Here is a 144,179-nt window from a genome sequence, read left to right as displayed (position 1 = left end):
TCTTTCACCAGAGAACCTAATGGTAATGGTAAAGACAGGTCCCATGAAAGCAGCAAATAAATCTAATTAGAGGGGAGATATGCTTATTCGCCTGTAGGGTGAGGATTAGCCAGATGCTGTTATGCAATCCATACTTGTCAGAAACTACAATCTGACTTGTGTTGCCTGGGATATTGAGATGTGCATTAGCACAGAGGAGATTATCATCATGAAGGATGGCAAGCTGTTTCTCTTCTCCATTCTCTCATTTAGTCACTTGCGCATTCAAATCTTCTACTTGATAAATCACTTCTGTTGCATAGACAAGAGGTGTGTTGAGATACTCCAAAAAAAGTTCTGAAGGAGGCTTTTCACTTCAACACCTCATCAGTGAGACTTCAAACCATGCTCTTTGGATTCTCTGTGCATCCATTACTATGCTGCTAGTGAAGAGACTCAAGTACAGAAAATGAAAGCAGGCAAAAATAAACAAAATTGATATTGAGATCATTCAAATACTGCTGTAAATATAGGCATAATACTAGAATGACATTTGTAGAGTGCAGACCTCCTCCAAGGCCAATGGTGCATTCACATGCTCCTCGGATGGTCCCACTTACCACGCTGGGAAGTCATTGTTTTAACTTCAGTGTGTTCATGAGCTTGGAGTCATAATGTGGAAACAACATGGACGCCTTAAAGAAGACGTGTTGTAGTTTATTGCTCAGAGTGTTTAAACAACACGTTAATAGCTGTTTCCAGGAGTTGCGCGACAATGAAGAGCAAAGGAAATGGATCAGGTGAACCATGAAATGTGATCAGAAAATAATTTTTATTCCTACACCACATGAATGCAGCAAAAAAGCCCTATTTCATGTCATTCAGGTACAGTAACTGTTTTATATGTTCTGGTATGTAGATTTGCTTGTTGTGTTACAATTTTTTGTTTTGTTTTAGGAAACCTTTATGGCTTTACATTCAGTTAAAGTATTACCATTAGCATACCATGAAAATTGTACTTGTACCAGTCACGATATATTTAAGTATGAGATTTTAAAATATATAATAATTACAATAATACAATTAATAATACATTTTCTTTATAAAGCAATTTTCATTCAAGCAATCCCAAGTGCTACAGATTAAAAAAAGAAAGAAAAAACAATTTTTAGAGGTTATACCTCAATTTGAAATGTCTGTGAATTTTCTCATTTGTCCAGGTCATCGTTATCCCCAAAGAAATTCAAGTCAAAAGCAACTGGACCAGGGGCCTCATGTACTAAGACTTACGTGGATTTCTTACTGAAACATGGCGTAAGCTAGAATCCAGAAACTGCCATACGCACAAAAAAAATCATATGTATCAAAGTGTGCATACGCATGGCTCCAAGAACTTTTCCTTTGTACATCCCAATCAACGTGGAATTGAGCGCACATGTAGAAGTGCTAAACTCCTCCCTGTCCACGCCCCCATTAAAATATGCAAATCAATTTAAATAGGGCCTGCACCGGGGATTCCCTGTCTTCACCATCAGATTTAAACGATGAGTAAAGGTAGGGATCGCAACTTCAACAAGTCTGAGCCTGAAATTTTATTAAATGAAGTGGAGACCCCGAAGAGCTGTTTTATTTGGTAGCCTCTCTTCAGGGATAAACACAAAGAAAAAGACATTGGAGTGGGAGTGTGTGTGTGTGAGGCAGTGAACGCTGTGGGGTCAAAGCAGCGCACACCCACTGAAATAAAAAAAAAGGTCCGACGTGAAGGTGGAGGTGAAGCGGAGGGTTCCGGCCCACCGCCGAAGTAACACTGCAACGGGCAGGGGGACAGGAGGGGAGGTACTGACCCCCTTTGATCAGAGAGTGGCGGCTATTGTGGGGGATACAGCTCTAAGCGGAGTTGTGGGGGCCCATGAAGGCGACACAGATCATCCTCAAGGTAAATGTGTTAAATGTGAAATGTCATTATACTGGTCATACAATAGGCTGCTCACATTACACATGCTCTTGAGTTAAGTTGCAAGGATATAAACACATTGACTCATGTTTAATTACTTCCTTTTTTTTAATTATTATTTCTCAATAGACGATGAACCAGGAGAGGGCCCCTCCCTCGGCACCCCGCACCCTGGAATCTCCACCAGCACCTCCACCGGCACCTCGCACCCTGGCGTCTCCACTGGCTCCTCCAGCACCACGTGCCCCAACGCCAGCTGCTGACGTCCGCCCGACTGGCCGTGTTCTTTCACAAGCTGTGCTGGAATCACAGGAGGAAAAAGTGAGAGCAATCTGTGGCGTCAGTGATCGTCTAGATCAAATTGTCAATATATATATATATCTTTAGAAATTGCAGGGGCGCTGGCGCTGTCTAGACAGGTCTGGCGGGGTACTGCTGTACACACCTGAGAAGGTGTGCCGCATCGTGCTGGCCTGTGGTGTCCTGCACAACTCGGCACACAATTTACTTCTTAAGTGTATTTATTGCGTGACAAATATCTCCCAGTGCATTGCCAAATATATATATATATATATATATATATATATATATATATATATATATATATATATATATATATATATATATATATATATCACAGTACTGTTCCTGGGAAAACAAACAGGACAAAACAACGTCATTACAAGGATTGACAAGACTGATCACACTTATATTAATCACTGCAGAGGTGCGCTGTGGCTACTGCAGTGTGACATTTCCAACTTTACGCATGCGTTTATTGAGACAAATAATGAACACAAGGAGACAAAAAAGGCTTACTAGATAGCTATGCCACTCTATTTTCACCAGGGAAAAAACAAATACACATATTTGAATGCAAGTGTCCAAACGGGCATTGTGCTGGTTTAAATTCGGGGCGTAATTAAACGGATAAATTATTTACTCACCGAGAAGCCACCCATCGCGCACCGTGCCAGCCTCCAACCTGTTACCAACCATGCTGTTGGTTAGAATGAACGAGTCATGCGTTGAACCAGGCCACCTTGCCACGATGTTGGTGAGCTGCATTTGCGCATCACATATTATTTGAACATTTATTGAATGTAAATGTTTCCTGTTCACAAATACAAATTCATCCTGTGATAGCGCTTTTATAGCAACATGTGTGAGGTCAATAGCTCCAATTACATAAGGGAAACCGGCTCTTGCTGCAAATTGCACCTGTGTGGGAACGGACAACCCCTGGCTCCTGGCTGTGTGTCGTTCTAGGGCTGGCCGCAGCTCTGCGCACAGCTCCAGTAACACTGGCCTCGGCAACCTGAAACAACTCATGAGCCAGTTGTCGTCATTTTCCAACAAATCTTCCTGTTCTGTAAACACCCTCTCACGTATGATATAACCATTTGCGATGTCTTCTAACAAGGTAAAGGCTGCCATTGTTAATGCCATTTTCATCACTTTGCGCATGCTTTTATATCCATCCACATGATTGCAAACACGTGTGTGTTAATTGTCCATTAATGGGTCTCTGATGTGCACATTACACTGAGGATGAATTGTTTTCACATAATTAACAGTTTCCCAGCATCACCTCTAAGTGTTGCCAAAGAAACAATAGCTGTAGAAACGTGCGTAGGCCAGCCATAAAGCTTGCGTGGCGCACCGCACATTTCCATGGTCATTTCACTTTTGATACATCTGAACGTTGGCGTACGCCACGTTTTTGTGCTTACGCAACATTGATACATGAGGCCCCTGGTTATTTGTCTAGGAAGACATTTCACCTCTCATCCAAGAGGCTTTATCAGTTAATTTATGCATCTGACCAGGCTGGGACTGGTCCAAATGTTCTGTGTGGAGATGCCAACGACCATCGTTGGAGTGACAGTCGTTGGTGGGAAGTTGGTTTTGAATTTGTTAGTGCTCTACTGGGTTATAACGACAGTTGTTGGAGTCACTGGAGGCCATTTGTGAACAGTTGTTCTTTGATGTTAGATTGTTGAATCTCCTGGGAAGGGATGAAAGGGCTGCATTGTAAATTGGAGATAAGTGGTGTCTCAGACCTCCTCCTCTGCTTAGCGATGGTTTCTTTACTTATACATAAATGGCTTCTTTTACTCCTCTTTCAAACCATCTGTCCTCTCTGTCCAGGATGTGGACATTGTTGTCCTTAAAGGAGTGGGCTTTCTCCTTGAGATGTAAGTGGACAGCCATGCCTGAAGAGTTAGCTCTCCTGTGTTGGGCCATGCGTTTATGCAGTGGTTGTTCTGTTTCTCCAATGTAGAGATCTTTGCATTCCTCGTTGCATTGGACAGCATAAACCAGATTGCTTTTTGTTGGTGTATGGTGTTCTGTGTGTGGATGTACTAGTCTCTGGGTTTGAAATATACAGGGATGCAGTGTTTGTTGAAGATCCTCCTGAGTTTCTCTGATACCCCAGCCACATACAGGATTATGTTGTTTCTCTTGTTTTGTTTGTTTTGCTTTGTTTCTCAACCACTTTGGTTTCCTTTCTGGAAGCAGCTGCCATCTTCACAAAGGTCCAGCTTGGGTAACCCCAAGTTGTGAGGGCGCCTCTCAGGTGCTTGCGTGCTTCCCCTTTGCCCTGTGAGCTGGTGGGTACGTTATCAGCTCTGTTTTGCAGGGTTCTGATAACTCCAAGCTTGTGTTACAGGGGGTGGTGGGAGTCAAACAATAGATATCAATCTGTGTGAGTGGGTTTTCTGTATACCCCAATGTGGAGGCTCCTGTCAATCTCCATATGGACGTCACAGTCTAAGAAATCATCTTCAAACATCTCCTCTGGTGAACTTGATGTTTCTGTCCACTGAGTTTATATGTTTGGTAAAAATTTGCCCCTTTGGATTTGAGTTTAACCCATGTGTCGTCCAAATGTCAGAACCAATGGCTCTATGTTATTTATTTGAAGGAGTTTAAAGCCTTGTCCTCCACCTCCTCCATGTATAGATTGGACACAATAGGGGATACTGGTGGACCCATAGCACAGCCATGTTTTTGTCTGCAAAATTTGCCATTTAACTGGAAATATGTGGTGTTCAGGCACAAATACAGAAGTTGGAAAATATGGTCTGGTTTGAGATTTGTTCAGTTGTGTAAGGAGTTGTCCTGTGTGAGCCGCTGTCTTACTGTGGCCAAAGCCTCCATAGTTGGAATACAGGTGAACAAGGAAGTCATGGCACAGCCGTGTTTTTGTCTGTAAAAAAGTGCCATTAAACTGGAAATATGTGATGTTCAGGCACAAATCCAGAAGTTGACAAAAGTGGTCTGGTTTGAAATTTGTAAGGAGTTGTCCTGTGTGAGCCGCTCTCTTACTGTGGCCAGAGCCTCCATGGTTGGAATACAGGGGAACAAGGAATTCTTGTTGTAGGATACCATGGTTTTATCTGGATCCATTTTTAAGTCTCTGACCTTGTTTACAATGTCTATGGAGTTTTGGATGTGGTGTGGGGTGTTGCCCACCAGTGGTGACAGGATATTGGCTATGTGCTTTACAATGTTGTAAGTGACCGAGTTTATGCTGCTGACAATGGGACTCAGTGGGGCACCTTCTTTATGGATTTTTGGGAGTCCATATAAGCATGGGGTTGAGTCCGGGGGATAGAGCCTGTAATATTTTGATTTGTCAATGACCCCTTATTTTTGTAGTTGCTGTAGACACTCTATAACCTGTAAGTGTTAGAGCCACTGAGTAGTGCAGAGAACTTTGCCTGGTAATTAGTTATGTTGAGAACAACTGTGCATCTACCCTTGCCTGCTGGAAGGATTGTGATGTTGTGGTCTTTGCTTAGTGCTATTACTGCTTTTCTCTCCTCAATGGTGGGGTTGGAGGGGGGGACCTTAGCTTGGGACAACGTTGCTGACACTTTAAACCTTAACCTGTTCAGCCTCAGTTCCGGTTATGTTGCTTTTCTTTATAGCAGATTTTTGTCCGACTAATTCTTATGTGTTTCTTTCTATAGTGGAGTGTCAGTTTTTTTGCCTCCAAGTGAGTATTTCTGTGTTTTTGTCAATATTCTGATTGTAAATTGTGAAATTCCTTTGTTTGTCTTTCTTTGATCTTGTTGTGTTAAGAAAGTTGGGCTTTCAGGGTGAAATCCACAACTTTCTCCATGATAGAAACTGGTAAGATTGATGTCAGTTTCTGTAGTGAGAGGTCCGCTTTCTCTTTTAGCCCTTGGATAGTGAAAATGACTTGTCTTATTTGCTCATTGAGGAGTTGATTTTTAGTGTGTTCTATGATTTTCTCCACTCTATGCCCTCTAAAGTAGAGAAACCATCGCTAAACAGAGGAGGTCTAAGACACCACTTATCTCCAATTTACAATGCTGCCCTTTCATCCCTTCCCAGGAGATTCAACAAAGGGCCTCCTATGACTCCAACGGCTGTCAGCTTATAACCCAGTAGAGCACTAACAAAGTCGTAACCTACTTCCCTCCAACGACTGTCGTTGACACTTTGAGCACCAAGGGTTCCAGTGACATCATCGACCTTGTGAAAGATTAAATACCTGGATCTCCAAACCAGACATTTGGCCTGGTCAGATGAGTAAATTAACTGATGAAGCCTCTTGGATGATATGTGAAACGTCTTCCTAGACAAACAACCAAGTCCAGTTGCCTTTGACTTAAATTTCCTTGGGGACACAGTTTGAAATTATCTCTATTGATTTAAGTGATTCCCTGCATATTTCCAAATTTCTGTGACTTGAACACAAGTCTATTTGCCAAAACAAAGGTATTTTATAAGTGAAGATTCCATATCCTTGTAGTCTGAATTGTTAGCCATAACAAGGTTTACTCTCGGGCCAGTGTTCACTTGGTGTAAATATGTTTCAGTTTGAGTTTTTTTGTACAGATAGTGAATATTGCATTCTGGAATGAAATTCTCCAATGGAAAGTGCATTTTTAAAGGCTTTTAGAACATTTGTCAGGCTCACCAAATTATAGAAACTGTTTTCTCTTATGGTGCAATGCTGACGCGTAATAGAGGAAGGGAGGGGGTGGCTATTGCAACTCAGTTAATACTCCCACAGCATTTTACTCAGGATAAAATATTGTAAGCAAAAATGGCACCCTAGAGATGCATATACAAATAGCCTGTGAGGGGAAAGTTTTTACTCTATCTCTTCTTCTCACTTTCCTCCTTCCTCTTTAGTCTCCATTTCTCCCTCTCTCTCTCTCTCTTCTCTCTCTCTCTCTCTCTCTCTCTCTCTCTCTCTCTCTCTCTCTCTCTCTCACAGTTTTTTTTTTAACTCTCACAGTCTCCTATGTCTTTCAATACCCTTCCCTCTTCATGACTGTACAACTCACCCTGCATCCTAAAACTCTTGCGTTCCCCTCTCTGTCTTAGGGCATTGTTAGGCACCACTCGGTAAACATTCAGAAAGTGGAAACTTCTGGTGAACATGCTCTTTGCAGTCAAGCATAGCAAAGCAATAGCAAAATATCCTTCCTTTTTCCCACAGTGGCAGTTTGCACTGTCTCTTAGCTGACATGTTCAAATCAATAATTCACATCCAATGAGTGTGTGTGTGTGTGTGTGTGTGTGTGTGTGTGTGTGTGTGTGTGTGTGTGTGTGTGTGTGTGTGTGTGTGTGTGTGTGTGTGTGTGTGTGTCTACATGGATAGGATTTTTTTTAGACCACTATTGGCCATCAGACAGGCCTCGGTGCTCTGTGTGTCTGACAGATCGACATGTAGGTTTATCAGGCAGATCCTTCGTCTGATATCATTTTCACAGGCAATTAAAGTCAGCAGCAGGTGCTGTAGGATCTAGGCTAATAAGGACTTACATAGTCTATACAAGGTTAATTGAAAGAAAAAGAGAATAAAAAATGCAAAGCTGTTAGCACATAACAAGAGAATATCTGTGTGTTTCTGCATAACTATGATGGCTTATGTACATGTTTTTGTCAGCTCGGGCCTGCCCGTAAACACACATTTAGGACGGACATTAATATTCTCACTGCACAAGCAGGTTTGCCACTGGCACTATTATCTTTGTAGAAAAACAAAATGAACACCACAATCCGTTTCCAAAATGGCCTCGGCATGGTGCAGCGGATAATCATATAATTTGCAGATTTAATTGGAAATATAAATCCCAATGCACACACCATTACGAGCAGCTTTGATATACACCTTGCCGATTGATGCATGATGACACCTCGCAAATGTGGAGGGTCACCCGTCTCATTTTTAAATATCACGGCACCCTGGGAAACCTGATTGGAGCACCAACAACACATTTAAATAGCTGTCTTCGCATACTGCTGAGCGAAATTATCTCCTCAGCTGTCTCTTTCTGCTGCAGATTGGATTGGCTATACTTTTTTCCTGTGGTCATTTTCTTCATTTGACAGAGCTTGGCATTGGCTCATGTTGTTGTTGTTTGTTTGCATTAAATTTCATTAATACAGCTGGCATGCTGTATTCCGACATTTCGGTCTTGTACTTTATGGAGGGTGTGATAGCACTATTATATCATTATGATATTTCATCTAGCAGTGGGGGAGCCTATATGGTGGTCCACCTGAAATGGCTGCAGGCTCTCTGTACATCTCCATACAGTATTGCAGCAGGGTGTAATGCTTTATCAATAAACCACTGGACCGTTTGCTGTTTTCATAATGGAGTTGTGAAAACACGCTCTGGCTCCTAATTACCGAGGCAAACAGAGCTTGGCAGCAATTCAGAGGAAAAAGTGGAGGAGAAAGGGGTGGGAGGAAGATAACAGGAAGGACACAAGAAGAAAAGACCTTAAAAGAACACTCTTTGCTAGTTCATCCCAAACCCAAAGCTAATTATAACTGAAGCAGGAGGAAGGTCTTGTTATGCCCAGTAGACCCACCTCATAGCTGGTAGCAAGATCCCTATCACTGCCTTATGTCTGTAGGTCTGATAAGACCAGTTCACATTTGCCCTCTAAACTTTCCCATCTTAGTGTAACTTTATTGGGAAATAAGCAATGTTGAAGGCACAGCCTGTACAGCATCATAAACCCAGGGCTACTGTATAGCACCCTAGGGCAGATCTCATGGTCATATGGAAATAAGAAAAAAAAAATCAAAGGCCAAACACATCTGCAGGGCATTTGAATCTGCACTAAAATCAATGTAAAATTAAAAGAGGCAAAAACAAACAAAAAAAACTTTAAAGGTTTTCTGGCAATTGTGGAGATGCCTGTGTGTGCACCTCTGCTAACAAGCTAAGAAAATTACTCTTTGAGCTTGTGCTTGCAAAAGGAGGTAGTTTTAGCAAAAAACAAAAACAGCATCCTTTTAAAGTAATGTAAGGTGCTCATGCCTCTGCATATGGTCTGCACTGTAAAGAAAATTATGTGAGTCTCTGCTTTGAACTTTGCTGTGTAGTGAGCTAAATCATAATGTTGGCATGACCACAGTTCCATTGCTAACATGCTGATACTAGGTAGGTATAATGTTAACCATATTTACTGTCTTAGTTTAGCTTGAAAAACATCAAAATCCATCAAAAATATGTTTTGTCATATCTCAGCCTTTGAGTTACTTTATTCCCACCTTGTGTGTCTCAATACCCTGACACTGCTAGGTCCTGTCAATATTGCCTGTGCGCGCTGCGTAAATGTCACATAGGACAAAGTAAATAAATAAAACAACCAAGGTTTGTACACATTATTGTTAGCTTGTTTGACCATGAGCATGGTTACAAAGGAATGATTTTTGCTGGAAGCTGTGACAATTTTGAGCTGCAGAAAAGGTGGTCTGGGTATACTTTGGCATCTTATTGAGCCTGACAGGAGAATGGGACAGGTCTTAACCTAGGGCCAGTGGGCAGCTCTAATGACTATTGACAACGACCTGAGCCTCTTTGACTTTCAACCTAATTCACTCTTGGAAAGAGGGAATCACTGCCTTAAGACTGCCAGCAACAAATGAAGGGTGAAAAAACAAACATCCAGGCATCAACTCACTCCTAATTCAGTTTGAAAATGCTCTTCAGTATCTTTGTATAATGCTTGCAGTGCTCCAAGTGGAAATAATGTTGAGCTTTTTTTACCTTTAATTATTCATGCGTCTGAAATTGCCTGGTTAGAGGTTACTCTCTAGATATCATTTTGACTGAGCCATTTTTATGGGGGATTTGATAGTAGTTTCAAAATAGACATGAGGTTAATCACAAGTGTCTTTTTGGTTATTACTTCAGTAACGCCTCTATTAAAGCCCCCTGCACTCAGGTGAATATGGACATTGTGTTAAGAGCGTATTGATCCAAGAGGCACTTAAGACAGCACATTACCATATAGCAAAAATAAAAAAACTTCCGAACACTTTAAACTAAGGTGTTGCATTAAATGACTGCACAATAACCTTTGATTAATGCCAAAAGTAATTTTTCTCATTACTAACAACAACTTGAGTAAATTACTCAAATTATTATCGCCCTTTTTATATCATATACATTAAGCCATATCATCGAAAGATACTGTATTGTCATTGTGATTGTTCAAAAAGTCATTGTGGATATAATGTGAATAAATTCTAACTAACCCTAACCCTAACCCTAACCCTTCTTGGCATATCTTAATGCTCTTGGAGTCCCTTTGGATGGATGGGTGGATCAAAACGACTTGGTTAGGATTAGAAAAAAACAGTGGTTTGGCTGAGTACTTCCAGGACACCAGTCCCCCTGGGCAAGAGTACAGTGTCTTGGGACTTATTCACCACCCCGCCCAGCCTCCCTAGACGGAGTTTAGCGCTCTTATAAATCGTCCCTTCATTGCTCCGGACTCAATGTCTACAGTAATAAATACATGGATTATACATGAATTCCAGCTCATTACTTTTTGTAGTTTTATGTTCTTTTTGCCCTCCTGCATAATCTTTTAAGACTCCAAGTGTTTTCATTTATCCAGGGTGGTCGCTGCAACTCAAGCAGTTGCTCTAGTGTCTAATACCGATGCATGCGGGTCATCTAGCCTACCAATGGATGATAACCACCTACTGAGCCAACTAAGAGGTAGAGTAGGGTCATACTGCCTCATATCTATGATAGTGATAACAACTGAAAATGACAGTTCAATCGGATCACTTTGATCACTTTGAAAAAAAAACTAATATGTTTTTTGAGTTTTACCCATTTTCTTCATGTTTTACTGTTTATCATCATAGTCCCCACAACTAAACCCTTCCTTAATCAGCACTTACATGTTAACATCAGCTCTACTGTTTCACAAGTTTTGCAGAGGAGGGAGGCCATGAAGAAAAGCTAAAAACAGAGGGGAATGCACAGCAGAGATGCTGGCACCTTGGATAATAAGGCAGATAGGGGAGCCTGACAGACAGAATCAGAGACCGACAGAGACCAGCTGATTTACATGCATACAGAAAGAAGCAGCAGCCAGCAGCCATCTCATGACAAACATCTGAGGATCCTTTTTCCAGACAGATGAGATCAGAGTTTCGTCTCCTCGGTAGCAAGGGGAAGTGGGGGCTTTACGACAGGCATAATTAAAGTCGCCTCAGACCGAGCACAAAGTTTCCCTTAGTCTTTGAGTGAACGACAATTCTCTGAAGTTCATCCCTTCAGGCCAAACACTCAGAATGTGGGCATGTTAAAGTAACCTCCTTTTATTGTAATGATCATAACCCATAGCTAATGGAGCACCAAACGCCAACTAAAATGGTTCAAAAAACGGCTTTAATATATTCAATTATAATGATAGAGTTTGCAATGGCGTCGCAGAGGAAATGGTGACTTTCCAAGTCCTAATTATGCTGCGGTCATCAAGATCATTATTTTTCACAAGTCTCTCAGGAGATGGAAAACATGACATAATGAGGATCAAATGCACATATAGCGCATGCAAAGTTTCATGATCCATTTACATACATCAGGCACTTTTGAAGGCGCATAGTAAACTTGACACACAGGCTACAGTGGCATTAAGAGTTTATAAGAAACTCAACACAAAGATTCCATCTGAAGAAAACTGTGTATTTGGAAATGTGGCATCTAATTTATTTGCTTGGCATTTTACCATGAAGATCCAACAAAAAAACATCCCATAGGCAAAAGTGAACTGTGGAAAAAAATCTTTGAATGAAGTGGCACAGAAAGGAAATAAATTCTTGATGAATTTTCTATTACTGCCTACAACACCAAGCTGATGAAATTGTAACAGGCATGATTATTACAATTACTCAGGAGTCTAGACTCTTTGTGACTGTAGGTTGTGTAGCAATTTCTGATGATGTTGTAATATCATCTTCTTTGGACCACATGTTTTTATTGCAGAGATGCAAAATGGTGCTAAGAAACAAACCGTAGAACTTGTTTGTACTGTTAGTTTTTGTCAATGACTTTATGTTTGATCTAATATCTGTTTGATTTGGGAGTTTGTTTCTATTCTCCTACTCATGTATATATTACCAAGCATAGGGTGTATGTGTGTTTTCTTCAAGAGCCAACACATCAGTGGGGTGATGGAGGATGACAGTTTAACATTTTTAATTGCCATGGTTCCTGTTGCCTGGAGGGGGGTGCAGGAAGGGTGCAGACACAAATATTCTCTAATGAGTATTAATCTAATCCCTGTCTGATATAAACAAGGCGTCTGTAATGATGTCAGACCCCCACCACCATCACTACCTAAGTCTGACATTAAGGACAAGGGCATTTTCTAAAAAACTAAACAAACATTCTTGACAAATTGAAGGAAATTCTTGAGGTGGGAGATAATGATGGGCATATTACCTCTCCCATTTATTTACAAGAAAGCTTTTTTTAATATGTAATTGTGTTTCCTTGGGAATTGAATGTGCATTTAGAGCTTTGTCATACCTACAGTGTAGCAACCAAAGGAAGTACATTCCCTTCAGAAATGTTGATGAAGTTACTGATAGAGCTCAAGGAAAATGTGTGTTTGAAAAGATACTGGTATTGAGGTGGGAATATTACTTATCTGTTGATGTCATACACACAACAATGACTCTCTAAAACAAGTGGGAAATATAGCTTCTTGTGTGCTCACCTTAACAAAGAAAACAGTGGAAAGTGCACTCTTGTCTTGTCTTGTTTATCTGAGTAGATTGAGAGGGTTACCTCCAAGGGCAAGGGGACATGAATAATGCCTACCACCTGCACCTGTTTCCTCTGGATGCTGCGGCTTTAATTACCTCAATTAGCATTTAGGAGATTGTTTGTAAGGATCTGTATCTACAGTGATGGAGCATACACTCGAAACACAGACAAATTGTCTTCCACCATAACCTTCTGCAGTAGTTGTGAATCCAAGCGCACTTAGGATGAGTTCTGTGCCACGCCAAGATTGAGAGATGGTGATAATGTGCTGACACGTGATCAAATAAGACGCTGTGCTACTAAACCTTACTGTAGTATGTCATGTGGAAGATGCCAGCGCTATGAAAAAGTAAGGGGCTTTAATCTCTGATCTGCAGAACAACAAAACAGCATAATTTGTAGATACAAGATGACACAAATGTGAACTAATGGAATTCTCAGACTGTCGTCCTCGCTGTGGAGTTTATTAGAAGTCTGCAAAGGGAACTGTGCAGGTTTCAGCCTTCTTCTGTTGAGCCTACCCATCCAAAGTATACTGCACCATGATTTTGTTCCTGCTTCACCCAGTGATCTGTATCGTGTGATTTGTCCCCTTTCATTTCCATAATGGCTTCCTGAGCTCCCTCATGGAAACATATGGAGACCCCTTCTCACTGTATAGGATTTGTCCTGCACTAATGGAGCTGAGATTGGATTCTGGCACTTATGTGTGCCTAGATGATTCCTCCTTTTTAGTGCTGTTCTCCTTTGCCTCATACATAATACATAGGGTTAAAGCAGTATTGCTTTGCAGGAGATCTCATTTATTAACATGGAAGTCTCACAGGGATCAGAAAGCTCAGCATCAAAGTTTGCCTCTGTACTGCTCTCATCATCACCAGGAAGAACTTGGGATTTCTCCCAACAGGTTTGAATATGATCAATATTCATTTAAATAGATTGCGTGACTGTCTTTATCATGGAATAAACACAGCACCTGTCAAATTTTCACATCTAAAATTATTATTTTCTGCCTAGAGCATTGGATAAAGAATTGCAGAAAATTACTGGATGGATAGGATGACAAAGTCCTGTTTACATCATGTTTCCTGCCAACATCTTGTATTGTTTTCCTTTAACCTAATATACTTAAACAAGTATAAGTCTGGTGATGTTCTATATTTTTTCTACTGTCAACATGAAACTGACAAAAAAACCCACAATGAATGATTCTAATAAAAAGGTATAATCTTTGTGGCTGAAGGCTCTCTGCCACAGTGCTCCATTGCTGTCCAAAAACTATTAAAAACAAATAAGTGAGCCACACCATTGCACTGGTTGACAAGTTGTTTCATTATGATGAACACTGTAGGTTTTTTTGACTCGGTCTCAAATACACCATGCTGCTGCTGTAAACACTCATTAGAGCACCACATGTGGATTAATCAACAGCTGAAAGTCCTCCTCAACAAAAGCACGAATCACTGCTGTTTGCTTAACATTTGATTTAAAAACCACATAAATAAATAAACTACAGTCCCTAGCTGTTTTAGGAGATTACTGAGTTTAAAAAAAATGTCCTGCGCAGGTAATTCAATCAGTTAACAATATCAAGTAGCCTAACCGCTGGATCCAGTGACTGGAGAGCCAAACTGACTAGCTCGATCTACATGTTCATATGAAAATCAACGGACAGAAAATATGTCATCACGGTCACGGTGGCACAGTTTGACTGTAAACAAATGCAGTGTGGCCTGTGTTGTTGGTAATATTAGCTCAGAGGAAAACTTATCCGGCTGTTTTTGCGACAGTAGCACCAACAATACCTGAGAATGCCAGGGGAGTGAAAAGTTGGCTGTTGGAACTTTAAGATATCATACAAACCTTTTGAAGAGTGGACGATGTTCTGAGACTTACGATTCAAAAGTTGTACAAAGTTCATTGTTGTAGCACCACCATTTGGCCAAATTGTACCAAGTTCAACATAAAGCACATCACAGAGTCTTCAGCGATACAGCTACTGAATGTGAAGATTGGATAAATAGTAATTGAGATACTGATGTTAGAAAAACTCATAGCATAACGACCATCAATCGGAATTAATTTCAAGTTATAATAAAATGGCATTTATTCTTGTACAAGAAGAGAACACAGTACACTTCCACATCAGTGTTTTACATGCTCTGAGGGCAGTCCTCCTCATTCAAGTCATTTTACATGCAGTTGAACAGTAACGGTTGTCATGGTGATATATTTAGAAAACACAAGTAGTTATATCCGGGTTTACCAAAACAATCCGCAGTCTTGTCGGCTCAACATGCACTGTGAGAAAGGTCCCTCTTTTCACAATGGAACACAAAACAATCAATGCAGCCAGAGTTCACACATTATAGTGTTATAGTGTTCTGAATGTTTCCATCAACTTAACTAGACACCGACAGATTCCTTGTTTTGCAGTTACATTTGTTTATTTTCTTACCATACTAGCTTAATTAACAATGTCCACATGAAATGATAAAGATAAAGATGTACTGTACCTGATCAAGTCATAAATAAAGTTGTGGTGTTCAAGAAATGTGTAGTTCTTGTTAGCTATGTAATTGTGAAACCTAATAGTGCAACACTCCAAGAAAGGAAGAACTTAAAATGACTTTCAGTCGGCCAGTTGGAGTCCTCGACCACATACGATTTGTAATTAGACGAAGACTCGGACACAAATTGAATACTTAACTGAAGCAGAAAATCCCTAACACCACCCTTGCATCCTGGAAGTATTGCCCTCCATCTTGTCTATGTTTTCACTAACCTGTGTCCAACAGGAGGAGGTCCTATAAAAAATCTCTTGCCCTCAGTCCGACCTGAACTCAAGGTATATGAGCCCAGAGCAATTACCTCCCTCCTTCTCTCTCTTTCTCCCTCTCTCACTTGCTTGCTCTCAGCGAGGGAGGCACATCTCCATAAGTTATTTCATTATCTCACAAGCTCTGCTTTCTCCCTCAATGCTTTGTTTTTCTATCTCCCTGTGTGTATTGCCTCCTTTGGGAGGTCACACAGAAGGGTATGGGATTATCTAGTAAATAGAGGGCATTCCAGAAATGATTTTGCTTATTTGTTTGATACAATAATCTGAGCTGCCACACGTCCACACCATTTATGGACTATTTGCTAAATGAGTTTTAGCCATTGCTCTTTAATTTATGATGTGGAAATATTGTAACCTTGATTGTCTTCTTTGTGCCTTTTATTTATGCCTGTATTTAGACCTCTATAATGAGTCATATGACTACATTTGCTGAATTTAATTCAAGGTTGTAGAACAGGTTAATGTCTGCATAAAGGATTGAATGAACACCAGCTGTGAAATAATCCACAAGTAAAATGTGAAATGGTCAATGACACAACTGGAGTTTTGCAAAGATATTCATTAAATCCTCATGGGGCTCCAGATATTTAGCTACTTTGTTATTTCATAGCAAAATAATCCACAGGATTCTTTAATGGGGGATGGTTTAATGACTTTTCAGTGTTATTAGGATGCAAAGAGCAGAAACTGCCGGGTACTGTTGAATGTGAGGAGCTACACAACTACTTTTGGTCGTTTTATTATGTAGCGTAGGCTGTTGTGTTGTAATTAGCAGTTTATAATCTAGGGTAGCTGAGTGTCTCTTGATGCATTCTCAAAGCGAGCATTACTTTGACAAACAACAGTTTCAGAGGTGTTACAATAAAATTATTAATGCAGTCAGAGTTTAACTCTTTGTTATTGTTAAAATCAAAGTTAAGCAGTAAGTCAGCATTTATTTATAGACTGTTTGCCTTTGTAACATGTATTTAGAAGATGTTGTAGCTTTGATCACACAAGTTCAATTATCATTATAGAGTCTGGTGACCCCATGAGGCGGCTTGTGGCCCTCTGTGGACTTTTTTTAAGTGCGTTTGAGAGTGTGTGTGCATACAGTATGACTGTGAGTGTTTGAAAGTGTGTGTTCCCGCATGTCTCTGCTCTCTCCTGGTCTGACTCTGTAGTGCTTTGATTTGAGCGCGGTGATCCAGCTAAGACTTGGAGCAAATACACGGATTAGGCCGCAGCGGTGCAGATAACACTCTGATCAAAGTGGCCCGCTGCTCCGACAGGCACAGAGAGGAAAATATGTTAAAGGAAGAGGCACTGCGCACACACAGCCCGAGTCACACATTTTTTTTTATCTCCACTAACAGACAGACAGACAGACAGACAGGAAGAGATTGTGCTGCTTTATTTTCCTGTGTTACGACAACTGTGCTGTCGATAGCTTGGCAGAAAATTCACTCCAGTCAGTCCAGGCATGGGTCCATCCTCAGGGTCACTGAGACCAATAAGAAAATGCTCTTCTTCCATATTGAAGCACACTCACTCTCTCTCCATCCTTTTCTTTCTTATTGTCTTAATTTGATTGTCCTGTCACTCTTCAGTTCTGACCAACAGACAAAAATGGGTCACACAAAGACCTTACAGTTGGCCTTTGTCTCCTAACAACTTACATTATTATGGGCCATTTTCACAGCAGACATTTTGACCTGCAGGAAAAGCACAGGTACTACTCATAACATTAACAATGGCTCTGTTTAGCCTCTGTTCAGTTGACAGCACACATAATACCAATGTATAATAGTCACTTAATAGCAATTTGAGTATCAGCACTGAAATGAAATAAATGACTCTTTTTGATGATTATTTTCTACCTGCAGGATTGAAAGAAGGAAGACAGAAGCTGCAGTCACTGTTTATCTGCCTGTCCAAATGGACCACGACACAAGTTACAATTTATTACAGTATTTTTTTCATCTGAGGAGCATCACCAAAGTTTTTACAACAATTCACAACAATGTGGAAATTGTGATGCATGATTTTAGTCTTACTGCAATTTTTTTAATGATCTTTTTATTTTATTGGACTACCTTAAAGTGAAATTCCGGCACAAAATCATCCCATAGTTTTTTTCGGCACTTACATACATCAAATAAGCCATCAAGACCCTGAGATCCTGGAGAGTCGCTTACAGCCAGTCTTTGCTAACACTGATTATTATATATTATTTATTGTTACTGTACTCGCGATATGACTTTTTTTTAACACTCAAAATTGGCAGTTGCGTCCTCACTCACCATAAAAAGTGGAATTAACAGGTCACTATATTACAATACTGTACTTCCTTAATTCTTTGGCTTAATAGGTAATAGAAGAAACCTAGAAAATCCATCTTTTTGCCATTTTGGAAACCTAGCACTTGCCTCAACAGCTAGGAGGATGTCTGTCATAAGTGTAAAATTCTACTCCAGCCTGTATATAAATATGGATTATAATTAATGGCTTATTTCTGACATTTAAATTGTACCGCACTCATTACTGTAATACCGAGTGTGATGCCACCACCTAACCATTGGCTGTATTTTAATGCATTACAGTTAGACTCCTGCTGCTATAGAGCGATACAGTACCAGTCACCATAGTAACTCCTTGAGGAGTCTTGCTGCAGTCTAGCAGACGAGCTCAGGGACTTAAAGGGTTGAAGTGCTCTCCCTCCATCGACAGCAGCTCATTACTTATCCATGAAGGACTGTTAACCACACTGAAATGGAATCAGATCTATTCACAACAATGGTTTTAATTAGATCTGTGAGTGTGTCTGGCTGTTACACTACAGTGTCTGTTTGTATGTGTACTTGTCAGTGGACAGCAGCAACCTTGAAACCCGAAAATCCCATGTGAAACGTGATGGTGCGCTTGGTGTGTTTATCACCTAAGACTAATTGATTAATGTGTTTCACCGCTGATGTCGTCTAGAAAACAAATGGCCTTCCCCGCATGCACTCACACACATATATACACAAACACATACACTCAGACACACACATCGCTGAACTTTATGTAATTAACACCTGAATGGACCATGTTTTTCAGATGCACCAGTGCTGATGTGGAAAATAAGAGGGGATTAATGCAGCCCTCTGTTAATTCCAAAGCCTGCTCCAACACAAGAGGCTGACCCGATATAGACAGTGAATCCTGTGTCATTAATAGGGTAATTAATACTTAAGTCTTCTTAACACTGTACCATTTTACATGGTAGCGTGACACTACACCTTTTTCCCAAGAAGGGTGTCCAGGGATTTTGGTACAAATCTCCTCTTAACCATCCAATTAAAAAGCTCATCTACACTTTTATACTGCATTTTTCTATTTGGTAGGGCAAAGTGTTGTTTGGAAAAGCACTATAACAATCAAGCTTACTTTAATTGAGATCATCATATTTGTTATTTAAAAGAAGATTGTCACTTCTTCGCTGCAGTCATATAACTCATTGCCACCTGTGAAAGTGTCTGTAAACATAAGAAAAATTAAAGAAGGAAAATGTTTCACATTAATACCGCAATATACTTCTTAGTTTGGGGTCAGTCAGGCTGATCTTTACCAGCAACTCAAAGTGTGACATGTCAAGGACTTGCGTGAAGAAAAAGAAGCTAAAAGTCTCCCTGTTGGCCGATGAAGGATCAGAAGGATGGATGACAAAGGAAATGGGGAGTGGAGAAGAGAGAGGAAGAATACATACCAGGGAGAGAGAGAAAGGGGGAGAGGGAGAGAGAGTGAGAGAGACAGAGACAAAGAGAGAGAGAGAGGTGGTGTGATTTCCTGTGCGACAGAGCCCCACAGCAGACATGGGAGGAATAGCAGGTAACCAGGCTATTGAGATAGGCTTAAAGAAACTGATACATTTTTGTTTTGTCATATCACTTGATTCAGTATGGCACTTGAAAAGACGTTTTTTATCTTCAGTTCCTTCTTTAAGATAAATTTAACTAATGAATTTCAGGCAAACAGTCCACCGGGTAAATGATGTTCTAACTTCAAGGGAATCCAGTGATCAAGCACTGTCACTGCCTGCTGGGATTCCTCAGAGATGCTGGGACCAGTAGGAGCATACCGCAGCTGGGCCAACACACCAACACTTAATGCTAAATTATGAATCAGCGCTAAGCATTAACAAACTGCTCATCAATGGGAATAAAGCCACTGGGAAGGGAAAATCATAATTTCACTATTTTCTTCTAAAATTGCTAGAGGATGCTTCTGGGTAATAAACCTAAGCCTTTAGTAATACGTTAAATCCCTCTTGGTTGAAACTGTTAGCAGCTCTCTCTATGACTGTCTTTTTGGCTGTTTTACACCCTTTTCAATTCCCTCAATAGAGTGCAAACCGCATGTCCTTGCTCATATAATGCACAGACACAGTGTCTATTTAAAAGTATTCATGAATATTGTATTGTGTATTGTTCTTTTTTTCCTAATCCCCACAGGTGAATGGTTAAATATTCATCATGTAAAATTCAATCATTGTTTTAGGAAGTTGTGAGTGTGCAACTGTACCTTTTATTTTTTATATTCAGCGCTATTCGCTTTAGAACTGCCAGAATGCAATATGATACATATGATGTAAGATCATACAATTTTATTGAATCATACAGCAAGATACATTTTTCTTCTACTGTACATTTGTCTTTGGTTGCATGGAGGGATTTAATCAATCACTCAAGAAATAAATCATTAAGTATATATATGAGAGTATTTACAATGGCATCAATAATTTGATGACCATGACAGAATGTTTTGCAGTGTCACTCAAGGAAAAAAGGTCAAATAAGCTGACCTAAATGCATCTCTCAAACAGTTTATCAATGTCTTGCTATGATTAGACGGCATTCAAATGCTACTGTGGTGCAAGACGGAAACTGGCAGGATGTGAGGTGAAGATTCGACAAACTGCTATTACCGAAGTTGTTAAACAGATACTGTATCATGGCAGTGTGTGCAGATGAACGGTATTTTGGCTTTCCTCAGCATGGCAGCGGAAAATCTGGATGATGCTAAACGTAGCATTCGGCAGATTTCAGCAGACTCTGAGCGGACCTCCAATGCGCCGATGATCCAAACTCCAAGCTTTGGGGGCTGCATCCATGGAGGAAAGTCAAACACTGTTCAGCTGCACACACTGACTACACTGCCATGAATCAGTTTGGGACTTTGACTTTGTATGTAATCTTGTTGCGTAAATTGCGGCCATCGCATCTGATCTGCACCTTCTCAATAGCTTTGCTCACTTGTCTACTTGTGTTACAGGAAACCATAACACAACTGTCCTAATTGAATATTAAATAATACAAAAGAATTAAAGGTAAGAACAATGATTATGAGAGCAACAAACTAAAGACTAGCTAAATCTGACATTACATCCATTATGAATAGTCATGCAAAAAGATATCTAGTTAATCAGATTTTGAAAACCGTTACAGTTTCAGTATTACAGCTGTATCATCACATCATTTTCCCTCGGATTCTTTAATGTGACGTATAATTAGACAACAATCGCCATTCTTAGTAACAGGCGTGCGTGGTCAACTCTCACCAGGCTGAGAACACTGACAGAGACCAGTTTTAAACTTGGGGCAGATAAAACAAATGACACTACAACAATAAAAAACTCAAACTGGTTAATGGGGACAGCCTTACACTCTTTTCACCTTTAAAAGAGTGTAATTCAGATTTGTAATTCATTCACATCACATGATATTGATTAATTTTACTTTTGTGCTCCGAAGTGACAACTTGCAACTCAAATTAGTTAGGTACAATCTAGTGACTATCTGAAATATAAAGCTGAATATAATCATTTATTCACGTTATTTGTCAGAATCAGTCAGAGCTCCCTCATACTAAGTCTGTGTAATATCTGTTTAAGCCCATGTGTGTTATTCTCCGGTGTATTCACAACGAGCAATGGGCATGTTGATGACGTATAATGCACGTGCCTGAAAACAAACATCCAAGGGTGAAGTAGAAGTGCAATGGAAATATTTGTGAACTTCTGTTGGCAAAAATCACCAGGAGTTGTTTATGACCAAATTACAAATTGGTTCTCACCACGATGTAATGCGTATCAATCCTTCTCCAGACTCTGCCCAGACTCCCTCCCTTGCCTAATCCAAAGAGCGTATTTCCAGTAAGTGAGAACACTTCTGACACAGAAAAGGAAAATCGTATCTGATTCACCTGGCATTGTCTTGGGTTCAAATGTCAAAATGGCTTAACAGACCTTAACAAAACATGCTGTCTGTTGGAAATAACATCCACATTTGTGCACCTCATGATAAAAGTCAACTAAGATGACCACAGGCTTAAATGACATGATGCATCCAAGACTAAAAAAGCGCTGAAAGGTCAGTGTGGTCCACAAAGTGGCTCCAATACTCACAGAATGTGATACATACTTAATAAGAGCACTTTCATCCTTCAAATATGACACATCCAGGGAAAAGCCTGTGAGACAAGTGTGACCACTTTCAATTGTGTACCTCCTCTAAATGTGATGACTACACACAACGATGCGACACAATAGTAAGTGGCATAGCTGGGTCGAAATAATCAGCTGAATGAATGTATTTTTCAGAAACCATTATTCGGATGTGGCGATGCGCGTACAACAAACGTACCCCACAACAAACGGAGGCATCTGGAGGAGGGAAAAAAAGTTCCTTTCACTGAGCTGGCATGATAAGAGCGTCTGTATTTCCACTCCCTTTATCACTTCCCGTCCCAGACAATGGATTGAATTTCAAAAGCCAATAAACAAGGGAGATGTCCATTCTGCATGGCAGTTATCACAAGCCAGCGTCCCACTCTCATTTGCTCACCCTCCCTCCCTCCTTCTTTTCCTTCCCCCTTTTCTGAAATGAGTAGGAAAAGAGAGATGAAAATTAAAAGTGGGGAGGGAGAGTTGAGAGAGAAGAAAAGGAGCAGAGGAGATGAGACGCCTTCATGCTCTGGCTGTCCTTTCATTGGACTGATAAAGGAAAGCATCAAGGCCAGGAGTGGATGTGGGTTTTTTCTGTTAACTGAATAAGGCTTTTGAGGGTGATAGTGAGGAGCCGCTCCCCTGAGAGATGTTTGGAGGAACAGGGAGTGGTGAGCCAACATAATAAATATTCTTATCTGTTATTGTCATTGTAATGGGACAGGGCAGAGGGAGGGAGGATGCGACAGTGGATAGCTCTGTCGGTGCCAAGGGACCCGACTGTGTTGACATGCAGAGGAGAGAAAATCAAAGGAGAGATGAAAGTGAGAGAGGAAGGATAGAGCGGGAAAGATTTTAAGCCAAAGGGAGTTTGCGTGTAATTATTAATGGGCCGTCCTGGTGGGAAAGAGGATATAAACAAGAAAAGGTGACAATGAGGCTTTTCTCCTGTAGCCTATTGCTTTACTGTATCACTCACCGCCAGGTGTTCTCAACAGGAGGGAGGGAGTGTGGTTAAGTTTGGAGGCATACATCATAAATGGGCAATTATGTCGGTTTTCTTTTAACATTGCTTTGATTGAGGAAACAGCAGCTGTATAACTGTGTTAAAGCCTAAGAACGCCGTCAGCCAGCATTTGTAACAGCAAATTTAACATCAAACTCAGTTCACCGCTACTTTCACGGGAAATGCATGAATCTCATGTGGAGTTCAACTTTGATGGACAAGGTGAAAAACTGCAAACTGTCTTGACATTGCTTACCTTTGAAGAAAAGGAGACATGGAATGAAGGTCACTATCACACCATCCAATCGAATATGATCCTGCTCCGCTGGATTATAAACCACACCACAAAAGACATGCACTATGGGAATGCATTCATGAGTGGATGCAAGTTTGTTCCCCTGAATTAGCTACATAGGTGGTTAAGGTCAGGGAAATATTGTGGTTTCACTTAAATGTTAATAGTATCAAGACTTATTAAACCAGATTATTTCCCTACTCTTATTCATACTGTAGTTACCATGTGTAGATACTGTAGAAAGAAAAAAATGTAATTAATTAAAACTTTCCAATATGTATGTTCTTGTGTGATGAACCCTGTATTCTTGAAATTATGTTCATATAAAACCAATTTGCAAAAGCAAATACATTTTGTAAAGAAGAAATGTTGTAAATGAGTGCGTCTGGCAAGTTGGAAAATGTTTGTACAGAATGCATCAGTACAGGCAGGGCTGTAAACACACTTTTTGGCTCCCCTACCAAGGGGACCAGTAGATAAAAGAATCGACTGGCCAAGTAATTTCTTTACCAGCCAAATAATAAGTTGCCTCTTTTTGTTGCATATACAGTATATCTGTTTCAGGACTTTTCATTGAGATAACAATATTATATAGCAAAACATGCTAAAAAAAACAAAAGAGGCAAAAGAATTATTTAGAAATTCATTTTAATATTATTAATATAATTTCAAAACATTGCAAACGTTAACAGTGCAAAACTTTGACTAATTAGAACTCGTCATCACTGTGTTCAGCAGATACCCTCTTACCGGCTGTTAATTTTGATGTAACACCCTTTCAAAATACGTTCGTTTTAATCCAAACGCCACGATCACCTATTTCGTGAGTTAGACACCTTTTTCATCGACAAGAAAGAGGTAAAAGGAAAATTACATTTTTTTTTTTAAACTCAGATCTGTTTAAACAACAAGGAACTGTGGTGTTGTAGAAATATGAGGCTTGGGCCGGCTTGGACCTGCAAATCATATTTTTAAAGGGCGTTATATAGTGTCTTTACAGCCAGATGGTCTGACCGCCTGCTTCTAACTGAGCTCTTGTGCCACAGCATCATTGACACCTATCTCCTCTGTGTTTTCCTCTTTGGTTCAGTCACATCGGGAATACGCCGCCACATTGCTGTGCTTGGATCAAAGTAACTGCGCCAAACTTTTATAGAGCGGTGACGTGCTGACTACTACAGTGTTTTGCTATATCATGCATCATTTCTGCACAAGCACGACCATCGAGACAAACATTAAACCGCCCCGTGGCATGTAGTCCTCCCAAATTAAATCGCCAGGAGATATTTTAGTCGCGTTTGGCTGGTTACAGCCCTGAGTACAGGTATCTAGTTTTATGCCAAAATAAAAACATCTGCCTGTAGTGAGGTGAGTGTGTAGTGCAGGTTAGGGAAAGACTTTGGTTATTGTAAACAAGATGGTTAGTGTTAGGCAGTTGGAGTAGGAGATGTTATAATACCATTTCGCTGAGTCAATTGAATGGTCCACTCATTGGAGGTTTACTCTGAGGAGCTTTGAGAGAGCAGTAGGCAGCTCTGTCTTCTAAAACGTTCCCATACAGAAATACTGAATTGTCTTTTATGCTTTGAGGAAAATTTAATTACATTTGTTTTTGACGTATCACAAATAAGTCTGCATAGGGAAATTAGGGTGGATGGACAAACACAACACTTGCATCCAGGAGACTGCGCTTGTGTCCCGTGCGAAAAAAGGTAAACTTACTTTACTATGTAGGGAACCTAAGTTATACAACAATCATACTCAATTTAGTCCAAACCATGATCTTTTATACACCTAACCAAGCAGTTTTGTTTCAAGTCGTGTTAACCACGTTTAAAACTGCAACCATTTCACAACGTGCGACTGTTGTGCATGTAACATCATTGAGAATTAGTTGTATAAGAACATCATTTTTTTAGGAGCCATGGTTGTAATTCTTGAGTCAGGGGGCTTATGTATTGTGTAGGATATTGTCCTAAGTCTCATCATCAGAGAGGGGACACTACTCGTGATGGCACCCCTCATGCCAACCAGGAAACTGGGCATGTGCTTTAGCTCAAACTGTCCTTGGTCCAGCTATGCCCTCTCTCCTCTGGCTCTAAAATCTCTCTTGACCCTCTGGCCTCTGAAGCAGGCTGTGAAATGTGAAAATTAAAACAGAATCAGCTGGAACTGATTACAGAGTGAAGAAAATGACCTGAACTCACGAGACAGTACCTGAAGCCGTTATCCTCGGGGTACACAGGTTGCCCTTCCGTCTTCAACAAAAAGTGTCAATAAACATAAAACTGCCGTTTAACTCCCTTTTGTAGTTCAACTGGTTTCTTAAATCACTACTTTTTTCATGGAGGCGAAACTTAGTTTTTACCCATCTAATCAAGGATTTGCATTCCTTGACATAACTAGTGAGTGATTCAATGCGAGGCTGCCAGTGATTGACATACTATTCAGCGAATAGGAATAGTGGAAATAAAATTTTGCAGAGTAAGAATAGAGAAAATAAAATGAATAATAAAGTAATCTTAAAATAACACATTCTAATGATATTATCATTTACTGGATTAAAGGGTATTACATTATTATAATAAAGGCGTTTATTTGCTTTAACCCTTTATTTGTCACTGGGTCACGAATTGGATACTGGTTTGGAGTCACTGGGACATATGATGTGGAAGTTATTGAAAAAAAACGATAATTTCTGCATATTAATATATAACATAACATTAAAAATATATGAATTACTAAAATACCATAAAATGGGTGTGTCTTTTTTGTCCACTTTAGTAATACTATGTGAGACTGGTTTGGAGTCACTGGGTCACATAATGTGGAAGTTATTGAAAAAAATGCAGTCATTTTGTATTCATATATTTATGGGAAGTAATTTAAGGATGGTGTCTAAATCAGTTTCCAACGAGGCCCTGGGGCCGTTCTCCTGCTGCCAACACTAGGCAAACCTCAGTAAAGTGGCGGCTGGAACCAGATTGAATATCTGTCAAATATCCAGCTTAAAACCAACTTCAGACAGAATTAATTGTATATATGTTGTTACGTTTTTTCTCTTATTTGCTAAACTAATTTAATTTGTGTACTTTTGTATTCTTTTTTTGACATGTCTGAAATAAATTCATAAATTCAATTCAACTTCAGGGATTGAGGGTTAACAACGCAGTAACCCTTGACGCTTTGAAACCTGTTGCCAATGTAACTGTATCAGTGTCCGTCTGTATCTGCCGCGTGACACCCTGTTGGACCGCAACTCCGCTATCTGGGTCTCCGACCGGTTCTGCCAGCCCTGCCCTTGAAGAAGCCTGGTGTTCTGGAAGCCTGCTGGAGCTGTGAGCCATGAACGCCGGGTGCAACCGGCTGTCTGGTGAGGTGACTTGAGTTGGTAAACTTTAATGAGCAGATCTGGCGACCACTGGCCATTTGATATTAAAATTTTCCTTTGAATAAAAGTATGATTATATAAATAGCATTAAAAATTGTGCTCGATTTCCTGTCATAGCTTTTACTACTTGCCTATTCTTTTATCAGTTGTTTCATTTCATGTTATAACCTATTATATTCTTTGTAAATGTGTATATTTTAAGTTAAGTGAAGAAATTAAATAACAAAAAACCAAGCTGTCTGTGAATATTTTATTCTGATTGCAAAGAGTCTTGTGATCAATGTGATATCAGAAAAAGCATTCCAGTTTGGGAGATTAATTAGAGAGATTGATAAGAGAAATTGATAGAAAACCACTCCTTTTATTTAAGATTACATTTTTGGCAGTTTTCATGCCTTTTTTTTTAGATAGGAAAGACAGGAAATGGGGTGAGAGAGAGAGGAGACATGCAGCAAAGAGCCGCAGGTCGGAGTCGAACCGAGCCACTGCCTCGAGGACCTTCAGCCTCTTTACATGGGGCCACTGCTCTAACCACTGAACCACCGGCCGCCCCAGAAAAATATTATTTAATTTGACGGAGACTACTGTCTCTTACTTAAACAGGTACTAAACCTTCGCCAAAGTTTAACAAAATCCTGTAGATATCAGCGTGGTGCCCTTTTCAATGAGGAAATATTAATTAGTATAATTAATAATTAATAAGACAATTAATTCATTTATTGACGCGTATTCATGTAGTATATCTCCTCTTCTTCGTACAATTGAGTACCCAATCATCGACAAACCTTGACAAATAGTGCCCAGTTTCTCCTGCCTGAGAAAGACCCTGCTGATGGCCCCCTAATGGAGCGTCATTTTGCACACATCTCCTCCCCTTCATATATTATCATCCAATATATTGATTCATCATCCGTACACACCACGCTCCAAGAATCCCCTCTCCCGCCCACTGTTAAATGGTCTGCTGTGGACAGTTAATGTGAGTTATCACGGTAGGGTTCCACCTATACGCTCAACAGACTATGGTCTCCAATGCCCAGTGGACAATTACTGTGTCCAGCATGCAACATTGTATTTTCAGCTAAATGGACTCACTGTAACATATCACTTTAGCCCTGGGACTTATATATACATTCTCTTAACAAGTTCTTGATGTATGTGATGTATATTCCATTTAAAGCACACCCTAACTCTCTTCTTTATAGACAAGACGCCACACGGAGCTTTTAAAACATGAAATAGCCGGTGTTCCGCAGGTCTCACAGCCCAATACACTGACATGTCAAAGCTCCTCTCAGGGACCACCTCGCTTTCACTCGCTCGTTTTCTGTGAAAGTGGGGGTGGGGGGATTCTTGTACAGAGAAACTGCGTGTTTGTAAGGCAGAGAAAAAGAGCATGGTAGATTTACTATTTGGAGGTGCTTTCATGCGTATATGTTGCTTAAAAATTTGTATTACAAAAATCCAACAAAGCTATTGATTTTGTGGTAAAGCTTCACAAAGAATGTACACAAACTCATGCGCAAACAGACAAGCAAACACAGACATGTAGTGTTCTCTATCTTATTGTGATTTCCTTGTATATTAGGCAAGCTGGCTGCCAGGCTGCATGCTCAGTCTGATCAATTATTTAAGCTACCTTGAGCTCTCTGGGTTTTCCCAGGATTTATTAGGTCCAGCTGCTGGAAGTTTGGCACAATGAAAAACATGATGCATGGAGAGAGAGAGAGAGAGAGAGAGAGAGAGAGAGAGAGAGAGAGAGAGAGAGAGAAAGAGAGAGAGAGAGAGAGAGAGACAAATACCACAGAGCCTCGTCAGCCATGTGCCACCTAATGCAATGCGGGGAATGTGAAAAGTGTAAAATCTGATTTTCAAAGCAGGGAATGGGTGGATGTCTTCGCTTCTCAGAGGACTGAGCGCTGCTGGGGGAAATTTGGATGAGCTGAGTACCAACATCTATTGCATAGGACGGCGCAAATGACTTGATAGCAAACTGTGCCTAAAATATGTTGCTTTCAACTAGAAATAATGAAATATGGGGAAAAGTCTGTGTGTGTGTGTGTGTGTGTGTGTGTGTGTGTGTGTGTGTGTGTGTGTGTGTGTGTGTGTGTGTGTGTGTGTGTGTGTGTGTGTGTGTGTGTGTGTGTGTGTGTGTGTGTGTGTGTGTGTGTGTGTGTGTGTGTGTGTGTGTTTGCTTGCAGCTCATTGCATGTGTGCACACTCTATAGTATTAGCATTTGTGTGTGTGCGGGGGTACATGTTTTCTCCCACGCAGTGGCAGCCTGCAGCAGTAATGAATGGGGCCTGGGGATAGCTGAGAGGATGGGAGGTGGCAGATCATAAATAATCATTTATCCCACTGTTTCCCCTGCCTCGCTGCCTGACAGACCACTGGGTACAGGCAGGGATAAGCCAGCAGTGCGAACCGAGACGCAGCTGCAACAGCCACAACACGCATGTGGCCTCAATGCTCTGGGGCAGATTTTCTTCACAGTAGCTCTATCTTTCTGATGCATCAGTGAAATAAGCAAAATTGTAAAACTGTGAAGATACAGGATGAGTTAAGAAAGAAAAGGCAGACAAACACGAAAAGAAGAGAGAGGTGTATGAAGTAATGAAAAGGTAAATGAAAATCAAAAGCTGGCCTGTATAGTTATGTGTGTTATTTATCTTAAAATCAATAGCCACCTTACCCATTAACTTTTAATGTGTACTTCCAATTGGAGCCTGAAATTAAACAGTGCTGGAGGAAATCAGCAGCACCTAATGGCAGTGCCCTGGGGGAAAATTCACACATAAACACAGGTTTGCATTCCCGCAGAGGAGGAGTATTGGCTTGCGAGTGGCAAAAATTTGTTCTGAACACAGGGGTGATAAACTAAAGATCTATGATGCACTTAAGACCATTGTCAAAAAGCTTAGTGCTATTAGTCAAGCAACATGAAGCATTCACAATCATTCACAGTAGTGTAGCCTATTGAAGTGCAATGGCTTGTGTATCACAGCAGCAGGATGCTGATGAAAGGAGTTGCAGAGAAAGAGACATACTCTCAGAATCCACAAGTCCCAGTGGTCCAAATTTTGTATTGCATTTACATTTGATGAAGGGACTTTTCTCAGTGAGCAAAGACACAGGAATGAAACAGAATTTTCAAGAAAAGTACATTATTAATGCCTGTAGTGTTAGTTTTACTGTGAGTTTTTTTGGAAATGCAGTTTTAAGCCAGAGGATCCAGACATGATCTTCTTGTCTTTGCTCCCTTTTTTTGAGCTTCTGTCAGCTTCATGTGTCAGTCTGTCTGTCCACACACACAGGCATACATGTGAGCTCTAACCAATACAAACTACCATGACTGTGCTCAACACTCAAAGAGCAACATTAATCAGCACTCCAACACCTCAGCCTTCTCCAACCAAGCAGAGTAAATCAGGAATAAGTTGGACAGAGAGAAAAGAGGAAATGGCTTTGATTTAATTTATAGCTCCCGCTTTCATGTCGCCACACGCCTGACTAAGTGTCAAAGTGGCATTTATGATGTATGAAATTAAATTACAGAAAGGAACACCACCACACACAAAGCACAACACACCTGCCGTTTTTTCTCACCTCAACAACTTTCCTGAAAAGGGCCCTTCATTTTTCTGTGTAATAAGTCTCTCTCCATTTATCTCTTTTCGCCTTTTTCTTCACTGTCTACAGAACACAACAAAAAAGCACATTATTAAATTAAGCTTGTAATCAAACAGATTCCTATTTTGGGCTCTTCTTTTGATGTGGATCATCATTAGCTCCTGATTAAAGCTTAAAAGCTGAGAGAAGTAAAAATTGATGTGTTGAAATGAGAACAGCTTATGTTCAACAGCTGTCCACGAACAACTATGAAGTAAAAATCCACAGCCCACACACTTACATTGATTACTCAGTATTATTGATTACTTAAGGTACTCTTACCAGTAGCCAGTGCAACAGTGATCAGATAGGCATGCCGTAAAGACTAGAACTTCTACAAAAAATAATGATGTGACATTTTATGGATCCAACTTGAGAAATTTCCTTTATGCTCTCTCCTTCCAGGTGGTTGAGACTGAGGGTCAGCTGCAGTTCAGTGCCACTACAGCTGGTACACCCAGTGGGTTATTTTTGTTTTGTTACACTATAAGTCTACCAAATGTTCAGTTTGCAAGATGAAAGTATTAGGGCTGCTCTATCTCTCTTAACTGTAAGCTAAGCTGTAAGCTATTAACATCATTATTGGTTGAGCGTTTGCTTAGAGTTAGCTAGCAGTGAGCTGCTGTTTTTTGTTCAGACATTCATGTTCCAGATGATGAATCCTACTGAGTCTGGGGATCTCCTTACTTTTCATCTAGTGACATCACCAGGTCAAACTTTTAGTTTAGTTTACCTGCAAAACTACATTGCAGGTATATCACATTCCAATCAGCCACTGCTGTACTTGCTGGACTGTGATTTACAAATGTTAGCATACTAACACCGGGATCTTATTTTTATTCCCAGGGTTCAATGTTCTCCAGCTCATTATCCTCCTAATATGACACATTAAGGAGACCTTTCAAACTGTTTTTGCTTTAGACTTTATATATTATGAAGAAATGTTTTTTTATATTCTCAGAAATTTTTCCCAAAACAGTGTTAGTGTGTATTAAGAAAGCCCCCACCACAGCAATTTCCTGGTTGATCCAATAAGGAAGTGCCAAAAATTGCAGTTCGCCGAGTGGCCACTAGGACCAGGTTTCATAATAGAGCAATTTTTCATTGACCCCCATGTTAAAAAGGTCGTTTTCACAGCATAAATAAACCTATTTAAAGCCAAAAAAAAATCACTCTTGTCTGTATGTTTAGGTCATATCTCCATGACAACACTGACAACAGGGAGATGATTTTATTTTCTACCAGGCTAGTTTTTATTTTATTGGAGGTTAAAGTTTATGAATAATTAGGGGTGCGGCCAATTGAGTGACAGCTAGCCGCTTAACTGCCTATTAAAGGGATTTCTCTCACAGACAGGCTCTGTCGCCCATCCATGTTGAATCATCCGTAAAGCCGCTGATTAGGGGCCGACTAGTGCCACACCATCAGCACTTACCCCCATAGCAAGCCTACCAAATACCTGCAAATATACCTGCAGCACCTATACCAATCAGCTTCAGCTGTACTTGCTGGATGAGTACTGATTTGCAAATGTTAGCAACTCAACTCAACTAAGATGGTGAACAGGTTAAAGATTGTGCTGACGGCAGTATTTAGCTCACAGCACCACTTTTCCCACTGTACGTAGTCTGGCTGTAGACTCTTAGTCAATGTAAGAAATTTATCCTTCTCCCCAATTAACTTTATGACATACTATATCTGTTTACAGCATATGGGATATTTATAAGAGTTATGCACATGGTCACATCAATACTAGCAACACATCCATGAAATTTTTCATGCAACCTGTGTTGCAGAGTTGGTGATCATAAAATCACAGGCTGTTACACTGCCCTCAGTTGTGAAGTTGTCATTTATTTCCACAACTCTGCCCTCCTCTTACACAAAAAGCAAAAGAGGGAAATTGTACCAGTGGTCCTAATGTTGTATATCCTATACATCTTTTATGTCCTCTATCTGCAGCTAGAGCACAAAAAAACTTTCATTGCCCATTTCGACAACAATAACATCTGTGTCCATCTTCCTTGTTTATGTTGGCCTTAAGCACTTGGATGCAAGGCCAGTCATAATTATGACTTACAAAGTCGCAAGTTTACGAGGAGCCTGCACGACCTGCATTGCTGCGCTGACAGTGACAAATTGTGCATAAATTGTGACAGTCACCCTACAAATTAGCACATGCTGCCAATTGCCTGTAACAGAATTATGTTTAGGGGTAACGTAATGTATGCTGGTTTCAAAGGGGGCAAATTCCCAAGGCCATATTTTTTAACTTTATCTGAGATTGCATTTATAAGCATATGTAAGTAATATATATTTGTGTAAGTATAGTAGAAGTTTAGTAGAGATTCTGTCTTTATTTGGACTTAAAAAAAAAAAAACCTGGTCAAAGCCTAAAAGGGCTATATTCCACTTTTAAAGTTTGTGTTTAAAATATAGAAATCTCTATTTAAAATGGTTGCTTTCAAAAATCAGCATTCAGAAAACTGTAAATAGACTGCTTTGTGAGGGACACAGTCACACCTAGTCTGCATCTGCTGCTGGATAGTGAAAGCAGCACAACATCAGCAGCTGCAGTCCTCCATCAGTGTCTACTGTGCATTGGATCACACCTGTTTTTATAGAACTCACATCCCTTATAGTATGTATCTACAGTACATGTGAATGCTGGACGAAAATAAACTTTTAAAAGACACTTATGGTACAATTACGCCCATAAAGTTTCAAGTGTCAGTGCAAACAGCTGTGTATCTATTCTGACTATGAAACAGAGCAGGAAAGTTACCTGGAACTTGCTTATATTTTGGACATATAATTAAAATGTTGGTTTACATAATCATGAAAAAGTAATAAACTTGGCCTTGCTTTAATATTGTTTTCCATGTAATATAGAGGGCCCTTCTGAAAACACAAGTGAGCAGTTAATCAATTTGACTGGACATTTCTGATTTTCTGTTACAATTCATTACCACATACAGTTCACATTTAGCACCTGATATGTGTCTATATGCATTTGATATTTACTTAATATACTTTGTTAATTTATTTTTTGAACATTTACAAATCAAGGAGTTCAACTGAAGTCATGCCTTAGTGCTTTATAGAACTTGATAACTACATTTTCTACTTTGTATTGTAACTTTTTACCGTCCCAACTGGTAACTGAACTTCTACTTAAGACAGTTTGACTTTGCATTTTATGCAGTACATAGGTGGGACCAGCAGCGTTAATCTTTGGCTGAAGTTCATCCTGGCCCTTCCTGTCTGAATAATGAGGCTTCGTCTTATACCCCACCTGCTAATGTTTCCCCTCGTTTTCTCTGTGCTTGGATTCTTCCCACTCCAACTTACCATCCTTAATCTTGTGTCTACTTCTTCTCACAGGCTGTGGCCACCTTTTTTACAGGGTTGAAAATCTGCTGAGTAACCCCCCTCCCCCTTTTCTTTCCTTTCTCCTCACCCCCTCACACACACATACACACACACACACACGCACACACACACACACACACACACACACACACACACACACTGGGCACCTACAGAAAGTGATGGGAGGAGAAGGTGAAGGGGGGTTGCTGCTGCTGCTGACGTTACGCGGCTCACAGGACTTGCCCGTAAATGAACTCATTTTTCATCCTGCCTCTTTCCCTCCTCCCCCTTCTGTTAATGACTGGCACTTTCCTCATACAGAGCGCCGGCCCTCTGAAGAGCCTGGCGAGTGACAGAGCACCATTCATCTCCTCATGACGGAGGACAGGGGGGGGTAAGGTGAGAGCGAGAGGTAGGGCTGGCAGACGGACACGCAGACAGATCCAGGGGAAGAGAGAGACAGAGACAGGTTGCAAGCAAGGCTAGATTAAGGAACACTTCTAACAATGGGAGCAGGTAAGAGATAAAAGAGTTGAGGAAAATAGAACTGGCTGCCACAGATGGGACAGGCACATGTTCTTCTTCTTTTATTGATGTGCCAAACTACTTAAATGCCAGATAAACCATCAAGTATACCAATAATCCCCATGTTTTGATATAGATTTTTTACTACTTTGATCAAAACAGCAGTCATCGAGCCTTTACCCAGCTAATGCAAGCTTTTATTGTGGTTGTTTTAAACACTTGGTACCCACAAGGACTTGTATTAGAAAAATCTTCCAGGGCACAGGGGGTGATGCAGTTTATGTTTACAGAAAGAGCAATGGTAGCTTGTCTCGAATAAATATGCGTAATGCTGCTGTCATGTTACCAAAGAATCTCCATAATGAGAAAATCAATGATATTTCAGATTGACAACCATATAAACAATAACAACGGAACATGAACACTACAAGATGTGGAGGTGATAAGATTCTCACAAGACAAAAGGGTGAAGAACAGGGCTTAGAATATCCTATAATCAGAAAAACATAGAAACAAAAGGCTGTTAACTATAGAAACTCAAACAAATTATACTAACCACTCAGAGGAAGGCAAGCATGCCGCAAATGAAAGCAATAAACTCCAATCATATTCAGTTAACGCTTATAAATAACAAAACATCAGCAATGGCTGCAGGTGATTTACATAGAATATAATGATTGTACGTCTGATTGACCATGGAGACAGAATAAAACATCATAGAAACTCTTGAAACCAATCATGTGATATAATGCACTTTGCTCAGTGTGTTCCAAACCAACATATGCTCATCACATACAACCGCGTGGCAAGGACAGGTGACCTTTGGTGTCATTTTTCACACTCTGGGTATCCATTCAACATAATCTCATGGACAGGTTTGTGCAATATAAAAATTTGTATGATATCTCACAAAAGGTTTTTTCTACGTTTAGGCAACAAAACTACTTAGTTAGGTTTCAGAAAAGCTTGTGGTTTGGGTTAAAAAAAAAAAGAACATTTGCTACGTAACTTATGTATGTGACATTTCTTTATATTATGTCATATTAATGCACCACGGGCAGCACCTAAAGCAGTTTAAAGCCAGGTGTGGCTCATACAGATGCCGAAGGGTGCCTTGTGCATCTGTATCAGGTGCTGAGGGCCACTGACCAAGCTGCTGTAATTGATGAGTTAGGAGTGAGAACGGGTTGTCCAAACAGTTAGATTTCATAGGGACAAATACACTGCTTTTATTTTGTTACTTGCTGTCATTGCTCATGAAACAGGGTCATGAAGGAGTGATACTGTACATTTACTACATGTCCATAGTCAACCATGTTTGCAGCTCTGTGACGCTGTATTTAGAAACATTGGTGTTTTGAGTTTGAAGAGTACTTGCTGATTTTAAGAGAATCAAGAATTTCTAAAAAAGTGTGTGAGTTTACATCAGGCACACTCGGACCGAGGCAAGGATGTTGTTAAAAAGCATTTATTGTTTAGAGCATATCAAAGTAAAAATCAGAAGTCGAAATAACGAGTGGTTTTGACCCACACTGATCTTCCCTTAAGAACTACAACAGATCATATAGGCCTACTGTACAGATCAAATATGTGAAAAAATATATAAAATTGCAGTAATAGTAATATCACGAAAGATAAAACAAACTGATTATATTATATTAAAGAATAAGGAAATAAAACCAGTCTTCAAATAATGTCTGAAATATATTTCTTTATTCAATCCTGGTTATATCAACGTATCACATTAAAGATCCAATAAGTCTTACTGAAGTAATTTGTTATTCGATCACCTCCTCTGATGGACTGCTCCACGTGTTCAATGTTTTGTATTTAGTCAAAAAAGTGAACATAAATCAAAGTTTGGGGCAAACTGACCTGCATGGCGTTAGGTGAAAGGTCATAAGATCACAAAAATAATTAGGGTCACATCATCATGGGAACCATGTGTCTGTACAAGGTTTTGTGCCAATTCATATTATGTAAAGCTATTCACTGAATAAATGTAAACAGTTTGACTAAACTGCCTGTATTCCTGTTCCAGTTATGGCAGTTTTGTGTAGCTTTAACGTACGTTCTAACCAATTCAATCAATAATACTATACACTGGAATTTTTAGGGTGTATATTTTCAAGATATTCAGCCAATTCTAAGCAAGCTAGAGACGCTGTAATCATTAAACATTTAATTAAAACATCACAAACCCTGATGGTGCACAATTTCATGCACCAATTCTTTTTTTCAAGGCAACAGGCCATTAAGAATAATTCTCATAAAAGAATACCCTCTGCATCAGGATTTAATGTAAAAACTGGAGCTTCATTATATTTATAAGGTTACTAGTAGGAAATCTGAGCAGTTACTCCCACATAAGACCCAAGTCTACATCTCAAATATCATATTACCATAAGTGCTTGGAAGATGTCTGCCTTTGGTAGACTAGAAAATCATTCCGAGCTCTTGATTAAGAGCACTATGCAGATCAAATACACCCTCTCATTACATATAATTAAATAAAGTATAAATATGCATGAGCCCGTGATGAGCATCTCCATCTCTTGATCACTTTTAGGGGTCGACCTTTTGCTCTAATTTGCAGACTCTGGAACGCTGCGTCAAGGCAGGTGTTTTCCAAAATAGAACTGTTATTAAAAATTCAAGCATGCGGTGGAGAAAAACACGCCCCACTGTTCAACACAAATCTAATTGCGCTGCCTGTTTCCACTACTATCATATTACCTGTTGGTGGGATGACAGATCGCTGAGCCTAAACAATGCTATTAGGATAGGATGCATGGGACTCTGATCCTAGGTTTGGTTTTGCTAGTAAACAACATTATTGTGATACTGGAGAGCATGATTAATTATGATTATACAATTATGATTAGAAAACAGGCAATGCCGTACCAATGCCTCAGAGAACTTGTGGTATCTTGAATCTAAATGATGTAAAAAAAAAAATCATAATGATAAAAAGTAAAGTTATGCGATCTAAAGATTTATTATACAAGATTTATAAGACAAGAGTGCTTTTTTTCGCACTGAAGCTTAATAAAAGTGACAGATGGATATGTAACTAAGAAAGATTTATGGACAAAATAAATCAACCTTCCATCAATTAATGTAATATAAATGGAACCAAGAGAAGCAGAAAGACAGTTAAAGACAAAAGAGCAACAGTGACAATATAAACCCGACTGATCGTGCTTTTCTGTGTGATATGATGAAAATATTAAAGCAAACATTAGAATGCACATAAACTACTTTGAGTACGTCAATATTTCTATGTATTTGCACACATGCACATGCTGTGAAAAGTAGTTTGTTTTGGGATTTTTTCGCCTGCTGAGTGTGGCAGATGGAGTCAGGCTCAAAGTGACACAGCTATAAAGCAACACCTGGTGGAGATGGGCTGGTCACTGCTACATCTGTGGCCATCAGGACTGAGCGTGTATATGAGTGTGTGTGTGTGTGTGTGTGTGTGTGTGTGTATGTGTGTGTGTGTGTGTGTGTGTGTGTGTGTGTGTGTGTGTGTGTGTGTGTGTGTGTGTGTTCTTGCGTGGGTGTGTGCGTGTGTGCATGTGTTTGTCCTGCGGCCAGCAGAAGTGTTGGCACACCCTGGCCAGTGTGGGTGATGGTGCCAACACGATTTCTCTGTGAGATGCACCAAAAAAACAGGAAAACACATCAGCTTGAAGATGCAAAGAAGAAGAAAAAAGATTTATGCAGCTGTGGAAATATTTGCTATCTGCACTGCCAGATTTGACTCTATTTTAAAAGTTGTTTTTATTTCCCTGTTTTGTCTTCAAGAAGCATTTTTAAATCTTGGATGTTCTTTATAATAACCTAAATTAATTTTTTTGTCAGAATAGGAGATGAATGAGTTCATCATACTTGTGATGTGAGATGTGTCAGAGCTACACATCTGAACTCTTGCCATGACTTTTTTATCTGCTGCGATAAACTCATAAGAGGAAATTTAAGGCAATGAAGAAAGAAATATCAGGCTGCAGAAGCTTTCCATTATGATGTAAACATTTTTATGCTTCATCATCAAGCAACTGTCAGATAACAGATTTCATATTACAGCACAGTGTATTAGGAAAATGTGTCTAATGTGGGCTTGGTGAGAGAGGTTGCAGCAAAAAAAAAATAGAAATGCCATATATAGATACATAATGTAAAATATATCCAACATACTACTACAGTAAAATAAAATAAATTTAGGAAACATTCATATGCATTCATAATAAAGGGAGGTTCAAAGTATAAATGATGGGGCAATGTATATATTAAAATGTAGGGCACTGCTTGCTATGTTTTATATACAATATGGTACATCAGTAAAACTATGTTACAAATATTACAATTTACAAGCATAATAATTAATGGAAAAATCTGGGTTACTACACCCTCATATTCTGCTGGAGCCCTCTCTTCCAACATATTTATATATTGCAACAGTGGAGTGAGGGCGCAATGACTATAGAAGCTACATAAAGCTGATAACATATAAACGTAAAGAAATGTATTTACTTAACGTATTGTAATATTGGCCTTTATATTTACTCGAGTATCCACAGGCCAAGAAGCACTGAGTCTACTGTCTGACTTATGGAACAAAAATGAATCTGGTGAGCCCAAGAGCCCCCAGACAGTCTCATGGTATTCTTCGGCACAAAGGCAGCAGTGGCCGAGTCAAACAAGTGCAATTATGGTCCTGAGCTAGCTAGCTAGCGGCTCTACTACATGAGTACTATTCATCATTAACTGTTAACTGTTTGTCAGCTCTCCATATCTTGTGAAGTTCTGAATATAGCACAGCTATTACTGTTACTGCCACTGAAGAGAAATAAACCTAGTCCATGTACGACATAGTTCTACCACCTGCCCTTATCAGGCATGCTTATGCTAACATAAGAAGGTATGTGCAATTGGTACAGACTGGGCTACAGTCAGCCAGTGTTCGGCTGAACAGACACGTGCATGCTAATTTTGAGCAGAAAGGGCCACTTTTACATACAGGAAAAAAAACATTTTGTTGAAGAAACACTTGTATTAACACATGGTAAATTATCTACCATGCCTGCTCACAAAAAGTAAACTCGTAACATAGAACAATAGGATTATAATATTTGACAAAAACATATTTGCATCAACACACGGTTCTGGAGTTAAGTCCCTTTGATTTTTCTCAAGAAGCGAGTCCGGCTTCTTCTGCTCCTTCACCCACAGAATGTTTCCTACCTGTCTCTGCCCACCTTGCTCCACAGTTCGGAGCCTTTTCCTGTCCCAGCAGCCCACAGCCCAGCCAGTCAGAAGTCATTACACCCGCTATTAACTCCTGCTCAGCTTCATTAGGCATGCAAATTGAGGAGGGACAAAGACTTGAAAAACTTTACTCTGTCTGACGCCCTCATCCTCCTCCTCCTCCCACTCTTTCTTTCTCTTTCTTCCTGCTGCTAGACTGTCACCTGTGTTCAATTAAGCCTGGATCTGCATTGAATAGTCTGATGTGAGAATTTGTGTCACGTCTCCAAGCATGGAGACTCTAATTGGCAACAAACATGAAGACTGTAGGCTCAGTAGCATGACCTTAATGTCTTAAAACAAAAAAGTCTGTGAATGCCATCACTTTATTGCCATCACAAACAGCTGTATCATCGGTTGACAGTGTCCATGAATACACTTTAATTCTTCTCACAGTTTCACTTTTTAGGTGCCCCTTCTTTCAGAATTCAGATACTACAAATAGCCTCTTCAAATATGCATGAAGATCACTCAGTATGTTAACCCATACTGTGGTAATGAAATTTCAGTGGCTTATTATGTATGATCACGCAGTCCTGACAATGAATGTGGATCTCCACGATTTATTAACTGCGCTGGCTTGTCATAATTTTCAGTGGAGGAGGTTTCTCTTTTCACACCCTGACCTCATTCCCTCTTTAGTAACCCTCTCTTCCTCCCTGCTGTCTAAAGCCACCAACATCAGAGGCGAGGCCAACATGGGTCAATCCCTTGCTCTGACGGAGCATAAATGTATTACCAGCGGGCTGAATTACCAAGGGATAACACGGTGTGTTGCGCTATGACACTGTGCATCACACAACAGGTTCAAGCTAAATGTATTCAGAGGAGAGAAATAAAATCAGCCTCTGTCAGTTTCCACGAGAAACACACCTTTAACGAAAGCTGGAGTCAACTCTACTGTGACACAAAGAAGTTTTGAAAAGTGATTTTAAGAGTTGCACCAAGATTAATCTCTATTGAGCAATAATTCATGATACAATGAAGAAACATATTGAAGAATATTACTTCAACATAGCTTAGTTTTTTTTTTTTTTTTTACAAATGAGGGTTATATACTTACAATCTTTAAATGGTAATATATTTATGCATTAATACTGATACTGTGATCTTACCAAAAAAACAATGAATCCATTCACATTTGTCGAAGCACAAGCATCAAGAGCTACGGCTGTTCAGCAGTCAGCTCATCTATGAAACTGTAGAGCTGGTATTCTGCAGTAAACAGTGCCTTCAGCTGATTCATGAAAGAACTGCACTGACATAGCTGTCATCTGAAACTGAAGGAACTCCAGGTAAGTGTTGCTGAGAACATAAATACTATGTGTAGTCTCTTTTTTCCAGAAGTGGGGGGTGTTGGGAGTGGTTGATTTCTGCTCAAACCTTGCTTTCTTTAATTTGTGAATCTCTAACATATTTTCCGATACATAATATATGAATAAATGTTACATTGGATGACAAACTAATCACTTATTTGATTTAAAACTTTTGACTTCAGGTATCAAAACATGTTGCCAGTGGCTCAGTGGTTAGAGCAGTCGCCCCCTGTAAAGAAGCTGAAAATCCTCGAGGCAGCGGCTATGGGTTCGACTCTGACCTGCGGCCCTTTGCTGCATGTCTCCCCCTCTCTCTCTCACCCCATTTCAAAACTGTCCTATTTAATAAAGGCTTGAAAAACAACCAAAAAAAGAATCTTTAAAAAAAATAAACGGAAATTCATGAAATAATTTTTGAGAGCTTCTTTACGTCAGGTCTGCACTGATGAAGCATTTCTCAGTGAAAATCTTGCCAGTACTAAATGGTGCCATGACGCGGGCGGCCCGGAGGCCAAGGGCCAGCCGGAGGACAGGTGGCAAGCTAATCATGTGGAAAATGAGAGCCTGGAAGGCAAGTGTAGGGGTGCGGATGGGGGCTGATGAGGGGTGTCCACCTTGTGCTCACAGGTCCTGGCCCGACTGGGAACAAGACCAGTGCTGCGGTCCTCCATTCTGTCTGCCAGCTTGCCATTCCACCCAACATTCCCACAACTCTATTTGCCATCCAGTGTTTCTCACAACACCTCTTGAAGGCCAACCTGTTGCCATTAAAGAAATTTAGAAGACCATAGATCATTAAGCCATTATACTGAAATAAAGAGGATAAATTATATTTTAACCTGTTTGGTCAATTTGCTAATACAGTACTCTCCTTTTGTTCATTATGTAAAACAAACCAACAGGTCATTATTGAGGACCACACAGTACAATGACAGACTGATTGACACTGATGCTTAACCCTCACAATGCAGCTAATTGTTACTGCTGTTTGATTAGAGCTTTTTCGCTGTCTAATAGAGAGGTGTTGTGCTACCAGTGAAGCGAGGCAATGACTATAGTTTACATGCATGCTGATATTCCACCATTATTACAAATATGGCTATATTCCAAATTTGCTATATATCATGGCCTTTTTCTGAGCATTTTTCGATTAAGACCTTTGGGATATGCCAGTATTATTCGGGTTTTAGAAGCATTTCTTAGACGTGTATACAGCACATTCAGAATATACGTCTCAATTGAGGGTTTACTGAGGTTTACAACTTTTGTCTGTGTACGATCAGCTCTGTGCATTGCTGTACACAAACCAACTAGCCATCAGCGCCAATGGAAAAGGACACATTTCTGATTGGAAGTAGAAGTACAATTACTTTAAAGCAATATATCAGACTTGGATAGGTTTTTGGATATGAGCAAACAATGCCATAATTTTCTAGAAGGTGAGTGAAGGAATGAAAGAGGAAAGCTGTGTTCAAACGAGGTCCACAGTCTACATATCAGTTTTCATTATCCATATAAGCAGCTTAGTAGTAATATTGTGTTTTTCGGAATAAGAAGAACAGAATATGTTGTGCATGTCAACATAGTAATTATTACTCAACAGCAGCCACTGCAGCTCCAAAACATAGCAATATTTAATGCTAACATTAGCCACCTTAAACCAGACTAAGTTAGGCTGTAGCAGCAAAACATGTATTGCATTGTGAAGAATTGTGTTTAAATGCTTATGTATTCAACTTCTCATTTAGCGAAGGAGAAGTCTGTTGTTTCCTTTCACTTGCATCTAGTGATTTAATTTTACATTCTGGTTTAAGGCTTTTAGTTGGATAAAGAAATAATAATTAACATTTTCAAGAACTCAAATGAATCCCACTGCAAAATAGTTGCTTGTAGGCTAGTGTTTCAGCACACTACCCAGCCATTGTTGTGGTACACTGGAAGAAGCTCAAACTAATGTCACTTTTTATAAATCTTTGGGTAGTCAACTGCAGCCTATATGTATACTGATGGACAATACCACAAACATTGATCAATACCTTATAAATAATAATTATTACCAGTGTAAGTATTACCAATAGTCATGGTGTCAATACTTTGCAACAATAAGGACACAAGGCAGGAGCTTTAAGTCATGGGTTCAGACATATGGATGACACATGGGTAGAAAAAAACAACCTGCAAGGTAGTGACTTTCTCAAATCACATCAACTCAGTGAAAGATAGCATCAATTTTACACCAGAGGACATGTCAAACAACAAACAGGCATTCCTACATTTTTTTGCCTTGAAATTGAGTACCACCCAGGCCATCCACTTGATAAATTAGGTGCAACTCCAACCTTGCACCACCAAGCAGAAACGAACACTGACTCTAAAAGCTGTCACATGACTGCCATGTGAGCGAACAACTATCATGTAACCGCAACGTCTTATATGTGACATCAAGGTGCAAATGAAGCACTGGTGTTTGACATCCATTGGTGAAATGTCTTTGAAACACTGAGGCTTCTTCCTACGTGTTTCTCTTCTGCTGCAGGCAAGTAGTTTACATGCTCATCTCCAGATTTACTCTGATGTGAACTATATTTTCCGGTATTACCACTACCTCTGAGCAATGGGGACTGTGCTGATTAAGTAATTGGAAAGCAATTTGGTAAAGCAGGGCATCGTGGGTAGGTATAAACTGCATTACAACAGCTAATTTCTTATTTGACCATAGGTGTTTGTAATTATGTGATTCTGTAACAATTTAGCAGTAAATTCAAGAAGAAATGTGATCAGTTTAGTGTGCAAAACAGAGGAGAAACACAGCATTTTTTATATTTATCATATTGATCCCACTCTCTTGAAAATCAATAGTTAAATGCTAAATGACAGGTCTTACAGGATTAATAATTTTGGTATTGAATACTACCCGCAGGCTCGCACAAGCCATTTGTACACATTTCGAAAGGGCAGTAGGCCCAAAGTAAATAAATAGCTGAAGAAAGAACATATACAAATAAATAGAAAGAGCATTTACATTTTTTTTTCTTCAACTGTTCCTTAAAATCTTCATGAAATCTTTAATACCTGCAATAATAGTTTCTTCCCCTCTGGGGCAGCGTAACAAGCACACAACACAACACTGAAATATGATCACCTTTTAAATTTGATATGACAAAACAAATCCGTTGTATATTTACACATCCAGCAGAAACAGAGCAACATCAGCATTTTGTTTGGTGTTGTGTTTCAAACGACCTGATGAATTAAGTCCAATATTTGTTCTCCTTTTCGCTCGGTTTTGCTCTCCACCAAATCCTGAGGGAAATATCAGACCTTTTAGTTCCTAAATGATCCACTGCATTCATCAGCAAATCACAAACTTTGTCTGTTTGATATTTTGTAGTTGTAGCTAGTGGTTTGTTTTTCCCTGATGCTGGAAATAAGCAGAGGTGTCAGGTAACAAAGTACAAATACTTTGTTACCTTAGTAGATATTTTGGGTATCTATACTATCTATACTGGAGTAATTATTTTTCAGATGACTATTTACTTCTACTCGTTACATTTTCACGCAATTATCTGTACTTTCTACTCCATACTTTTTAAAAATAGCCTCGTTACTAGGGATGGGTACCGAAACCCGTTTCTAAATTTTCAAGATTTTGAAATACCGTAGTATCGACAGATTCTGTAGTTATCATTTCTGCTCCTGAACAGAGTCTGTGTCAGAGCCCCGTGCTCCTGTGCAATCACCGCCCGTCTGTCACTCTCTCACACACAGCGTTAGAGAGATGGTGGAGAGAATTAAACTCTAAAGTGAGGCTTCATTTCACCAAAACTGATGCAAATAGTAAAGCTAATAAGTGCAACAAAGGTTTTACATGTAAAGGGACACGAGCAGCCTCTCAAAACATCTAAAAGTGCAGAATATTCAGACGGTTAAATGCACCGAATCACTATATTGTGAATTGTTAAACATGGCTGTTGATTAATTACATCATACTGATATTTCTTCAAAACTTTGCTGATGATTTGGCTTTCAAAAATGTTTATTACTGTACAGTTTGTTTAGTACATTATACAAGAAAATAAGGCAGTTGTTCATTCAATTCTCAATTTGTTAAATTATTTCTCTAAAAAAAAAACTGACCAAAGTAGAACATTTTAAAGTACTGGATCAATGAGCAGTATCGGTAAAAGTAGTAGTATTGTTAAAATATTAACAATACCCATCCTACTCCTCCTAGGCCTATTTAATTTATACTTGTTTTCATCGTGGCTGTTCATCGTTCAAAAAACACACACAAAAAAAACTATCCAGATAAATCGTGCCATCCAGATAGAATGAATTTGATTGTGGTTGGATGAGAATTATAATTCCGATGCCTTATTAGTTGTACACGATCCACATCCATCAGATGTACAGTATGTAGCCTAGTACGAAGATGTCCGTGACAGAGACTAAAGAGAACTGGGCCGTACCTTGAAAAATTTGAGTGGTTGGACGCAAAAACAGCTCCTCTCGAATGCGCTGCAAGCTTTGCACACCCAAGTACCACAAGCTAACGGCTTTCAAAAACTCAACAACTTCAACATTAACATTTAATATAACATAATAGTCATTATGGCCTTCAGAAAAAATGTTTTTAGGGTAGTGGAGTATTGCACTATAGGCCCCTTTGGTATGGCCTAAGCATTCGTCCTTAATGGAATTTTTCCCCTTAAATTACTTTTATACTTTAAGTAGTTTTGAAACAAGTACTTTATTACTGTTACTTTAGTAAAAAGCTTGAATTGATACTTCTACTTCTACAGAAGTATTTTTAAACCCTAGTATCTATACTTCTACTTGAGTAATGAACTTGAATACTTCTGACACCTCTGGTGCCATGAAAATTTAAAAAAAGCCTCCTAAATGCTGAAAAGCTTCATATAGGATGATAATCATCTATGGGTTTGTCATGACTATCTTTCACATTTTGTGTAATATTTTTTTTTTTAGCAGCATTACACCATTTTTACCAGATTATCATCAGTCAGACTAAGTCTTGGGGGCAGGAACAGTGTGTGATTGTGATTTAAAAAAAATTGAGCGTCTCTATTCTTATTCTTTTAAATACATCTGGTGCAAAATGCTGATGAATTTAATTGTGACTCCAGAAGTTCCCTAAATTTAGAGGATATTCTTACCTTTTTTGGCACGTAACACAGCACTTTAATTAACACACAAAATTTGAACATGAACAACTCCGCCTTCCTCCAAAGTCCCACCCTCTCCACCGTGTCTGACCTCTGATCCTCCCCTGACTCGCAAGCTGTGATGGCAGTAGGCATCTGGAAGGGACACTGCGACAGTTGACAGGCCAAATGATTGGTCAGACTTTTATCAGAGTTTTTTTTACATTTTAGTGTGCCATACGCTTATTAGGAGCATTTTAAGATTAAAAAAGAAAAGTGTAAAAATGCCAGAAAGGTAAGAATTTCACAAGTGCACTTCTTTTAAAAACAAATGCAAGCAGACTTAGAATCTCCGATAAAACGCCTACAAATAGATCATCCCACATTTTCTTTAAAACTGTGTGAAGGGGCTTTGAAGAAACTGAGAGCAGAGACAGAGAGCCATGGTGTAAAAGCCAGAAAGCCAGAAAACCTGCCCAGAGCAGAGGGCCACAACAATGTCAGTCTCCCGGGCTGCCCCTTCTTTGAGAAAATAAGAAGGCCTGCAGGGCAAGAAAAACAGGTCAATATCACAGTGTTTCAGGAAGGCATATGGCTGTATATGTGTTTGAATAACATCCTGAGGGGATTTATTGATCAACACTAAAGCATGAAAGAGAAAGGTCCTGCATTGGCTTCAAATTGTTCCTAAATCGCTGTCAAACGAATGCCACTCACATTAGCTGCATTTTGAGGCAGGAAAAGAGAGCATTGGGTGTTGGATTTGCAAATACTTTTAAGTATTTGTTTGAATGTGCATAGGATTGCCAGCATTTAGTCTGTTGAAATCAAATGGTTTTCTGGTGTCTGTGACCTTGCATTCATTATATACTCCCTAAATCTAAACTGGGAAATCCTCTATTTATATATGCATGATTTAGCTCCCTACCAAAATAAAATCCTTATTCACGAACCAGGTCATGTTATTTTCATGTTAGTGAGAAAGTTAGCTTCATGACTGTCTTTATTATTTATTTCATTATTATTATAAACTCGAGTAATGTGATCGGTGACAACAGTAGCTCTATCTCATCTGTTCCACACAGAAAATAAACAACACGCACAGCTGACGCTGCTGTGATGACATGAATTGCAATTTAGAAGTAGCCCCCCACCCCCCACCCCACCCCCCATCTGGAGAAAGCAGAGGAAAATTAAATCCTGTAACTCAGGGGTTCTTTTTCAGTGCAGAACCCAAATTAGAAACTTGGTCTCTCTTCCTAGGATACGTACTCATTAATATTTATTGGTACTTTTTTGTGGGGAAAACACTAAAAGTAGAGCTGTGACCCACTTTGGGGCTGATCCATAGTTTAAGAATACATATTATGCTCCATTTAAGATGCCGCAAAATATCCTTGTATTAAAAATAAGCAGTAAAATGAATAAATCTCAATTACATTTAATCCCTGTTAGTGGACACAGCAGGCAGAATATGAAAGTAAGGAGAGTGTGAAGTGGCAGAGAGGCAGATACTGATAGACAGAAAGAGAAGTTGTGTTATCAAACTTGCCAGAAGGGGAATCAACTCCCCTGTCCCTATCCATATGTTACTAAGGTGATGTTCCATTACATCCATCTTGACTTAGACACCTGCCTGCCGGAGGTTCTAGCACTGTTCCCCTGCATGTCCATCTGGACCACTACTACCAGTTGCAGCTGGAAAACAGGACAGGAAGAAGAGGTAGGAAAAGAAAATAGTCTGTACCAGTTAGATCTTTTTCCCTTTGAGACATCAACAACATTGTTATGACTATCATATCAGGAGTTATGTGGTTGTTATGAATCATTTATATATTTACTGATTTATTTATCTATTTATATATTTGGAGGTGCATGCAAGGTGTTCTGTTGAAATGAGATTTAACAGTGTATTCATTCATCCCAGCAAGCACAGAGTGTTCGGCTGTACTCTAAGCAGCTCTGTGTCTGGTAAAGATAGATCAGTAGGCAAGACAAGGAGAGAAATAACAGAGAAAGAAAGAGAAAAGCTGTTTTGTCCCTGTCGCCCTATTAATTTAAGGAGAACTAGGAAATGCCAGCAGGATTAAATGTGCAACTCCCACGGCTTTTTTTCCCCTCCCCTTTCTTATTCTCTCTCTCTCTCTCTCTCTCTCTCTCTCTCTCTCTCTCTCTCTCTCTCTCTCTCTCTCTCTCTCTCTCTCTCTCTCTCTCTCTCTCTCTCTCTCTCTCTCTCTCTCTCTCTCTCTCTCTCTCTCCCTCTCTCTCCCTCTCCGAGTTCAAATTAAAGGATGGGGTTGAGGGGGTTGGGTGGGGCAAAGAGGAGGGTGGAAAAAGAAGAAAGGTGTTAATTGCTTGCCAATCGATAATTCTATAATTACTTTGTGACAAATGGCTGGCTTGCGGTGCTAGGGTAGGTTCAGAGGAGGGTGGGGAGGTTGGTCAGTGGGTGGGGATGTTAAAAGGGATTGGCCATGATCAGGAACGGAAATATTTGCTTTTGTGCCTACAAGCTTGGCTGCCCCAGGGATTTGTGACAGGGAATTTATGTCAGTCAGTTGCATTGCTGTATGGAGCGCGAGTACACACACTACATAAAGTAGTTTTTGTCTAAGCATATTTTACCTGATATTTCTCCTCAGGTTGAGTAAGTTATGAAATCCTTTCACTCTGCAGTCCATGAGACAATAGCCACCCAGAGTATGAAGCATATTAAAGAAAGGTTGGCAGAATATCATATTTGCACCATTAAATTGTCAGACCCATTCAAGAGAAAAGCGGGCTGTGAGAGGAAACCTGGAGCGAGTGGTTTGAATTTAGCTAGAAGACTTGAGTCTACTACTGCCTGTCACAGTTCACTATCTCCCAATCACAGTTTCATTATGCCAGCCAAGCGTGAAGTGATGGGAGTCTCTTCTAGCCGTAGGGGGAGCTTTAGGCAGACAGCAGGTGGGCTATCTGGAGACCTGTACAGGTCAGGGCACCATGACACCTGGCGCCCCCTAGCTGCTATGGCTAGGCGGGGGAGGGTCATAGGGGCCAACAGGAGATTGATGGCCCACCTTCACTCATGTCAAATCACCTGTCAGCACGCCCCTGGCATTGAATCCATTTTGTTCCAGGCCACCATTAACCTTGGACCAGTTGGATTCATTCCCCCTCTCCATGGACCAGGGCCCCGCAACCTTTGTCTACTACAGCTGCCAAACTGGTTACTGGGCTCAACTTTTATCATGTTCACTGAGCTTCCATCAGTATGGCTGACTTTTAAACAGTAAGCAAGGAAATAGTTAACACTGAGTTGTGCTTTCTCACCCAAGTCTTTTGGACTGATTCGTTTGGCAACAAGAAGATGACGAACATCATTTAGGATTTGTTGATTGAGCCCACTGTACACACTCTTAAGCAAATGTACTGTATTGTCATTGTTACATCCTGTTGTGCAGCAAGATATCACCAGAACGTCATATTATATGTATGATCCATCTATATATGAAGCATGGTTATGAGCAGATGTTTGATCATTTCACAGGCCTATAAAAGGGTGATTGGGCTGCCAGTGGCCGCTGTAATATTGATTGATGGTGGGCAGGTGGGGGCCACAGTGCTGTCCTCAGACAGACTCTGTTTATTTATGCAGTCTGCCGTCTGCCCACCTTACCCACCACAGGGCTACATTCACTGAATTTACAGTCGTCAGGAGAGAAAAAAATATGCTAATGTTGCTGCGTAGCCCTGAGGAGAAACAAAAACATTTTCAATCCAAACTTTCCAAAAACGTATCATTTATTATCAGGCGGGATCTCGTGCACATTCTCCACCAATACGCTGCGTACAGTATCTCAACCACTATTTGCTATACTCTGTCCCCTGGGGCAAACATAAATTGGATCCAGTAATGAGAGGCAGTGATAATTTTCTTTGAATATTTGGTCTTGATTTTCAATTATATATAGCTGATATTGTTTTGGATGCTGTGCATTGTGGTATTATATTGAACTCCTCCAAAAAATAAGCATTGTTTTAGGCAAGGTTTTGTGATGGCCAGCCTTCTTATTCAACTTCATGTGGATTTGCATCATCTACAAGGTGCCACTATAACTTCTGCTTCTTACTTTTATCAGACACAGAATGCACTGTAAGGATCAGTGTATATATATATATATATATATATATATATATATATATATACCATTGCTGTGAAACACACACAGATACAAAGTGAGAGAGGGAGATAGTCCTCTCCACACCATTAAGGATGCTGAATAGTGAAGTCCTTGTTCCATTCCAATTTTCTAAGCTTTGAAGGACTCAGTGGTTGGATGTGGGCTGCCTCACAGAGCGTGTCTTCTGTTCCACTGAGCACACAGTAGCTAAGGGATCAGCCTGTGTCCCCGACAGGAATGTGTGCCACTGAGTGTTGGCCTGTCCACTGAACAGAGCTGCGAGCCTCAGATCAGTGGCATTGGCTGGCCTATGGGTTGCTCTTTATGGCTTTGACGCTGAGTGGCTGGCTCTTCTCTGTGCACACGGCAGCCCTCCAGATGGATGCTGGGACAGCGGAGGCCACAGGGCTGAAAATCTCATCAAGCAGCAGTTCCAGGCCCTTGCACTGAGAAGATGAAGCGCACCAGCACGCCAGGGGAAACGGGCCAAACCCTTCTGCACCTTCACCCCCCACCCCTCCACCCCCCCTTAATCCCTTCATGCCCCTCTTTCCTTCCTCCCTTCATTCCTCTCTTCCCCTTTTTTCTTTCTTCCACAGGAGAAGAATGCAAGCCCAACCAGCCAGAATATGGAGTGTGGCCCTCGGGGTCTGTGGCCCTCGCTTGTTAAATAAAGGAGCTGACTGGCTGATTGATAGACCCTCAGCAGTCCCTGCACCTCACATGTTTTCCGGTTCGCTGCCTTATATACGAATCCTTTGTTGGCCAGGCCTGTGTTAGCGTTTGTTAAATGCGGTGTTTGATGGATGGCACCAATTTTCCTCCAAAACCCAGATGAGCCACCTAAGCACCTTTCCCCCTCCCCTGGTTTCTCCCCAGGTAAACCCCAAGAGCATACGGGGACAGGAGTATTCTAAAACGGTATCAATCAAACAACCTTGTGTACGTCTGCAGCAGCAATGCAATGTTTCAATTATGCATCTGTTCCTCAGTGGCTGACATTTCGTTCAACCTCTTACCCCCACCAATTCACAAAGGAAGTGCCCTGCCTGTTATCCTCACCTAAGTCCTTAATTTGACTATTTAACCATGTCTGTAGTCATTTGCCTTAACTCTATACCTACTATGTATACTATCTGCATTGACTGAAGATTCAAGAGGGCTTTATTGTCACCATCTGTAACAACAAAATTACAGGTGCAAAGTCTAGGGCTACAGCTAACAATGGCTGCCTGCAACTAATGTTTTCCAATATCAAATAATTTGCCAATTATGATCTTAGTTAAAAAATAAATATTAATTTGGTCTGTAGAATGCCAGAAAATAGTGAATCCCAATAACAATTTCCTAAAGCTCAATGTAATTGCTTGTTTAGTCCAAGTAGTAGTCTAAAACCCATATTTTTTTGGTTTAGAAGAGAATAACTGGGTTTGGTTCCATCGCCCAAAAAAGAGATACTGCGTGGTATCAGCTTAACTCTACTCGACTCTACTCAACGCTACTCTGTTTTGACGTCAGGCACGTCGTTTTCCATTACAAATTAGTTCTTCATAATACCTCCTCAATGACGTTTTCTACGCAATACAAACACATACACAAGTCATGACTTTTTCAGTGGCCGGCAGTCTCTTGGTGTCACCTTTTAGTATTGGCTCAGATTGCTTGGAACCTCGACAGAGATGCTAAAATAGTACCAGGTACCGAGTTTTGGTCATGGAAAGGCAAAAAAGGAAAGTAGAGTTGAGGCGAGTTGAGCTGATACTATGCAGTGGAAAAGGGGCATTAGTAACTAAAACATGAGAATCTTTAGCATTTTTGCTTGAAAAGTGAACTAATTATCAAAATGGGTGCTAATAATTTTTCTTCTGATCGACTTATCAATTAATCGACTAATCATTTCAGCTTAAGCTAAGACAACAAATGTAAAAATACCAAAGAAAGCCAATACAAAAGAGAACAGTGGTAAGAACAGTACCAGTAAAGATAAGAATATCAAGAGTCAATAATAAAATATATATATATGAAAAAAACAAATATGTAAGTGGACTTGCACACTATCACATCCAGTTATAAAGTTAACAAATGTTACTACCAGTCAACTTCGACTATCTCTGGCCTTGTAATGCCAGAGGCATCCTCTGAAATCCACAAAGGCTGCAGAGGAGTGTAAGCCTGATGCAGTGCAGCGAACCGACAGGTGAAAAAGATAAACAGATGCGAGACAAGTCTCTGGGGTGTTGAGTTCATTTGTTACCTAGCGAGGACAGACATATTCCTGTCAGACAGCGCCAGATGTGAGGTCATTCTAGTTACGGAGAGAAAATCTTGGGTTAAGGACAAATATTCTCACTTCACACAAGAGACAGCCATGGGGTTTTATTTCCCTTGTGGTCTCCAACAATAAACGTTCATTCCACACTTAGCTCTGAGAAGCTAGAAAGCTTTTTTAATAAAAAATGAAGCTTATTCATCATTGTTTGTCTCTTGTTCATTTTGCTTTATAATTGCATCCCACAATCATTTTGATGATGGATTCAGTCATTTTAATGTTCATCTATAATTGTTTTAGTGATCATGTTTAATAGGTTGCTTGCAATATATATCATTTATTAATTAGCTAATTTGTAGCAGTTGTTAATTCAAGTCTAGCTGTACAAATAACATAAATGAGTCAATGCAACGTAAAATCTCACTACAATACTGGGATTAACTAATTCATTTTTACTCTAATTCCTGATTGTGGTCATTATTTATTCTTAGTATTGTCAGATATTCCTAACAACCAGGGACATTAACTATGGTTCTGATTAGGGAAGAGATTCCGAAATCACAAAAGATGCATCTATTTTCAGTGTTTTCGTGGTTGTCGTCCAGACTACCACTTCTCTCTTGCTGTAATATATATGCCTGACTGTGGAGGACAGACAGCAGACAGGTTCATGGAAGGAGGATATGGGAAGGTACTTGAAACACACTGGCTCCTTACCAGAACAACTGGCATCTCTCCTCTGCAGATGGACACACAGGTGGGCTCACAGGTGGGGAAGGAAGAGGGTAAGTGCTCTGCTGCCAGTTTTGTGTCCTCCTCGGTGTGTGTGCATGTGTGTGTGTGTGTGTGTCTGTGTGTGTGTGTACACACATAACATCTGGACCATGGACCACTGACATGTCAGTGAGAGAATTTATCAATGAAGCTACACTGCACCCTTCTGGTCATCTGCAGCACCACATGGCCAAACACCCACAGATTTAATGTCTTTGCTTAGTTTTCAATGTATGTAAAAGCTTTTTCACAAATAACCCATGAATTTTTATTTTATTATGTTGTTATTATTTACCTTATTGTATTTTATTTTGGCACTCTGTATCGTAGTTTAATGTTTAATGTAGCCTACAACAACAGATAAATATGCATGTCAATCAATAAATTCATAAAATAGTGAAAACAGTAAAGCATGTGCCTCAACACATTGAACTAAGCACAGATATAATTCATCAAGCCCCTATTGTTTTGGCATAACATGGTCCTTTATCCCCCCCCATCTCTTGTTCAACCCTCCTCCTAGAAATCTAGTTCCCCTTAAGCCTGTGAATGTTCTCATTTGTCCAGTTCATCGTTATCCCCAAAGCAATTTCAGTCAAAAGCAACTGGACTTGGTTATTTGTGAGACAGTCCCAGCCTGGTCAGTTGTGAACATGAACAGATGAAGCCTCTTGGATGAGAGGTGAAACATCTTCCTAGACAAATAACCAAGTCCAGTTGCTTTTGACTGAAATTGACTTTAAGGACTTGTTCCCCTTAAAGCTCCAACATAAATGACTTGTCCACCCTATGAAAAGATGGGCAGAACTAAACAATATGATTGCAGAAAGCAACCCCGACAAATAATATTGATCCCTGCAACACACAGACAGCTAATCAATGAATGTATGTCCTCCCTGCATAGGCTGCAAGTCAAGATCAATTCTGTAGAAAGATGAGGCATTGGAAAATAAAGTGAAGTAGTTTTGAAGCATATCCCACTGTTTGAAAATGGAATAAATTCCCCAAACATATGGAAGATCAACAACACAGCAGATGTAAGAAATGGTCCTGTCGGCTGTTTGAACTCAGACAGAACAATCATGCTTACAGCTGTAATTCTAATAAATATTGTTGCTATTATCTCCTACTGAACTTTATCTTTCTTTATTCTTCTGATTGTTTCATATCACTTTCTGTCTGGCCTTCACATCATGAACCACCAGATGATTTATTGATCTGAACACAGTCTCCAAATAACCTGCACAATAGTTTCATTACCTTGTCATTATAGCCCTGTGATGAGCCGGGCATCAAAACTTTGAAAAGTCCCTCAAGGGTGTCTCTTTCGATATTGAATTGATAGGCACATCAGTTTTCATGTATTGCAGAGGTCAAAGGGTGTTAATGGCTCACACGTGGCTTACTGACCAGAATTTCCTTTCCATGTGTCTTTTGCTCTTTTATTTTATGTGTAGGTGTGTTTAAATAAGTTTTTTTAAAAATGGCCATATATTGATTATTCTAAGATAATTTACAATCAGTCATCTGGAAGTGGTAGTCATGGTAAGAAATGCAGAAATTGTGCTTTATGTACCATGTTATGTTTACCCTTAAGGGAGATTATGCTCATATTCAGGTTCACATTTGTATTTTGGGTTGCTAATATGTTTACATGCTTGAATGTTCAAAAAACACATTACACATAGAATAGTTGTGACATCACAGCCATACAGAAGTCCTGAAGGCTCGTTTAAAGACAGTTTCTGAATATGAGTTGAGTGCATTTCTCTGTGGATTGTTTTGATACTTTCACAGTATTTATATACCACCTAGAGCTGATTTATGATTAAAAAAAGACATGAAAATCTCTTTTTTATAACATGGGAAATTTAAAATAAACATTATTATGTGTTCCATGCAAATTCAGCAAAGACAGCGTAACAAAAAAGATTGATAACAGACAAAAGTCAAACTTTTTTTTCATTTATTACATTCATACAAAATTACTTCAAATATGCACTCTTGCGTAAATTAGTGCAATGTTCAGTTACAATAAATCTAGGCAGACAGCACACACTGGGTCAAAAGAGCCACAAGCAAAGAGACATTCATTCCAAGATATACAGCCTCTTAGTCTAGTCATAAAGCAAGACAGTCTGAGACAGAAATAGCTTCAGGGGTCGGCTAGGCCAGATGCTGAGTGAGAACTACTATAAATAGGTGGTGTTGTTATGAAGAAGCTATGTCAAAAGGCACAAACAAATCCCACTGAGGTCAACCTGTAAGCCAAGCAGACAGCGTTAACCAAAAATAAAGTATTGCTAAAGGAGAACATTGCACAATAAGATATACTATAATAATAGTAATTTTCATTAGTTCACAATAAGACAATTCTTTTTTTATTGCAGCGTTCAAAGCTCATCAGAATCCACCTCAACAAATGTGTTTAAGAGCTGACATGGGAACCACAGGAAGAAATTTTCACCTTAGAATTAAAGGATCTTCAGAAGCCTTTGTTTGTACAGCTTTGCCATGCTACCAATAGTATTCTTTATTGGTTTTAATTTGAAGTCACTTGCTGCTTTACCCCGAGTTTGCAGTTACATAATGGAAATTGTACTTTTGTGGCCTTCGTGGTACACTAATGCACATTAAGGATTAACTCAACCCATAACGGGTTGAATTTACAATACTATTACAGAATAAATGTACAATAATATGTAACAACATAAAAATAATAAACGTAGAGCACAACAAAAAACACATAGTATGTGGCAGTAAATATTAGCACATGGTACTTAGACATATCACTGCAGTTACAAAATATTCACATTAACTGAACACAAGGTGACAAAATACACTGTACCATTTAATTTAATACATACATGATGTTAAATTTCCACACTGCAAGTAAGTAAAAAGTAACTAGTCTATTATCACTTAGGTTATTGGGTTCAATGTTTTATACATAGTATGACTAGCTGTTTAGCTACATTCTGAGTCAACAAAGCACAATAAAGACAAAGACACAACCAGACACTTCAAAACACACTGCAGCCAGAAAACGCTGTTACCTGAGGAGGAGCATAAAATATTTATTGCCTAATAAAAGGCATCTTCTTCTGGACTAAGAGTAGTTACATGACACCGTGTTTCCCAAAATGAGAGCACATACAGTTTTTAATGATTAAACTTCAAGCATTCATCCTGATTAGTGAAGCATAAAACCTGAGTTCCTGAGAAGAATCTTGCAGCAGAAGAATCATTAGTGTGTAAGGAAAGTAGGATAACCCAGTCGAACTGCATTTTTTTTATCAATATAAAAGGTTTTATGTAGCCTTGGCTTAAATTTAACTTCAACTTTATGGCATATACATTCTAACTTAATTCACAGTTTGCATAGTCCCTTTTTGACATTTTTTTCATAAGTGACTTGCACAGGTTTTATAGTGAGACTGTGTAACTTGATGTAATGTGCTGGCGTTTCACTGCTACGGCCTTACTCCACTTTTTACTTAGATGGTAACCCAAGATTTGCAAATATCTTGTGAGATGGTGAAGGTTAGGAATTGACCTTGAATGGTTAAGGTTAGGTTATTGAGGTTATGCATTGACCTTGAGTACTTAAGGTTAAGATAGGTTGTTGGGTTTGCAAAAGGTTTGCATATTTAGGATTACCATCTAGACACAACCATCTTTCTTGGTCTGAAATGACCAGTAGCTTATGGTGGCTAATGTTAGCAAACTTTAAATCAATATTGCTTTGTAACTGACACTGTTGAGTCAGTTTGTTGGCTTGTGTGGCTCTTCTCTACTTGCACTACTATTATATTACATTTATCATGAGCCCATAATTTACGTTTACAGTAGCTGCCAGTCGTCAAAATGAACACAGTCTCTCTTTAAACCACATTAAACCACAGTACATGCAACAAAAAAAGAAAACAATTATAATACATGTATTTATTTAAATTAAATCTTAAAAAATTAAGGTGAGGTTTTGAGCATGTTTGAACGAACTGATTACATCACATGATGCAACGAAGTGTTATAACTATAAAAGTCAAGCATAAAAGCTTAATTTGTGAAGACTGTCTTGCAATCAAATTGCAGCAAATTAAGTCTCTTCAGCTATTAATTTCTTTCTTGCTACACCCAAACAAAGTAAGCAATTTCGTCCAGGTCTACAGGATAGTCAGTGAGATGCAGTGGCTCCTTGATATCAAATCTCTCCCCCTTGTAGCTCCTCCAACGGCCAGCAGGGAGGTAGATGTCACGCTCTTGTTTTCCAGGTTCTAAAACTGGGGCTACCATGAGGTCATCCCCAATCAGGAACTGGGAGTCGATTTTATAGGCTGTCTCATCACCTGTGGCTATCCACCACAGGGGTCGTATGATTGGGTCCCCGGTGTCCAGCACCTCGCCAGCCAGCTCTAGGACCCGTGGGGCCACAATACTCTCATGGAGAGCCGTGTATTTCCGAGCAATTTCAACAACCTCGTTGTCGTATTCCCATGGCGGAATAGAAAACTGCATGGAGGGCATGAAAGCTGAAAGCTCCAGCCAGCGTATATAGAGTTCCCGATCGGGTAATACATGATTTCCATACGTGTGGTTCAAATAGGCATTTCCTCCGATCATGTCTGGTAGAATGAACTGATAGCCGAGAATGCTGATGGTGAGCACTGTGGGGATAATAGATTTGAGACCCAACTCATAGCCCCAAACAGAGTCTCTGTCAATTGGTCTGAAGAAGCAGGATATGTTCTGGGACTGATAGCCACTGCGCAGCTCAGCTCTATCATTGTAGGGAATAGCCATTTCTGTGTAACGTCTTGTGAAAAAGCTTGGGTCTCTAATGGGAGTTCTGGTACTAAATTTCCATGGTAAGTAGTTTGTCTCCCCTGCATCAAATTTAAAAGATGTCACCCCATACCTGGAGCGCAGTGAACGTAGCTGGGAGGAAAACCAATCACGGGCTTCTGGATTTGTGAAGTCCAAAATGCCACCAATGCCATTCCACCAGCGCACCAAGGCTGGCAGCCGTCCTGTAGGCTCCCGGACAAACATCCCCCTCTCTACGCAAGTATGGAAGTTTTCTGAGTCGTAGTTAACAAAAGGGTGAATCCAGAGTGACACCAAAAATCCTTCTGATTTCAGCTTTTGGAACATGGCCGAGGCATTGGGGAACTTTGTTTGATCAAACTCAAATTCTCCGTAGCGTTTGGTGTAGCGATCATCTACTTCCAGGTGACTACAGTTAAACTTATGCTTGTGGATGTTTGCAGCATATGTCAAGACTTTCTCTTGGTCAATGTCAGTTTTATGTAGTGCCCAGGTCGACCATATGGGATGGCGAAACATGGCTTTGGCAGGCACTTTGTTTGGTTTGTTGAAGTATCTGCGAACCATGTATTTGTGTATGGATGTCACATCCAAGCCCACGCATACTCTGTAGCTAAGTTCAGCACATGGTGCCTCTCCTGGGTTTGGCTTGAAGGGGCTGTCATTGTAACGCGCCTGGAAGGACATGGTCTTCTCTGTATCATTCCAGCCCAGGTGGAAGGGCACTGAATTATTTATCTTGATGGCCGTAGCATTGGATGAAAGCCAATAACTCTCCAAAATACCACCAAACTCATTGCGGTTTGAGTAGATGTCACTAGTAACAAAGGGCTTGGGAGCCTGTTGGCCATTAATAGAAATAGGCCAGTGTTGAATTGCTGATACTGCACCACCATACCAGTGTGCAAAAGTGTATGTCATGGCATGCTCAACAGGAATGTCAGGAACTAGTTCCTCCCACCGCACACGGTAGCATTGTACTGTGTCCTTGGGTCGCACTGTCTCAATAAAGAAATTCAGTTTTCGATCAGTGGTGCTTCCGCAGCTCAGCATCTCCCCCTCTTTGGAGCATGAATCCAAATCAAGCGTACCAGACCTGCCAAAATTTAAATAAAATGACATTTACAATCAATATATGTCAACACACACATCACATTTATGTTATATAAGTAAAATGACTTGCATACATTTTAATTTTACATACATATTGTGTCTCAATATGCACCATTACACAAAAAGAAAAATTCAAAGACCATTGAAAAATACAAACCTGAAATCCATTCTGAAAACAATAGACCCTCCCTGGTTGCGGATAATGTAGCCATCTTTATTCAGATCCAGGAGCTGAGTCTTAAGCAGCTCAGCTTTGCGCAGAGAGGCTATGTAATAACACCATGCAGTCACTGCTGCAATTACCAGTACCAGGCCGATCACTCCAGCTCCGACTAAGGGTCGAGTGACCTTGCTGTGTTTCTGCTTGGGGATAACATCTGTTATTGTGCCTCCTGCTCCTCCTGGTACAACTTGATACATGACTTGTGCTGTTCAGTGGGCAAATCTGAGAGTTGCTGTTCGTAAATTCATAGAAATGTTTTCACTCTGAACCTGTCGATATGCCTGTTTGCCTGCCTGTCATGAGAGAGAGAGAGAGAGAGAGAGAGAGAGAGAGAGAGAGAGAGAGAGAGAGAGAGAGAGAGAGAGAGAGAGATAACATGCTTTGAGAACAGTGTCAAAGTCTGCATGAGACATTTGCTCTTCTCATATCAACTCTGGCTTATAGGGAAAATGTGTTCAAAATAAAAGAAAAATGCTATGTGAACGTAAAGCAATGGTTCAGAACATGCATCTAATTTTGCTTATGGGTTTGTGGTTAGTCAACAAAAACTATTAAAGACATCAAGGAAGAAAAGCCCCTGTCAGATCTCAGTCCATCTTGTTTCCTTGTCAGTTCAAAGCCTCCATTACATTTCCAGAATTGTCTTACATGCTCTGCATTGCTGCACAAAGTGATTCCACAGTACTTAGAGGTATTACACTGTCAGGATATAAACTTTAAAAATGTGTCTGAGATTTAACAAAACAAATCTACTGCCAATTACCCCTAAGAGGATAAAGTGGATGTTCCAAGTAGTAATTCTAACATATAAGTTCAACTGAAAGAAGACTCATTTGTATGTAAGGAAGTAGAGGAGCAGAAAAGGGGATTTTGGCCTTAAAGCTCTGCCAATGCTGGGAAGGAGAGGAAAGAATACTAAACTTTGTGCTCTATCAAACCAGACCAACCAAAAGGAGAAATAACGTGGTTAATTTAAGCCAAAAAAAACAGTTAGACATATATGTTCAATTCTATTGCACAGAGACAGTCTCTACCAGCAGGGGTTCAACAAAACTGTTATAGGTAAATAATTAACTGATGTTCATTATTGTGGCTTCATTTAATCAGAATAGATCAGATTACATAGATAGATAGATAGATGGATAGATAGATAGATAGATAGATAGATAGATAGATAGATAGATAGATGGATAGATAGATAGATAGATAGATAGATAGATAGATAGATAGATAGATAGATAGATAGATAGATAGATAGATAGATAGATAGATAGATAGATAGATAGTTAGATAGATAGATAGATAGATAGATAGATAGATAGATAGATTGATAGATAGATAGATAGATAGATAGATAGATAGATTGATAGATAGATAGATAGATAGATAGATAGATAGATAGATAGATAGATAGATAGATAGATAGATAGATAGATAGATAGATAGATAGATAGATAGATAGATAGATAGATAGATAGGATCAATAATGAAAAAAAAGTCTTGCCATAGAGGGCTAGACTGGGTATCCCCATCCCCTTCTGCTGGCGACTTGAATTTGCTCTGCACAAGGGTCTGGAAAAGAGCAGGTTTATTCCTCCTGTTTCCTGTCCCTTTTTGTCCAGGTCAAATCCCAAAGCTGGCTTTTTCACCTGGTGCGCTATTGGCTGGTTAAACCCAATGACGACAGAGAAGCGTCACAAGCAGTTTTGTGTTTACAATTTACATTCAACATGGTGGCCACCGAAGCGCTGGAACCGCTACCCGTTGGTGCAACTATTTCAGTGGCTAGTTTACTTTGAAAACTGAGCAGAAACTTGTCCTGGAGGAATTCCTCCAATGAAAGGATGTATTTGCTTTACTGCTGACTTGTCTTGGTAAAAGTTAAATCAACAAGTTAGCCCCATTGGTGGGCAAATAAACATCATCCGTATCATTGGTCTGATTGGTTGAAGGGATGTCCAATTGCTTGCATCCATTGGAACGCCTCTTCTGAAGAAGAAAAAGACAGCAGCCTTCCCAGACCAATGTGCAATCTAACATTGAACTTGGTCTGGCAATAGCCAGGCTAATGGAGTGCTGCAGGGAAGACGTATTTTTGTAGGCCAACCCTGAAGTTAGCATCACCCTGGTTTCCTCGACAAAAAGCCAATGGGATTTTGCCATTAGGTTTTGGATTGTTGCAGAAAATAAGCTCTGTGGCGAACATTTTTGAAGTATAAATGCAATTGCCAGAAGTAAAAAGCTAATGTTAGGCTATGAACAAAGTAAACTACCCACTATCATATGAAATTTTTGCTTGAAAAATGACGGAAATTATTAATTGATTATAAAAAATAGTTAAAGATTGATTTTCTGTTCACAAAAAATAAATCAACTTTTTTATTATTTTACAAGACACCTAATTAAAAATCCAACAGTAACCAGGTCAAAAGGGCATTAGAAATATAATAATTATAATACTTATAATCAAATGTATTGTACTACTTATGGAAATGATCATTTTCAAGTCCTTGAAAGGCGTTTTTATATTGTTTTTATAAAGTGTGTAAAATGTGTATTAATCTTTTAATTTAAATAAAAACTGGTTTACTCGTAATTGCAATGTAACTTGTCATGGAGAGAAGAAAAAAAGAATAGCACTCCAATTAACTATACGTTTTTTAATTACTAATTTCTCAAACTTTTTCATTTCTTTTGAAAAAGTGTGAAACGGCAGACTGGGGCATTTCTTTGTTGATAGTGTAGTCAGGGGTGAATTCATATCTGCCACTTCAGCCAATTCACTATCTTTTCTAACACATGGAGAAAAATAAACACAGAAGTGCTGATACAGTCGGAACTTTTTGAGAAAGGCTCACTGCCTCAAGCAAGCATGCGCGTAGAGAGTGTGTGCGTGTGTGTGTGTGTGTGTGTGTGTGTATCGTGTTGCAGTGCGCGGAATACAGTTATATCTCTACTAATAAACTTGAAAAGTACGCGGCAGAACTTTACAGAGCAACGAAACAGTTATCAACTGCTATCAAAATGACGATCTTCATTTTGGATGTGGCTGTTTTAGAGTTGAACTATCTGTCCATTGTGCACATTTTTTTTCATTAGGCATACAACGAGCAATACATACATACATACTGTACATACATAAAAACAATCGTTTATAAGGTAAAAGGCTAATCCTAGCCTACAATAAATTATAATAATATTATTAATAATTATTAACTAACGTACTCACAGCTTTTTACATACAGTAGGCTATAGTCCGATGTATAAAAAGCCGTTGTTGTGCGCGGTGGTGGGTGTTGCAAGTTAACGGAGGGAAAACTATCCGGAATCCATAAAGTGGAATATTATTATCGTTTATGTTCGTCCTGTTTTACTTTAAGCCTACGATTAGAAAATAGTTTTTGCCTACCGATCAGAAGCAGTCCCCTCAGCAACTCAAAGTACAACTTGTTTGCCACAGTTCACAGAAAAAGACCAAGACGCATCAAGGCATGTTGATGCGTATCCGCCTCGTCTACGCCCACCATAGCATGGGAAATGTAGTTCAGTAGATGGGAACAGAACTGTTAATTTCTATGTTTTATTTTTTAATTCTGCACAGATAACACTGCTTTACATGATTTGAGTCACACTAAAACGTCACATAAACACAGATTATTACAGCGAGAGGCAAGTATGCCAAAAACATGACTGAAAGAACTGCAATTAGAAAATTAGAAGAAGAATTAGAAGAAAATATACATTGCTAAATCTATGGGGACTTGAGGTCTTTAGTGCTTTACAATGTAGTTTTTTTCTACTAGACAAATCACCTATAATAATCACCATAATAACTCTGTAATACCTCAGAGTAAAGGTCATTGTTTGCAGTATGTTTAGCCCTCCAAACATGCAATAAGGAATTCCTATGTCAAATGTAGAAAATGATCCCTCTAATAATAGGATAAAACTTTAATGCTTTAGATAGATAGACATTAGGGCCACAGGGCCTTATTTAGTTGTATCACCCCCTTCCCTTATGGGAAGATCTTTGTTGCTGATTTAGAACTGAACTGTAAAAGTGGCCACGCTGTATGTAGGCGGATGATAGTGTTGAGACCGCCTGCAGTTCCATTATTCATTCTTACGCTTTGTCTCGCTGGCTTAATTAGAGGAGAATTAAACAATAGTGAAGTTAATAATCCCCTCAGCGGGTCCCCAGTCCCCACTTTTGAAGCCAGTGCTCTAATAGTCCTAACGGAGGCACTCAGACACAAACTCTGGGTGTATGATGTAGTGTCCAGTCTGGTAGGGCTTCACCACATGGAAGCAACTGTAGCACCCACTGTTGAGAGACCATCAGAGGAAAAATTAGACCTCAATGCTTCTTATTTATGGCACACTTAGACATGTTTTTTAATCAAATAAAGTTTAACATAGACCTATAATCCTGGCTGCTACCAGAACTAGACCTCCAGTATTGTGTCCGCAGAAAGTGGTGTGGAGGGTTACTGGTTTGGGGTCTTGTCCGAAGCTGAGCAGCGACATGTTGCCTGTGAAAAAGAGTTATGTAATTTTGTCAGAATCACTCAATAATCATCTATTTATCCAGTTTTTTTAGGGTTTAAAGGCCACATGGAGAGTTCAGAGTTCATTCTCACCTGAGCTGCTGTGCTGAGAGTAGATGAACATTCCTCTGATAATCCAGTCTAATGCAAAGAAAATCAATTAGGATCAATGTGCATTTAGAGTCATCTTCGGACTGTAGATTAAACTGATCGACTGCTACCTTGCTGGGTTCTTCAAAGCTGCGTGGAGCCTAGACCCAGTGCCAGAAGGAGGCTCATTCAGCTGTAGTTTCTGCAGTCCGTCAGCAGAGGGCAGAGCTTGCACTGTAGATGGGTTGACAGGGGGCATGTGGTTTGGTTTGTCCTTGGAGTTGAGGCAGATGTCTGGACAAGTTGTAACTGGACTGTGGAATGATAAATGTCTGACAGGGGGGAAGAGAGGACGACCAATATCCACAGGGGGTGAGGAGTGTGGTTGAGTGCAGCGTGACCTGTAGTTGGACTGGAGACTCCAGGGAAATAAAAAGTCCTGGAAATGCAAGGAAAAGGACACATGGGTAGAGATATAGAGATAAATTAGAAGATAAAGGGAAGAAGAACCTGGAGATATCACTATCCACTAAGTTGAACATTCCTCTGTTTATGTAGTACACAGCATATGTGCTTATTATCTTTGTTTCTTTATTCTAATTAAATAAATCTTGTTCCACATTATTCCTCTCTCTCAGTACTCAAAACTTTCCTTTCCTCTTTGTATTATAATACATTAAAAACATCAAGGTTTGTTTGTTTGTTCTTGGGACTGTTCTCTATTAGCTCTATTTACTCTGTTTCTGGATAGATAAATATACATATTATTCAAAAAGTACTGAATAATAGATGTTATACAGCTTTCACCAAGCACAGAGAAAAGTAAACAACAAGATTCCAATTAGAGTAAGATCGTTTGGTCTGGTTAAATGTAGATCAATAAAGAGAGTGGAGATAATAAGTTATCCGATAAGTCTTGTTTGACTTTAAATGCACAACCTGGAAATGTGTTCAATTAACTTGGTAACATTCTTTGCTAAATTCCATCGATTGAAGGACTACTATTTGCATTTTCTCAAGAGATTTCTTCAACATGTCATACACAATCATAAATAATGGTGAGACAGTCCAAGTGGCTGTGTGTCTTACCGGCCGGGGCTGGGGGTTGTTCCTGCGGTGGGCAGAGGTGGGTCGAAGTTGTTCTCGTGTCACTCTGCCAGGAGAGGCAAACTGCTCTTTGTACATAGTGATGTAGAGCTGGGGAGCCATCTTCACCTAATGTCCTACTTTTTTTCTACTGCTTCCCCTCCAGTCTGCCTGAAAGTCATGAGCATCCTTCTCCTCCCCGTCACCTGGTGGCTCCTCCCTTTCCCCTTGTATTGTGCATCTGTTAAACCTTTTAATTCTTTTTTTTCTGTAAAATTGCCTAATATGTGTGTGTGTGTGTGTGTGTGTGTGTGTGTGTGTGTGTGTGTGTGTGTGTGTGTGTGTGTGTGTGTGTGTGTGTGTGTGTGTGTGTGTGTGTGTGTGTGTGTGTGTGTGTGTGTGTGTGTGTGTTTGTGTGTGTGTGTGTGTGTGTGTTTTATGCTTTAAAATGGTTGCAGGGTTGTGCATGCCAACTACTGTACTTTTCTGGCATATTACTCTTGCTGTGTTTAACATATCACAACATATTATTTGTGCATGCACCAGTAATTATAATTCCTGCACGGATCCGCATTGACAAACAAATACATGGTAAGAACTTTTAGTTTAACTTGTAGCTATTGTGATGAATATATGTTGGAAGTGGAGACAGGTTAAGAGCCTCCTTGCTGAACCAGAACACCTCTTTGTGCTACCTGAGCACTCGGCCACTAATCCCCCCAAGCCCCAGGTCCCCTGCAGAGACACACATACCTTGGGTCACTATCCATGACCTACATCCCTCCCAGGGGCCCCTCATAAACTAGGCAGCACTGATCTCAAACACTAAAGGCTCAGCTCCCTGTAGCTGCCTCTTAAGTTAAAACAGAATGATCAGATCTGCAGAACCGGAACAAACCAGAGGAGAGATGGGATTTCTAAGAATCTCCCCCCACCACCACCACCATCACCACCACCACCCAGGGTCACCTCTATTCACTGTCAGCATGCCACATGAGCATCAATAATTCACCAAGCGCTGTAGGGTGCCTTTGTGTCTCCACTGCTCTCACTGAGTTATCTGTGACAGGAACTGGCTGTTCATCTCGCTGCAGTGGCTGGGCCTTGTTTGACAGCAGCGTTAAGCCCAGTCAAATCCATGTCAACAGATGCAGAGCAGAGGACATGGCGAAACATAGTAATGATGTGGCAGCAGGAACGTCCTTCACGGGGGGCTCAAATCAAATTCAATCTGTAGTTTGTGTTCGACTTCTCATTATACTTTGAAGACAAATCCCATAACAAATCCTTTATTATTTTTGTTCACTACATCTCCTCAAAACAATACCTTCCAGTCTGTTCATACAAGAAATGGTACATAGCACAATGGATTTATGAAAACAATATACATTTCTAAACAAATGGACACTTCATAAGTTGTGCATGTGATCAGTCTTAGAAGATTCAAGTTGCATTGCTTTCATGTTCTGCGCTGCCAGTGAAGCAGAAGTCCAACATGTGCAATGCAGACTTCAAAGCCCCTGTCGCAGACTCAGTATTCACAGTCTTATTTACTCGAGCTTGGATTTCACTGCTGCTTTGAGCTTTGTGTAGAGATAACCACAATTCTGTAAGAGAGAACAAGAAGGTGCTGTGAGAAAACAATCCTGACGTGTTGAGAATTGTCTACAATGCAACATAAGGTGCTATGTAATACAGTATGAATGGACAATATACTAGGAAAGTCTATGTAACGGTAAGAACCTGAATGGCGTAGTAAACAATCCCCAAATAAGCAGCAATGCAGCCGCCGAGGAAGAGATCAAAGGCTGCAGGCTTCACTCTGGAAGAAAAAATGTGTCAGTGTCCAAGGGTCATATAGAAATTACAGTATGCACAAAATGCATATGATAAAATGCACAGATATTTACCTGTACATCACTATCGGTTGATTCATTTGATCGAAAAAGGTAATATCAGGGTCTCTGTATGAAGAAAGATCAGTAGTGATATTGTTGTATTTGTTTCCTTATGTTACATTGCACAGTATGTGTTTTCTTCTATTACCACATTTTACCTCTTGTCCTGCCGGAAGGTGTGTCTGTGAACTTGCTGCAGGTAACGTTTGAACTCGTGCTCCAGTGAGTTAACTAGCAGGATGTGACTGAGCTCCTTATCCAGCAGCTGGGTGGCCCGAGGGACTGACGTCAGGAAGGACATCAGACTGGACATACGGCTGTCATGAAAGTTCTGCATCAAAAATTTAGAAGTGCATTCACAGAAAGAAAGATGTAGGAAAACGTATGTGCCATCACACAAAAATAAAAATATTTGTATGTCATAGAGTCCAAATTTTTACCCATTTAAAATCAAATGAACAAGCCACGGTTGTTATTATTATTATTACCAGGCGTTTGAAGATGCAAACACTCTGCAATGCCTACAAACTAACACCAGAGGTCAGCACTTGTCTTTGCATATTGACCAGAATAACCAGGAACTTACCAATTGGCCCTTGAAAACCTGTAAATCTTTTGGTGATCCCTTGTGGAAGATAATAAAAAAAATAATCGCACATTAAAATGCTGATGAAAGCAAATAAAGCAAGAGTGTATGTATCTGGATACATACATTGTGTTTTTGTGCATTAAATCACCTTGTCAGAGAGATTGTACATAAAACGTGCCAGTGCTTCTGCTATGATAACGCCATTACGCTTCATTTTCCTTAAGTCCACTTGTGACCTGTGATAAAAACAAAAAGACAACTATGATGTTGCTCTTTGCAACATATTTCATCTCACCCCATAGTAAACAAAGCCTTCAACCACTTAGTCATAATAATCATTAACAGAATTAAGAACCCACATGGTGTCTAGCATGGAACCACGGAGCTCAGATTTGGGGTCTCCCAGATGTGACAGAGTGAAACTTGGTATCCTTCGCAGGCTGTAGCGCTCGTGCTCCCACGCTACCATGGACTCCACAAGATTGATCTTCTTATGGACCAGTCCTACCTTCACCCAGGGAAATCTGGAGGACACCACCTTGAGGAGTATTCACAAATTTTAGTCCATGAAAACTGAGATAGGCAATACGTCCATATTTTAGACCTAAGAGTAAAGCTTGTTACCTCCTCCAGCAGTTCAATGAAAGAGTGCATGAGAGTGTCTGCTTTAGGCGGGCGGGACACGTGCATGTACAGGTCATCACTGTTGGCCAGTGTATCCAAACACAACACAAATGCTACATTGTCATGGAGCAGGCTAGTCTCTGGAGGGAAAAGGTTTGCATGAAATAAATCAAACTAGGCTGCTCATGTTAAGATATGTTAGTGCTGTAGACTACTTTCCACATATTGGATACAGTGTAGGCCCCAAAGCCCAAAACTTGAAGGAAAACTCACCAGCATGGTCCAGATTCTCTTCAATCCATCTCTTTGTGCCAAGGAAATTGTACTTCCCTCCTCCGGTTAAGGAGAACATTAAATTATATCTATAAAGATTCAAAATAAATTGTCAAGCATTTTATCCTCTGTGTGTTGCCTTGACATAATAAGAGTCAGTTTTTCTGAATAAATTAGATAAAGCTTAGATTATCGTAAACTTTTATATTTAGCAGTATCTATCAAATCAGAGCTCTTGAATTGGATACAGCTATGTTTTCAGCTAGATTTGGTATGTTCTGAATATTATTTAGTTTTCATAGCTTCTAGTACTTGCCAATGGCATTAATGGGTGATTTGGGCACATATAAAAAGTGGCATTTGCATGTCTTTTTTTAATAATAAAGCAGGTTGAGATGCTATATAAATACATCATCTATTAAAACGCTCAATCAACAGAGAAATGCACACAGCCCATATTCATAAACTGTGCATTTAAATGGGCTGTCAGCACTTCTGTACGGTTGTGATGTCACAACTATAATATATATAGGTAGAACATGCCATTACATACAGTGTTCCCCATCTGCAATGATGGTGCAGAGATGCCAAGAGCACAGAGGCGACTTGGAAATGCTGACCAATCAGAGCAGACTTGGCTTTTTTAGGAGGGGGGATTAAAGAGACAGGCTCTGAAACGGAGTGTTTCAGACAGAGGGTGAATACAGGTATATTCAGACAGACAACATGACAAAAATTATGTTTGTTTTTTTTTAACATTAAATCATGTAAATATGTTCTAATGGAAGCCAAAAATACAAGTAAGAATATTAAAATAAGCATAGTAAGGAAACTTTAAAAGCTCTCCCCCCTCTCTGGGGGGATTGTAACTCACGGTGGTCTGGTGCTTGGGCTACTAAAAAGCTTCTGGAAGAGACGTGCAAGCTCTAGCAGGAGGGTGACCCCACTGCCATTAGAGTCTGCTCCATATGACAACCACTGTGTTGCACACAAATACAAACAAATGCCTGAACATGGTATTATACTGCAAGTGCTGAAATTGTGTTTCATCATTTTTACATGACTCACTGGTGCCAGCCCATAGGTATCATAGTGGGCAGTGATGACAATAGTGGGTGCCTCCTCCCCTGCTCCAGGAAGCACTCCCTGAAATAAACATCACCAGTTATACAGTGCAGAACTGAGGGACCAATCACAAACCAATCTAATGAGGTTAGACTGAAATTTGGAAAAATGTCAATCACAGGTTTTTACTCCTCTTTTCTCCATAGTTCCATACTCACCTCCAGTGTGGTGATGGTGTTGTCAGTGATGCCCTTAATGGGGGCATTGTTGCTCACTAAGATCTGAAAGGCTGTAGCTGTGACCATACTTCTAAGGACTGCCGAAAATGAAAACATACAAACATCAGTAAAGACATTTTGCATTGGTTTTTCAACTTCCTTACAAAAATGTAACATCTTCTGGCTCCTCTCACCTCTGACAAATATAGAGGAGGTCCGTGTGGCCGCAGCTTGCTTGACCTCCTCATACATGTAAAGCAGTTGTTCATCCTCAGGCGCCACATACACAGGCATGAGGGTCTCCTTCAGCACGGCTTCACTCTCACTCGCCATAAAGGACTGCAAAGAGAAAAGGGATTGGTGAAACAACTCTTTCCTTTAGCCCATACGGGGTATGGTATTGTGCTCTGTGATGTGGTGATCATAACATTTAAACAAGCTTTTAATTAATTCAGAAATTGTACAGTATCTTGTCGGATGGATCAGAAAAAGATGCTGTAATGTTTTTCTATGTTGCCTTGCAGCATGTCCCAGAGCAAAATAACGGATAATTTGTTACCTGCGCACTGTCATGGGGGATGCTGGAGATATTCTTGGGCAGCAGGATCAGGATGGCAGCAGCATTTTGCCTCTGGGCCTCAAGGTATTTTTCTGTGGTAAAGTCCGCAACCTTCATGATGACACAGCGCCGGGTCAGCACCAGCTCGTCCGCTGAGCGTGCCTCCGCCACCACAATGGCTCCACGGCAACCTCAGCAGAAAAATGTAAAGATAAATCTAGTTTAGTGTTTCCATTTTATAGTTTACACTTGTACTCCACTGCATTTTAGAGGCATGTGTTATATTTATTTTTTTATCTGAAAGCTATAGATTTTATATAAAATTTTGCAAAGATTTTAAAGCAAACATACTCAGTTTATGAGATAAGATGCTTTGGTATAGGTGAGAGAGGGTATTGGTGAAAATTGGCGCCATCTCAGTTAGTAACATCATTAAAATCCTGCTTACATGTGGTGGCCATGTAACCTTGAGTGTAGCGAGTGTAAATACAGTGAGTAAAACCTTTGTTTTTTTAACTTATTGAATCACTAAGTATCTCTGCATCGTGGTTACCACATATAATAGTCCTCAAGACTTCTTACAATCCATTTTTAAAAGATGTTCACCTCAAAGGCACTAAATAATTTGTGAGGCGAGGAGTCGTGGAAGTGTTCATATCCTTTTAAAATTACCAACACAACAATGTAAAAAAGTCCAGCATTCAAAATCCTACTTAAATAAAAGTACAGAATTATTATCAGCAAAATATACTTAATGAATTAAAAGTAAGAGTACTAAGGAGTTTGACTGATAAATCATTATATTATATATATATATATATATACACATTAATAACCACATAATAAAAGCAGCATGAAATGCAAACCTCAAAAGCTTCAGTAAATGTAAATAACTACTTTCCCACTACTGGAGGTGGGGTGTGACTCTGAACATACCATGCTTCTGTTGTGCCAAGTTGTACTGTTGCATCCTGTAGCCTGTGAACTCATAGGAGGAAACACCAAGTAGAGCAGAGCCATGCAGACGCTGGACACAGAGCAACAGCAGCAGCAGCAACACAACAGCAGCTCCACCCAAGTCTCTCAGCAACATGATGTCACGTCCTGTGTTCTGTTACGGCCTCAATCTAAGGGGGAAGGCTGTTGTTACAGTAAGCTACATACAAAACCAGAATACACACATTAAAATGCACATGCTTAATTAATCATGCTAAGGATTTGCAGTTCCTATTCAAGATATCCTTAACAACTAACTCAGGAATTGGTGGCCAAAGATGGGTCATCCATATTGTTGTACTAGAGAGTACAATAGTCCCAACCAACCTGGACTTCGATAACAAGCCTGCCAGTTTACAATTATAAATCATGTCTATAACTGTGACATCAACCATCTTCTTCTAGCATTATTTGGGGTATGGAAATGTTCCTCACCTCACCCAGCAGTCTTGTCTCATGCAGCCTTCTTCCTACGTCTTCCTCAACCTCAGTGCTACTCCTTGCAGCGTGGACACAAACTAGCTCCTGGGACTCAAGGCGTCTTCTAGGTAGGTAAGCCACCATTCACCATCTGCTCCAAAGGGATCAACTCGAGGCTAATCACAAATAACCAACCCCCCATCCACTCACACTCACCACTCCTCTATCTATCCATCCCTTGTCCCCATCCTCTCTTTTCTAGCTGTGTGTTACATTCAGTCACTTCAGTAGGTAATCAGACATCACCAGCGGAGACTCTGTGTGGGAGACAGGCTAGCTGTTTCATACAGTAGATATTTGTTTAGTCTCCTGTAGGGACAACAGCCTGGAGAGCTGCTGGATAGGAGAGCCTGAGAACTGACCGAGACATGCTGAATAGAGACCCTCATTACTACGTCTATCTTATGGCCAAAAAATGTAAAACCTTGTTAAAAAGAAAAAAAAGAAGAGAAGTCACAGTTAAAAACTTAAAGAAACACATGGCACCATCAAACTTCAGATATCTAATATTTATTTTTTGATATGTTGCACTATACACACAACTTTGACACTGTTAAAATCTAAATGGAACCAGTTCACAATAATCATAATAAGCACCTGACAAATTAAAATAAAAAAAAGCATCTGTCTGCATAATGAATAATTTCCAATTCTTGAAAAATAAATAAATAAATAGCTTCTGTTAAAATGCATTATTTTAGATTCTGAACTTAATATTAGTGAAGCTACACCCCACGTGAGACAACATTGGCCAGGAGTGTGAATTATGATGGGGGGAAAAAAACAGCACCATAGTCAATCTCTCAATGTTATTCAGCTACTGGTCCAACACACTTCTCAGCTAGTAGCTACATTAGTGACATATTACCAGACCTATTCATGTAGGGTATTTTCTTTCTTCTAAATGCAAATAAATTGAATATCTACACATGGCACCTTAATTGCAAATGAAAAGCATTATTTTTATGCTTGTTTTCTTTTGTCACTCAAACGCTGTGATAACACTGAAACCGCATCTGGTACATTAGTGATAAGAGAAAGGAGGTTAACAGATATTTGTTCTCTTTCCAGGTAGGTTTTAGTTTACTCTCCACACTCTCATTCATTCCTTTGACCAGAGCAAAAACACCTCTTCCTTTCTTAACCACGTTTACATGTATGTTTGCAAATCTGGCAACTCTTCAAACAAAAAAAGCTCAAAGAGATGCAGTCTTTTGCTGACATACATTACACACTCAATCAATAAAATGACTTGCTGCAGCCGTTTCTACATGGATTTTCATAAAAAATGTAAACCTCTGAGTTGTAAACATGCTACCAAAATCAGCAGAGCATCAGCTATGAAAGATTAATCTAATGTTTCCCAAAAATATGGCAATAAGGTTGGATGCACACAGTATTTCAGAAGTAATTTCATATCGTGATCTCAAAATAATATCCTGAAAATGAGACTTTAACCACAGTGAAAATTACGCATATACTAAGAACTGCAGTTGTATTACCAGATATAAGAGCTTGTTAAGCTTTAAATTCTATAAAATAAAATTATTTGTTGTTTAAGTGTTGATTTTTGGGAAACCCAGCCTGATCTTCAGCCGTCATTTGTTTCAGAGAAGATTAGCATGCAAGTGACGTTTATAATCTACTTGAAACTAGCTGATGTCTGTTAGAGCTCTCGTGTGTCTTTAGAGTGATTTAAACATGACACATAAACGGTATGCATTCTGTACTTCCTAACAGCACGGGCTTCTTTCTGTTCAACATCATGGAAACATCCATTGGCATAAAGCATCGACAGTACACACCTGTGTCCGGTGCTACATATACAGTTCTTGTTCCTATATCAAATACGTTCTTTGAAAAACTTAAGGGGAATATGCCCAGATGTACAACAAGAACCATACAAACCAAATACAGACTAAAAATGAATTTCCTTCCAGGCAATATGGAATCACTTAATAGACATTCTTCAGAACCCATAAAAATGTACAGTCAAATTGCACAGCTTTCTATGTATTTGCACATCATCAAAGCCTCTTATCATTGTTGTTTTGTAACCACAATCACAAGTGGTGACTGCCTTTGTGCCCCTCTTACACATCCACTCATGTCAAGACTAACATGGACAAACACCAAGGAAGTACGCACTAACTCATGAGCTGATTCTAATAACGGTTTCTCTATATCTACTGATATTACAGTGGGTAAACCTAAATATTACTAACTTGATGTTTTTTGTTTTTTTAAGAGCACGCCTCACATAATGCCCCACTGACACAAGGATTTGTTTAGAGGTCAATAAAAACAGATAAATCATCTACACAAGCTGGCCATTAGGACACTGTGTTAACAGGCAACATGCAAAGCTATTTGTTTTCAGCTTCTTTAAACTGAATATGAAACAATTAAGTGGTATAACTGTGGTGTGAAAGACAAACTTGAAAAAGAAAAATGGAATTGCTCCCATAGTGTGTAAGCATTAGTGTTTCATCAGTAGCACTACTTTCTTGGACATATTTAGACACACACACACACACACACATCATTTTTCATGTTTGACACATATCTACATACACACAGGAAGACAAAGCAGACTGGCTGAAAAAAATGAGAAAGAAAAAACAAACAATGTCCACTAAAAAAACTTCTTCCCTATTCTTGTCCATCAAATATGACTGCCAATATCACACCAGTAGAAGAAGTAGATTCCATGGATGATGCACTGTCTCTGTAATGTCACCTTGTCACCAATGTTGTTTCGATTCTTCCACAACGTCGCACAATCAATCATGGCTCTTGTAAAACAAAATATCCACAAGCATGAGATGGAAGTCAAACGAAGAAAAGCAAAGTTTCTCCTTAGAGGTAATGCTTCATCCATCGGTCGAGTAAAATGCACAGATCCTACCATAGGAGGAACGCGCACAGATACTGTACATATTGACTCTAAAGACTTGAACTATCTCCATTTCTAAAGTTTGCAATTAGAAACCCTTTTTTTCCCTTTGTGCCATTGCAAGTTTTTCCTCCTTGATGTCACTCTGGTCAGTAGTTGGCCTCAGTGCAGGTGGCAGGCAGGAAGTTTTTTTTGGAAGGGGGTGGTGCTACTGGATTTGACAGGCTGTGGAGGGAGCAGCCTGGCAGCACATGCAGGTGGGGTTGACTGCTTTCGGGGGGATCAGATCCAGGTCTTCGTCATCTGGGATTTCATCAAGACGGTACCCGTCCTTTAGGAGCTGGATGTTCAGGTCCTGGTTGATCTGCTGCAGAGGCAAAAGAAGATGAGATCAGCACAAATTAGATGTGTGATGATTCTAAAAAAATATATTACAGATGTTCAAAAACATCCAAATAAATGTAATGTAATAAACGTAAATGTAATAAATGTTACAGAAACAGAAGGCAGGAACATAAAGTGCAGGAAAGTCTTTGGTTGCAGCAGTGTGAGGCAAAAAGCACAAACAATAAATATTTTACTCTAAGTGGAAGAAATGAACAGGATTGCAGATGAGAACTGTGGATAGATCATTACGGATGACAGATGACTATGAATCCTCGAAGGAGCCAGTATACATTTTTTGCAATGGGTGTACATATACCTGGTGTGGGTGGTGTGACAATGGAACTGGGTGATCAGGTGGTGATGTTTGTGGATTCACCAAACGACGCTGTGAAACAGTATAATGCGTGTATAGATACCTGGTCCCTCAGACATCTCACCTCGGCTGAGGAGTATCCTGATGAGGAGTATCTGGACATGTCAAAGTCATCATCACTGAAAGACAGGAGACATCAGCAGTTAAAGACAAGTGTCTCAAAAGATGAGGTTTCAAGATAATAGTGACATATTATTACATTATTACAATTATATCTGAATTAATAAAGGGGTAGTCAAACTATTAAGTATTGCCAGGAGACTCCAAAGAGTGTGACTTTAAAGAACGGCCCCATATTTTAAAAAGAAGATTTCCATGTCTTTTTTCATTATAAAGCAGATCGAGGTGCTATATAAATATTGTGAAATTATCAAAACCCCAAAAACTTTTCCCTCCAAATGAGGGCTTGACTGTAATGAGTTTTTTATGAACAATACTGATTTTAGATGGGTAACAAAAATCACCAATTCATGATATGGCAGCCGATAGTGATTTTTTTAGCTGGAATGTAAATACATAATTTCTATATAGATTTTTAATAAATATAAAATATTTTAATAAATATATGCCGTTATGAGGCCATTTCGAAATCACCACAAGCATCGTTTTCTGAATTATGACGTGTAAAACATAACATACCAGCGCATATTGCAAAACTCATACACCGATACTGATAGATACTGATAAGATACTTATATATATAAGGCCTATATCGACCCATAATGATATATCAGCTGACCAATAAATCTGCCTGCTCTACATATAAGTAATCTGCCTTATACACTAAACAAATATAACAGAGTAACATTGTGCAAAAACTCGCATGAATATATAATGTTGACAATAAACAAACGTCTGTCCTGTGTGACTGAGAGTCAGAAAGCTTGTCACAGGATTTGTATGATGATGCAATACATGATGTCAGCGTAGTTGGCTTCCAAGAGTGCTCATTTCAGGGAGAGTTTCCCTCGTGTCGCAGCATACAGACGCAAGGGTGGGACTCATCTGTGTCAAATACAGACCTGCTGGCACAGAGTAGAAGCGAGCACTCCCTCTGAGCCGCTTTTCCCTGTCCAAATCCTCACCCTGCTATCCTCTAATCCTGCGCCCTGGGAGAGGCTTTGCCCCTTTTTAGGATCCCTTCTGTTAAGAACTCTCTCAAGTTGCTCTATGGATTAATTTCCCATTGTGACAGAGTGAGACCTAAAAAAACTACAAGTTAGCAAGATTGTCTTTTTCTCTACTTTTAGGTCAACTTAAAAAAAAAAAAAAAAAAGTTCACTCACTGTGTCATATTTAAGTGTTATATAACTGATACTAAATGATGTACATACCTATCAGTGTCCAGTGCTACCAGGGGCTTCTCATCTGGGCTCTGGTCTAAAGAGGAATAGCCTTTGTTTGGCACCACCAACCTGAAGATGAGCACAGAACAGGAGAAAGAACACAAAGGCAACATACAGAGGACAAAGCTTGAAAAGGCATTCAACACTCGACCAAAGTCTTAGTGGTACAATGCATTCTTACACCCACAAAAAAAACTTCCAAAAATGTCAACTCATGTGAGACAGGAACAGGATAATTGTCCTGTGTATGGTGCTCTTCTTACAGGCCACAGAGACACAGACATTGAGGCTAATCTGTAGCCTTCAGACTGCAAGCATTTCTAGATTATCTTTCCCCTTCGGAGAGACTCGGAGTCCAGGCCAGTCGGTAGCCTTTCTTATATTTACACTAATCCACCAGGGAGTGGGATTAGACAGATGAACCAGTTTATGAACGGTTTATGTTCAGTGTGCCGACTCTTTTATCAACATTCACACCCACAAAAACACCCCCTCCTCTAAAAAGCTTTGATTTTACCATTAGGAAGTCCCAAGCAGGCTTGCAGCAACTAACATCTTCAGTGGCAACCATGCCAAGCAGAGGATACAAAAACATTATGCTTGAGATGCTAATTGATGCAAAGTGTAACATTTGTGATCCAGTTGGTCAACATTGCAGTGGAAGCTGTTACCTTGTCCTGGCAGTCTTCTTGGGTTGTTGATTGACAGGACTTCCCACAGTGCCATTCTTCACTGATCCCTTCCTGGCAAGGTCCCTCTGTTTCTCTGGGCAACCACAGGATGTGAGGTGATCAGTAAATACATTAATACATCTCATCTGGTTTGTTTGAAAAAGAGTCAAAAAACAGGCTTTTATTCATCTTATCTGCTTTACAACTGCTATACAGTACACAGTCTATATAGCCAGCACGAGCAAGACCTTTTTTTTTTTAAATAGGTTTTAGAGCAGTGATTCCCAACCAACAAACAATATATCCATATATTAAAATTAAGTTAACTGTATCATCTGAACAATACATGTTGCAGTTTTTTGTAAGGGTGTGAGAAAAGTAATTAGCAAGCAAGTACATATGTTTAAACAGCACACTAAAGGTGATGAATAAATGGTAAAAAATGTAAATAAATAGCTAAAACTAATAACAATAATACATTTATTTATAAAGCAATTTCCATGAAATTGCTGTACAACAAGAAGAATGTAAGAAAAATGACAAATTTAAAAACAATTCAATGAAAATAAAAAACAGACTTAACACTTCAAATGATTAGCTAAATATAATTGATAAATGGTTAAAATAGTTAGCTTAAAGGATTAAATTAAATGTCTTCAGTGCGCATGCGGACCCTGCCCGTCGCACTGGGCCGTGAAGGCATGGGGTGGGGAAGGGCAGTGTGTAATGCGCATGTATATGTGTGTCAACGGGTGCGTGTGTGATCATAGGCCTGAAGAGTCGGCCTGTCCAGTCTCCAAGTCAGTTTCTCAGCTCACAGGATGACGTCGCCATAACACAGCAAGTTGCCACAGAGATGTCGTCCTTGATTGGGCTTTAGACCGAGTCAACAGTCAACAGGTGTCCGTTAGAGGAAGGGAGGGAGGAAAGTATAGTATGAGCATCACACAGCAAAAATCTCAGGAGGAGTAGACCTGGTAGCGGCCATGGCAGCTGACGTCCGGGGCCGAAATGCAGATTAGATTATGATTGTTTTAGGTAAGTGTGAGGAGCCACATTTCAATAAACAGGTTTACTGTCTGAGTCCATTCTGGTCTTCAAATCAATCCATTCGCCTTTGCAAAGTTGAAAGCTCCTCCATCCAAAGTTACATCAGGGCAGACAAGTCCCCCAAACTCAAGCTTCTTGTCGAGAAGATTCAATAAATTGCGTCGAGAGACCAGTTGACAAATTCCATGACTTTAATATTGGAGATCAATGCGGAGAGAGGCTCCCAAAGTATGAGACAAGACAAGACAAGAGAAGCAAAGCAGGGAAGATAAGGGGCTAGGAGAGAAGTGTCCCCCTTTGTTGAGAGCCAGAGAAGATAAATGGTTAAAAATCCATTACCTTCTAAAATAATGGATAAATGGTTAAAATAGTAAGCTAGAAGTAATGTATAAATGGTAGAAACATTCAGCTTCACTCCAAGTAGTAATAAGTTAGTAAGCTATATCCACTTTTATAGCCTATATTTGGAACTAAGACTGGGAATTGATTAAGGGGTATGTGAGTTCATCCGTTGGGGTACTTCAGACCAAAAAAGTTGGGAACTACTGAGGATGTAATCCTTTAAACAATATTTCAGAAACAATTTTTTTCAGCAAACTCTTTTGGGACCATTAGGACTAAATCAAGGAAGTGTGATCAAGGCTTTGAGTGTTGTTACGGTACAACCTCTGACAGTTGAAGTAAATTACAATGCTGGGGAATATAATGTCAGTGACATAAAATACTTTTTGTAAATATCATATGGTCCTGGATATAAACCCATGCTGAACAGAACGTGTGTTCTAATTTTGACCTTTCATGATGCTGTAATACAAATTTGCATACTGTTGTATCCCATGGCAAATTTTGTGTGCAAATTTCACTTTATGTGTTAAATACTTTCCATTTTATGAGGGCTTCTGCCTTAAGTTAAACCTTAATTATAAACTGTGTCAAGTCATATCATTTATTCAATTGCAGTGCGTTGGTTGTGATACCTATTTGAACTTGCAGTGGTGAGGGCTTATAGTTCATGGCCACAGTCTCTCCCTTGGCGTCAGAGTCCACCTCTGAGGTGGAAGATGCTGCTGGATCCTAGAAAAATAAAAAGTCAGAGTGTGGAGCATGTTAGCTTCGATACAACTAAATAAAACTAGCACTGACCATGTATTTTATACAATCTCAGATATCCTAGGGTCCTGTCTCTTCACAGATTGCATTGTTTGCTAATTCAGTAGTTAACAGTGCTTAAAATTGGACCCAAGCTGTTTTCTAGTAATACACTTTAAGTCAACTTGTGCTATACTTCCATTGGGCACCTCAAATCGAACACCCTCTCAGTACTGAGAGCAACCCACTGCTCTATCACCAGGCTAAGAGAGGCCCACATAACCCAGAAAATCAGCTCTTTTTTTAGAACTTTATTTAGAAAGTTTAATACCCCGGCGAGATTTCACAAGCCTATGTGCTACTATAGCTGCCTAGTTTGCAGCATCAATAGGCTCGAGTGTTCTGCCTATGCTGCTGGCTCTGTTTCTTTTATGTCTGAGCAGTGATGACATGGGGAGGAGGCTGTGGGAGAACAGAGGGGGTTGCTGTTGGATCCACAGTTTCCCCAGATTGAGAGAGGGGAGCCGGGCCGCGCTTGGCTTGCTTTTCTGACAGAGCTCCACATTATGCTGGTCCTACAGGCCTCCCCTTGTTGCACTCTGAGGGTCTCCACAGGCCGCATGGACGAAAGCTACCAGGCATTTGGCTTTCAATAACTCTGTATTCTCTCCAGAGAAGCGGCTGCTATATTTAAACAATCCTCAAAGCAATTTAATAACAGGAGTTGAAACTTCACAGTTTTACAGTTTTTATCCATAAAATCTAAAGTGCCTTTAAAGATTGCAGGGGAATTGAGGGGATTACGAAATAAATAGGCCTCAACACAGATATGCCTGAATGGTATTACTATGGAATATTATCAGGCCTATTCCACAAGATCAATAGAGCTTATCCAATCTCGAAGGGCCTGATAAAAAATTAATGAGTATCTTGCTTATTTTGCATATCAATTTCATACAACTCATTTTAAAAAACAAGCTGCCAGCAACAAAATCTGGTGGAACATCAAAGCAAAACACGTTTAGATACATGCGCCCTAATGTCGAGTTAATGCACAAGCAAAATGAAAGCAAAAAAAGTTACATTACTGTCACCAGAGCAAAAGGCTAATCCTGTATATTTTAGACGTTTCTCAGCAGCCATCCGTAGCAATCCATCTCTTATTGTGAAAGAAAAGTGACCTCTTTCCATTTCCCCACTTCTCTAAAAGAATTAATGATGACTGACAGGTTGAGGTTTTTTTTAAACTGCTATCCACTACAGCCAGATACACCTTCAATACATTTCAGTAGTCTCATTCTCATCTGGCGATAAAGCTTTGTTCGTTTAGACGGAATAATTAATGAGAGCTGCCACAGTGACTACTGTATGCACACTAGTAGGAGTAATGAAAGCACAGCACACAGATGAGGCATTCCCACTGTAACAAGCCCAAACACAAGCTCTTTCTGTTCTGTGACAGGCCCTTCCCTTGGATCATTACGGCTTACCCAAAGGTTTTTCTTTTTTCCTCCATTCTTGTTTTTCACACGTCTCTTCCACCACGGACAGATGACTGTGATGAGGTAGGGTCATATTGTCTGTCAAGTAAATCCCTTTGAGATTTTTCAGCAGAACTGGCAGTGCAAAATGAAAGGGACTCGGTATTAAGCTGTCTGTGTAACATAATTCACTGTCACTTACTGAACATAAGATGCCTTAATTACTGATATAGTAGTGGTTAGCCGACAACAAACAAGTTAAATATCATCTTAAAAGAGAAAAGCTTACACTATTTTTGGGCGAAGGAAATTCTACCAAAAGTTCCCAAACCTAAATACAATTCAAAGAAAGTATTTATGCAGTATGCACCACTTTGCTGCACAGTCAGTCCCAACAGATGAGGGTAAATAACATCTATACCATTTAAAACATACATTAAGAGTCTTTTAGTTCCCTGTAAAACCATATGTGTGCTGACAGTCACTGAAAAATAACAAAGACCTGCTCTATGACGTTCAGGGCGGCACAATGATGTTCATGTATTAAAAGTCAAACCTGGTCAGTGACCCTGACCTTCAACATGTGTTCACACACACACACACACACACACACACACACACACACACACACACACACACACACACACACACACACACACACACACACACACACACACACACACACACACACACACACACACACACACACACACACACACACACACACACACACACACACACACACACACACACACACACACACACACACACACACACACACACACACACACACACACACACACACACACACACACACACCTGTCCTGTGACTGCCTCTGATGATAAAAAGCCCCAAGGTTGCTGACACAGCACAGACACCAAGCAATTGGTAGGATTACACATCACAGCCTCACACTGACCAATAGCGCCGTCGACTGAACATCAGGTGACCATTAAAACAGGTACATGATATCCATTATGACAGTGTAAACTGGGATATATCTTTCATAACTAAACAGCACACTAATCATTCTGAAATATCCTTGGATTTAATGATGAGCCAGTGTAAAAGTTAATATAATGTTTAATTAAAAAAACTAATTTAAATCAAGGGCAGATTAGAAATAATTAAGAAGTTGACATTCACAGTCTAAAGCTTGACATATCTTTGATAATGGACGATAACTCAATGATTCAAATGATCGAAAGCATATAAAAAGCTGTTTTATTTGTGTAAAATTCATTCTCAACAAGGAGGCAGGTGCCAAGTGTATTCATGCGGTTTAGGAATTACAATGAAGTTATTACCATTAAAATGTACAGCCATGGTGCTACAAGCAACTGTGGTCCTGACACAGTCATGGTTTAAATGTAAAGTGAGGGACTATTTCAGAGTCTGGAACTATAAAAGATAGCAGGGTTTTTAAGAGACCCACAGTGTTGTTTGAAGCTGGCATGATAATTACATGGGGCGATATGGAATGAACCACTCGATTTTAAGAGTGGCACACTGCCACCACAATCCAATGATCTCTGATATTGGATTGAGTTCCTCATAAATCTCACTGGATGAGACATGAGAGCAGATTGATCAAATCTTCATATGAAGAGGCAATTGCTGCTGCATAAAAAAAGGAGACTTTCTGTCCTGGAGAATGTATGTTCTGTGATTTCTGCTGGAGTGTAGCCTCAAGGGTAGGAGGGCTGGGGAAGCACGGGTGCCATAATGAACAGTAGAACTTGGAGCTCTGCTTTTGCCGTAACCCCTGAGGCCAATACTTAATACATTTGGAAAAAGGGGGGAACAACTATTTTAGACCGCTTTGTTTTTTAAGTGTTAAGAAAGAGGAAGGCATATCAGGACTATCTATGGTGATAATAGACTGGATTGACGGAATAAAAGCTCAACTCAAAATCAAATGTAGGGGAAAAGATAAGTGCTTATCATTTCAGATCTTGTCCAGTGTGCAGGTTGGACCTATATTTTACTGGCATTCAAGCAGAGATATATACTCTCATGTTAAAGCCTAAACATTGGGATGGAGAATGAAGCATAGAAAACATTAATGCTGCCGCTCGAGTATATCTATTGTAATTTTACTGGCAGATCTGTGTCCAATAATAATTCATCGAAGGAGACTATTCTCTTGTGGGCCTGCTCGGGCTAACCATCCTGAAGGTTGCAGCCAGTCTGCAGTGTCGGTGTGGACAGAGCTCCTGTTCACACGATCATTTGGGCTCCTACAGCCACCCCGACCCATACAACACGTCATCAAATGATGAAATCTAAAAACAGTGGCTGTCAGCTTTTGATGTAAACAAGCGCACACTAGGATTAAAAAAAACACTATTTTCGTCAAATGCGTAGTTCAATTACTCTGATATAATAAAATGTAGGCTTGTTTATTACTATTACATGTACCGTTATTGTCTGTATAATAATCACTTTATGGAGAGAGAGAGAGCGAGAAAGAGAAAGAGATAAAACGTTAGCCGATATCCTTTCATCTATAAAATCAATATACACCCATCCCAAAGCTCCAGTTTGTGCAAAAGCTGTTAGATTACTAGATTGTTAGCTCACACACGCAGATTATGTCACACAGCTGTCACGATAAACCCACAAGCGAGACAAAAATATTTTCGTTTGCATCCAATAAGATTATTTACATAAAATGTGTTTTTGTCTTTCCTCTCTTACCAACGGCTGTGTCTCTCCGTTGACTGGAGGGACCTGGAACCGGTCGATTTCTTCCATCATTTTGGCAAAAGTGTAACAGAAACGATAACAGAGGCAAGATACACGGTGACTTGTGTCTAACTGTGCCGGTTGATGATGCTCAGTTGACGGGATCTTTCGTTTTTCAGCATGATAGCAGCTCGTTTTCCTCCATCCTGACAGAGGTGACTCGACAGCAAAACAGCAGTACCGCCCCACTTCCGGGTCTATAGAATATTCATGACACGCCTGTCCAATCACAGAGGAGATCATATTGAAATGCGTAGGTAAAATAGACAGATAGGTACTTTATTGTTATTACACAAAAACATACACCGAAATTCATGTGCACTCAATGGCTGGGCTCAAATATAAAAATTAAGGAATAAATAAATGCATTCATTGTCATTGCAGGCAGTTAAAATGGGATAAAAGTGCTTATAGTGGGAAGAAATGCTCCTGGGTATTATTTCACATAATAATAAATTAAGAAACTATTGCGGAATTAGTTTGTGATGTATTTCTGGGGTTTGCTTAAATGAATGTATCTAATAGAACATTCGTAGAAACCTATATGTTTAAAATGCTGCTTTTTCAATTGAAGTCTTGATTTTTAGTCCACTCTACCTTGTGTGTTATTGCACATTTGTTTGTAATTTCAGGAAACCCCTTTTGCCATGGATAGATACAACATTTTGTTCAGCCCTTCTGATCTTCTTACTAAAACAGGAAAAACAACACACAAAACGCTGTTACAAAAGTGAACATCAGCTCTTTGTGGCTTTCAGAACTCATTAAATGTTCTCATGGGCTGATACAATTAAATAAATAGTAATAAACGGACATTTAGCATGGACCCCGTGTGAGCGCGTGTGAGGGGACTTATCTTGACCTTATTTACATCTTTGCCCTCTTTAACGTCTGACCGACACGACTGGTTGTCTTGGCAACCCATATACAGCAACAGGCAGCTGCAGATGAGCAGCATTAACTTTTAGCTAACATCAACTATTTCAAGGTTTATTTTTGAGGCTAAAAAGCTCGGTTGCTTACTGCTAGGTCATTAAACCGGAATCATTTCGCAATGCCAGTGCCTAACAATAATCTTGCAGCATCTACGAGAAAGGTAAAATGCCAACTTTGTTTGACGTTAGCTAACGTAACTGTCAGCACAAAGTAACCTAACACTAGCTAATTTAGCAAAGTGACAATGTTACGTTACGGCAACTGAACAAAGTTAAATCAGTACATTTAATGTAACATGTATTTTGTAAACGTGAACGTCTTATCAGAATTTAATGTAGAAATGTAATTTTGTATTCTGTATATGTAAAGTAACAAAAACTATCCCCATTTTCATCGCTTTCCAATTGAATTACAGAATTGTCAGTCCCAAACTTATGAACTCTAAAAAAGTATTTAAACTGTCGAAGTCTTTAATTTATTTTAGAAGATTAATAATTAAAGATGCATATACTGTATATATACAAATAAATTATATGTGTATATAAATGGTATGATTACTGAAATTAATTTATCCCCAGGTTAAATTCTTTTCATTTTTTATTGTCAAAGTCCATTTTTATCTTGAGTACATGTCTGAATTGTTGTATATGGGAAATTGTTAAATAAAGTTTGTTACAAAAAACAGTAAATGTTAAGTTAACAGTTGTAAAGTAAATTGTTGTTTACCTTACTTGTGTTTGCTGTTGTGCAAATTTCGCAGCTTACCATTAAGCTGTTTTTCATTGGTTTTCACCTTTACACAGGGCTCAACTGTTCAGAAGGTAACTATACCTGGTGTGAAGACAACCAAAGCTCCAAGTAAGAAAAAGGTGGGTGCATTTCCAACTCACAAATCTGTGGTAAAATTCAAGATGTTGATGACAGTTCAGAGTTTTGACATTTGGCTGCAGAAGAAGAACTATGAGTTGCACATGTGTACTTTTTAATTTAACCAAGGCATAAATCTATTGTGTATGTTACATCCCAGGATGAAGAAGAGGGAGTGGATACAGGTGATGGATGGGATGAGTGGTCTCATGGGAAAGCACTTATTAAGCCCCCAGATCAACTGGAGCTCACTGAGGCTGTAAGAATTCTTCATTACTCTGTGTTGAGTGAATTGGCTCAGACTTTGTTTATGTTGTTTAATTTTTTTTTCCCCAACAAGAATAGTTTATCATCAACGTTTGGTTATTATTTTTTTCGATCAATACATATACCAAATCACTCAGGTATGTGTAACCTGTGCTGCTATGCACTCTGTTTTATCTATAATGATATTATTAGGAGCTGAAAGAAGAAATCACAAGGATCCTGACTGCAAACAACCCACATGCCCCCCAAAATATTGTCCGCTACAGTTTCAAGGTAATAAAGTTATATCCAGTCTTATTATTGCATCACTCACGGTAGATGCATCACTGCATTACTGAAGCCAGATTTCTAACTTCTTTCTCAATTACTTACATTTAAAACATGGCTATTCCCATCCCATGTTCATGTGTTTTTTTTTGTTTCCAAAATGTGTTTGATAGCATGTAAGCGGTACATTAACATACATTTTTTCTTACCTAACCACATTCAAACAAAACTAACAGGTTTCTCTGCCCACTTATCCTTATATCACTGCTTATTGTTTTCCCAAGGAACGTTCCTTTAAGCCTACCAGTGTTGTGGATCAGATGGCTGTTCACTTTGTGTTGGAGGGCAGCCTCCTGCATCAAGACTCTGATGAGGCTCGAAGACTGAGGGCTAAGGAGGGTCTCCCTGAGGGTAGTTACTGAAACATGCAGCAATTTTATTCTGTATTTACAGATCACAGTAAGGCTTTCTTAGACTTTCAAGGGCTTATAAATGGGTAATAAATAATTCTGTTCCATTATGTGTATTTTTGTCGCATGTTGTTTTCTTCTCTGGTGTAGTGCATAATTGGTACCACAAGGTGTCACTTTCAACATTGGCCATGAAATTCAGGACTTGCTCAGAGTTTACATATCATAGAATAATCTGCTCATTTTCTACACAGTGAAATTCTGATTTAATAATTCTAATTGTCCAGAGACTGCAACAGTCGACACTGGAGCAGAACCCGATGAGGAGAAACCAGCAACCCCGGTAAACATGTTTTTTAAATTAAAATCAGAGCGCTGACTTGTGTTACACAGTATATTCAATTTTGAATTGTAAGAATTTTGAAACAATTGTCAGGGTCCTTTTGATCAGCATTTCTTCACAAGCTCAGTAAGTCAAGCATGTAACTACAACCCTTTTCTGTGTTGGTTTTCAACAGGCAACACCTGTAGAGGATGGGGGTGAACCGGAAGAAGTTGGAGAAGAGGACAGACCAGACAGTGTTGCCTCTAAAACTGACAGGAAGGAGCCAAAAGTTACTAACCAGTTCAACTTCAGTGAGAGAGCCTCCCAGACCCTCAATAACCCACTGAGGGTAGGAAGCAGAAACTATGAGCATCTTATGTCTTATCTCAATACACATCTTTTGCATAGTAGTTGAGATATCTTATATTTCAAAAAGGAAAGTTTAAATATTGGAGGGCATGAAAAACATAATATTAATGTGTGTATAATAAAGTATTCCTAGCCTAGTGCCTCAACAGTTTCAGTGGAGTCACTTTTATTTTCTTGTAGGAAAGAAGCTGCCAGACGGAGCCTCCTCCACGCAGTAACTTCTCTGCCACTGCTAATCAGGTACAGGGTTCCCTGACTTTTTTGAAGGAGATGTTTTTAGGCCAGACTTGTTTTTACACTGTCGAGCATCAGTCAGTATATGTGTTCAGATTGTGCCGACTGTAATAACTATATTATCTTTGCAGTGGGAAATCTACGATGCATATACAGAGGAGCTGCAGAAACAAGAAAGAAATAAAGAGAAGCAGAAAGCTGTAGCATCAAAGAAAGATAATGAGAAGAACAAGAAGAAGACAATGCTGATGGAGACTCAGGTGAGTGCTTGCCAACTTTCTTGCCTAAACCTAACCTATTTGCATCTTATCACAGTTCCATCTGATTTTTATGTTGTTGCCATACATACATACATACATACATTCCCTTACAATACATACAATACATAGGGTCATCTTGAAAGCTAACAAAATGACTACCCAGGACTTAAGCCTGTGAATGTTCTCATTTGTTCAGGTCATCGTTATCCTCAAAGCAATTTCAGTCAAAAGCAACTGGACTTGGTTATTTGTCTAGGAAGACGTTTCACCTCTCATCCAAGAGGCTTCATCAGTTCATGTACGCATCTGACCAGGCTGGGACTGGTCCGACTAACTGGTGTGAGATCCAGGTATTTAACTTCTCACAAGGCCGATGATGTTACTGAGGGTTTCAATGACTCTTTTTTCAAACCACCTGTCCTCTCTGTCCAAGATTTGCTGAGGTAGCCACAAGTACAAGGTCCAATGCAAGCGCCTGAGAGGCGCCCTCACAACTTGTGGCTACCCCAGCTGGACCTTTGTGAAAAAGGCACCTGCTTCCAGAAAGAAATCCAAAGTGGTTGAGAAAGAAAAAGAAAACAAGAGAAACAACATAGTCATTCCGTATGTGGCTGGGGTATCAGAGAAACTCAGGAGGATCTTCAACAAACACTGCATCCCTGTGTATTTCAAACCCAGTAACACACTCAGACAGAGACTAGTGCATCCCAAGGACAGAACACCACACACACACAAAAGCAAACTGGTTTATGCTGTCCAATGCAACGAGGAATGCAAAGATATCTACATTGGAGAAACAAAACAACCACTGCACAAACGCATGGCCCAACACAGGAGAGCTAAGTCGTCAGGCCTGGACTCCGCTGTCCACTCACATCTCAAGGAGAAAGCCCACTCCTTTGAGGACAACAATGTCCAAATCTTGGACAGAGAGGACAAATAGTTTGAAAGAGGGGTAAAAGAAGCCATCTATGTAAAAGTAGAAAAACCATCACTAAACAGAGGAGGAGGGCTGAGACACCACTTATCTCCAATTTACAATGCTGCCCTTTCATCCCTTCCCAGGAGATTCAACAATCTAACTCAAAGTACAACTGTTCACAAAAGGCCTCCTGTGATTCGAAAGACTGTTGTTAAGACTCAATAGAGCACTAACGAAGTCGAAACCAACTTGACATCATCGGCCTTGTGAGAGGTTAAATACCTGGATCTCACACCAGTTAGTTGGACCAGTCCCAGCCTGGTCAGTTGTGTACATGAACTGATGAAGCCTCTTGGATGAGAGGTGAAGCGTCTTCCTAGACAAATAACCAAGTCCAGTTGCTTTTGACTGAAATTGCTTTGAGGATACCCAGGACTTGTGATAAAGCTTTACCATCATGTTCTAATGTTGGTTTATGATGATTTAATAAAGAAGAAGGAGAGAGAGAAATTAAGCAAAAATATATAGCTAACTTCTAAAATAACATAAGGCGTGTTGTTGATGTGACTCATTTAGACAGTCAAATTTCCAAGGGGAAAGGGAACAACAGTTGTGATACAATAACATCAAGAAACTTCACATTGGCCACAATAAAGATAATATGAACAAATCTATGATACACAGAGTTTTTGCATCCATCCGAAATTTTGTTATGTCCCTGCTATAGAATGATGACATCACTACAGTGGGAAAGATATCCAAGATCTTTGAACGAATGGTCAATCAGAATACCTTTGATGACATAGCGCAAGGTATGTTCTAGAAAATATGTCAAGTAACACAATAATAAACTACATTTTATACTCTAGTTGCTGCTCATTCTCTTTTCGTTTCCTCTTTCCTCCCTGCCTTCCTTTCATTCCCTTCTAGATTTCAAATACTTTGAGGACGCATCTGATGAGTTCAGGGACCAGGAGGGAACCCTTCTCCCTTTGTGGAAGTTTCAGTATGACAAAGCTAAAAGGCTTTCTGTCACTGCCCTCTGCTGGTAGGTTTGCCAATTGACTCTGCTAATGTTCCCTTAATCATGTTCATTATTATTCTGGGGAAGCCATATTTAGCTTCAATTGCCCCAATATTTATATTTTTTTTTAATTTTAGTGTTATTTATGTATTATAATGTTTGGATATTCTTTCTACTGTTACAAGAATGTGGGATGACTGATTGATGAATCTGTCCTCAACAGGAATAAAAAATATCAGGACCTTTTTGCTGTGGGAATGGGATCATGTAAGTACCCAGGATAAAAATGAGGATTCATAATTGAGCAGTTATTTATCTCATCTTATCTTTACATTTCAACTATTTTAATCTTACCTAATCTAATAAGATTTTGAATTGTTACTTTTTTAGTGAAGCATGTTTGGCTTTTGATCTGATCTTACATCCCCTGTCCTCTCCCCAATCCCTCTCCCGGTCAGACGACTTCAGTAGGCAGGGGTGTGGTATGCTTGTCTACTACTCAATGAAGAACTCTGCTTTCCCAGAGTACATCTACCCTACCGATTCTGGCATCTTGTGCCTCGACATCCATGAGCAGCATTCCTACCTGGTAGCCGTAGGCTTCTATGACGGCTGTGTGGCTGTCTACAATTTGAGGGAGGAGGGATTGGAGCCTATGTATAAGAGTACAGCTAAGACTGGCAAGCACACAGACCCTGTCTGGCAGGTGAGAGGAGGTGACAAGGTAGAGGTGGTGGTGGGAGTTCAGTGTGTGTTTCAAGTTCCAGCCACTCGAAGCTTGCACTATTACTTACAATAGAATAGAATAGAATTACTTTAATGATCCCAGACTGGGAAATTATTTTGTTACAGCAGTAGTGGGTCAGCAAATAAAACACTTTGTACATAGCATACATAGAATACAATATATACATAGTGTATATATAAAGTAGTAGTAAAGTAGTATTTATATATATATATATACTTAGTCTTCATTTGTGTGTTTACGTAGAGGTTTTATCTCCAGTTTGTTGGGAGTGTAAATGGATTAATGTACTTTCTAATACCAATCATGCAGCGATACTGAGATATACGTTTAACCTAATAGAGAATTTAATGGGCTGGAGAATAAAGGAGATATCAGATAAATGTATCATCTTTGTCAAATATTATTTGATCATGCATGTGGCCTTTTTTAACGTACACTAAAACCAACCACTTTCTTCTGTTTTCAGTAGATTTATTTATTTTTTAATTTTTTTCTTAGGTGCGCTGGCAGAATGATGACATGGACAATAACCACAATTTTTATTCTGTGTCATCTGATGGCCGAGTTGTGTCCTGGACACTCGTCAAGGTTAGCCGAGGCTTTATTTTCATATGTTCTCTGTAACTTGTACTCTTATGTGGTAGTGTTAGTAATGTTCTCTCTTTTCATGTTATCAGACCAAAATGCAAAAATAATATAACTTTCAAGAAGGTTATAATGTGTGCATTCTGGATAAGTGTGCCTATTTGTTGTTTATATCTATTATTTGAATGTGTATATATCTATAACTGCATCACACTGTTTTTTCCTGCTTACAGAATGAGCTGGTCTTTACAGACATTATCAGACTGTCACTAAATGGTGCTCTGTCTGATGGGCAAGAAGGTGCACAGCAGCCTGGCATTGGTAAGGTCACCAAGGTCTCTCCTACTCTGCATGCATCTTGTGTATATACTATGGAAGAATGTGCACAATTACAGTACAATTTTTAACTGCTTTTACGCATGCTACATACTACACTTTAAGTATGAATTCATATCCGATCAGATTTGACTCAAGACGGTGTCTGTAACTTTGTTTGCCTAATTTAAGTGCCTTTTTTCTACAGCCTGTGGTACATCGTTTGACTTTCATAAACAGATCGACTATCTCTTCCTAGTTGGCACCGAAGAGGGGAAAATACACAAGGTATGTATCTAGGATTCAATTATGCTGATTTTGGCTGGATGACATAGGTCACTTGTAAATTAGATTAAGCTTGTTGTTTACCTGACTCATTTAGACAGTAAAATGTCCAATGGGGAAGGGAGAACAGCCTGTCTTGTGATACAATAACATCTAGATTCTTCACACTGGCCATAGTAACAATAGTAGAGTTAACAACGAGATGGAATCACCTGCTAGGCATTGCTGACGGTCGCACCTCCTGCGGTGCCCACGGGTCAGCTGCAGGGTCATCAGCCAGGAACCACCAATCACCAACATTTCGCTCCTTTAATCTTTGGACGTCTCCAGCTGATAGGTGTTCCCCACTGCGGCTGTTGTTGGGGGTAGTTGTTCGTTCCCCAGCACTTGTCCTTCCTCCTTAACCAGAGCCAAAAGCCTCCTTTCTGTCTTCTTCTCCTGTCACTCCTGCGACCCTCAGAAGGCGTGTGGTGGACTGCCCCACATAGCCTCAGCGTCCAACGTCCACTGGATAGATGGTGGTCTCCCAGCCAGCCATCAAGCACTCAGCAGCCAACTCTGAGTACTTGGCCTTTTTTCTTTCGTAGGCGGCCTCAATCCCCTCCTCCACTTGTAACATGAGCTTAATGAGGAGCAGGGATTTTGCCTTAGAGGACCACGCCACTATGTCTAGGCGGAGTGATGTAGCAGTGATCTCGACCGGGAAGCAAAGCTGCCTGTTGAGGTGGACTCTCATGTTCCACTCCTGGTTAGGGGAGAACGACCTAGGTGTTTCTTTTGGCCTGGTGTCTCTTCTCCCCCCACCTTCCGTGACGAAGCCGATGAAGCTATAGTTCTCTGCAGGTGGTACCCCTCTGCTGCCCTGTCGACGGCCCTCCAACACCTCTGCTAGCTTCCTCAGGACCTGGTCATGGCGCCACCTGTAGCGTCCCTTGGAGAGAGCGATCTTACAGCCTGACAGGATGTGCTGGAGGTTTGCATTATGGGTGTTGCAGAGTATGCAGCATTCCTCACTCCCAAACCACTGGTGAAGGTTCAGAGGACAGGGAAGCGTGTCATATATTGCACGGCCTTGGACCAGAACCATGGTGCTTCTCCCCACCCTAGGCCTGCCCTTCCTGTCTGGACTCTGCCGACAATCTCTTGATGTTGCAGGTGACTGATGGCTCTGTCGACCTCGGTTTAGGCATTCCACTTCCTGCCTGTCGGAATCTCGATGTTTGCATTCCTAACAGCCTAGTCGGTGGACTCTCTTAACTCAAGAACGAGCCTGGTCTTTTCCTGCTTGTAGCCCAAACTGATGGATTGGAGCGGAAGTTGGAGGGTGTTCCTTCCGAACAGGCCCGTTTCAGAGAGGCATCGTGGCAGCCCCAACCACTTTCTGATGAATGAGTTTGCCTTTGCATCCATCTTACTTGTGGTGGATGAGGGGATTTCACTCATTTTCAGCGGCCACGTCACTCTTCTGTAGAGTATGAACTGGTAGCACCTGACTTTGTACTTACCAGGGAGTTGGCTTTGGTCGATCTTTGCCAGGCCATCTGAGATCTGTTTCTTTTTTTTTAATTCTCTTTTTATTTAGACCTCCATCACATACATCACTTCACACATACATTAACTCAATTTGTCAAGGACACAATGATGTTGTACAAATTGCCCTTCTGGAGCTTTCTCCCACTGACCCAAATGTTCCAGGTGGAAGCAATAACACAAAAACAACAAAACCGGGGAGCGCACCCCTACATGTAATCATTACACCATACACAAAAAAATAAAAAATAAAAGAGGGTAGGTTCACACAAAGCAAAACTATAGTCAGATCAAATCAGTTCTGGTTTTACATACTCCATTTGGTCCAGATCCTATTTAAACTTTGAGGGAAAAAGAAATCTTCTCCATAACATAAATCTCATAAACCATGTCAATCCATTCGTCGATGGTGGGAGGTTCCACTTTTAACCTTTTCTTAGTGACACATTTCTTACTAGCTGCCACGGTATGGTCAGCAGTTTTTTGTCTTTTATGTTCCATGTTTCAAACATTATGTTGCCCAAGAACATAGTTTCGCATTTTAATGGAATGTTTACATTAAATATATTTTTAATATGTTTGTTGATCTCTTCCCAGTAAGATTTTATTACTTGACAGTCCCAAAAAATATGGAAGTGGTTGGCTCCATTAGACCCACAGAGTTTCCAACGCTTCTGAATGGGTGTGATAAAAAATCTTGTTATACTTTTCCAACAGAACTCCCTCCAGGTGTTTGATCCGGTTGAGATCCATTGTAATTGACATATTTTCTGGACTTAGTTAATGATAAGAATACCTCCGTGAACCCTGACTCATCTTTTCTTAACGCGTCTTTAATATTTTTGTTATAATAATCTCTCACTTGCAAGTACCTAAAAAAAAATGTCTCTCCCTAGACCATGACCCTTCTGTAGGGTCTCAAAACTCTGAAATGCCCCCTTGTGGACAAATGAATAATAGGTAGTTAAACCTTTTGTGATCCATGTCTTAAATCGGCCTTCTGTTTTATTTGGGTTAAAGTCTGAATCATAGGCACACCACCTTATGATCTTAAATGTATCTTTTAATCTGCAAATTTTGACTATTTCCTACCAGGACTTCAGGCTGCTTGTTATAGAGTCCTCTGGGATCTCCTGTTCTTCTTGTAATTTATTGTCACTTAATAAATGTTAAGTGTTCAAAATTTGATTCTGGCCCTTTTCCCTTGCCACAGATACCTCGCTATTACTCTGTCCCACTTTAAGAACTGTTTAGATGGTATTTCAATTGGTAAACATTGAAAAAGGTAAAACATTCGTGGAAGAATATTCATCCTGATTGACTCTATCCGGGAGCTTAAACCTCAAAAGGTAATAACGTTCCATCTTTCTATGTCAGTTTTTATCCTTGAATTTAGTGGGCCATAATTTATGTTATACAGTCTTGTGAAGTCCCTAGGTAATGAGACACCCAAATATTTAATGGACTCAGCATCCCATTTCCAATTGTACATGGTCCTAATTGAAGGAGGGTCATAATTAAATGTTAATGTTAATGCTTGGGTTTTATTAATATTAATTTTATAACCAGAAACTAAACCAAATTCCTCTAACAATTTCATCAGTTTTAGGATTGTCTGAGTAGGTTGTGTTATACTTATCAATAAATCGTTGGCGAATAGGGCCAGTCTTTGTTCCCCAGATGTCATTGTTACCCCCCTTTATATAATTCCTCTGCCTAATAAGTTCACTCATGGGTTCTATAAACAAGGTGAAGAGGAGCGGCGACGCACAATACCCCTGCCTCGATTCTCTTTCTAAAGTGAATTAATTAGTTAAGTTTCCATTGATTTTGATTCTAGCTGTTGGTTTGTTATATAGTGCTGCAAATGTGTCAATTATAGTTGTATGGAAGCCAAATTTCGAAAGTACTTAAAAGAAGAATGACCACTTCACTGAGTCAAATGCTTTCTCAGCATCCAAACTTAATATCAGTGTCTCCAGTTTTTGATGTGTGACTTGTCTCATAACGTGCAGTGTTTTCCAGATGTTATCTTGGGTCTGTCTTTGTCTGACAATGCCAGTCTGGTCCTTGTTTATTAATAATGGTAATAACAACTCTATTCGTTTGGATAATATGAAGGTGAATAATTTACAGTCGTTATTTAAAAGACTTACAGGATGGTAATTTCCACACTCAAATTTATCTTTCCCCTCCTTGGGTATAATCGAAATCATTGCCTCCCTCCATGAGGGGTATTTTTGTTCCTCCAAAACCCAGTTAAATGTTTTTAATAATGTTGGAATTAGTTGATCCTGCATTGTTTTGTACCATTCTGTGGAAAAACCATCTGTCCCTGGAGACTTCCCCCCTTTAATTCTCCTAATTGCTGTTTGAATTTCTTCCTTTGTTATTTTGGATATTCATTTCCCATATTGTTTCATCAGTGATCTTTGGAAGAGTTACCTGGGCCAGAAAGGCATCAATCTGGTTGTCATTGCTTATCTGTGGTTGTGTATATAATATTCTATTGTATTTTTTGAAGCATTGTTGTATTTTCTCCGGGCTTGTTTCTATTACATTCTTTTCAGAGTTTCTTATTTTATAGAAAGTTCTATCCGCTTGTTGTTTTCTTAACCTATACGATAGAAGTTTCAGTGATTTCCCACCTGTCTCATAGTATTGTTGCTTTGTAAAAAGGAGCTTCTTCTGAATTTCCTGAGAATTTATTTCATCTATTTCTTTTTTTAATTCTTTGATCTTACATTTGTCGTCATCTTTGTGAGACTTTGCATGTTCCTTCTGTAGTCTCTTCAAGATGGCTATTATTTTGCCCCTCAACAATGCTTTTAATGCATCCCAGAGAATGGGTGGGTTCACTTCTTCATTATCGTTTTGTGTAGGTGTCTGATAGTCCGACCCTGTTGAGCCTCCCGAGGTGGCTCGATGGAAACAGTCTCCCTCCTCAACTTGGAGGAAGAGGCCCTTACCTGCAACAGCCGCATGTTGGAGAAAGAGAGAGAAAGAAAGAAAAAAAGTCAAAAGTGAAAAAATTGGCCCAGAGCGAACCGATAGTGGATCTTAACCACTAATTATAGTCAGTACATTATGAAACATTTTTTCACAATTAAGTCCGCCATCCTCTAGCGTGGGTTAAATCCTTCCCGTCCCGGAGGGGTTGGTGATGTTCTCCTGAAGGTTCAGAGCTTCTCCTTGTAGCTCTAGTCCCGTTCGGCTGGGCCCTTCTTTGCTCATCTGTCCGCTCTCGTCCAGGAGAGCCGCTGCCCCTGCTCCATGATTGTCTCCAGAGGTGTGGTGGTGGTTGTCACAGCGTAGCCTCTTCTCAGCAGGTCCTCTGATGCCTCTGCTACCGTCTCGTAGGTTCTGGCTCCGTCCTCGTGTCTCACGCGCAGCCTTGCAGGGAAGAGGATCTGGAACTGAACTCTATTTTCCTTCAGTTTTTTCGGATCTCTGTGTATTCTCTTCTTTTCTTGAGTATTAGAGGTGGATAGTCGTGATCCAGGTTTATGCAGTTGTCTTGCCAGGTGAACCCCTTCTTCTGCCATGCCTTGTGGAGTATTGTATCTTTTGTTTTAAAACTTGATTAAAATGGAGAATGGCGGCACGTCCCCCAGCGACTGCGGTCCCAGCGACCGGTGAGCCCTTTCTATCTGCAAGTCGGGCATGTCATGCGTTAGTTCGATACCTTCGCGGAGTAAATTTTCCCCAAATGAGACCATCATGGTTGATTCCTTCTCGGACCCCTCCGGCACCCCATAGATCTGTTCTCACGCCTGGAGCGGCTTTCCAGATCCAGCAGCTTGTCCTCCAGCTTGGTGTTTAGCTTTAGCATGTGATGACGTCTTCTGTGTTTTGGATCTCTCCTCTGCTTTCTCAATTCGTCCTTCGGCCTCGTCCAGTCTGGTATTGGCCTTTATAATTTCCTCTCTTATTGTCTCTAATTGTACTTTGTTTTCTTGGCGAAACCCTCTTAGTTCTTGCAGAATCAGTTCCAAGTCGGCCATTTCTCCGCACTGCACCGCGTTGTTTGCTAGCTCAGACCTGTTAGCTGCGCTCCTTCTTTCTCTCCCACTTGTCTTCAGACGACATTTAGTGCTCAAAGTGGTGATATCGCTTTGTAACCCCTTTCGCTACGTTTTTTTATTTTGCAAAATTATTTGTGGGTTTATATGGGGGTATTTCTCCAATTGCTCTGGTTCAACCGGGAGCTCCCTCGCTATGCGTCCATCACGACGGTGTTGCGACCGGAAGTCCCACTGAGAGCTACTTCCTCCCAAGGCTTTTTATGGGTTGCTCAGAAAGGTGCTTAAAGGGGTCTTTGAAGAAGCTGGTTTCCATTTGCTACGCTTGCGGATACGTTCAGCTCTGCAGAGTTCTTTTTCCCTCCTTTCCTTCACTCTTTGTGGGGTCTTCTGGTTGGAGGTCACCTCGCCAAACCTGTCCTTGCAGACCTGGTAAAGGATGTCCCAAACGTGATTGAGCTTGGTTTCCACACCTCCTCACAATTTTTCCCCCAGTTTCTTGACCAGATCTGTGTCTAGCATACGCCATGCCTCTGCCTCACTTGACTTAGGCCTTTTGAGTTTGCTCTTTCTAGTTGGATTCTTTGTCTCTACTTTTGGCACTGTTCTGTGTGAGTTAGTGGTGACTGGGTCTAGGAGCTCACATGGGATGTCATCCTCCACCAGTCGGCCTTCTTCCTCTGTCTCGTCTTTGCCTTCTGCAACATTGGGTCCATCGGCTCTGTGGTTTTTGACCTGGCTTTTGGTCGCTCTTGTCTCACCTGCCAGGGCAGTGCAAGGATACTGTTGGCCCTTCTGCCCACACTTTCGCTTCCCCTGGTGGATTCCCAACCCACTGAATGTGGTCACTTTCTCCGATCCGCATACACACTTCCGGAGGATCTGTTCCTCATTTCCTGGAGTTCTGGTGTTCGTCTCCTTGTCTGTTTCTGTTGCTGTCGTAGCCGTGTTTTCCATCCTATTAGGCTGATCTTTCACCCCGCCTCTCGGAGGGCCTGCTGGTTGTATTCTCTTAGCATTCTTCGTAGTTATGGTTGGGTGTCACTTCTCGGAGGTACTAGTGGGTTGGGTAATTAGCCTCTCACTCTCAGTTTGGTCTTTCACTTTTATCATCCAGTCTTTCCTAGCTGTCCTCCAGTCTTCCCTGGACTCCAGCTGCTCTGTTCACAGTAGTCACTGGGTTACCAGAACTTCAGTACTATAATATAGACACATCTAGGATACACAGTACATTACAGGAAATCTTCCAAAAGTAATACATTACAAAAGAGTATGTGTGTAAAACAAACACATAAAAATAACAGTAACCCTATAAGATGGAAAAAACGTTTTTTAAAAGCATGAATTAATAAGGTATTGTATTATTCACTTCATGTAAGTACTCTAAAGGACCATTTGTATTGAATGGTTTTCATTCAGTATAATAATTTGCTTTATTATATTCATTTTTGATGGATTTTTAAAAACACAGGTAGCCATTGAGAATAAAATTGTCAGTACTACAGACTTGAAACTTGCTTGAGATAATCCCGTATTGAGACAGATTTTTCCCACTGTATGTGTTACAAACACAATGTATTAATGTTGATAGGACTGTGCATTATTTTAACAGGTAATATACATTATTACATATATACATTATTATTTTTCAGTCAATTGAACACAGCCGTCTTGATTAACTGTTCTCTTCATTCCCTCTGCTTGAATCATCCTGCTTGAATGAGTATGTAGCCACTTGGTAGTATTTTACAACTGTTATGTTTATTATAATTTGATGTTTTAGTTTGTCCTGGTTAACAACCCCACAGCCAGTGCCAAATAAACAGCAGTATTTCAAGTCAGTGTATTAATTATCAAATCAAATCAAATCAACCTTTATTTATATGGCGCTTTTCATACAGAAAAGTATCGCAAAGTGCCTCACAGAGATGTACAGAAAAAGAGAAACATCAAATAAAATCAGGAGAAGAAAGTTAAAAGAACCCAACCCTCCCACAGTCATGCACAGAGACACATACAAATGTATATACGTTCATTCACATAAACACACACAGCCATGCAGGCACACAGATACACAGACTCACAACTACACCAACGCTAGCTGTCACTACAGAGACATGGCCAGGCAGCAAGACCTGAGGTACAGAGGAGTCTAGAGGAAGCTACCTTTTGGGGGGCCAACCACACTGGGAGAGATCCCAGTCCAGGGTCACAGGGAGCACCGCCACAGAGACCACCCCAACCCGAGCAGACAGGAGCCTCCGCACCAAGGTGCAGAGCCCTCTAGCCGCCCGGGCCGGAGCCGTCCACGGGACAGCACCCCCCGCGGCCAAGATCAGAGACAACTCCCAATCTGGCAGGCCCCCTGAGGAAACACTGGAGATTAAAACTGTTGCCTAGAACAGTAAAGGGTTAAAATATGGAGGCTAAAAACGAGGGACTAAAACATAAAAGCATAAAAGCATAGAGGCTAAAACATGAAATAGAAAATAAAAGCATAAGAGCATAAGACGTGGACATAAAAATAAATAAAAAGGCTAATACACAGAGATTAAAACAGTAAAAAAAAGGATAAAAAAGTGCTCTGATTAGCACTGCCTTAAATAAATCAATTAACTAAAAGCCTGGTTAAAAAGATGGGTCTTAAGCCTCTTTTTAAAAACCTCAGCAGTCTCCGCGACCCTGAGGCTCTCCGGCAGGCTGTTCCACAGACGGGGCCCATAATAACTGAAAGCCGCCTCCCCGTGCTTTTTTTAACTAACCTGTGGTATGGTTAAAAGGCCAGTGCCGGAGGACCTCAGGGTCCGCGTCGGCCGATAAGGTAAAAGCAAATCAGATAGGTAAGAGGGCCCAAGACCGTTAAGACACTTAAAAACTAGTAGAAGATCTGCCCTGAAAAATAGCTAATTTTGTTTGTTGTGCAGTTACAGATATTGTGCTGGGTTTGCACTTCAGAGGGTGCACAAGCTAGAGAGCTTCCATTAATAGTGTGAGCATTTTGTGCGTTCGTGCGTGCGTGCGTGTATGTGTGCGGCTGTGCATATATGCACATTGTGCACTAATATGTGTCCATGTGTCCTGTTGGGAGCCCCTCAGACTTGACATTGAGTGTTTATAGAGTCTCCTTAAGCAGAGTCTCTCACTGTCCACATCCAATACCTGGGTTTTTGGCTGGCCTACCACCTTCGCAATCCTTTTCTTTCTCATGGTCTTGTCATTGTAGGCAGGAAGACACTTATTGAAATCAAATTTGTTTGTGGTAACCGGGCCCTAATTTTATTGATTTAATAACACAAATTGTTAAAATAGCTAACTGACTAATGCAAACATCATTATAATTGGCTGATGTATTTCAAATTAAAGGGCTCGAGGAAAGTCATCTCACTTGATCATAAAGATCAGATTTGTCTACTTCCTATGATTGTTGTGGCTTAGGTGCATGCTGCCTACTGAGGCACACACCTTGGCTGCACTCCTTTGAAATCACCTAAGTTGCCTAGCCCTCCTACCAGACATATGGACACACACACACCCATTATGTGTGATTAAAATATGTCTGTCACCTCAAGGTTCAGTGGAACAAAAAACCTCAAGAGAGGACAGATAAAGAATCATTCACCCAGTTGCAGGTCAAATATCAAACTGTCAGTGCTTGGAATTGCAACAGCTGTCCCCACAAGCTGTGTAGCTGTTTAATCCTAGATTGTCCAGTTAATTTATCCCTGCAATAAAACCTAGCCTATCAATTGCAAACAAACTATGAAAATGTATAGGGCAATTCAACATAGAATCACAGAATTACATTACTCTCTTAGGGTAAAACTGTCAAGTACATTAGAATTCTGGCTTCTCTCCAATCAGCAATGTCACAGACAGTGGTGTAATTTTGATTTCATAGGTGTGTGAGTTGGGGGGGGCACAGTTAGTACACGCAAAAAAATTCAAAATGGCTTTAGTGTTTTACAGATACCTCTACCTGAGTTAGAACAAAAATAATAATTTTGATATGTCGCCTTCATGAAATGGATGGATCATAAGAAAAATATTTTATAAGTGCTGGATTTTATCAATATATTGACTCACCTCATAGGTTAAAAAAGTGCAGAGTAAAAACACTCTACTGTAATGATTCACTTATTCGGATTTAGTTCTAGGGGGGAGAAATACTGACATCTGAAAAATGCAGGGTCACAGCAATACATTTCCATCAGCTGGCAGTGGAATATTACATCTGCCCAGATACTGTGCATAAAATGTTCTCAAGAAAATATTAGATAAGATTTACAAATCAACTCAAGCCATGCCCTTATTTTTTTTATTTTTTTGCATTTAACCAGGAGTGTTCAATGGATATTAAAAACCCGTTTTTCAAGGGAGACCTGAGCAAGGTAGCAGCATAAATATATCACATATCACATAAGGAGACAAAATCAAGACTATGAAACTGACCCTTCAAAAGAGTCAGAGAAAGAGTCAGTTTCATAGTCCTGTAAATTACAAACACTGAAATCTTACGAAATCTGCCTTCTTTCATTTTGTATTTAAAAACATTTAACAAGATTCATTTATTGAGTTGAGCCAAGGTGCGGAACACACAAATGCCCCTTTTTCAATTTCCCTATGGGCATATCGGACAGAAAGCATAAAGAAGGATGCAAAGAGTCTTTTATGTGTGATAACCACACATGCTATAGTTAGTATGGGAGAAGACGAAGACCAATTGCCATATAAAGTTGTACCAATGACAGAGCATATGGGTGGCCAGAGCAGCAAAGTTCTAATACAATAAGTTGTTCTTGACAGTTCTGACACATTTTACAATTCGCCAATCCAGTGGTTACAGTACAACTACTACTTAAAAAAAGCATGCAAACCGATTGCACTTAAAAAAAAATGAGAATTAGATGTTTAAAGTTGTACCAACTAGTGTGTCCTTCTTAGAATACAATAATAATGAGTTTAAGCAACTAAAACAATCAAGTAGAGTGTACTTGATAACTTACTTTAGATGTACTCACAACTTAGTAAAGACTACTCAGAATTACTATTTAAATCTACTAAATCATTGCAAGTGAAATTTACTCTGTTTAGTCAAGATAACATACTTATCCAAGTTAAACCAACCTAGCATTTCAAAGCAATGTGAAATATTTGCTAAACCCATACAACTGATTGAAATTTAAAAAAGCAAGTAATTGTTACAGCAATCTACGCAAGCCTCAAATATCTACATAGGAATGAAAAACAGGTTCCAATCTCCTAAAATAATCAGAATAACAATTAAACGTAATAAATCAAGTTCATGACACAGTTGAATTTTCAATTATATCAATTATATTTTATCCTTCTTCCTTTTCAACTTTTTTTTTTAAAGATTTGCCATCAAAACACAGGTAACTCAAAAAGAGATTTTTAAGACTTTGCCATTTTGGTGGGGGTTTATTCTCTCCCAAACCAAGCATCACTCTTTGAATAAAGCCGAAGGTGTTTTTCATGGCTTTAGGGTAGTCCAAATGTAAAGCATATGACAGTCCAAACAAGAGGCAAAGTGCCTTGGGTAGGTTCTGGAGATCATCCATTACAAAACCTCCCTCAACAATGATGGCAGTAGACACTTGGCATAGATGGAGCTGATTTTGAGTGAGTTGCACATCTTCACAGACAACAGTCAGCACCCCGACAGATACTTGTGCCCAGAGGTCCGTTTCACAAAGAAGGTTAAAAAAACTCTGAGTCTAACCCTGAACTCTGAGTTGATCTACTCTGAGATAGGAAACTCTGAGTTTTCGGTTCCAGAACAGCAGATTTGCGTTAGGTTGATCAACTCAGAGTAGTTTGACCTGGAGTTAAGCGCGTGCACCACAAGTAAAAAAAGACAGCATCAATGGAGCCTTGATTCGACGAGTCACCATAGCAACGGGGAAGCGAAGGGCTACGCTACAACTGGAATTGGAAATATTAATGCTCTCATACTGTGAGTTTGAGCAGGTTTACACTGCTGCAGCAGCAAAAGAGAGGGAGACGTGCGGGAGAACATTGCGGCTCGGGTCAGTGCATAAGTTTAAATGTAGTCCTGTTGCAATCACAGTAATATCACAGGGGGAACTGCTTGAGTGGGAGCCTATTAATCTATTTCATTTAGGTGCATTCTCACAGGGGAGAAGCGCACTTGGCAGCAGCTTAAGATGAAACATAAAAACATTGTTCAAACAGGTAAAACATCGGCACAATCTCATGGTGACGCCTCATTTTGAGCATGTTTTACATGGTAAAGTAAATATTACCGTAAGTGGCTGTTTTATATGTTGTATAAAAAACTCCCATTTGCAAAAAAACGCAGCGCAACACACAACATCTGCTGTGATATAAGAGCATCACTGGTTGTTAATGTTGGAAATGTAAGGAGGGATGAGATGGACTGTGACATGAAACGGTGTTGTGCGTATTCAGCTCTCCTGCCGTGAAATGGACCCCTTCGCATTATAGGTGATGTTCTGGATCAGAAGGCTGTTGTTTCCACCTATAGGAGTAGTTTATATACCGGTAACCCAATTAAAAGCACACACTTTTGAACCTATGAATTGCAAGAAAAGCTGGGATTATATTTAGGAAACCTTAAGTCAAATACATTCAACTTGCTTAAAAGATCCATTTCATTCATTTTGTAATTATGGCTGCAGTATATTAAGGACGTCTATGCGCGGTCTGATAATCATCTCCCGACGAATATTTAATTCTCTTTGCGGTAATGCGTCACCTTCATCCACGGGATCGTTATCAAAAGGACATGCCATGGTAGTGAAAATATTCACCACCTAATATAACTTCTAATGTAGGCCTACTGAATGATTTTTATACGTTGTATAAAAAAAACTCCCATTTGCAAAAAAACGCAGCGCAACACATCTGCTGTGATATGAAACGGTACCGCTCAAAAAGAGAATTGCCTGGAAATGCAAGAACATCTATAATCAATAGTCTGATAATCATCTCCCGACGAATATATAATTATCTGCGCAGTAATGCTGCAGCTTCATCCACGGGATCGTTATCAAAAGGACATGCCATGGTAGTGAAATAGTCACCACCTAATATAACTTCTAATGTCTGATTTTTGCAATGATTTTCTGAAAAAACAGACGGAACTTTACTACGCCAAAACTCGCGTGCTGACTGAATGAACGAGGAAATCAAACACAGTGTGTGGCTGAAAGAGGGCGGAGACAGAGAGAAACTCAAGGTTTGCTGAGTAAAACCTGGTCCCGACCAGGTTAGGTTCGGAGAGCATGTTACCATGGTAACTGACCGAGAGGTTAAGTTACCTCTCTTTGTGAAACAGGCTAGAGTTACCCCTCTGTCTCTGGTTTGAGTTACCTCCCTTTGTGAAACAGAAAACTCAGAGTTTCCCTCATTTCAGGGTTAACAGACTCAGAGTTTTCACTAAACCTGCTTTGTGAAACAGGCCCCTGGTCTTAATCCTGTGATGAAACCAAACAAAAACATTACATTACAGCAGGGAAATGTTGGAGTTAACCCCTTCTCTATGATGGCTTTCAGCTCTTAACATCGCAGCTTAGCTCAGCGCAAACAATGGCAGTGGATCGAGTCAGTGGCATACTCGGTAAAAAGTGAACAAAATATTCACTGCCATGATTTGCACTGATCTACAATGCTCACAACTAGACGCCAGCCAATGGACTATATCAATCTAAAAAACATTATTTTTTAGGCATTTCTGCTTTATTTGATAGTCACAGTAGATAGACAGAAAAAGCATGGGGGAGAGAGGAGGAAACATGCCCAAATGCGCTCCTTTCAAATCAAACCACAGATGCTGTTGTCTGGACTCAGCCTTCATGTATGGAACATCTCTACCAAATGCACCTGCATTTAAAACACAATACTTTTTATTTTATTTTCTAAATCTTAAGTCAAATAGGCAAGGTTGGGAGGGTTCTGGCAGCTCACCCGTAGAGCATGTATCACATACTGAGGCTGTGTCCTTACTCTCATTTAGCCACCGGTAAATACAAATGTGTTGTAGAAGTCACTGGGGTCATCACCAAGTAGAACGGGCAGGACTCTGAGTACAATGGTGCGCATAGCTGTCACATCTGGTTTCTAGAAGTGGATGATGAACAAATTAAGCTCTGGAATAATGCCGCATTCAAAAGCTACAGTACAGAAATGTCTGTGAAAGTCTTTACAAAACAAGTGTCACTGGATTATTTGACAGTGCAGCAAACAAGTTACTGATCGGAGAATTAATTAAGAAACAATTTACAGCTGAATTCAACAGAGGTTGTATTTATTTATATTCTATCAAACATACTGCATATTTCTTGGGATAATCCAGCTGAGTTCATCAGTGGAGGCAAGTGCTGTGATCATCATCACGAGACAACTCTTGCATATATCAGTTTCGACCTGGGACTAGTGTTTCCTTATTTTTGATTGAAAATAAACAACTATTTTTCCCGCTCCTATTATGCAGTAGTTCTCTCAGTCTCTCTATGGGAGCAGATGGAAAAATATGAAAATGTGAAATGTAACATTTTAATTTCATTAGACCTTAAAGGTAGTCATGTAAATAATCAATCTTATCGCACATTTCTACACCAAATGTGCTGCACATGATAGAAAGACACTGCAACAAAAATAAAAAAGCACCGATGAGCAAGGGCACAAAAAACTAAGATAGCATTATATAACTAAACTAATAATGGCGGCACCTTGCTTACAATTCAGGCTAAAAAGATGTCTTAAGATTTCTATTTAAATATCAGAGGTGGAGGTCATGATTTTAAAATATATTGACATTAAAATTGCACCTTGTAAAACAACTTAGACCCCAAACAGTGACCAAATTCCGACTGTAGTAGTACATGAGGAAATTGCACAGACCAGTGCCCAGCCACAGCTCCTCTGCAGACTCACTACTGTAGTCAAATGAACACATTGCAAACGACTCCCCTAGTCCATGTAAATATAACTATGGCTGTGTTGCTGCAGCTGTAGGGGCACAAAGCGTTTTTACCGCGTATCATGTGCAGGGGCCTAGGTTTCATGTACACGCCTCAACTGTTGCTTTCACTCGCGTGAAGTCTTTTTTCTTCACCCGCACTGAATTAAAGTTAATAAATATACTGCTGGCTAACGTTTAACGTTACATGATGCAACAGGTAAATGACGCAGCTAACAAACGCTAATGTTAGCTAACGAACACTAACTGTCGTAGCAGTAATTAAAACTTATTAACAGACAAACTTAATCGATAACTGACCATATCATTCTTCAAAAGAATAAAAGGACGGTGCAAAAGTTGAGTCAGCAGGATGTCCTCAGTGCCCTGGCCTGTGTGTTAGACTGGTGCGTTGCTGACCGTTGAGCGGGAGATACTGAATGCTGCTACTGCACATGCTCACTTCTTCTGCTGTGCAGTGGGTAGTGAGACTGTGTTGACTACTTATTGTTGTGAGTGAGATTAACTAAATAAAGTAATCTTCACTCTAAACTCTAAGTATTTTGCATTTTTTAACCATGCAAGTAACTGTTATTCATAAATACCAGTCATAACTGCATCTTGTTGATAACCTAATAAAGTTAACTAATGTTTGTATGTCAGGGTAACTATTAGATTTTAGCTGGCGCCCCCAGCCGATAATAAACGGGTTCAGTCACTGAACTGTGTAAAATAGTTAAATATTACTGTCTTTATTCCATGAAGTTAGGTCCAAATCAAGACTTTGCCTTTATTCCACAGTGCTCCAAGACTTATTCAAGCCAGTTCCTGGAGACGTATGATGCGCACAGCATGGCAGTGGATGCTGTAAAGTGGAACCACTTCCATCCGAAGGTTTTCATCTCTTGCAGTTCAGACTGGACCGTTAAGATCTGGGACCATACCATCAAGTAAGACATCTAACAAAGAGAGTGAATACCTTCAGCCACTGTATATTTAAACAATAGCTCATGACAGGCTGTGGTATGTTGTGATTATATCACAGCTAAGGGGCGTTGTTCAGTCTGAAGCAAAGACTGTTTCTTGTGCTTTGGCAGACCAGGTGCTGTTTACCTGCATGTACTGTAATGACACATTGAACTTTTTAGGAGATGGGTACTGCTGGATCCACCCCTCCATAATTAGGCCACTCATGCGGTCAAGGTTCATTTTAAATGTTTCAGTTTTATGTCCTATTTAGTTCACTTGCTTTTTTGGGCAACCGGTATGTTAGACTAACATTTTTATCTCAGACGTGGTGTGATACTTGTGCAAAAGAAATAGACGTCATAGCCATTATATGTGCTTTAGGTCACGACTATGAACGAATCAGATTGGGGACTTCAATTATTCATTGTATATAGGACACCCTCTACACACTGTATATTGCATCCCAGCTATAAGAATTGTTCTATTTTTGTTACGGGTCGGGAGGGGGCTGACTAGGAGAACAGGTGAGTTGAGTTGAGCTAATGAGGAGGTAGTGGCAGGCAAGTGATGAGAATGAGGGGGGAAAGAATTGAGAGGGGAGATCATGACAATTTTGTCTGTATGTGATCTAGTTTTTAACAGCTTCTTCAGCATTCATTTTTGTTTTCCGTCATCAAAGGTTTTTTCTATTTCATAAATAAAAAAGTACAAACACCATATCCAACGAGCTGTGGTACATGTTGGGTTATTTTTATGGCATTCAGATAGAACGCCACTTTTATTTGGTCAGTCATTTTTGGCTGATAGTAAGGTGTTGTGGGATCCTGGTTGGCTGGAGTGAATTCAAACAGGGGGGTGACAAATACAAATACAATACAAATACTTAGTACTTAATACTCTTGAACAGTCTCTCTGTAAAACTCTCCAATGTCGGGTGAAAGGTGGGACCTTATGACTCCATGTGTGGGACTATACATATGGCTGACTTTAAGCTAGGGAGTAAAGCAGTGACCAGAACTACAGTGCACGAGGAATTGGTCATCTCAAATTGGGAAGTCTGGATATCCCAGTAACTGCAGCTTTCATTTTTATTTCTGTTTAATGGGCTGTTTATTAAAGTGTAATTTATATTTCAGCATTAGCCAGAAAAAAAACTACCTGGGTGGAAGATGATGGAAGATAAATGACTGTGGTTAGTTACAGAAAGCAACTGCAATTGTATACTGCATTTATATTTTCACGGTTAGCAACATTACTAATGCTCTATGTTCAAATGTCTATGTACATTCAGAGAATCAACAACATAATCATAGTTCCTGTAATCCTTCCATAATATTACAGTATTAGTCTTCATTATCTTCTTATACTCATTATAGTTCAGCATAATTTTCTGTGCTTATTTGACTAATCCAGAGAGCCTCCCACTTCTTGTCACCACATGCAGCTTGACTGAATAATGATAGTAATCATATTGCCATTATGAGAGACAGGGTTTTCATGAATGATCCACAACATCCCATAGAGGGGTTCTGACTGGATCAAACAACTTTCCACAGACTTTGCCACAATGTTCAGTGTTTAACCTGTCCTGAATGAACTGTAGTATTTATAGAAGAGACTTGCATCAAGTATCTTAATCACACAAAAGGTTACTTTGATAAATTCACCTCAGCCTCAAGATAAATTTAGACATTATTTGTGAATCCTAATAGCTCTGACTCTCGGATTTGTGTTAAAAGCTCTCTGGAAAGACTGAACAAGATCTATTAGCCCTTTGCACCTAATATCAGATGTATTCTACACCTACCAGAGTTCATGTCATCTATCAAACAGACACAGCAGCATGGAAGAACAGTAAAGCGCATCTTGCAAAAAATCAATAATAGAGGCTAGGGGAAATAATGGGAAGAGTGTTAAGTGTGGTTGATTGTGCATTCTGGTTTGTTTACTAGGATTTGTGAGGATCCATTTTTCACAGAAAATAATACACAAATATTCACAAAAGGTGTGAATATTTGTGAGTATACTGTATTCAAGGAAGGGTGTTGCATAAATAACCAGTATTCTGTAGACTGTTTTTGTGCAACTGTGCTGGTATATAATGGAGCTAGAGGATGCACTGATTGTGTTATTCTGAGACGACTAGTCCAAATGTCTGGTGTGGAGATCCAGGTATTTAACCTCTAGTGAGGGCGTTCACAAGGCCGATGATGTCACTGGAACCCTCTGTGCTCCAAGTGCCAACGACAGTCGTTGGAGTGAAAGATGTTGGTGTAAAGTTGGTTTAGACATCGTTAGTGCTCTACTGGGTTATAACGACAGTCGTTGGAGTCACACGAGGCCCTTTGTGAACAGTTGTTCTTTGAGGTTAGATTGTTGAATCTCCTGGGAAGGGATGAAAAAGCAGCATTGTATGTTGGAGATAAGTGGTGTCTTAGGCCTCCTCCTCGGTTTAGTGATGGTTTCTCTAATTTTACATAGATTGCTTCTTTTACTTCTTTTGTTCAAACCATCTGTCCTCTCTGTCCAGGGGTCCGTTTCACAAAGCAGGTTCAACAAACTCTGAGTCTAACCCTGAACTCTGAGTTGATCTACTCTGAGATAGGAATCTTCAGTTCTTCAGAGTTTTCAGTTCCAGAACAGCAGATTTGCGTTAGGTTGATCAACTCAGAGTAGTTTGACCTGGAGTTAAGCGCGTGCACCACAAGTAAAAAAAGACAGCATCAATGGAGCCCTGATTCGATGAGTCACCATGGCAACGGGGAAGCGGAGGGCTACGCTACAACTGGAACTGTAAATATTAATGCGCTCATACGGAGAGTTTGAGCAGGTTTTTCACCGTAAGTGTAACACCGATGCAGCAGCAAAAGAGAGGGAGACGGTGTGGGAGAACATTACTGCTCGGGTCAGTGCGTAAGTTTAAATGTAGTCCTGTTGCAATCACAGTAATATTACAGGGGGGACTGCTTGAGTGGTAGTCTATTCATGAATCACCACCTAATATAACTTCTAATGTAGGCCTACTGACTGATTTTTGCAATGATTTTCTGAAAAAACTGACGACAGAACTATACTACGCCAAAACGCGCCCACTGACTGAATGAATGAGGAAATCGAACACCGTGTGTGGCTGAAAGAGGGCGCAGACAGAGAGAAACTCAAGGTTTTCTGAGAAAAACCTGGTCCCGACCAGGTTAGTTTCAGAGAGCATGTTACCATGGTAACTGACCGAGAGGTTAAGTTACCTCTCTTTGTGAAACAGACTAGAGTTACCCCTCTTTCTCTGGTTTGAGTTACCTCCCTTTGTGAAACGGAAAACTCAGAGTTTCCCTCATTTCAGGGTTAACAGACTCAGAGTTTTAACTAAACCTGCTTTGTGAAACAGACCCCAGGATGTGGACATTGATGTCATCAAAGAAGTGGGCTTTCTCCTTGAGATGTAAGTTACCAGCTCTGTGTCGCAGGTTTCTAATAACTCTAAGCTTGAGTTACAGGGGTTGGTAGGAGTCAAACAGTAGATATTGATCTGTGTGAGTGGGTTTTTTGTATACCCCAATGTGGAGGCTCCTGTCATTCTCCATATGGACGTCACAGTCTAAGAAAGGCAAACTATTCCTTAACTTCTTCTCTGGTGAACTTGATGTTTCTGTCCACTGAGTTTATATGTTCTGTAAAAGTTTGCACCTCTTTGGATTTGAGTTTAACCCATGTGTCGTCCACAATGGCTCGGTGTTATTCCTTTGAAGGAGTTCAGAGCCTTGTCCTCTACCTCCTCCATGTATAGATTTGCCACACTAGGGGATACTGGTGAAATCATGGCACAGCTGAGTTTTTGTCTATAAAAAATGCCATTAAACTGGAAATATGTGATGTTCAGGCACAAATCCAGAAGTTGACAAATGTGGTCTGGTTTGAAATTTGTTTGGTTTTGTAAGGAGTTGTCCTGTGTGAGCCGCTCTCTTACTGTGGCCAGAGCCTCCATGGTTGGAATACATGTGAACAAGGAATTCTTGTTGTAGGATACCATGGTTTCATCTGGATCCATTTTTAAGTCTCTGACTTTCTTCACAATGTCTATGGAGTTTTGGATGTGGTGTGGGGTGTTGCCCACCAGTGGTGCCGGGATATTGGCTATGTGCTTGGCAATGTTGTAAGTGACAGAGTTTATGCTGCTGACAATGGGCCTGAGCGGGGCCCCTTCTTTATAGATTTTTGGGAGTCCATATAAGCAGGGGGTTGAGTCCTGGGGATAGAGCCTGTAATATTGTGATTTGGCAATGGCTCCTTCTTTTTGTAGTTGCTGTAGACACTCTATAACCTTCTTTTTGTAACCACTGGTAGGGTCTCGTTTCAGAGTGTTAGCGTCACTGAGTAGTGCAGAGATCTTTGCCTAATAATCAGTTGTATTGAGAACAAATGTGCATCTACCCTTGTCTGCGTGAAGGATTGTGTTGTTGTGGTCTTTGCTCGGTGCTGTTACTGCTTGTCTCTCCCCAATGTTGAGGCTGGACGGGGGGTCCTCAACACAACTGATCAAAAGAACAGCTATGTAAAAGTAGAGAAACTACTAAACAGAGGAGGAGGTCTAAGACACCACTTATTATTTGGACCAGTCCCAGCCTGGTCAGATGCGTACATGAACTGATGAAGCCTCTTGGATGAGAGGTGAAACGTCTTCCTAGACAAATAACCAAGTCAAGTTGCTTTTGACTGAAATTGCTTTGGGGATTTTCATAGATGGCTTCTTTTACTCTTCTTTCAAACCATCTGTCCTCTCTTGTTGTCATCAAAGGAGTGGGCTTTCTCCTTGAGATGTAAGTAGACAGCAGAGTCTGAGGGGGTTAGCTCTCCTGTGTTGGGCCATGCGTTTATGCAGTGGTTGTTTTGTTTCTCCAATGTAGAGATAGCTTATGCAGATACTAATGTTTTTTTTGTTGTTGTTATTTTCCTTTCTAGTTGTTGTTTTAATTGTTTTAAAGTCAGTTAGCCCTTCATCACACTATCAATATGAAACACTTATGAAACATCCATTAATATAACCTTCTTTCATTGGGGGAAAAATAAATAAAACTACTTCAAATGCCTTATTTAATATGTCAGTCAAGGCGAATATTGGCCAATAAATCGGTGCATTCCTAGTGAAGTTGGAATGAAATAGTTCTAAAACAATTAATAGCATATGAATCAATGTCATAGATGAACTCATTTATCAATCTTGCGTGAAAACGGGCACAGAATTGGTCGTAGGAAAGGACCCACGTGTGATTTATCTGACCAATCTCAGCGTACGAATGAGCGGGCCTTGATAAATGCTGCGGCTGAATACGATCGTCTTTAACATGTTACGCCCTTAAATATTCCTGGTTCAGAGGTCTCGCCCACTGAGGTCAAACACGGAGAGAAGGAACGCAGGTTAGAAAATAAACTTTTCCGACACACAGATCGGCATCCTGACATCCGAGATGGAGCAAAATAAAGATGTGCTTTTTGTCAGTCTTAAGAGTGGAATAAACGGGGCCCATAAAAACGCTGTATGGAAGAGAATAACGGAGGCAGTCAAACCGAAGCAGCGCTCCACTGTGACCCGAGTGCGCTTGTGCGCACTGTTGGACAGGTGTAACCCAATTAAAAGCACACACCTTTGAACATATGAATTGCAAGAAAAGCTGGGATTATATTTAGGAAACGCTGAGTCAAATAAATTCAACTTGCTCAAAATATCCATTTCATTCATTTTGTAATTATGGCTGCAGTATATTTCCACAGAACATACAAAAAGGTGTTGTTTTGTGTTCGCTATTATCCAAGTTTGTGATTTTAAACTCTTTAAAATAGTTTAAAGACTGTAAGTAACCAATGTTCTGACCGTTGTGGGTTAGCTGTATATAAACTACAGCCTTCTGAACCAGAATATCACCTATAATGCAAGGGGGTGCATTTCACGTCAGGGGTGCTGAATACGGCACAACACCGGCGCTCCTGCTCTGTAGCGGGGTTTGCCAGCGGGGTTATTAGGTATTCCGTAAGAGAATACCTTTGTCACCTAGAACCATACCAAGATGTTAATCATCTGATACCTTGTTTGATTTAATGCAATTTATCAAGGGTAGCCACCAACCGAGGAGATGAGTTTGGCTCTGCAGTGCGTCTTGCTGCAGCCACGCGCCAACACATTCATTCATTCATTCAATGTCGGGGTCGCGGGGGGCTGGAGCCGAGCTGTTTTGAAATATAAAAGAATCGTGTGTGTCCCCCTGGCCACCATGTTTAAAAGCGACAGCTTGGCATCACAAATCACCTGTACATTTATCAAGTGGTAGTTTTTGCGATTGATGAATGCGTAATCATTCATGAATGGTGCCTTCAGACGCACATGAGTATTGCTCCAATTGCTCCAACCACAATTTTTATTTTTTTTATTCGACGTTTGCCAGGAAATGGTAGTACGCACGTTTTTCTGCCGTACGTTCGTTTGATAAATGAGGGCCACTGTGTCCATTTCAAACAAAGTGGAGCCATAAGGTTGGGGCTTTGTGTGTGGCCATAGTTGACATCCACTGAGCTGCTGAAGCACTGTTTTGAATACATTCTTAATAACACTTTTCAACATTGCTACATTTTTAATCATTTTCCTGAGCTTGCATTCATAGACGTATTCTATCACTGAATATGGCCTCTTGAGCTCTGCATCACTTGCAGAATGAGTCTTGAAGGCTATCTCAGGTGTTGGGTGTGTAATTAGTTTCTTCCTTAGTAAATTAACCATCTACTGACAGACTGCTTGGGCAAATTGCTTTATTTATTTACTCATTCTATTTCTATGGATGCAACCTATTGAAATAGAAAGCTTACTCTGTGTCTGTCACACGCACGCGCAAGCACACACACACTCCTTAATATGTTATACTTGTATGTGCCTAGTTTCTTAGAAATACTTCATTTTTTGTTTTGCGACCACTTTTTGTTTGTATTTTATTTTTATAAATGTGAGGAAACAGTGTGCAGGACCTTTCTGTTTCATCTTCACCTTTCTCTGTCCAGACACTAATGAGGTACCATTGTCTGGACATATTATAACTGATTACCATGGTTCAAAGTCAATGTCTGTTTTCCACCTCTTGAAACTTCTTAATATGAATCACAGATGTCCCACTGTCTTGACCATAGACCATAAAGTGTCCTATTTTTATCTATTCTGCAGAATAAGACAGATCTTTCTCTGACTCTAGATTCTATTGAAAACTTAAGATGATGAGAGGCAGTTCTTGTTCATCCTGGGTGACATTGGATTTCAGAGGCATGTAGCATTTCCTTCAATATAATGAAAAGTACAGATTTCCTGTCTGACTGTGGATGTCTGTGTGTTTCTTTCAGGACACCAATGTTCACCTTTGATCTGAATGCAGCTGTTGGGGATGTTGCCTGGTCTCCATACTCCTCCACTGTATTCGCTGCTGTCACAACAGATGGAACAGTAAGTGTTTGTTGTACTTTAAATTTAGACTTAGACTTAGACTTAGACTTAGACTTCTCTTTATTGATCCCTTTGGGATGACTCCGGCAAGGAAATTGAGTTTCCAGCAGCTTACAAAAACACAATGGAGGTATAAAAAAATACAATATAGTATAACTAATAAACTCTTAGATAAATAGATACAGAAAGTATTTTAAAAAAAAACAGTAAACAATGAAGTAGATGTAAGAATCAAGGTGAAATAAAATTCACAGAAAATGAAATCAGATAAGTTTAATGCAGAGAAAATGGTAAAGATAAAATATGTATAACTGTGTATCACAGAAATGAGCAGTGAGATTGAATTATTGCACTTAAGTGGTGGATTAAGTTATTGCACAAAAAAGAAGATAAGTGTCCAGAGTAGATTATTCATTGCACATTGAGTGGCTCCCACTCCTTCCCTTCTGTCCTCTTTATTTCCTCCTCCCTCCGAGTGAGGAATTGTAGAGGATGATGGCCTGAGGGACAAAGGAGTTTTTGAGTGTGTTGGTCCTACACTTGGGCAGGAGCAGCCTTCCACTGAACCAGCTCTGGTTGCTGATGACGGTGTGCAGGGGGTGGCTGGCATTGTCCATAATGTCCAGCAGTTTGTCCAGGGTCCTCTTCTCTGCCACCGTCACCAGCGAGTCCAATTTCATGCCGACCACAGAGCCGGCCTGCCTGATCAGTTTATCCAGTCTGGAGGTGTTCTTCTTGGATAAGCTGCCCCACCCCCAGCACACCTCAGTGTTGGAGAGGACACTGGTGACCACAGACTGGTAAAACATCCACAGCAGTTTGCTGCAGATGTTTAAGGACCGCATTCTCCTCAGGAAGTACAACCTGCTTTGTGTCTTCCTGTACAGGTGGCTGGTGTGTGTTGTCCAGTCCAGTTTATTGTCCGGCCACGGTATTTGTCCACAGCCTCCACCTCAGCTCCCTCTAGCAGGACTGGTCGCGGTCCTGGTCTGGACCTCCCAAAATCAATGACCAGTCAGTCCCCCACCAGAATCCGATACTCCTCCTCTCTGTCAACCCTGATATACCACGATGGCTGTGTCATCCGCGTACTTCGGTATGTGACCATAATGTCAGACGTGGTGTCCTTCAGCCTGACGTATTGTGGCCTGTCAGTGAGCTAGTCTCTGGCCCAGTCCACCAGATAGGGATCCACTCCCTTCCTGTTCAGTTTGTCCTGAAGTATAGGGGAAGTATATAAGAACTGGAGAAGTCCAAGAAGAGAATCCTCGCTATGCCGCTTCCTTTATCCAGATGGGAGTGGTGCAGCATGTAGAGGATGGCAAGGGGACAAGGGCTGGTTAAACCTGTTGAAGAAGTCATTCAGCTCTTTCGCCCCCTCCATTATCCCCCCTGTAGCTCTGGTCTTTGTGTTGTGACCTGTGATGGTCCTGACACCTTCCCAAAGTTGCATGATTGAAGTCCCCAGAGATGATCCTCAGGTGCTGTGTCTGCAGCCGTGCAGTGACTGAGTGGATCTTGTCACAGGCAGTGGCTGCGTCCGCTCTCTGTGGGATGTAAACACAGACGGTGATCACGTGACTGAACTCTCTAGGCAGATAATATGGCCATAGGCTAACAGCTAGTAGCTCAAGGTCCCGGCAACATGAGACTGTCTTTACTGAGATATTTCCTGGGTTACAGCAGCGGTTGTTGTTCACGTACATGGTGAGTCCCCCACCTTTGCTTTTTCCGCTCGCTTTTGTGTCTCTGACGGCTCTCACAGCAGTGAATCCCGGCAGGTCCACGTTAGCATCCGTTACGAGGTGGTTTAGCCATGTCTCCGTAAAGATGAACAAGCTGCTCTCACGGTAGATCCACTGGTTGTTCAGCGTGGACAGCTTGTCAATCTTGTTTGGCAGCGAGTTCACATTCCCCATGATTACGGAGGGAAATGATAGCTTGTAGCTCCTCCGATTCTCTTGAGCTTCGCCACGGCCTTGCAGCCCCTGGGTCTCCTCCTCAGCTCCGCCGGGACGGGGTGTTGTATCCCAGCTCGTCCCTTTGTGCGCAGAACCAGCAGTTCCTCTCCTGAATAATTGAGAAAACTGGCTCTTGGTTGCATTTTAAAGTTAGAAATATCCATAGGATATATATGAAATACACAATCTCTTCACAACAAGGGTAAAAAAGTAGAAAGAAAGAGGGTAAAATAGGGTAAAAGAACTAAAAAACCGGAGAGCTACTGGAGAGGCAGCCGTCTCCTACAGCGCCAAAGTGATGAGAAATTTTGCAGCTGATTGCTGAAGTTAAGCACTTCATAATTTCTTTTGTGTTTTGGCCTTTATAGCACTCTGGCGCAAGCCACAGTGCATGATTTTGCTTAATTTTAAATGAATTAGTGTTTCTTTCCTTTAACTGAGCTTTTTCCCCTCAATCACGTTTTTTAGGGGCATTCTGAGATTTCATGGGGCATTTTGCCCTTTGCTCCCATGGCAACATTGCACTTACCTGACAAAATGTGAAATCACAACTAGCTGCATCTACCACCCGACTCCCAACTCATTATTATCCTTAGAATATAGTCGGAGATTCAGCTGACTAAATCCTTCCTTTATTCATAAGACTAGGCCTCATATTAATGCAGAATAGCCTCAGGCAATTGAGTTTGTTCAAACACGGTTTCTTGTGACAAAGGCAGCTTCCTGCCTTGCCAGCAGTTATTGATTCCAGCCAAAAGTAATTTTGGTGGATACCGACCGTGTTGCTTATCTCCACATATTTTATTAGTATGGCTGCAAGCTGTCCCCATCTGTTTGTCTTCACACCAGTCTGCATCATGCTATAAAAGACCAGTGTTGTGTCTGGCACATTTCCCTTCTAGTGTGCCAAGTGAAGTCGAGTGAGAGTGACAAAGGAAATGGGAGCTGAGCAATTTGAGATGCACCTTACGTGGTAGTGTGTGTATGCGTGTCCCGTCATCTATAATGCCAGAATTCAGTCACCATAGGCACAATACATACTGTAGTATACCCACAATTATGCAAATTATTTCACAACCAAACATCCGTCTTGATAAGATACAGAAGAGAGGAACAGCTATACAATTATAGATAAAATACTATAAATTTAATGCTCCTTTTATAGTTTACAAGCTGCATATGAATAACAGGCAATGCATACAGCTGAATTTTAGAACCAGAATAAAACTAGCACTTCATTTGATTGTAAACATCCTTTACAAAAAAAAAAGAAATCTAATGAAAATACTCTTCTAGAAAGCATGATAAATCTCCATCCTGTATTCTAATTTATTCTCTGAAACTGGATCAAAAGCCATTTTGAGCAGCTATTAAAAAACACATTAAAAGCTCATCAGTTGGCATAGGTTTTAGAACTACAATATCCTCTCATTAACTGGATCAACTAAATAACAGTTTTACATTTAGTTGGAGGCAAGGCTAAACTCGACATTTGGTCACTGTCACATTTTTAAGAATGGTAAGATATTGTCAGAATGATGCTAATCAGGACACTCTTCCCCACGGTAGCAGATTGTTTGCAATACATTTGGTGTTTTCTGTGACAAGTGTCTGCTAGAGCTTGAGCGGCTCAGCATGAGATTTGAGCTCCTTGACATCTATCTTCTGTTGATTAAAACCTGGCCTGCTGCTGCTGCTGCTGCTGCTGTTGCTGCCACATTGCAAAATGTCGGAGACGCAAAGGCGTACGTGCGTGTGGACATGTGTTCATAAGGATAATGAGTTGCCTGGCAAGCTGAGGTGTAATGACACTGAGTTGCGCAATGCAAACAAATATCTCTTCATTCACTCTGTCCTTGCCTTTCTATCTGAGCTGAATAAAGTGTCAGGATGAAATAATGAGAGGTCTAGGCTTATCCTCCAGTGATAAGTCTGGAAATCCATATTTGCTGTCCGTGCAGCGGCTCTTAACCTTCTGCACATGGACTGCTTCATATTTCAGATTGGTATGCCTGTATCGGTCCTGCCCGATTTTTAGATCTGATAAAGCAACCTAAAGTAGTCAAATCTGCCTAAATAATTGAACTAATTTGATATATAAAATTATCAATTAAAATTCAATATGTAATACAGTATAAATTTGATCAAAATCATAAGCATCATTTCAACAAAGTAAAATGTATCTCTTCTCTAATTGTGTGAATTACAAATGTACTCAGTGTGTACTGCAGTCAGTCATGTTACATTACTGTTGATGCACAGGGCACAAGTTGTCTGTTACCAATTCACACACAAACAGAAACAATGAAGGTCTGCATTTACTCATAATCCGACAGGGCAGCACCTTCTAGCAGGACTCTGTGGAATAGTGTGTGTGTGTGTGTGTGTGTGTGTGTGTGTGTGTGTGTGTGTGTGTGTGTGTGTGTGTGTGTGTGTGTGTGTGTGTGTGTGTGTGTGTGTGTGTGTGTGTGTGTGTGTGTGTATGTGTGTGTGTGCGCGCGCGCGTGCGTGCGTGCGTGCGTGTGTATAAAACTTGCGGTGCAGACCATGATATGATGACACCGCCCCACTGAGGAGGAACTATGAAGAACTCAACTCAAATGTTTTCGCAACAATGTCATTCGTTCCTGTCAACTCACCTGCATCACTAGTTGATGCCTGGTTGTTTCAAAATAAATCCGTGATTTTCGACCATTTGATGCACTCTCCTCCAGCATCTGCTTCTTCTTCATTCTTGCCTTTTCAGCCCCTCCTTTCTCCTTTCTCTTCTTGACCTCCATCAGGTGTAGCTGAGCAAATCAAACACGCAAATCCAATTCCTTTTCGACTGTAAGAAAATCCACTACTTCAACCATGCCTGCTTTCTCTCTGTCTGACAGCCGCTCATTCATCCCCATTCGTTCATTGGATAAACGTGGAGCGATCATTGGAGCGATAAGCATTTCCCATTTCCCATGAGGCTTTGCTCCAACCATTCTACATTAATTTAAGAACAAAAAAAACAAATTCAATCGTTGGCCATTTTATATTTGTGGTCATGAAAGTTATGCAATGTCTAAACAAAAATAATTAGCTCAAGATAGGAGGCTAAACAAAAATCAGTAGGCTGGATTAATGAGAGTGATTGTGACACTGTAGCAACCATGAGTGAGATGTAGAGACACAACAAGTGTTATACATAGTGTTTGGACTCTCATGCATATGTGGTTTATAGAGATTTCTGAGATTTTTACAGGAACGTGCTTGATTCTGAAGAGTTTTAACTCAATGGGCTGGTCATGAACTTCACACGGCTGTGCAGGGCAGTCTGCCGATCGGTTCACTTGACCAGGAAATCTCCCGGGTGTCCCGATGGCCACTCCGCCCCTGGGTGCTGGTACACATAAACGGTGTGAACCCTAGCAGCTCTGGTAAAAGGAGTGGGCTGAGCTTTGCAGTGGGCTCATTTGTTGCTGACAGATTGTCTAAATGCACTTATAGGCTGAAAGAAGAATATATGTGTGTGATCTGGTTACTTCTGGATAACGGTGCCTATGATTTTTAAATGGGGCTGCCAGCATAGACAAATACACATGCAGACAGAAGCGCTCTCACTGAATTACAGGGAACACCCTCTTTGCACCAAATGGTCAGGCTGTATCCTTGTGCTCCATTAGTTTCCTTCTCATATAAAAGGCAACACAAGATATGAAAAGGCAGTTTGTAGCAACAGTTTAAGCCTTTACCTACTAACTCTGGAGCCAAAATTTTCTGATATACATTCCCCAGCCTAAATGTGGTGGTCAGTAAGATGGGCCAGTTTTTACCTGATTTCTATTTATACCTTTAGACAGGGATGGGGGTAATGCCAAACTCTGAAATGTCAATTCAGAAACAAAACAAAAACAAGAATAACATATTGATTCTTTTGAGCACTCATATTTTTCAGGTTCATGTCTTTGACCTCAGCATCAACAAATATGAGGCCATCTGCCAGCAGCCAGTGGTGGCCAAAAAGAAGACCAAGCTGACTCACATTGAGTTTAATCCCATCTATCCTATCATCATAGTGGGCGATGACCGAGGCTATGTCAGCAGCCTCAAACTTTCCCCTAACCTACGCAAGAAACCCAAGGTAAGAATCTTATTGAGTTGACAGAGGTTGTTCAAGCTCTTACTGACTTGTCTTAATAAGACAACTGATAATTAACTTGAATGGCCTATTATGTCCTTTTACCTTATATACCATCTTATCTGTAAATGATCTAAATGCATGTCTGCCCTTTTGCATTATTTATGTCCGCCACTTGTTCCACATCAATGAAAGATCTGATGATTCAGTCCTGACCTCAATCTAATTTCACTAAATAACCATGGAATCAAGGCCGCCGTTCTTCCCCCTCCTCTGCAGGTCATTATCAGCATCACTTATCGCCTGTATTTTTCTCTCTCACGCTTTTAGGCCAATTAGCCACAGAGAGGTTGAGTGTTCTTTGTAATTGAATAATCCTGTTTGAAAAGAAGGACAGGCAGAACATTAATTGTCATGTACTGGAAATTTTACAAAAACAACCTGATTACTGGTGGCCGAGTGGTTTAAAAGGTAGATCACATAACTGCAACTGCCCTGGGTGCAAGGGTACCCATGGTGATGTTATAGATCGTTTGCACAAATGATCCCACTGTCTGTGTCCCCATATTTCCTATCACTCATACTGTCCAACTAGAAATACATGCCAAGACATAATGGGGAAAATAATCTTAAAGAAAAGAAAGCTACATTGTAGCAAATGTTGAATTCCACTTTAATCCATGCACAACTGATGAGTCACTGAAGGTTCTGTTGGCAGTCATGACAATGGTTAATGAGCTGTGGAGTAATCACAGCAGCCCAATACTAAACACAGGAGGAAACCTAATGGCACACTGAGCCACAACACTTTAATCAGGGCCCATTTAGAGTCAGCTCCCCAGTCTCTCCAGTCGTCCTTTGTGATGATTACATAGGTGCATGTACACTAGAAGAAATTCTTATGACTGGAGTAATAAGTATTTATTTTCACAAAACTTTTTTTTGCATTATACATGGCATCGTCAGGCCTACATGCAACACACATTAACGATTCTCATTCAGCCACTCACATAAACACAGTCTGTATGGATACAGCATAACAACACATACAAACACATCCAGTGGTACCTCATTAGCAACCTCAGACTCTAGCCCTAAAGCGTACAATTGGGAAAACAGTTCAGCATCACTGACAGCCCTCAGAGCATTTTGTAACACAGTGAGACAAATAAGCATCAGGCACAAACACCCACAGCAAATATTTATTAGTAATATGTCTAATAAAGTTGGCACAGGAGCCCACTAAAACTTGCACAATGGCTATGGTGGCCCATTAATATACCCAAAACATTGGCAACAGTGGCCTGGCAATCCAAACAGTGTGTTGTACTCACCTAAGGGCATTCGGTAAGGCTGACGAGGCAGAACAACTTCTTCCCTCACTTACTCACACTAAACCAGCCCACTTGACAGCTGTTGTCTTGCAGTACTCCTCAAATAGTTTTTAATGAATGGTTTTGAGCTTACAAAGTAAGAGGTCAAACGTTGACTATAAGTGTCAGGAAACAGAAATGTACCATGTCTGTTCTAAAATACTCTCTCTTGTGCTGAACTGAGCAGTTATTTCCCAGTGTAAGCCTGAAGGCTACAGTCACTAATGAGGTAGTGTCGCATGTGCCTGCAGTTTTGCTATGCACACATAATTGTATAGGCCTGTGGTTATGTGGTGTTATCGTGGAGGGTCTGTGGTGTTGAGAAACAAGAGTCAGTCTACTGTCATAGATAGCGTTTATGTGGTCTTTACTTTGTAGTTAAATCTAATGAGAAAGTGGTTCACAATTCAGTCAATGCATATTAAGTGAAAGTGCACATTCTTTGGGCACAATGTTCATTTTTTTTAGATGACCACTAGAATGAAATTACCCATGTCTGTGTTTATCTCATCGATACTATTTTCATTGGCCACATTTTTTGTTGACCACAAATCCCAAGTGACAGTTGCAATATGAAAGTAGTATTATGCAATATTTTGTGATTTCCCATTAATCACTATTGTCTCCTGGAATATAACGTCTGTTACATTTGTATTAAGTGTTGAGTGCTAGAAGCAGAGCAGACACAACATTATTGGCCTCACAACGCTGTTGGGGCTTTCGGTCTGTATGCAATACTTTCATACAGACAAAGCAAGTTACTGCTGCTGTAATTGAACCAGCAAGGAATTTAGAAAATAAATCATAACAGAAGTTGATATCTTGAGAGATTATGAATTTCTATGATTTTGATTATTTTTGAAGTTTTATTAATTTGAAGTACTTGTTTGTGCCCAGTCAGCCTTTATCTCCCCTGTGGAGGAAGCTTTATTAAGGCATTCACCATGACAGTAATATTATGTTGCATTGATATTTGAGGCTCATTCGTTTAGGAAATGCAGCTGTCTGTCTGGACCAGTCCCCTCCCTGTATCGATTTCAAACTTCAAAACAACTGCACCAAAATATAATTATATATTTGCCAAGCTTCAAAGAAGAAGTTAACAAGTCACCTGTCATTTGTTCAACTGAGTGAACGGTCAACCACATTCATCATTATGTCACACTTCATACACATACAATAAGAAAATACATTTGTACTAATGTTTAGTGTGTACTATTTTGGTGGTGTAGTGGTTAGCACTGTCGCCTCACAGCGAGAAGATTTCAGGTTCGCATCCCGACTGGGGGCCTTTCTGTGTGGAGTTTGCATGTTCTCCCCGTGTCTGCGTGGGTTTACTCCGGTGTCCTCCCGCCATCCAAAGACGTGCATGTGTTAGGTTAATTGATGACTCTAAAATTGCCCTTAGGTGTGAATGGTTGTCTGTCTCTGTTCGTCACTATGTGCCCTGCGATAGACTAGCGTCCTGTCCAGGGTGTACCCCGTCTCACGCCCGATGTCAACTGGGATCGGCTACAGCCCCCCGCAGCCCCGACAGGGACAAGCGGTTGAAGATGAATGAATAAATGTTTTTATATATATAATATATGTCCTAACTCAAGAAAACTGTCTTCCCTGCAAATTTGAGGACATAGTTTTTAGAGATCACACCTTCAGTAAGTTTTAAGCTGTAGGTGGGTGATTTCAACATATTGATCCATGAAAACATACACTGAACATTTGACTGTGGCAGGAATATTGCTAAGAACATAAAACCATGTTTTTGGCAGTTTTTCAAGCCTTTATCATATAGGACAGACAGGCAAAAAAGGGTGAGAGAGGGGTGGGGGGCATGCAGCAAAGGGCCGCATGTCGGTGTTGAACCCGCGGCCGCTGCCTCGAGGACCTTCAGCCTCTTTACATGGGGCGGCTGGTGGCTGAGTGGTTAGAGCAGTCCAGTGGGGTTGTATGAGGGACTTATCTATAGTTAGTGTGTTACCTACATTACATATCCTTCACAATGAACTCCTGCAGCAGAACAGGACACGAAGTGAGCCATATTATATAGCTGTAAGTGGCTTTGCTTTTATACACACAGGACTATTTAATGTGCCCTTTGCAATGGTACCCTTTAGACAAGTAGCTCCATGTTTTCAAAGAACATTTTGCAATATGGTGGAAAGAAATTATTATCTAATGGAGTAATATAACGACTGTGCTGCTACTGACCTTACATCCATTTCAGTTCTGTCTAATTGTGTTGTGTTCTCCTCTGCTTAACTGCATGCCTGCTGGGATTGTGGTCTCCCCAAGTGCTTGGTAAGCACAATACAATTTCTAAATTATCTCTCTCTCTTGTTCTCTCTCTCTCTCTCTCTCTTTCTGTGTGCATGTGTGTGTAGGGCAAGAAGGGTCAGGAGCAGCCTAAGGGTCCAGAAGTGGAAGAAGCCAAGATGGAAAAGCTCCTCAGTCTGTTGAGGGAACCAGATCAAAGCACAGTTTAACATCATCATGGCTCCTCAACACAGCAGCATGGTACAATCTTTTATTCTCATCCATAAAAGAAACACTTTTTGCGCAACAGTAAACAGCATCAACATGACAAGAAAACTATCTGTATGTGTTTATTAAAATTGTTATTGTCTTATCGCTCTTAAGCTGTTAATACATTATTTGATTCGTAATGCTTATACTGCGGCACTTGATACATGTTAAACAGGCAACTTAAGAATTCCATTGACTTGGCTGACCTCTTCTGCACGGATTTATTAAACATATTACGTATGTATTGCACAAGTTGATCAAGCTAGAAGTGAAGGGGGAGAGTTACTGCAAGGGAACAGGGAGATAAATTAGCGTAATACAATGAGCATTTATGGACCATATCCAGACGACTTATCTTGGCTGACACACACCGTCCTAGGCACCCGTCCAGGGATGAGCTAGAAGCCTTTTAATATCCCATCTACGAGGAGAACTTTGCTTTGACTCATGGTAGTGTCCGCAGTTATTTAGCCTTTTTCTCCATTCCTCTCTGTCTTAATGATCTTGTCCTTCAGTAAAGTATGACCCAGTGTCCAGACGCTCAACTGCAATCAAATGCTGCCAGAGTACTCTCATTCTTTCTCTCTCTCTATGCTACAGAGAGCTCTTCTGCCCTTCACATCTTCCTGAGAACACATGCAGCACTCTCTCCCTTAAGTGTGATTCATTACTTCATCTCTACAAGTTTAGCTAGAGAGGGCTGCTCAATAACCTATTTTTTACAGTTGATGCATAACAAATGATTGTGGCCATGAGGTAGTAATGAGAATACAGCTGCACCAGTTACCTCATTACTGTTGTAATAGAAAGTATACTGTAGGTCCAGTCAAAGAACTGTTTGTTTTACTAATTGTCATATTTGTTTATGTTGCTTTTTTGTAGATTGTTGTTGCAACATGTGTCGCATTCTGGTTGGATGGAAGAGTGGTCTGGAGCAAAATTAAAGGCAAACAACTGTAGTGTTTCCAGAGTAAAATTCCACCCTATTAGTGCTTATATGAATCATCAATATTTTAATGAGCTCCAGGAGCTACTTAAAGGTATAATATGTATAACAATATATAAACTAATACAAAAGTAACCCTTATGCATGTGTTGACGTCTGTATCTGCAGAGATCCTGCCCTCTGCTTGGATTTACTCTTTTCATAACGTTTGTGGTCTGTGCGGGACGTGGTGTGGGTGCCTCTTTACCAACACCCACACCACGTGGATGTTTAACCCCAAGACAATAACTGTGCGCACCACTTTGTCACACACCTCCCCTAGGGCATCATATGCTTACGCACAGGGCACAAGGTGTCTGTTACCAACCCACACACAAACAGAAACAATGGTGGTCTGCATTTACTCATAATCCGACAGGGCAGCACCTTCTAGCAGGACTCTGTGGAATAGTGTGTGTGTGTGTGTGTGTGTGTGTGTGTGTGTGTGTGTGTGTGTGTGTGTGTGTGTGTGTGTGTGTGTGTGTGTGTGTGTGTGTGTGTGTGTGTGTGTGTTTATGTTTTCTTTGAACATAACTGTTGTGAAACAATCAGAAAATACTGTTTTATTGCTCTGATTCACTGCTTTGTCCTCACTGAACAACGTTTACTCTGTTCACTCAGTCTCTTGTTCGCTTGACCATCACTGCTCGCTCTCTCTCTCTCTCTCTCTCTCTCTCTCTCGCTCTCGCTCTCTCTCTCTCTCGCTCTCGCTCTCTCTCTCTCTCTCGGGGAGGAGAGGAGGGGCCAACCTTGACTGCTGTCTGTTTACTAACAGTTAGCGATACTTCTTATATACTATACCTTTTAAGTATTTTTCATTGACTTCACTCAATTAATCTTCTAAAACGACTTCCAACGACAATAGACATCTTCTTTTTGTGGTTTCCTCTTAAGTCATTCTGGTATACTGAGGCTATTATTGGTGGAGAAATCAGTGTTTCTGGGTCTTTTACAACTGATGTCTCTTATTCTTTCATTCTGATGTTATGGCCCTACAATGCAACTTTATTTTAACATTATCAAAGTGTTTTTGGATAGTTTCTTTCGAGATGCATTGTGAATCTGTAGAATATTAAAGAGTTTACAGCATCTTTAGTGTGATTCTGAAGTTTTTGTTTGTAGAAAAATTATCCAATCCCATTTTAATTGGCTGAAAGCCAATTCCTCTCAGTTGCGCTGCATCAAATCTGTGGTTGCGGTGGTTTGGAGGAGGATGTTGCGGTGTACTTTGCTGTCTGTCGGAAATATTCTGATTCTACACCACACATTGAGCAAAATCAATATATTCTAAAATCCTTGTTAATTTACTACTTACTTTGTGTTAGTCTGATATCAGCTAAAAGCCTGGAAGGTATTGTAAAGTTTAAAGTACACATTATAATGTAACTTAGCTCCACAACATGCCCTGTTGAGTCTGAAGTTGCAGCACCAGCGGTACAGTTAAAATGCTTAAATATTGATAATTTGTGGTGAGATGTGGGTGAAATATGGGAAGTTTCTGTTTGTAGAATTCCATATGATTGATCTATCTGTATGTGTGCGTCCTGTGATTCAGTCCAGAGTGGGTGAGCCTGCCATCATGTACAGCCACAAACAGATGTTGGTGTGAGGGCTGTATTGAAGAGGACACAAATCTCAGCTAAGCCTCTCTTGTCCCGTTATGTAACACCCTCAGCCAAGCACTACGCCTCACAGATCGCTGGTACTTATGAGTGACAATGCCACACACATTCAACACAGGCTCAAGTCCCTGTTCTCAGCAATATATACGGGAGTCTGAAATAAAAGGATATATTTAGAAACCTCCAACAACAGACCAGCCGCTCTCTGTGTACTGAAAAGTCCCCTTCTCTCTGTCTTTGTGTAACCTGCGTCCATCCTTGTGGCCATGTCCTTTTTCTTCAGGCTGTGTTTGTTAAACGTATTCATTCACATTGGCATGCCTCCATGTGACGAGATGATCGCTACTTAAAAATAGTCACCTCATTCCACCACGGTTCATCCATGCGGTCTTTTTGAGGCACAGCCATTTCTCCCGACAGATGGGCAGCTGCTTTTAAAAACTATGAAGGGCGAGTCTGATTCTTGCTTTGCAGTCAGCCACAGTGCACCCTCAGCCCCCTCTCGCCGTGAAGGAGTGCACACTGAGGCCATCGTTCGTTGCTACATTTGACTCATCCTTCTGCAGTCAAGAGGTCAACAGGTACTTGTGCTCGTTCACCTGCTGAGTTTCTCCTTCACTCGGAGCCAGTACCGGCAGCCTCTCTGGGCGCGACGGGATCCCACAGGCTCGGTAGAGGATTAGACAGAGAAGGAGGAGGAGGATGGCGACAAACGTGTTGCAGGCAATGGCCACCATAGCAGCTGTAGACAGTCCTGTCATGCTGTCTTCAGATTCCATAATGATGACCAGACTGCAGTGTCCAGTGTTGGCAAACTTAAATGTTCGATTTTAAGTTGGTTCCATGAAGTCCTTAGTTCATTATTATGGGATGGGTAAGACTGAGCACCACCATTGTCTTGATTTAAGACTTATTTGTAGAAAATTGAATCCATGCAATTATGCTTACTCATGGACATAACTTACTGTTTTGCCATCATATAATTAAGTGCCTCTGGTATTGTGAGGTGACAAAATCCATATGTGTTATGACTGTAAAAGGGGAGTGTTCCTTGGCACGATGCACATTGAAAAAAGTCAGCCTGTACCTCTCACTGCAGTGACGAATGTTTGCTTCTCAATAGTCTGTTTTTTTTGTTACTGCTTCTTTAGGGTGACACACCATCACTCTGTGCCAGGCAGATTAGCTTTGCAGCATTTTCTGATAATGTTGATTTCACAGTAGTCTGCACTATGCAAACATTACGATTCCAGTAAATGCCTACCAGTGTCTGTAAAAGAGGAACAAATAGAACAATTAGGAGTAAATGAACACAAGCAGAGTATGAGATGGGACAATAGGAACAGACTTTGTGTCAGCCAGATAACGTATTGTTTGTAACATTCACAGAGAGATATCTGCATCATTGAAATTTCACGTTGCTGCACCTAAGCTGGTGTGACCTGGTGGTGACAGAAACCTTTCTGTGCTTATTTTTAGTGTTCAATGTCAAATAAGATGAGGGACCAAAATGAAAAAGACATCAGATCATGCTTGTAAATCTACAATCATCAAACATATCTAAATACAGCAAAAAATTGATTTTTCTTCTGATAATAGCAGTAAATACAGTAGAGGAAAGTATACATCAGGGGTGGCCAACCATGTGCCATGTAGAGCTGCAGTTGCAGCTTTTCAATCCAGCCGATAACCACAGTTGAGTTTCCCCCCTCTACTTGAAGTACTGTAGAATCACCTATCATCCCAGACCCCAAGAGCCCCAAAACCCCAGGTTTTCTGCATGTCATTTAGTTTTTGGTAATCTGAATAATTGTACATTTGTTAGGAAATCTGGACCACTAAAGTACTGCAGCATTGTTAGCTATTTGTGTGACATTATTGTGTTCCAATCCAGGTTAAGAAGCTTCATATAAAGCTTCTAAAGTTTTGTATAGTGTTCACGTTGTGCACATTCCTGATAAAGTTGTGTCGAATCAAATTACGGAAAGCTAAAACAAATTAAATATCATTCCAGCATAGGAGTGGCAGCGACAGGGAACATGCACATTTCCATGATGGCTGATTCTTAGAAGCATCTATTGTAAGTTATATTAAGGCCTTCCCTTTTGAGGAATGGACTATATACAGTCATCTGAATGGAGTAGATATAGATTGTAGTTCTGTAGTTTGTAATAGGAGAAAAGTGCATTTTTCAGAGCCCAATTATACTCACTAGATCCACTGTGGTTAGCTCCATAAAATCCATTTACAAAACAACCATTAGGCTGCTGTATTTTTAAACAACTCTGCACATCACACACAAATATATTTTCCACTTAAATGATGCTGACCTGGATCCACTACTTCACCACAACTGTCAGTATTCACTGCTTTTAAAGTCATAATATCAGTGTATATGAAAGCAATCCCTTAGACTGGTAATATATGATAATGGATTCCTCACAATCCCGTCCTGTTTCATCTTGCATCACTGGCGCACTGCAGGCCATCAACCACGGACCAAAAGTGTGACAGCACTTTGCACTGTGCGCTTGGATTCACTAAAATTATGTATCAAACCAGATGTTGCTGCTTTTGTTTCACATGCATTATCCCACTCCTCCTCATATGTCTACATACTTGATATGCTCATATTTCTTAATAATCCTTCAAATTAACATCTGCAGTGCAGGCGGCCTATATGCTAATATGGATGCACAATATAAGAAACTAGATTGAAAATTCACTCCTATTATCTCCCCATTTGGTAAATGTGCATAACCATAAATTTACATTGGAATAGCGTGAATGAATTTATGCCACAGACAGTGAAAAGCATTTACTTGGAGAGCACTTATCGAGTCTTGTCATTTTGATTTCATAAAAACATCCAAACAAAATCAGAAACAGACAAGTTGGATTCAGAAGATATAAATGAATCAAAACAAAATAGAAGTATCACATTCTGAGAACTGATCGAATAATTTCTCAGGTATCTGAATGATTTGAGATTTATTTTGTGATGTGCATTCTGCTGAGACAGAGTTATTGAAACAGACTGCTCTCATTCACTGTCCGTACATATACTTATGAAAAGTAATATAATGCCATTTCACAGTTTTTATGAAATCTCATATTTCCTAAGATATCATACAAATTGCTGTCTATAACGTTTCATAAGATATACAGAGCTTTTGATGAGATTACATTGTTCGAAAACAACTGTCCATTCATTTACAGGAATTTCTATGTGATTACACATACACTAAACTTTGAACACCAGTCATTTAATTATGTTAATGCCATAAAAGCATGACATGCAGTATCTATGTCCAGGAAATTCTGTCTGAAAAGCAACATTTGTGTCATCATATTGGATGAAATTCAGTACATTTAACAATAATGTGAAATTATTGATCGTTTATTGAATTTCAATTTGCCTCAATGTGCAAGAAGAGAAATATCCTTACATTTTAAGAATGGTGGCCCTAGTTTTGAATTCAGAAGTTTTGCTCTGTATTCTCAAATAAGTGGTTCATAGCATGAGTGCAGTCAGCTCCCATGAGAAAAATCTTGTAAACAATAATAATACCATATCCCTAAATGAATTATTAACTTGACTCACTTGAATCTCTTTCTTCCTATCAGTTGATCTTTAACCTGTTTGTCTCTCTCTCTCTCTCTGTGAGTTACACACAAAACAAGACACAAAAAGTCTACCTGGAGCTGTTTGGGAAACCTTGACAGCCCTATCACTTCCAGACCCCTAATCACCTCTTATCAATCAGTCAGATCTGTTAATCAGATTCCCTTGCCTTAGGGAATTTATACACCCACAACTTTAATGTGAAACCTGGCAGCCCACGGAGTGTGACAGGTGGATTTGATAAAATCACAGAGCGTTTGATCCAGCTTTGGTGCAGCCTTCAACCCTCAGGTGGAGGCGAGACTACGTCCTTTCACTCTAAGGAGATTAAGGAGGATTGTTATTCATCACAACCAATCAAAACTTCCCCTGAGAGTCTGAGGATGCAGCAATCACAGCAAGAGAGATCTGCTTTGTCTATCATTTCTTATTCACTTTCTAATTACGTCACATTTTAAGAGACTCAGGTTGCTTCCAGTCCTGTGGGGGAAAATGCCTTTCACTGTCTGGATGTTTACTTCTGCTCATCCATACTTTTGAATTTTGTGTGCTGTCACATGCCAGAGCAAAGTCTTAGATTCATTCTAGTTACTCACTTACCTCACTGACTCAGCAAACAGTTTGTCTTTTGAGAATATCCTGCTGTATCATTTCAGTCATCCGCCGTCCTCTGTTTCTGTTAACATGGACAACAGTTCCCTCTTCAGCTGTCTATCATGAAAACATCATGAAACATGCCCTTTCCCCTTCTCTCATCTCTGCCTCTGTCTCACTGTCTTCCTTTACCCTCTCCATCTGCTCCGCTGCACTGCACACGCAACTGAAGACAAGGCAGGACTGCACACTTGGTGGTGTGAGAGCTCTCCAATAGCAGAGACAGGGAGAGAGAAAGAGAGGAGGGGCTGTGCTGGTCGTTGTCAGCAGTGATATCAAGCGTGAGAGAGAGGGGAACGGGTTGGATGTAATTACACAGGGCTCCTGCTGCAGATAGGATTGGGGGAGACGTTGTTACGGAGAACAAGCAAAGCCGTCTGTCAGACAAAACAATGCCTTCTGCCTCGCATGGCAGTGCAGAGTATGGCCAAACAAATTGTTTCAGCTGTTCAACACAGGACTGGGGACAGTCAGAGGCATGCTCAGCTATTATGAGAGGAACCCAAATTAAGGCTCGATCAAGGGAATTGTTTTGGGAAATGGAACACCCAGTCCACTGCAATTCTGGTACATTTTCCAAAATATTAACTTTTCCTTGTCTGTCCAAGTCTTATGGTTGTTTATTTGGTTTTTCTTCCATCCTTATGTTTCCATTTTTCCCCCAGCCCCCTGCTCCTCCTTCTGTCCTTTTAGTGATGTACTGTTTGGGATGTGATAGTGCCCCATGAAGGTTTTAGATGTTAATGAATTGGTACTAATGCTAGCTCATAATTGGAAATTCACCAGATTGCATGTTTAAAGTATTTATTTAAGCCTACCCTTTAGCTCCACTGCTCTGATTTAAGGCCAATCTAAGTAAGCATCACAATGATCACTTTGGTAGGGTTACCAGTAAGTAACACTAACCTAACATATGAACAGCGTACAGTATTATTTCAGCTCATAGATGTCTTCAAGGCTGAAAAGCAGCTGACAAAGAGACAAAAACAATTAGCATTGATGCAGAGCCGGCCATAACCATTAGGTATTATTAGCAGTTGCTTAGGGCCCCCGAGAAAATATTTATTTCATGAACATGAGACAATAACTTAATTGAAAATTGGGCTTCCTTAGCAATAGTTGGTAACATTTTGTGACATTTTTGGCAACAAATACTGACAAACCAATAAGCTTTGTGGCAAACTGGACAATTTAGGTTAGTAAGTAATTTACTGACCCCTACAAAACCAGCACTCCCAGAATTCTGTGGTAAAATTGACAACAAAAAAAAACATTTGATGTTGAAGATAAACTAAATGAATCAAGACAAGAATGGAAGTAAATCAACTTAGATAAGTATCTTCACAAGCTATCCTTTGACAGGAATGGAGCATTGGAGATGCGTAAAACAACATGAAATGGCATGAAATGACACAAAACAATGCAAAACAACAGAGACAGAGATAACGACAGGCCAAACACTGTCACTCTGAACACAATACAATAAATTCCATTAAGAAGTCAGTTTAGGTTTTTTTTCACGTTGCAAAAGCCATATGTCTACATGGTGAAGGGTTTCAATTTGAGTTTCAAAGTCTGAATTTACTACATAATGATTATATCAAGAAGTTTCACTCAGGAAATCAGAAGGAATAGCATAAAGGCATTTAAACCCTAGTATATGAAAGGTCATTGTAATAATAATCAGTTAGAGAAAAGGATACATTCGATCAAAATAAACTAAATGAAAACAGTGCTCCAAACTAACTGCTGGCTTCCTGTATTGGTTCCTTTTCTTCTGCAATTTTATGTGAACATTTTATTTAATCAGCGCTCCGTTTGTCTTTTTTCTCATTTGATGATTGTACCAGACTGCACAATAATATAAATGTATGTTCCTCACACGGTTGCCACGTCCATCTTATCTCTTTGGTCATGTCTTATCCTTTTAACATCTTACACATGAAGCCAAGTTAGATTCAACCCTTTCCAATGAGAACATAAAAAATATGCATCAAACTTTAACCAGATCAAGCAAAAGGCACAGAAAGGTACCGTTCATAGGGTTAGGGGGTAACAGACAAATACCGTATTTAGTCTATAAAAAGATAGTGTTTCTGCTTCAGGTCTTGCTTTAGTGTTTATGTGCTTTCCATGCTTACTTGTACATTACGTGTGCTTAAACTAATATTTACGATACGGAGGTTGGTGCAGTGCCATGTGAGTTGGCAAAATGTTGTGTGTATGTGAAGGGGCCCCAAACCAAATCCTGCTTAGGGGCCCCCAAACTTCTAGGGTCGGCCCTGATTGCAGCATTTGTGGAATGAACAGTATACACACACAACATTGTTCCACTAGAGCATCATGTTCTGTTGCAAATGAAAACTCGTCTGAGGTTTCTGCATTAGATTCACAATCCTTCTTTGTCACTCACAATGATCTCTCTGATGGGATCTTATTTTGCTCACACTGCTCTAACTTCCAAGTTATTTGGGGTCAGGGGCGGGTTGGTACAACAGTATGTGCTCTGTATAAGGCCATGAATATATACCTGACTGGTATGTAAGAAGGAGCGAGCAAGTGCGAGGCTTAATTCAAATGTGATTTCATCTAAATTTAAGGCAAACTACAGTCATCTCTATCTCTGAAATAATATGGGATACAATGTTTATTCAACTGAATACAGTCCAGCATCTGAAATACTGATATAAATAGTTTCCTTTATTTCCAGATTAAATAAGGTTCATTCAGAATGACTGACTGACTGTCTCTACTAAGCTATTGCCATTTTAGTTGTGTTTTCGGTATACAGTTGTCAAGGCTGACACTGTCAAACAAAAACAACTTAATTTTTTGGCAAATGTCTCAATTACAAAGTGAGGGAGCTGAGACATGCTTTACCACCATGTTACTTCAATTAAATTCAATTAAATTTTATTTATAGTGCCAAATCATAACAAAAGTTATCTCAGGACACTTTACAAACTAGGTTAAGACCACACTCTGACTTATTTACGATAAACATAGACCCAACAATTCCCACGTAGAGTACGGTGGCAATGAAAACCTTCCCTATTACAGGCAGGAACGTCAGACAGACCCAGCTCTGTGGAAGACGGCCATCTGTCTTAACCGGTTGGGGAGGAAGAAAAGGAGAGAGAAAGAGAGTAAGAGAGAAAAGACAGACAGATGGACAGAGAAAGACAAAGACAGAGACAGACACACTTCCAGTAACTATAATAATATCTATAGTAATGTGAATATGACTTATATGTTATGGCAGTTTATACAGCAGAATAGTAGAAACAAGCACAGCTAAGGTTATAAATCATAAGACCTGCGAGACAACAAAGCACAAACAACTCTGGGGAATAAGTTGAATTAGTAACATGCATTGGTGAGACATGAATGATACAGACAGAGAGGAGAGAAGCTCAGAGTATCTGGAAAAGTATTATCCCCCGGCAGACTAGGTCTATAGCAGCATAATTAAGCAGAACAAAATCAGCTTAAAAATAACAACATTGCTAAGGGCTCGTAAGCTGTAAGCTTTATCAAAAAGGAAAGTTTTAAGTTTACTCTTAAATATGGGGACAGTGTCTGTCTTCCGAATAACATTTGGGAGTTGGTTCCACAGGAGAGGAGCTTGGTAGCTGAAGGCTCTGCCTCCCATTCTACTTTTGGAGACTCTAGGAACGACAAGTAGCCCTGCATTCTCAGAGCGCAGCGATCTAGTCGGGTAATTCGGTACTATGAGCTCTTTAAGATACAATGGAGCCTGACCAATAAGAGCTTTGTAGGTAAGGAGAAGGATTTTAAATTCTATTCTAGATTTTACAGGTAGCCAGTGCAAAGAAGCTAATACAGGAGAAATATCTTCTTCGATTTGTTTTAGTTAGTACACAAGCTGCAGTATTTTGGACCAATTGGAGACTCTTAACAGACTTATTGGAGCAGCCTGATAATAAGGAGTTGCAGTAGTCCAGCCTAGAAGTAACAAATGCATGGACTAGTTTTTCTGCATCTTTCTGAGACACAATGTTCCTAATTTTCGCAATATTACGCAGGTGAAAATATGCAGTCCTTGTTGTTAGTTTTATGTGAGAATCGAAGGACATATCCTGATCAAAAATAACACCCAGATTCCTTACTGTGGTGCTGGAGGACAACACAACATCATCCAGAGTAACAATATCTTTAGCGATTGAGTTTCGGAGGCCTTTGGGGCCAAGTACAATGACTTCCGTTTTATCTGAGTTTAACATCAGAAAATTGCAGGTCATCCAGCTTTTTATTTCCTTAATGCACATTTGAAATTTATCTTACTGATGGGTTTCATCTGGTTTGATCGACAAATATAATTGTGTATCATCAGCATAACAATGAAAGTTTATGGAGTGCTTCCTTATAATATTTCCTAAGGGAAGCATATTTAAGGTGAATAGAATCGGTCCAAGGACAGAACCCTGTGGGACTCTGTGACTAACTTTAGTGTGAATGGAGGATTTGTCCTTAAAATGTACAATGTACAAATATGACTTAAACCAGCTTAATGCGGTTCCTTTAATGCCAATTAGATGCTCCAGTCTCTGTAGCAGGATGTGATGGTCAATAGTGTCGAAGGCAGCACTAAGATCTAGTTAGACAAGTACAAAGACAAGTCCTTTGTCTGAAAGTATTAAAAGGTCGTTAGTAATTTTTTACCAGTGCTGTCTCAGTGCTATGATTCCTTCTAAATCCTGACTGGAAATCCTCAAATAACTCATTATAATGTCAAAAGTCGCAGAGCTGATTGGCGACTAATTTCTCGAGGATCTTAGAGAGAAAAGGAAGGTTAGATATAGGTCTATAGTTGGCTGGTACCTCTGGATTAATTTGTTAAGGTCGACTGTAGAAAAGCAGTCCAAGAACATATCAGGTCATCCAGTTGGTCCCTGGGTTTGAAAAATCTGTGCCAAGCGAGTTGATTTTGTCTCTAATAGTTATAATTTTATCATTAAAGAAGGTCATGACGTCGTTACTACTGAGGGTTATAGGAATACATGGCTCAATAGAGCTGTGGCTTTCTGGGATTGTTCTTATTCTCCTCTATTAAAGATGAGTAATAGGCTTTACGGAGGGCCTTCCTATATGTTTTTAGACTTTCATGCCAAGCTAAGCGGGATTCCTCCAATTTAGTAGAGCGCCACTTACTTTCCAATTTCCTCGATGCTTGTTTTAATTCACGGGTTTGTGAGTTATACCACCGAGCTCACTTCCTCTGTTTCATTATCTTCTTTTTTAACGGAGCAACAGAGTCAAGGGTTGTTCGTAGTGATTCTGCAACACTGTCAACAAGGTGATCAATTTCAGAGAAACTAACGTTAGTGCAGGAATCTTGAATATTAGGATAAGGCATTAAATTAAATGCAGATGGAATCGCTTCCTTAAATTTAGTTATAGCACTATCAGATAAACATCTGGTGTAGACACTTTTACCCAGTGGTGAGTAGTCCTGTAATATGAATTCAAAAGTTATTAAATAATGGTCTGATAAAATAGTATTCTGTGGAAAGACTATTAAGTCATTGATTTCCACACCATAAGCCAAAACAAGGTTGAGGGCCTGATTAAAACAGTGAGTAGGTTTATGTACACTCTGACTAAAACCAATCGAATCTAATAGAGAGATAATCACAGTACTAAGGCTATTATTAACAACGTCCACATAATTATTAAAATCTCCTACAATGATTACTTTATCAGATTTAAGGACTAAATTTGAAAGAAACTCTGAGAATTCAGACAGAAATTCAGAGTACGGACCAGGAGCACGGTACACTATAACAAATATAATTGGCTGCACAGTTTTCCAGGTTGAATGTGAAAGACAAAGAACAAGACTTTCAAATGAGTTATAATTTAGTTTAGGTTTAGGGTTTATTAATAGGCCTGAGTCATAAATAGCTGCAACGCCTCCTCCTCGGCCACTGCCTCGAGGAATATGAGTATTAATATGACTGAGAGGAGTGGATTCATTTAGGATAACATATTCTTCAGGACACAGCCAGGTTTCAGTCAGACAGAGTAAATCAATATGGTTATCTGATATCAGATCGTTTACTAATACAGCTTTAGATGACAGAGATCTGATGTTTAAAAATCCACATTTTATTTTCTGATTTTGTTCCATTATCGCAGATTTGGTGTTGATTTGTATCAAGTTTTTCTGTACAGCACCTCTTCTGATCATTTTTAATCTGGTTAATTTAGATGATCTTGGTGCACACAGCGTTTGTATACTATACTGAGCTGGAAAATGCTCCACAGGGAGCGCAGAGAGGTGTGTTAAACTGTGACTCTGCTTCCTGATCCCAACACTGGGTTGGCATGGTTTTAGCTGCTAACAACTGCGTCCAGGTTCTTAGATATAAGAGCAGCACCGTCCAAAGTAGGATGAATACCATCTCTCCTAATAAGACCAGGTTTTCCCCAGAAAGACTGCCAATTATCTACGACATGCGGCAATTCATGTCATCGCAAGTTAAGTTGGGCAGGGGACCAGAGAAAATTACGGAGTCCGACATAGTTTTTGCATATGCACACACCGACTCCACGTTACTTTTAGTGACCTCCGATTGACGTAATCGGGTGTCATTACCGCCGACGTGAATAACAATCTTATCATATTTACGTTTATCCTTAGCCAGCAGTTTCAAATAGGACTCAATGTCGCCCGCTCTAGCCCCTGGGAGGCATTTTACCATGGTCCCTGGTGTCGCTAAGTTCACGTTTCTCAAAATGGAGCTGCCAATAACCAGTGTTGTTTCCTCAGCAGGTGTGTCACTGAGTTGAGAAAACTAGTTTGAAACGTGAAAGGGTGGATGGTTAACCATGGGCTTCGATTTAGAACTATTCCTTCCTCTCACAGTCACCCAGGAGGACCCTGGCTGGGGGAGGGTTACCAGAAGCCAACGCTACACTATGTGGCTTTGCACCGGCTAAAGATATAGGTGGCCGGCTAGCTACCGTAGCACAAGACTGAGTTTCCATGGTGCTGAGCCGTGCCTCTAGCTCACTGAGCCTCGCCTCCAGCGCTACAAATACACTACACTTATTACATCTACTATTATCACTAAAGGAGGCAGAGGAGTAGCTAAACATAAGAAATTCCGAGCAAGAGAGAGCAGGAGAGAGAGCGGGGGAAGCCATCAACAGCCGAGAAGCTAACTTCTAAGTTAAAGTGGCTAACAGTGTGTAACGTTTAATTAGCAAGAAAGTGGCTGAAAGAAGGAGAGCTGTGAGTGCTTGAGTAGAACTAGTTGATGTTTAAATGTTGAGCGGTTAGCAACAAACAGAACGCGACTGACACATTTACTCAAACAAAATCAAGTGCACATTAATGAACAACGATAACAATATATCACTGTAAAAGTGCCGGATTATAGCAAAGATGCTAATTTGCATCCGTAGTCCCTGCTAAAAAAAAATAGAAAAAATACAAATACTACTAAATAAATAAATAAAATACAAATAGAAGAGACAAGACACACCGCACAATACATTACATACTCAGGAGGACACCAGACCCACACAGGATAAAACAATGAAATAGAACGTCATGTGCAATATGATTACAGTCGATTCAGTGGTCGCACTTTTGATTTGATTTAAGCCACTTTTTGAGTTGACCTTTAAAAGAGGAATATGTGGGGCGTTCCCTTATTGTGGAGGGAAGACTATTCCAGATCCCCCCGTACAACAGACGACACATTCTTCCCAAATGCAGTGCGCCTGTGGGGGATCTCACAGTCTCCTCTAACACAAGCCCTGGTGCTCATACCTTGCAGAGTCCTTTTCTTTATGAATTCAGACAGTAGTGGTGGAGCGAGACCATGGAGACTTTGATATACACAACACGCAAATCTAAATGTTTTAAATTATGGAAACTTAAAAAATTGTGTTTTTTAAGAGTCTTGCAGATGTGGTAGGAGAAGGGTTTTTTATCCAGAGTTTTTAGGGCACTTTTATAGAGACTGTATATTGGTTTAAGTGCTGTCGTACATGCCAGTGACCAGCTTGTGAAGCAGTAGTGTATATGTGAGAGGATCATACAGTGTAAAAACATCAAATCTGCACTGGTTGGTAATGAATTCCTAATCTGTTTGAAATTTGCCAGGTTGTATTTGACAGAGTTAGACACTTTTTTGATGTCTTTCCTAAATGAGAGTGTCGAGTCCAGGATAACTCCCAAGTATCTGAACTCGCTCACCAAAGCGAGCTCCTCCCCTCCCAGAAAGACACCAGAATGATCAGCATTTGGCGGCCTTTTAGCAAAATACATACAGACACTTTTATTAACATTTAAAGAAAGGCATGAATCAGTGAGCCAGCCCTGAATATGAGACATTGCTGTCGTGAGTATTTGAGCAGCCTCTGATGTGTTTTTCGCAGGGGTGAAAATCACTGCATCATCTGCGTACAACTGTGCATTTACACCCTTACAGTCATCAAATAAGTCATTAATGTAAACTGAAAACAAAATAGGTCCAAGTATGGATCCTTGAGGGACCCTTACTGATGGGTCTATAGTTGTTGATTTCAGATTTACTTCCGGATTTAAAGATTGGATTCACCGTGCTCACCTTCCAGTTCATCGGGACAACAGAATGCTGAATCGACAGAATCGACTGATTTACCAGCTGCGTGACGGGGCAAACCAGAGACTCTATGTAAGTTTAAGAAAGTTAGTGTCAAACCCATGGTCATCCTTGGCATTAGATTTGTTAAGGCAGCAAATCATTTCCATTACCTCTCTATCAGAGATTTCAGTTATGTTAAAGACGAGCTGTTCGCAGTTGACAGGATGATGAACAGGTGCAGTGAAAAGACTTGATATTTCTTGAACAGAATTTATAAAAAAATAATTAAATTCTGTAGCCAAGGTGACAGGAGTGTTCACCAATTGACTCTTAATGTTTAGTTCCAGTCCTTTACTGTTCTGTTTAGTCTGTCGGCCAGTTAGATTATTGATCTCTTTCCACACTTTTTTTGGATTTCCCTTTGCACTCTCAATTATGTTTAAGAAGAAGTTTGCCTTGCCAAACTATAAAGACTGATCAGATAGGTAACGTTATGTTTGACACCGTCATGAAAAACTAAACATAGAGGCTTCCAGGAGGACAGCTAATGTTACTCAGTCTCTTCCTGTTTATCCATCACTACGGCAACCTCGTTATTGGTTTTGTTTTATGAATGTACTAAAGTAGATTTAGTACATTGACCAAATTAACTTAAAAATAAACAAAAGCAGATTTAGTACAATGACCAAACCAATTCAAAAATAAACAAATAAGAAGCAGATTTAGTACAATGACCAAATTAATTTAATATAAAAAGTAGATTTAGTACATTGACCAAATTAATTTAATACAAAAAGTAGATTTAGTACATTGACTAAATTAATTTAACAATAAAAAAAACAAAAAGCAGATTTAGTACATTGACCAAATTAATTTAATATAAAAAGTAGATTAAGTACTTTGACTAAATTAATTTAAAAATAAATAAGAAGCAGATTTAGTACATTGACTAAATTAATTTAAAAGTACATTAATAAAAAAAGATAAAGATAAAGTAATCCTGTGTTTCCACTGCAGCTTTGATACACACACTAACCAGCAGCCGCTCCTGATGGGAGTAAAAGTTTGTATTAGCTTTTAAATTATTTGAAAACCATGAATGTGTGATCTGTAATTTATACCCATGTCTGTTTAATGTATAACATAAGTCATATAATTACTAGGGAAAACATGGAACATTTAGCATGAGGCCCCTCTAAGGCCAAAAATATTATTACTGGCACATGTAGGACAGTTGAAATTGACTTTAGAAAAGACCTTTGTAGACAGGCTTCACAGGAAAACACTCAAGAATCCACAGCTTCCCTCTGGGACTGTATGTTCAGCAAAAATACAAGTACTGTAAGCAATGTCCATGTCAGTCATAAGTCATATTGCAAACTATTGATATAAACTTTGATTAATAGCAACACAACATGATGTTATACCAAAAAACAAACAATGGCAACTTCTTTGAGCGCTAAAATGAGCAGAAGTTAGACTGAATGTCACAGATATGGCTGTGAAAGAATGCCACACTCAACCTGCCAGGATTTGGGATCAAGAAGAAGAAGAAGAAGAAGAAGAAGAAGAACTACTTTTATTTATCCGCAAGGGAAATTCAATTTTTTCACTCTGTTATACAGGTTACACACACACAGCCCTGAAATACACACATGCACAAACAGGACCTATATACATGCAATTAATCAGAGTGAGGGGGCTGCCAATGGCTCAGCGCCCCAAGCAGTTGGGGGTTCGGTGCCTTGCTCAACAGCACCTCGGCAGTGCCCAGGAGATGAACTGGCACCTCTTGGTTATTGCTTTGAGAGAGAAAGGCAGTTGCAAAACAGATTGGCTTCTCAGCTTTGCAGAGGCAAGATTGTAACTCTGTTTGCTCCCAAAACGTGACGCAAACTCCATATTCTTATAAGAGCTATACACACCTGTAACAGTAGAAAATAAGACGTTTCACACTTTAATCATCTCTCATCTAGTTGCTGTAAATCTAAATTCTATGTACCTGTGCAATGACCATTACAGTCTCTGAAAATATCACTGAAACATTGTGTGTTGTTTTCAGTGCACCAACTGTTTGACAGCTTTTATTTTAGGTAAAAGTTTCAAGTATCAAGTATTTCACTATGAATTCAAATCTGCAGAGGAATAGTCTGCTTTCAAATGAAGATTAACGATCATAAACCTTGCAGCTAGTTAGTTGTTGATGATGTGTCACGTATAGTTCAGCAACTGCAAATAAAATTCAAATGAGAACCGGAATGAGGAAGTCAGCGTTGACATGCATACAAAGAAATATATTCCAGTTTTCAGCAAGATTCACTGTTTTTATTAAACTGCAGCCTTCTGACTGTTCCTAAAAGTTCTGTTTAAACTTCACAACATGGCAGATGTCATTAAAGATGTCACTGATGAAATGGTTGCAACGCATTTTACAATCACGTCAATGACCTCCCTCCATGAGCTTTATATTATCAAAGGTTGTAGCAAAGGTTTTGCCTAACTTCTGTTTATTATGTAAAATAGTTTTCATTTAGTCAACAAAATAGTAAAGAAGAAAGTCTAACATTTACTTTAAATCCATGAAATTAAAATCCTGAAACCTCTGTCTTGAATTAATTGTCGTTTCCTACATTTATGTAGCTACTCGTTAAACGTGGTGACAGGTTGGATTTGTGATTGCTGTCTCCTTTTTCTAACTTTTTTATCATGTAGTGGAATATTTAAGTAACATGGTTTTTATTTGAGAGTAAAACTATCATGAACCCCTAGTCCCCAAAATATAATTCCCAGTCTTGACTTTTTACTATGTATGCAGTTATATATATTTCAGTGAATACTATAACCTCATTTCAGCTGTTAGACCATATGGAATATAATCCTTACCTAATTTATCCGGCAAATCCCAGATATTTATTCTGACATGTTATTTAAAGAGATAGTTTACCCATTTTAATCCAAGTCTGTGTCTTGGCAATGTGGGCATAGTATTGAGATGAACGGTGTTTGGCCTGTCACAAGTGGTGAAGGTCCCTGATGAACAAAGCATCGTCATTCAACAGATTTCGGTACATGTTTATAGAGATTAAGGTGCTTACTGTCTTACTTGTCAATAACAGTTAATGACCTGCACATGAGAATAAAATAAATGAAGAACACTTTCTTAGAAAATGTCTCTTTTCAACAAGGCATCTCAAAAGGTGTGCAGAGTACAGCAGGGTTTGTTATCCCTCTTTAAATCATCTTTGGAGAAAATAATACAGTTGCTGTGATAAGCATGCTTGCCTTTTTTGACATATACTATAACTAAATTATCAGCAAACACTGGCATATAGGTAACAGGTTCATCTTGAAAGCTGTGTTGTTAGATGGAAATATATGCTTTTGTTGCATGTTTATATGCTTTTGTTGCATGCTTTTAATGCAACTCTCAGTTTAGAACTGTGTGTAAACCTCTAAGTGGACCAATGTGTTCAAATGAGAAAAAGCTGTAACCGTAATATATTTATACTGTATATAATATATATATATATAATCATCATTCTCATTTACTTCCCACAGATGAACCCGGTTGTCTTTACACTGCAGTGTTTGAAAGTTCCCCTAGCACAGCGAACACTACCTCCAGTGGAAACACACCCACTCGTGTAACATGAATAAGCATAATGTTTCAGAATGGAACTGCAGGACATGTAATTTACAAGAAATGTGTTTTCAGAGTGGGTGCAGTTTTGAATTCAGCAAAGCCTCAGT

General features: G+C 40.0%; 4 protein-coding genes across 5 annotated transcripts; 1 reads left to right on the top strand and 3 right to left on the bottom strand.

Annotated features, from left to right (window-relative positions):
• Positions 1 to 55,622: 55,622 nt before the first annotated feature.
• myorg (myogenesis regulating glycosidase) lies at positions 55,623 to 63,195 on the bottom strand. 2 transcript variants are annotated; one of them, XM_083939456.1, is made up of 3 exons: positions 63,147 to 63,195; positions 59,672 to 60,030; positions 55,623 to 59,497 (listed from the first exon to the last, which is right to left on the bottom strand). In XM_083939456.1, exons 2-3 carry the CDS (start codon positions 59,932 to 59,934, stop codon positions 57,706 to 57,708), a joined length of 2,055 nt encoding a protein of 684 aa, XP_083795582.1. In that variant the 5' UTR covers positions 59,935 to 60,030; positions 63,147 to 63,195; the 3' UTR covers positions 55,623 to 57,705. The 2 variants fall into 2 exon arrangements, with proteins under 2 accessions (XP_083795582.1, XP_083795583.1); XM_083939457.1 differs by having other exon boundaries at positions 62,967 to 63,176.
• A 3,815-nt stretch (positions 63,196 to 67,010) lies between these two features.
• Positions 67,011 to 71,779, bottom strand: LOC310965628 (BOS complex subunit ncln; the record flags this gene model as incomplete). Its single annotated transcript, XM_083939332.1, has 15 exons — positions 67,011 to 67,067; positions 67,204 to 67,282; positions 67,371 to 67,424; positions 67,517 to 67,689; positions 67,945 to 67,983; positions 68,096 to 68,183; positions 68,307 to 68,485; positions 68,572 to 68,711; positions 68,845 to 68,933; positions 69,719 to 69,822; positions 69,913 to 69,990; positions 70,128 to 70,225; positions 70,322 to 70,466; positions 70,687 to 70,877; positions 71,623 to 71,779. The coding sequence occupies 15 exons, from the start codon at positions 71,777 to 71,779 to the stop codon at positions 67,011 to 67,013; spliced, it is 1,671 nt and encodes a 556-aa protein (XP_083795458.1).
• A 937-nt stretch (positions 71,780 to 72,716) lies between these two features.
• fam219aa (family with sequence similarity 219 member Aa) lies at positions 72,717 to 84,360 on the bottom strand. The gene is made up of 6 exons (XM_083938659.1): positions 84,157 to 84,360; positions 79,863 to 79,959; positions 77,836 to 77,929; positions 77,153 to 77,233; positions 75,883 to 75,937; positions 72,717 to 75,425 (listed from the first exon to the last, which is right to left on the bottom strand). Exons 1-6 carry the CDS (start codon positions 84,214 to 84,216, stop codon positions 75,267 to 75,269), a joined length of 546 nt encoding a protein of 181 aa, XP_083794785.1. The 5' UTR covers positions 84,217 to 84,360; the 3' UTR covers positions 72,717 to 75,266.
• An 898-nt stretch (positions 84,361 to 85,258) lies between these two features.
• dnai1.2 (dynein, axonemal, intermediate chain 1, paralog 2) lies at positions 85,259 to 124,903 on the top strand (the record flags this gene model as incomplete). Its single annotated transcript, XM_083938745.1, has 20 exons — positions 85,259 to 85,300; positions 85,944 to 86,009; positions 86,168 to 86,266; positions 86,467 to 86,547; positions 86,826 to 86,952; positions 87,239 to 87,294; positions 87,470 to 87,625; positions 87,826 to 87,885; positions 88,011 to 88,139; positions 89,789 to 89,873; positions 89,992 to 90,109; positions 90,309 to 90,352; positions 90,544 to 90,791; positions 91,332 to 91,421; positions 91,652 to 91,739; positions 91,942 to 92,021; positions 107,334 to 107,482; positions 114,876 to 114,975; positions 120,865 to 121,050; positions 124,802 to 124,903. 20 exons carry the CDS (start codon positions 85,259 to 85,261, stop codon positions 124,901 to 124,903), a joined length of 2,106 nt encoding a protein of 701 aa, XP_083794871.1.
• Positions 124,904 to 144,179: the final 19,276 nt, after the last annotated feature.

Source organism: Echiichthys vipera (genome assembly GCF_963691815.1).
Source record: "Echiichthys vipera genome assembly, chromosome: X".
Lineage (NCBI taxonomy): Eukaryota > Metazoa > Chordata > Actinopteri > Perciformes > Trachinidae > Echiichthys > Echiichthys vipera.
Note: the sequence above shows the minus strand (reverse complement) of the source record. Positions and strands in the feature narration are given on the sequence as shown.

What these genes read in the sequence shown, in the direction of transcription:
- fam219aa (XM_083938659.1), bottom strand. Translation starts at nt 84,216, where the DNA reads ATGATGGAAGAAATCGACCGGTTCCAGGTCCCTCCAGTCAACGGAGAG. An exon ending in AAGAAGACTGCCAGGACAAG is followed by an intron (nt 77,234 to 77,835) that starts GTAACAGCTTCC and finishes GCTCATCTTCAG; the next exon opens with GTTGGTGGTGCCAAACAAAG. An exon ending in CAGGATACTCCTCAGCCGAG is followed by an intron (nt 75,426 to 75,882) that starts GTGAGATGTCTG and finishes TTGCCTCTGCAG; the next exon opens with CAGATCAACCAGGACCTGAA.
- myorg (XM_083939456.1), bottom strand. Translation starts at nt 59,934, where the DNA reads ATGTATCAAGTTGTACCAGGAGGAGCAGGAGGCACAATAACAGATGTT. An exon ending in GTTTTCAGAATGGATTTCAG is followed by an intron (nt 59,498 to 59,671) that starts GTTTGTATTTTT and finishes AAATTTTGGCAG; the next exon opens with GTCTGGTACGCTTGATTTGG.